General features: G+C 33.1%; 1 protein-coding gene across 1 annotated transcript; it reads right to left on the minus strand.

The window, feature by feature from the left end:
• Positions 1-44,082: 44,082 nt before the first annotated feature.
• On the minus strand, positions 44,083-121,425 carry LOC128209145 (thyrotropin receptor-like). Its single transcript, XM_052913041.1, has 9 exons — positions 121,125-121,425; positions 52,372-52,443; positions 51,939-52,025; positions 49,528-49,602; positions 48,951-49,040; positions 48,457-48,525; positions 48,180-48,248; positions 47,838-47,912; positions 44,083-47,507 (listed from the first exon to the last, which is right to left on the minus strand). Exons 1-9 carry the CDS (start codon positions 121,310-121,312, stop codon positions 45,038-45,040), a joined length of 3,195 nt encoding a protein of 1,064 aa, XP_052769001.1. The 5' UTR covers positions 121,313-121,425; the 3' UTR covers positions 44,083-45,037.
• Positions 121,426-136,640: the final 15,215 nt, after the last annotated feature.

Raw genomic sequence — 136,640 nt, forward strand, 5'->3', positions numbered from 1 at the left:
TTAGCCTGGTGAGACAGTTATCAGGCCCTATCACCATATTGTTAATCTTTATTCCCATTCGTGGCTTGTACAACAAAAACGTCATTCAAAAAGCGCTTAAACAAACCCCTTATTATATCAGACAAATAATTAAATTACTCTACATCTCTGAGTATTTATTGTTATTGTCGTAACACGCCTTTCTTAGAGTTGTAAGATTAGAGGAACAATGCACGGATTAAAAGACAACAAAACGATATCTAGAATCTACAGGAACAAGCTTAGCATCTAAAAGTTGATCCTGTTTAAAAGGCAAAAGCAAAAATCCCGAACAAACACCAAACAGGAGACATATTACAATACAAGAAAAAACACATCAGTTATCGATCAAATTGTTGTTATTGGTCATTGTATGATTATCGTGTTTACCAGAAATTACCGTGTGCGTTGTCTTATCGTGCGTTTTTTACCAGTTTGTCTGCTTGTCTTTCCTTTTTAAGATTGTGTGTCACTTGGGCTTGTCTCTGCAATTTGCATTTCTAATAACAATCGATCTTATATTTTATATATCTATATATCATTGACGACACGGATGGAGTCCTTCGTTTGTTGAATGGTGTCGAAAAATCTTATGAAGTATTATATACCTATCAGCATTCCATCACAGCCAAGTTAACCAATACTGGTAGAAGCTCACTATCATAATTCTACTATCAAATACTTAATATTTGAATGATACTTTGTCGAGTAATGTAATGTATCCGTTATAACAGTTGATGTGAAACAATGGTCCTGCTAGGTACTAAATCCGCATCCATCCTCTGTTCACAGACATCTGTTTTGTAATAAAATTATAAGTAAAAAACGAATAAAAAAACGATTACAAGACATCCAATATAGAACACAAAAAATAAGAAACCAAACAAAAAAGAAGTAAAGATTGCCTACTGAAAGTGTCTAAGATAGGGCTATTTAAAAATAATGTAATTCATTTCATCCTGATTCAAGTGGAGTTTTACAAGCTGGTTTTACTTTATGGAACGGCCAGAGAGGACACCAGTGCATTGCTCTTAAATTATCACACAAATCCTTTTAATTAGAATTTTGATCACGCTTTAGTTGTGAGCTCGCTTTTATTGGAAAACATTAAAAGAAACAGAAAATTATAGTTTTAACCGAAGTTTTTTCAGCTCAACAATTCTCTTTTTATTCAAATATATCCTCTATCTGAACATTTACTGCCAATAACAACCGCTTTATGTCTGTTAGTGATATAAATAACAAAAATAAGAGTTATTATTAGCCTGATATTAAAACAATAACCAACAATAGACCTCCATCAACCCTTTCTATAATATCATCTTTTGTTAAGCAACGTATAGAACAAAGGTTTATTATGTTACGTCTTCATCGGTCAGCAAAGTGACAATTCATTAACTAAGTTTAATCTTTCTTTAGTTAAAGATGTAAAGTTAAAATCTAACATTATTGTACTTCTTTTTATTTTATAAGATTCCACTGTAATTGGCATTTTAAACTCTCTTTAATTACATATACCTGTTGGGAGATTATATAAAATTGGTCAAACAACATTAAAAGGAAAAGTGCGAAAAGAACAGTGTTTCAGCCGATTAAATTAGCTTTTTTATTTTTGTGTTATAAGCCATGGTCCTCAAGCTTAAATTACTATCCCTCTGAGACAAATGAAAAAGCTTTAAATGATTTTACCCCTGTCTTTGAAATCTTATAAAATCTTATTTAGTGTTAAATACTCTGAATTATCGCCCATATGGGGATGCGTTTTACCGAAACCTTCAATGATAGACGGCTTTAAGACATCTTATCAAAGAAAAATGTAAAGCCCAGACGTAGCACAAATACTTTTTGTTTCCGGTTTCCTGAAACACCCTTATTTTTTGAGCTAGATAAAGATTGAGCTAGATTAAGATCAGACAATCTTGTTTGACCGTTTTTCTTTCCTCTCCTTCTCATGATAACGTTTTAGTAGTACAAAGCGTGTCTAAAATCACCTTGTTTATTCCAACCTATTTACTCTATTTTAACAGCAAATTCGAAAAAACAACAACTTTATAATGAGATTAACAATCCTACTGTGAACTCGTCCTTTTGTTTCAAAAGACCAAACAATGAAGTCGTCTTTCACTTACTGTTACAAAGCGGCACTCCTATCATTTATTTCCCAAGCTATTTAACGGTGTGTTGTCTGTGGTGTTTTTTTCGTTTTTGTCTCTCGTTCATTGTCCTGTGTCTCTAAATAGGGTTTCTCTAAATAGGGTTTTACTTGAAATTTTGACTTCTAGACATTTTCCTGTAGTTTTCATTGCAATAATGATATTAAAACCAATATAAGGTCGGCTTAACACAGAAAATAAGAGACACATCGTGAACATTAAATATTTTTTTTCATTTCGAAGGATAGGAGGGATTGAATATTTAATTATTCCTTTGTCTGGTTAATATCAGCAAGAAACAAGGATTGTGAGTACAGGAGATCAGATTTATCTCTCTGTTAATTAGTTCATATGACAAAGGATCCATTTTTATTTTTATTTTTACGTGTGTTTGTTTTAACATCCACTGTTTCACGGATACTGCCATTGCAGAAGCCTCAATACTTAGAAGGAATTGTTAAACAAATGTTTACTTTGTTGTTCTGTGTTACACTTTTATCCAATGTGAAGTTAATGACTCTTTTGGTAAGGTGATGGACAAATTATTGTATTTACATGTCCACGTTTTTCCACATTCCATATTGTTTCTTATAATTGCTTATTTTGGAAGTTCAATTGTAAATGTTCCTTAAGAATTTCAACGTAACTCAAAAACACACAACCATAAACTGTTCTGTGACTATTGTATAGTCTGGAAAACTTTGGCACAAAGACATAATCATAATAATATTGGTAGAAATGTTGTAATGTTGTAACATTATACACGTTCCATTGTGTTAGGCTCTTAAACCTACGTCTTGGTTGACAACCGTCTAATTCTTTTATGGTCTTGACTGTGTGAAATAGTACCAAACTGTTAAATACATAAATTGGAAGACAGACTTTTATTAGCATTCGATATTAAATAAAGAAAACAATAATTTGATGCCTGACACGATTATTACTCTTTAACCAGACAAAACATGGCAAATCCTGAAGACATTATTAAAATAACATCTGATCCCAAAACACTAACATTTCCTGTTAAAGGGCACATTCACCTGATGGTTCAAATAGGGAAATAACGTATTTTCTCTAAACAGACCTCGGAGTGTCAATGAGAGCTAGAAGGAGGCCGATAATTGCACAAAAACTGCGAAATCTGCATGTGTCGAAAGCGATGTGATACATCAGTAAGAAGCTTAAATGCTTTGTACACACCGATATCAATTTTGAGTTTTTGACAGTTTTCTTTCAATTTTGAAATAGTATTATCTACTGTCTTATTCCTTTAAAGTCATTGTATAAGAATGGCTTCTTATTTTGATTATTGTATAACGAACGTAACTCTTAATAGAATGGAAGGGTTCCGTCGATGTGTCTCGAAAAACAACAACTGGTCACATGTTGCATTGTCTGTTGTTTTTAAATTTGAAAAAGGGGCGTAACGCAACGACGCTGCCGAAAAGAAAACCAATGCTATAATGAAGCATTGCTCCTTTATCAGGAAGCAAGCAATATGTATTTACATCCATCAATGTTATCCTTCAGAGGACCAATAAATGGCAACCAGCAAAACTGTCGAATTAAAAAACAAAGCACAAGTTTGACCAATGAACAGCAATGAAAAACTGTATTGGAGAGGTACATGGTTTAGATTTGTTTGTATCAATTAGAGTGTAATGTATGTTCACATGGTGTCATTCTCATACATCAAGTATTATTATTTGAAAACAGTGATAGGTCTGATTCGAAAATTACTCAACCTTCATTGAAAATAAAATTCCAGATAATTATCTCTGTTTAAAAAGTGGCCGGTCTGGGAAGTATATAAATTCAAAAGTATTACATTTCAACTAAATGAAAATGTGAAGATTCTCAGAGAATGTTTCAAAACATTTCAATCTCCTGGTCTAGACAGGATATCAGCACGTCGACATTGCATGCAATACTATAATTATCATTCACATTCTACATGGTATGGGCTGTCCATGATGAAGACAAAACGTTCATATAATTTTCAATTATGATCTTCAGTTTTGAAACCAGTAAATTGAAAACAATGATGTGATATTTGAATGATTATTGCCCAACATTGTATCTGTAATATTTTGATGTCATATCAATGCTTTGTTGTAAAATGTCTCGTGGGTTGTCAAATGCACAGGAAAAGGGCACCTACATAAAAACAAAAGTTCAAATTTTGTTTAAATTGAATTAATTAAAAACAATGACTTAAATTGTATACCTGACATTACTAATATTAAGGATGTTTAATGCTACTTTAAAATTACATTACCTTGTTCAAAAGTACACTTTATTCTGATGATCTTTAAACAGTGTATAAATGATCACCATTGAGGTTGGTTTCATTGTTTATTGCCACTTTTCAGCATGAGAAGACAAGTCAAATAAAATTTACGATAAATTAAAATGTTTAGAACCCTTTAAGACGTCTCCTTTGTAATCTTATTATCCTCGACTTGAAATTGACATTAACTGTATTTATATTACTTTAGACATGAAATAAGTAGTTTCATGTTAATCATTCTATGTGAATATACGGCATTTTCGCCAACCATTTGCTTTTTGAAATTGAGCTGTTTTGAGAATGTCAGTAGAATTTGTCAGACAGGTCTTGAAATGAAAAAAAAACAACCACATTATACTGTAACATATTTAAGAACTATGAACTCCTTTAAAAAACATTTTCGAATAACAATACTAATGTATAATAAAAAGTTTAATGGGGGGGGGGGGGGTATTATTAAGGTATTCTGAAAATTGTTTCCTGCACATAAAACCCTTATACCGTTTTAGTATGGGTCACAAGGCGTACACAATACCTATTTCAATTTCGGATACACTAAGTGACAAGTCTCATGCAGAGACCGCAGTAAACTTTGGACAATTTATGATGTATAATTAAGGGTTTTCCACTTTTACCTGAACAATATTTATAAAAAACTATAGGAACAAGCACAGTAGCCAAAAGTTTAAACATAAACCCCGTTTAATGACACAGGGTAAACGCCTAAGACATAGAACATAAAAAAACCATAGCAAAATATCACAAACAAGAAACATGGAACAGCACAAAACTCTGCAAACAACACAGTGCATATATACTATATACAAACTAGGTGTGTTTATGAAGGATTATTAGGTACCGCCGTGGGACGGTCAGGAAAATGTAGATTTACTGGTGTTTTAGTCAGTTTGCGTGCAAAACCTCAATCGTATCAACACATTGTTTACAGTTGGATACATGTACATGTAGATGAGATGTATATGTTGATGTTTTCACTAAACATGTCACCACTAATCAAAGTATTGAAAAAAGGAAGTGAAATATATGACTGTTTTCGCGAAGATGACGATTAACTGAGCTAGTCACTGAATGATAAAATAAAATCAGTACAAAATATAACGACATACAAAATATGTGATTAAGCATAAAAGCTTTTTATTAAGCACACAACATTTGTTTTGATAATGGTTAATTGTCATGGTTAATGGTAATATTAAAAGATAACCATTTCATAAAGAAGGTAACAAACACGGCTTAAAAATTGACAGTACGAATCGCAATTGTCTGTAGTTCAAACTTAGTTCATAAGAAACTGTTCAGAGATGTGACACCCAGTTGCAATGACCAGTGAGACTTATGCACTGCTAAATGGGTTGTGTAAACGATTGTAAATAAATTCTTTTCACGATCATAATTTCAATTTAAACACCCCTTATTACTAAAATCAACTAAATGCCCTTTTAACAAATAAGTAAATTAGTTATGTCAAGGAATCAATCGAGTAACTGACCAACGAGTTCCCAAGGCGACGGAATAATTTATAGGATCTTACACAAATGAAAGGTCATCATGTGAATTTCGTAGAACATTTTCTTAACATATGGTCTATATACTTTAATAAAATTTTAAGATCCTCAGTTATTAAACGTTATCAGTTGCATTTTGAGCCAATTGTAAAAGTAGGCACGATGACTGTGTTGTACTTAAACTTCATTAAAATGGTTTGATCGCTTATTCTTTACTTATCTAAAACACACTTACTGAGATTACATGTCTTTGCTGTCGATAAAAACAGGCATCTTCCATTGTTTGTTGGCCATGTACTCGTTCGAGTATTGTATCAATCTGATACCCGTATGGTAAATACGTAGTAAAAATCTTGAAACTGCATTCATATCAATGCTTATGTTGTGTCATATTTTAACGAACGCTTTCTAGAGAACGTCTAGAGATTACTCAAAAAGTATAAAGGGAAACAGGTACTCTCATTTCAGATACAACGTCTTGATCAGTGCCATTGTACATACCCACTCACAAGTCCCAATGAAACCAATTGCATCCGTTTCCATTAGTGAAGAGGTAGAAAACCCTGTACCTCTTTATGTATGCCTTTCATTTTTTCCGTTTTTGACTTAATAACAAAAGTTTATTATCGAATTCCTTAGTTGTCTAGGAAATGCAATTCAATTCCCGTTGCATTGCTGCCGATAAAACTTCCAGAATCAAATAGAAAAAATGTCATAACGAAGGGTTTGTTCCCTGTTAAGGGGGGGGGGGGGGGGTAAATTACATATAGTTTGACAATAGCCTGGGGGACAGTGTAATAGGCTCGACTTAGACTTAAGCTCGTAATATACTATGAGTAGGAGAGGTTAGCCAGACACAATGAAACATTTTTATTTTAGGAAGTCAACGGCTTGAGGAGTATGATTTAAAATTAATAAAGAGGTATCATCAATCAATCTCATACAAGGATTTGGATTAATTCGTGAACGTGTTTGCTAATTTTGGCACTTTGTAATCCAGGTTCATACACTGTACATGATTAGAATGACATGTATTGCAGCATGAAGAAATCCATTTACCACAAGTATCTGGTTCGAAATGGATGTTAATTAAACCAAGATTCTCTTAAGCAATAACAACGTTACGTTTTAAAGTAGGTTTCATAATTCATAATGATGCCGCAAATTGGTAATCTCGCTAATGTATCAATTACTTAAAAATGAGTGCCTAACTCTGACACAATTATCGCATTAAGAGATTGTCAAACTTATAGGATTTCGAACCGTACACTACTAAATGGATTTTTATTACAAAAACAAAATGACTGGTAACGTTTCGTCAGGTTTAATAAACTTATGTCCTGATTGAATGATATTGATTTACCAATATTGGCCTTGTCTAAAGAGCAGTATAGCATTATACTTTGTTCTACTCCCACAAACAATATTATTTTCTTTTTAAATATTGCTTGACGATTATATATGAGTTTCTACTGGATAAATTAGTAGATTTCGAGCAGTTTTCGTTAACATTTCGAGGTCCCTAATAACAGGATTAAGGTCAAACCAATATATTTGGTTTGGTAAAACTACGCCATGTTCTCTTTTAATGAGTTGTAATAGTTTTAAAGAGTAAATAGATACTTTAACGTGTTACTGCAAAGATATCTTGTGAAATCCGGACCAGCCCTATCAACGTTTTACAAAAACAAGACCCGAAAGATGACCGTTCTACACTCGTAACGGGTACAAACAAAACGTTTCATAAATTTATATAGAATGGCTGTTATTACTCTTTTTTGACATACTGTTTTTGCTGCCATTTGTTTACATTATTTTAAAATGGCACAATAATCAGAGAGCAGTTCAAAAAGTAAGGTTCACACAGGGTAATAATGAGGGTATCAAAACATTCTGAAATACAGTCCATCAACAAATGTTTGTTATTGTTGCCATCCTCGGCAATTTCGTTGAATGCCCTTTCTTGAAAACTGAGAGATTAAAACAACATGGCTTCTCCATATAATTTTGAAACAGGAATAATTAAATCTATGCATATTTAAATATTTTTTGCAAAGAATCTATTCTAGGGTCCTGGATTTTATTAGAGGTCTTGATTGTTTTTGTTCAAGGAAGGCTTATGACCATGCAAAATGGAGTTGACTGTTGGCTTTTGGAATTCCAATTCCTAATTCTTGAATACGCGAATTGGAATTGGATAATGACCTTGAAAATCCTCAATATATGACCAAAAGTTGCAATGCTATTTAAAAACCTAAAGCATCGCTTTTCCACCATTTTTATTACAAACCCTTCCAAAATGCCTTCCATTACACATAAGTTAATAAGTTTTGTCACGTAACTAAACAAGCAAGTGACGAGCGAGCTCCCGAAAGAACGGACTCATTTTCCCGGCTTAAACGCCAGGTCTATTTCAAAAACGTTTTGCAGTTTTCTTTACAATTTGACATACATGTCGTTCATTTTCCATTTTGAGCTACAGTTAGCTAAACTATAAATAATATTTTGGGCAAAAGCGTTGTGTTTAACTTCTTTCTGCGTTCGCACCCCCTTCTACAAAGATGAACTTAATTATCGTTGTCATTTATTAATTATCAGTATTTATTTTATTGTTTTGACTTTCTTCTCGTTGCTTGCATACTTGCAAAAGCTATTATTAAATTCTTAAGCTGTTCAGGAAATGAAACTGAATATGCCACTGCATTGTTTACATAATGAAATGACAAAACCAAAACTACCTGAATCCAACTAAAAGGTCATCATAACGTAGGATTAATATTGTAAGATTCATATAGTTCGACATAGCTTGGGATCCTCCTGAGGGGAGGTGATGAAAGATATTTGACTACACTACGAGAATGAGAGGCTGAGTTCAGCATAAACAAACTTTAAACGCGAGAGATTTCAACGGCTGAAAATGTAAGATTCGGTTTAATATTACAAAAAAGAATACGAAATCGTAGTTTTGTCTTATTTTGTTTCAGGAACGATAAGCATAGAATCTAAACAGTGGTATAATAGTAGAGTAGCTGCTCGGCGTGTCAACGATAATTCGAACAATGAAAACATATCATCAAGTCAGGCTTTGTGTTTTCATTTAAATATTTGAGAACTGTAGGAGGAAATAATGCCATTTTAGCACAGAAAATTGATTACGGCACGCGATGGTTTTTAAACTTAATGAAGTTTCAATGAAATGCTTCTATTTTGGAAACATTATCGTGATGGTCTGTGCCGTTGTTTTGCATCTAATGTTTTCTACTGGTGCCTCAGCAATTTCAGCATTTATCGATGCCAATTGAGATGCAAATATGTTCGATATAATTATAAAAAAAATAAAGTTTGATACATATATGAATTTTAGTGTACGGGAAAATTGAGCTTGCATTTAAAATAAAAGATGTCCGTGATAATATTGTTTTCATTATAAAGTTTAACTAATCCTTTCACTTCAAACGTATATTACTAAAGAAGTGTTTTGCTAGAACTAAAATCGATACAGTGATACAGTGGTACTTTAATGAACACAATAGCTGTGAACAAGTAGGAGTTACAAACATCCACTAGTCCGGACATACTGCATAAAATAAAATGTAATTATTTAATTTGCATAGTTGAAAATAATAAAAGTCATTCGCATTTACTTATAACGTTACATAGTAATACATCGACAATTTCTTTGAACATTTCATGGTGCTGAATATCATTGTATACGTCATAAATTGCTAGAATGCGGTTGGATGAAACATCCCCGTGAATGCATATTATAAGACTAGTTAATATATTACTTATTAACAAATGGCATACCAACTATTCCTTGCAGTGTTTGAAACTGCTTGATGAATCTTGATGTTTCTCTGGTACAATTTCATGAGTTTTGCGAAAGTGTTTTTTGTAAACAATTTATTTTCCATATATCTCTGTTATGTTCATCCGGGAACATACACACTACTTATACCATATGGATTGACGATTACATACATTAAACATACACGTTTTAACAGATGTAAATTGTACATAACATGCATGAGACATTCAGTAATGTCCTTGAAAACATTTTTTTATGAAATCAGACTAATAACAGCTAATAATGCATTATGTCATTTGAGACATTCAGTAATGTCCTAGTAGACATTTCTTTTTAAATCAGACTAATAACAGCTTATAATGCATTATGTCATTTGAGACATTCAGTAATGTCCTAGTAGACATTTCTTTTTAAATCAGACTTATAACAGCTTATAATGCATCATGTCATTTCTTTCACATAACTCATAGATATCTTAGTGATATGATTAACCAATAATACCAGCGGACATTGCGAATGGCATATATCATTAAAGGGTTAATGATACACTAAAACTTAATGGCAAACATCTACAATGTATGTAAAACAAAACTACAGCATTTTCTAACACTTAAAAACATTTTGAATCAGATAACTTCTTAACAATAATAAAGATAATACTTAATGATAACACTCGAGACATCTACAAATATGTGTTGTTTTTCTTTTTGTTCGATTTTAACAACGCATATCTACAGTTTAAGGCGTTTTACATATATGTAAATACACACTTTTGACGTTCTGAATATTTGCAATAAATAGACAAGCTTCCCAAAATTATTGCTGTTAGATAATAATTTATATAAAAAAAACTCTCTAATAAATTTGATCCAGTAACTCGTGCATTTCATTAAATATTTCAATATAAGCTTGTTCAAAATATAATTCTTTGGCAAATGTGCCCGTCGTTGTTATATTCATCATAATATATGCTAGGTATATGAGTGTACTTTTTATTCTTTAAAATAAACATCATATTCTCAAAACACATCTGTTTTTGAGCAATTTTTAAGACACATAATAGCATGATATATCATGTATGGAAAGACACATAAAACACATAAACACCGAACGTTGATGCGATACTCGTTGAAAGATAACATTCAGTGCTTTCTCAATAGAATAATATGGAAATTTAACTGGTATCGCTCAATGTAACCTTTAAAGTTTAATCTCATTTGTAATTCAAATGACTCACGATACAGTCATCTTAACGTCTAGACATTAAATTTACTTAGATATTCCGTCTGATTTAATGTGTGTTGCACTATTTACATGCATTAATTGAAACGTTAGATATTCACTTCAGAACAAATTCGAAATAGAAATATTTACTATTTCGAATTTCGGATATATGCTTACCAACAAACAAGAGACAATTGGTGTGGATGCCTTCAAGACATAGTAAGACTTCAGCTTGGTAATGGGTCACACAGTGAGATTATTCTGACTATTATAATGAAATGATCAATGATAGAAATGTATTCGCACATTATTCATGTAGTTGGTTACATTGATTATCCTGTGCATCATAAACATAATTATCTTGCAATAAAATTTCACTCAAAAACAGTGCCTTGACACGAAATCAAACTAGGTGAGTTATCGCTCCATATTTACTGATTACATGGATGATTTTGTCAGATACTATACAGGCAGACAAATCGCTCACTTTGACCAATGGGTCACCATATTTCATCATTTCCTTGCATGAAATCAGAAATATGTCTACGAATTACCCTATCCAAATATCATATACAACGGACGTGCAGAAATATCGCGTTGTAGTAATGTGAAAAAGGCGAAGTCCGTGACTGTCACTGACGTGCAGAATTGACTGATTGTATTACTATGAAAAGGGGGATGTCCGTCGTGACTATCATTACCTTTTTCACTTTTCGGTTTAACCGGAAAACACAAATTGTTGGCCATTTCTTTTCACGACAACTGACTTGGTAACTAAGAAGGATTGAGTAAACATTATTATTATTATGAATGTAATGAAGACCATATTCGACAAATATGTTGCAAATGTCTTGAACAAGTCAGTAGCGTATTTGTGTCTGGTATCTAGAAATAAACAATTGAATAGTTGTCAACAATCAGATGGCTCAATAGAAGATTGCATTTCATAGATAAGTGTAAGATAACAGTGTAGCATTTCTATCAACCGATTCGTCCCATTAGAGTATACATATCTTCTTTTTTAAATTGCAAATATATTCAAAAAATAAGATCGTTGAATACAAACACACAAAAAATATCAATATCCATCCCTGATGACACAGAAAAATGTCGGCAGTACTTTTATAAGTTTACCATCCTAAAATTCTCCTAGCTCGGCGCATAAGTATAATTAGATGACTCTTTGTAAACATCAAATTATCCTAGTATTTAGGCCCAATCACCATATTGTTAATCTTTATTCCCATTCGAAACTTGCACAACAAAAACGTCATTGAAAGTAGCACTTAAACAAACTCTAAATCTGTCAGACAAATAATTAAATTACTCAACATCTCTGAGTATTTATTGTTATTGTCTGAACGCGCCTTTCTTTGAGTAAACACATTTGAGGAACAATAAACAGTATCTAAAAAAACAATAAGTAGAAGGAGCAAGCTAAGTAGACTAAAATTTATCCAGTTCTTGTTTAAAGACAAAAAGATGAAGGCCAAACGAATAACAGACAAGAGACATATTTCGCTACAAGAAACAAACATTAGCCTTCCATCAAATTATCGTTATTGGTCATTTTAGGATTATGGCGTATACCGTAGGTTACCGTGTGTGTTGTTTTATCGTAATCTTTTCCTAATTTGTTTGCTAGTCTTTTCTGTTTTGGATATGTGTGTCATAATGCAAAATGGTGGTCTTTCATCCAATGGGTTTGTCCCTGAAGTGTGAGGTTGTGCAAACAAATTAGTTTAAACCCCCAATTAATTTAAATTTTACTGACCGTTCCTAGGCGGTTTATAACAATCCATGATAAACATCCCTAGATTAATATTTAATATATGTAGTGTGGTTTATGTGGAGTTGCTGTTGTTTTTCCTTGTTTCTGGTTTGTGATTGTTTGTTTTTGTGTTTTATGCATTGGCGTTGACCCTGTGATATTGAACGAGGTGTATGTTTCCTCTTTCGACTACTGGACTTGTTTCAGTAGTTTTTCATATAAATGTTGCTTCACAATTAACAATCGATATCATTTTATTTTATTGTAGTGATGACACATCTGGAGTCCGTCATTTTACGGATGGCGTCGGGACATCCTATGAAGAATAGGTGCCAATAAGCATGCCAACACCGCCAAGATAACCAATACTGGTAAAAACTCATTATCAGTATTTACTAGGGATGCATACGAATATTCGAATATTCTATAAAACGTTTGGTATTCGAATGTCAAAATCGGTATTCGAATATTCGATGTTTTGTTGTTGAATACATATAATAATATAAATATTTTGCCTACAACTCTTTTGTTGTGTTTAAGATTCGTTTGTCGTGTTTTTACAACGATTGACTCATAATGCCAGAGGTGTGAATGTGATGACAATACACTAAACACGCGTCATGTGTCATAAAAAGTCCCCGTAATTTTACAATCACTGGCTGTAAGACAAGTGACACAAAAATCCAATTATTTTCGGTAAATTGCCTCTACCAATTATAAATTTCCGAAATAATAAACCAGTTCCCAAGGTGGTTTGGTTTTTCCATAGTTTTTTTTTGTAGAGGTCAATCCAAGAACGAGGCTGCTCGTTCTACGGAAAGACTCTCCATTGGCGCATAACGCCAACTGATCAGAAATCCATCAAAGTTCACGTTGTTTACAAATATGAAGGCAGACGAATTTAAATTAAAAGGTTTTGTTTTTTTCTTTGTTCATAATGTATTACTTTGTGTCTTTCTGAAATGAGGAATTTCAGAGGCTCATTTGGTGAAATTCAGGGTCCGCCGCGCGTAGTGGTTACGACAAAGTAGGGCTCAAATGTCCCGGCTATAACTTTAGCGAATATTATAATAGTTAACTACAACTTTTCAAAAATGTATTATGGTAATCGAATATTCGTTCGAAAGAATTACCGAATATTCGAATATCAAATTTGCCGTTCGTTTACCTCGCTAGTATTTACATTCAAATCGCTATTTGATTGTTACATTGTTGAAAAGTTGTTTTTATTAAACCCTCTCTGATCATAATTATATAGCTTATTGCCGTATTTTCGATTTTTTTATAGGATGACTGATTTACACTGCGGAAAATGGTTGAATATACGGGAAAGAACGGTCCCGTACATCTTGAATACACGGGCGTGTTCGGACCCGTATATCCACATGTACGGACCCCGTATATTAATTAATACGTATACGGAACACCACGTGTACGGACTTCCGTATATCCATTCCCGTATCTTTGGATATACGGAGATATTTTAATTTCGAGAAAAAATGTGCAATATTTTTATGCTATTTAGCGTGTTTTTGAAGAAATACACATTGTATCCATAGAATGTTTGACAAAATATATATGGATATACGGACCCCGTACATGCAACGTGTACGGGATGGATATACGGACCCCGTACATGCAACGTGTACGGGATGGATGTACGGACCCCGTACATTCAACGTGTACGGGGTGGATATACGGACGTCATACAACGTATACGGGATGGATATACGTACCCCGTACATGCAACGTATACGGGATGGATATACGGACCCCGTACATGCAACGTGTACGGGATGGATATACGGACCCCGTACACGCAACGTATACGGGATGGATATACGGACCCCGTATATGCAACGTATACGGGATAGATATACGGACCCCGTACACGCAACGTATACGGGATGGATATACGGACCCCGTACATGCAACGTGTACGGGATGGATATACAGACCTCGTACATGCAACGAGTACGGGATGAATATACGGACCCCGTACACGCAACGTGTACGGGATGAATATACGGAGCCCGTACACGCAAAGTGTACGACGTGTACGGGATGAATATACGGAGCCCGTACACGCAACGTGTACGGGATGATTATACGGAGCCCGAACACGCAACGTGTACGGGATGGATATGCGGACCCCGTACACGCAACATGTACGGGATGGATATGCGGACCCCGTACACGCAACGTGTACGGGATGGATATTGGACTCCGTACACGCAACGTGTACGGGATGAATATACGGACCCGTACACGCAACATGTACGGGATTGGAATACGGACCCCGTACACGGATGAATGTACGGACCTTATACGGGATTGACAAAGAAAGGGTTTGACCGTGTTAGACAAGAATGATAAGAAATAACAAATACATGCTCTTTTTTTATAAACTTTATTTATAGACATAGGAAAAGCTACTATTTATATAAATTCATAAGATTTAAAAATATCATGTTTGAGTAATCAATATTTAATGTCATTCTAGATCTGCCTTAACATAATCATTTCATTGTGGCATTTGCTCAAACAAAATGGTGTATGATTAAAATTCCACTGCCTTGTCAAACAACAATTTATACAGGCTGTTAAAACAAACGTCCAGAAAACATAACACAACTAATATGAGTTCCACTCCGCGATCTCTTGGCTTCAGGCATTAGGTCAAATTGCGCACGGTCACTGAAAAAAGAAATTATACAGACACAACAATTTTGCAGATTTGATATAATACAGCAATATGGCAAATTCATCACCATGAAGTTAGAAAACCCCGAGATAGAAAAACCATTAGAAAATGTGACACAACCTATATATGTCTAAGTCTAGAATTGTTAAAAATGCACTCTCAAAGCATTAAAAACTGTAATCTTTGGCAGTGTTTTAGCAATTGACTGTGATCTTTGTGCTTGAATTGAAGGAATTTATACAAAAGTTAGCTAAATCTGAGACAAAATATTTTATGTCAAAACGGTCAATCTGAGAGAGTGCAGCTCTAAAAAATTCAACCAGTCCATTCCCAGATGTGATGATAATACATAAACATAAATCTGTGTTGTACATGACATTTCTATGAAAAATTGTCAATGTATGCCAACTAATATTTAATCAAAGTAAATTCAATACATAGCTTGTATTAATTTATAAAGGCATACATATTTATTATTTTGTTTCCCCTCAAAATTCTACCAGCGAGCCAAAAATTGTCTAATGTCAAAATGTCAAACCTTTTAGATTGCCATCTTTATTCTGATGTGCATTTATTCTTATTAAAAGATATTTTAAGCTCACAATGATGTTCCTTAATTAAAATACCAAACCCACATTTCATCAGAATTAAAGTTTATCCGGTTGTTCAATGGTTCACGTTCGAATTATAAATACCTATGCACGGTTCACAGACATAATAACTAAGTATCGGTGTCCCATCAAAAAATAAATAACTATTATATCTTATAATATGCTAGCTCGTAGTCTTACCTCATTATTGTTGGGTATTCTTCCTTGTTGCTATTTGACTCATGTAATAACACAGATGATATGGATTCTCGCGCTTTCTGCATTCCGCTGCTACGATTGGCTATTGATTATACGCTCTTGATTGGTTTAATGACCAGCAGCTAAATATTGGCTGAAACTTACACATTTCTTGAAAATTTAAACTAAATATTAAAATTGTTTTATTTTTATTATTATTATTATTATTATTATTATTATTATTATTATTATTATTATTATTATTATTATTATTATTATTATATCAGCGTAAATTGATATTATTATAGTCGCATAAATATGCATAGCAAAAAAGAAAAATTGATGTTGTATGGCTAAAAGCCAAATTAAGCTCATTATGAGACAAAACGTAAATAAGTAAAAATTGTCAAACTTAAGAGAGTGCAACTTTAAAGATAGGGCATTTTTATTGCAACTCCCTCATACCAATGGATGGGTCAGAGTCAACCTCTATCAATGAAAATCATGCAAACTTGAAATTAATAATTATTGTTCTTGATTTTAATAAGTATTCAGTCTAATTTCTTCAAAAACAGATGCCTCTTATTTTATATATGACATCAGAGCGGATTTTATCAGCATTCTTCAAGTCAGTTGTCACAATTGTTTAAATACAATAATTAGTGAGATAAGGAAGCTGGCTATTTATATATGTATTTATTTTTCATACGTATTTATTTTTCATTATTTTTATTTATATTTTATTCGGTTATTAAATTTCCCGCAGTCTGTCGAATTAATTAATAAGATTTAGAATTTGTGTGTTTTAGTTGTATCTCGTATAGTTTTATGACCCTCTGGCCATGTGTTTTTTCAAAGCAAATGATCATGTCACTAATTGACATAACGCGCGCTGTCAGTCAAACTGGCCGGCCAATACCCGACCGACCAATCAGCGTCCAAATAAGGCGTGGCTTATCAGTCGCCCTTTGTTATCCGCCATGACCTCCGACAATCTGCACTTCAGTAGTCCGCCCGGTTAGCTCAATCGGTAGAGCGTTGGACTCTGAATCGGACAACCCGGGTTCGATTCCCGGGCGGGCCAGGTCACTTCTGTTGTGATTGGTTATAAAATCCTTTCTACGACCATTCGCACTGTACCACTGCCCATGGCATGTACAGAAGTTGTCAGTTCCTTGCAGAGGTGAAGGCACCTAGTACTGGTTCTGCCCAGGATAGGTGTGCGGTGGTCGAACTGTCACTCTGGGACCCTTCAATGTGCTCACGCCGGGACCCGGAGTATAAACTACTAACACCACCTTCAGTAGTATATATATCCGCCCGGTTAGCTCAGTCGGTAGAGCGTTGGACTGTTAATCGGACAACCCAGGTTCGATTCCCGGGCGGACCAGGTCATTTCTGTTGTCATTGGTTATGAAATCCTTTCTACGACCATTCGCACTGTACCACTGCTCCTGGCATGTACAGAAGTTGTCAGTTCCTTGCAGAAGTGAAGGCACCTAGTACTGGTTCACCGCCCAGGATAGGTGTGCGGTGGTTGAACTGTCACTCTGGGACCCTTCAATGTGCTCACGCCGGGACCCGGAGTATAAACTACTAACACCACCATTCAGTAGTATAATACTCTTTTTTTCTAAATATTTATTACAATTGATTTCTTTATGATTGAGAGAAAGATTAAACAAATAACGAGAGCCAAAAACACTGACATTAATATAATTACATTGATTTTGACTTCCTCTGCATTTCTTTTACATATATAATAATAAATGAGTATTAAAACTGCATTCTCACAGATTGACCGTTTTTTTGTCTCGGAATGAGCCAATTTTGCGTAATATTCTGGAATGGAATTCAATGATATAAGACTGCTGACAAATGATCAGATCACAACTGTTCATATTCTGGTTTGAAAATTGAGGTTTTATGGCTAAATGCGTTACAATAATACTAACGTTTTTTAAAAAAAAAACAACTAAATATTTCGGCAGTTTTCAAAACAGTTGAGATCTGTTATTCTGTGAGGTGTCTTTTATGACTGAAATGAAGGCATTGATGCCAAATTCATCAGATGAGACCAAACTTAAAAAAATGTTAAAATTGTCAATCTTTAAAGAGCATCTTTATTTCAACTCCCTCATACTCCCTCATACCAATAATAGGAATCAAACTATGAAGAAAGTAAGCTAACAATTAGAGCCATTTTCAATAAAATTAAGATCAAAACAAATCTGGTTTCTTCAAAATTATAACTTAATGCAATTTTAATAAAATGCAATTAGAAAACTTGAAATTGATGAATATTTTTGTTGTGTTTAATAAGTAATCGGTCTCTTTTGACGCCTTATCTTAGATATGATCTTCTTTTATCAGCATTCATCAAAGCAGATGTCACAGATAATTTAAAATCGTTTGAATACAATTTTAAGTGAGATAAACCTGCTGGATATTTATTTACTTATTTCATTCATTTATTTACCATTATTCAATGGTGTGTTTCGTAGATTTATGACCCACTGGCCATGTGGTTATGAAAACAAATGATCTCCGCGCGACATGCCTAATTGAAAAGGCCATAAAAGTACCCGCGAAAAAGATAGTGATGACACTTCTTAATTATATTAGGTGCCACCTTTCAATACAAAAACAACATATATAAGTTATGCACCCAATTTCTTCGGTTACCCATAAATTGAAACAGTCGTCTGTGGACTTATCTGAAAAATGAATTAGTTAATTCCTACGATTTACTAGAAGTGATATAGCCTTATGTGTTTATATTTACGAGGGAACCGATGTTTCGAACGACCCGATTTTCAATTCGCCCGTCGGTTATGAAATATATTTCAGTGTATTTTAAGTTTGAAGTCGTCTGTTTACGAAGACACCGATTATGTGTTGCGTTGTGGAAATCGCTTATATGTTCAAAGGCTGTCGTATACTAAATATAAATTTTTAAAGAATTATCAATAAATTAATAAATAGAAATTTCATTTTTACAAAATTGCCATATTGCAAAGCAAAGTGACAAGTAGGAATTATTTTCATAGATTCCGATGTTGGATCGACATGGTAGTGTTTATTCATAATCTTATTACTCATTTACATTTCTCGCAATTAACTTCTCGTCATTATCATCTCAAATGCCCATATCAACTATTATCGGTCATGGGTTAACAGTAATAAACGGTTTTTCACACATTATCAAATTGAGTTTCAACTGTCATTGCAATTTTTACAACTTGCGAAAATTTTAACACCTAGCAAATGTTCGTTTATTTTGGAACAAGCGTTCGGGAAAAAGTGTGAAATTATGACCTCGAGGGAGCCATAAGGTTATGTGCACGATTTGTATACTTGGGACCGAGGATATTGCTCGACTGCTCGACATAATTAGGTTTCGATGCAGCGTGGGTATATTCTATATGAAAATAGAAGGAAAAAGTTCGAGACCAAGATCCGACCTCGAGGGAACGCCGGTTCTCGAACGACCGCTTGTTCGAGGGAACGCAGTTTCACTGTAAGTCCTAACATTTAGGAGTGAACCCCTCCACTCATAACCTATATGCCCCATTGGTATATTCAGCATATACGGGGAAACTAAACACTAAGCATGTACGGGAAACACAACATGTCCGTGTATCCGTTTTGTACGGGTAATGTTACTTGTATATTTCCGAACATCCATAATATAAGGGATTTGTACACGCCAGTTAATTTTATTCTTCTGTATCATAAAGATATTCTTGTTTCTCAAAGTAACACGGAAAAATGTATACACGTCAATGGTATAAATGTTGTTCGTATAATATATGCTGTCAAATGATAACAAATTTCCAAACTTTTTTGCAACATGGATGTACGGGAAAAAGTACATTTCCGTGTACGGGAATTGTTACTTTTCCGTACACTTACCGTGTACGGGAACTTGTATATTTCCGTACATCCATAATATACGGGAATTGTACATGCCCGTATATTCATCGTGTACGGGAATTGTTACTATTCCGTACACTCACCGTGTACGGAACTTGTATATTTCCGTACATCCATAATATACGGGAATTGTACACGCCCGTATATTCATAGTGTACCGGAATGGTATAATCCCGTATTTTCAAAGTGTACGGAGACCGTACATGCCCGTACACTCAAGGTATACGGAGATGTACGGTACCGTACATCCATCAAAATAGTAAAAGTACCAGTCCTTAGTCAAATCACTCAGCATTGTCGTATTTAATTATTTTTTAGTATTCAGACCTCTTTCTAATTCCACAAAAAGCAGTCAACACGGATTCAAGCATAAATTTTCTACAAATGTGATTTTTACTAACACCTTCTAATTTTCCTAAATACAGTGATTTTTTTTAAGTCAATGGTATATATGTTGTTCATATTATACATTTTGCCAAAGTAAACACGTAGAGACCTAATTTGATTACAGAATTCATGTTTTTATTATAACATTGATGTACGGGTTAGTACACGCCCGTACATCAAATCCCGTATACTCAAGATGTAGGAGTTTTGTGAATATACGGGTCTGAACACTCCCGTATATTCAACATCCCGTACACTAACCGTACACGATGGATATACGGATTTCAGTACATTCCCGTATATTTACCCATTTTACCCAATGTTAACCATTGATTGAACATCAAATATATGATTTGATGATTTATTTGAAACTTATTTTTTTTCCAATTTTGGTCAGTTAAATCATGCCATTGGAAAAATAACCAACTGTAACTTGTCATCCATACAAATACATAGTTAGAAATTTTACTTGAAGATTTGTGATTATTGTTCTATCAACTTCTTCAGAGACAAGTGGTCGGGTTCTATCCTGTAGTTTTATTTGAATTATCCATGACTAGTATATTGCCCAGCCTTTATGTACACTACCTTGGAGTTATAACAAGTTTGCTGATAATGCTTCATTTTTACCGAACTACTTTATGTTTCTGTTGAATACGAAGGTTGAATAATTTCTAGCTGCTCGTGGAGAGAACGCGTATCGGCCCTCGACATACTGATTTACATCAATTTCTGTTTCAAACAAATTGTCTGGATTAATTTATAAATATTTCCCGTAAAACTGATGTTTTTCGGTCATTTCCAAGTGGCGTTGAATATGTTGAAGTCATCATTAAATTTAGGCACAAGTAAAAAATGCAAGTCCAGATAAAACAAAATCCCAGGAATATGCCGAAACCCATGTGTCCGAACTATCACATTTTTATTACTTTTTGATTAACAATGGATCAATTTCATTCCAATCCTTTTACAATTTAAATGTTAATGATTGAAAACTTTTCGAAAAGTAATAATATTAAGCCAACATATTAAGAGTAACATGTATCTAAATTTTGTAGTTTTTAACTTTTCTACGAATTTAGAAAGCTATAAAATAATCAGAACAATTCGATCAATTCTAATATTTCAATGGCAAAGCGAGGAGACGATGAAACGATGATTTAGCAATGCAAGTTATGTGGCTTAAACAATGTCATAAAGAATCGATTACAATGTTGGAACATCATCAAGCTATCCCATGAGGTTGGTCTTAAGCTTAATTAAATACTTTAAATCTCCTGGATTATTGTAAAGCACTCGACTTATCAGTGTATGAAAAAGGAACAATTGCCATGCTAGGTACTAAATCGGCATTTGTCCCCAATTCAAAGGCAGCCGTATTGTATACATGATTAGCAAAACAGATTTTTTACCGTTTACATGGCATTCAATATGTTACAGAGCAAATAAAGAAACCAAACAATTATCAAGGATTGATTGCCTACTTAAAGTGTCTAAAATGGGGATACTTTCATCCATATTCGTCTACAAAGCTTCCTTCTGTGTTTTACTTTTAAACCAATTTATATCCATTTTTCTAACATGTCATTTGTTTACACCTGCTGACATTCAATCATCGTTGCAATTTTATTTTCAGACAACATTAACAGGAGAATATGTTGTGTTTTAATAGGAGTTTTAAAACATATACTGCTTTGACTTTTATTGGGGAGTGCCACTAACATACACATTACGACAATGGTTCAATGAGAATGTTTGTCGACGGTGAAAGTATGTAAAACGGCCTGACTACCAGACTCAACAGAAAACCCCTGCTCAGTAATTTCTTTTGGATATAAATATGTATTTGGTTTAGTGCTATAACATATTATGTAAGTTAGGGCAGGAATATAAATAATAAGATAAGAATAAGATTATAAACAATTTACATTTCGAACTCTTTCAGTCTTTGAGAGTAACTGCACGATTCTATGAACTAACAATGTCTTGCACTTTCGATTGACTACTTCAATAATGATACTGACACTCATATGTTAGCATTTCTGCCCAGATGTTATGAATTGTGTAATTCACTGTTTTATAACAGAACAAGATTACCAGAAATCCAAACATAAACTTGTGACGGCGCGTATAAGGTGATGGTGTGCGGCAAAATTGGCCTTTATCTTTATTTAAGGCCAGGGTGTGAGGGAAGAAATCGTCCAAAATTCTAAACTATTAAGTACATTAGTAACAATATGTTTGTACCGTTTTTTAAAAATTATACCTAAAAACTTCATTATTTAATAGAATGCATAGGTATAGTTTAACCTCATAGTACGACAGATTGTTTATTGACACTCACAACGCCACTTGGGATCAGCATAAGCTGTAAACAGGCGAATAACAAATAATTATTGGATTTATGAACTTTGCGTTTCATGAGCGTTTTTTCTCTGGCAACCAATGTACGAAGTTACATTTAAATATATTGTTACGTTTTAAGTTATAAACAGAACAAGGTTAAAGCCGAATCAAACGTCGCCGTTGACAATGAGGCAAATTTATAAAGTCAAAGATGTTTAAACAAAAAATTCAAACTCAATTACTTTGTTGCTTTCTTTCCATTACATGTAATTGACCCTAACTCTTCTTTTCCCTGGAAATGTACCATTTTGCCTACAAAGTTAAGGAGGTTGGCCTGTTTTGTAATATAAACCTAAATCCATTTCCTATTATTTCATAGAAACCGATTATCACTGTCAGTTTCCTGTTGTTTTGTCAGTTGAGTTCAGACCTTGGAAGAAAGTTTATGTCATTAAGTGAGCTACGTTTTTTTTTCTACGTGTTTTGGTGTTCATTGCCAAAGCATTTAAGGGCATACTAGTGCTTCCTTCAAAAAACTTATTAAATGAACCTTCGTAATCACACAATACAATCAAATTAAAAAGAAGTGAATGCAATTATACGGACATTACAAAAACTAACATAATAATTATGTATTGTCTCGAGGAAATTTGTTCACAATTTAAAACTATACTGTAAACTACTAGGACGGGAAAGAAGTCACACATAAAAATAAACCCTGTTCAGACAAACGACAGTAAACAAGACATATATGAAGAACACCACACTACACAAATACAAACACCACACACAGACCACACACGCATCAAAATAGCTATAATGTAACAATAAGAATGATACATAATGCATTAATTCATGTTGACCGGAAAACTTTAGAAACCAACTGACATATAGATCTCCGTCACCGCGGTGTAGTGGTTAAGGCGTCTCACAACAGGGCTTGTTCTGACATAAGCGGTTGCCGACTTAGCAGCTAGTTAAATCGTGAGGTACAGATTGCCTTCCTGCCAAGCGCCTGATAAATGGGATATAAATTGGGGTAAAGATGTACACGAATATAGCTGTCGCATAAGCCTGGAAACGGTGACACTATAATAAACAAACACTTTACTTTTATGAGCTTGATACTAAAACAATTCTTATTCCAATATTTGTAAGTGGCATTAATCTATGCTAAATAGCTGCAAAGTTACGGCTACTGGCACATTGTAGTTTCTTTACAATGCTTAAAGGACAGGTTCTCTTGTGTTAGCCACTTGTTCAATATGAATCTGGACATGAGCAAGCGCACTATGGGTTAACACTTGACACAAGTTTCAGTAATTTATTTCATAGTAATGGTCCTGTGTTGACAAATTATATTTTAGTTATTAAAGGGCAATAACACTTGTGTACGACAAATGTTGCAAGTACACTTATGTTATGCACACATCTCATTTCTTTTTTTCAAGAAATTACACAGTAATGGCTCCGAATATACGTTTGATACGACCCACTCGTATACGTTCATGAAACATCTAATCATGATATGCACGATAAGTTTAATGTATGCTCACGTAAACACGCCAAAGATTATCCAGAAAAAAAGGTAATGGTCTCTTCAGCTCGGGGTCAAACGTGTTTTGTGTTTTCCGAATTTTAAGTGAGGGAAAGGTGTGATGCGGAATAAAATGGCGGTGTTCGAAGATATTTTTGTGTTTTGGGAGGATATTTTCATATGGTAAGTAAGTTTTATCACTTTTCTCGCAATAAAAAACGCCTACCCTGAGGCCACACGCGTAAGCTTTTTTCCCTTATTAGCCTATGTTTCTAAAGACATTAACAAAAAAGTTAAAAATTAAAACGGCCGCGCTTTTATTTTCAATAGTTCTACTTAACACTTTAGGTTAAAAATCAGTAAATAGGCCGGCAAATATAAAAAGGTCATTTAAAGGACAAAGTGAACACTTTGACAGACAAATAATTTGACTTTATGCTTTTTGGATCTTTTTATTCCCATGTTTCTCATACAACAAATTGCATATGTCAGGAAAGAAATATTTGTTTCCTATTCTTTTCAGAAATATTCGACAAGAAGCATTGCTAACTGTCATTTATCAGTCTGTAAATTATATTCGCAGATCCCATCGGATTTAACAGTATCAAGCTGTATTAATAAATCAGTTCGTTTTTAGATTGACGGCTTTAAAAATAAAAATGATATGTTTGAATGATTAAGTTAACATAAAAAATATGCACTAGTACCCTTTCAAACTGACAATTTAAAACAACAGTATATCAGTTTTCTTTTGATATAATACCCCGTGCTCTTACATTTCTTTCTTTCTTTTCTTCCATATCTTTTCAGTCTTGAAAAATGATAGGTCTATTACAAGCGACAGTCCGTTACAATGTATCTGCCTGGAAAAAGAGATTGATATTAATATAAGAAACTGTGCAAAATTCTACGAATGAAGTCTGAGTTCAGAGAGTTCCGTCATTTATAAAAAATCTACAGTTTTTCACCGGTACACCGTACACCACTTGACGTGATTGTGCTTAGAAAGTATAGTTTCAGTGACACTTATTTTTAGAGTTGCCAAGGTCACCAGCGCTTAGGGATGCCAATCACCCTGCTGTAATTATATGGTAACTCTTGAATGTAATCATTAACACATTATCTATATAGTACAAGAATAGTTAAAAGAGTTAAAAACAAACATATTTGAATGCCTTTGATATTGCATAAGAACCCACTACAATTATATACTTATTATATAAACGTCTTGTGATTTTGGATACGATTGGCTTTACAACATTAAAAAGGAAAAGTGCGAAAATAACTCGTGTTTCGAGTCATTGTTTCATCCAAACTGACTTGCCTTATTTGTTTTATTTAACCAGTTTTATTTTAATTTATTAGAACATGGTCTTCAATCAAAAATTATAATCCCTCTTAGCAAAATTAGAAGCATGTAATGATTTTGCGTCTGTGTTCGGAATCTCATAATTCTGATTAGTAGTAGTAGTAATAGCGTTTTTCCCTCATAACAAGAAACAACCGTAAATTATCGCCCATTCGGACATGACCTAATATCACTGAAAAAGGTATTGCCCAGATGTAAAACAAAACTCATTTTGTTCCCAGTTTCCCGACCAAACCTAAATTTTTGAGGCCGACCCAATTTCTTTTATTTTCTGTTTCAAGAGACCAAACATGAACTCGTGTTTCACTGACTGATCCTAGGCGGCAATCCCATTGATTATTGATGAAACTTTTTTTTATGCGTGTGTGGTCTGCTTGTGGTGTTTTTTTTATTACTCTCGTTCCGTGCCGTTGTGCCATAAACAAGGGTAATACTAAAATAGCTAGACGTTTTATTGTTTATTTACACATTTTCATAAGACAAAAAACACCATACAGAAACCTATATAGAACATTTCAGCTTCACATAAGAGGCTCCCCGTGAGCATTAGATAATCATTAAGTATATTTCATACGATTCATTTTTATTATTTTATTCCTATGTCTGGATAATATCAGCAGGACACCAGAATTGTGCATACAGGCGATCAGACTGATGGTGTCTTAGATATTTATATTTCCAGATAATAAGTTCATATGTCGAATGATTTAGTTCTTCTCTCTTAACGTGTATCTTGTATTTATTTGTTTCTTCCACAACAAATTGTCCATTCGTTCTCATAACATATCAAATGAAATTTCCGTTCTTCTTAAAATTGATTTAATTTTCATTGGAATTTTCAAAAAAATGTCTGTTACGCCAACTGTTTAAGGTGATGGACAAAAAATTGTACTAACATGTACTTGCTTATTCCACATTCCGTATTGTTTCCTACAAGTGTTTGGCTGTTTAGCTCAATTGTAAACGTTTCAAAACGTTGACAATACCAAAATGAGAACACTTAAAGTCACATTACTATGTCTATTGTATAGTCTGGAGCACTTTAAAACAAAGAAATAATCATATTGGCAAAACACTTTTTTCGGTAAAATTCCAAACATTGCATTGTGGAAGGTCCTTACACCTCGGTGTTGGTAGACTAATTCTATTAAGATCAATACTGTGAAACAATATCAAACTGTTATATATTATTATGAAAAATTTGTTTTAATAAACAGTCGATATTAAATTTATAAAAAACTATTTTGATATCTGACACGATTATTTTGTTTTTCAAAACGAACCAAAACATGACATTTTGTGAAAACATTATAAAAGTAAACGGTAACCCCCAAAGAGTTACATATCCTTTTAATGGCCTTCAACAGTGTCAAAGTGGATGGGGTGCCAACACTTAAATCGTTTCAAAAGTTCATGCTAATTTAGTTTTAAAAAAATGATCTCCTTAGGGTGTGAAATATACATTCTCTGTGACATGTTTTGAGGTAGTTAGGAGTTGACCAAATTTGACGAAATTATATTTTACTGCATCTCGCTGTCAAATTCAGCAGAGATAACCTCTTTCATAAGATACAATCGATTAATTCATCATCGACGTTGATCTGTCAGGCTCTGTGTCTACCTTGTTTTGTTGCAGTATCCCTATACACACTAGGGAGTAGTGTGTATAATTTGCATGTGCAAGTCGCTGCGTACATATCAAATGTAAATTTTCGTGGTAGATAACCCCAGTATATTGGAGAAAATGCGCATAAACTGCAAACGATGCATGTGTCGTAACAGATGTGGGACATCATTAAGTATGATTCAATGGGTTGTACACAACTGTATCAATTGTATGTATTTTTTTACTATTCTATTGTGTTCTTGCAATTCTTTAATCTGGTGTCTAGTCCTCTTTAATTTAATGCCAAATAATTCAAAGGCGTCGAAGATTTTTGAAGGTTTACAACAATTCCTGAAGATAAAAATAAATCCGTGACCTCTCGTACAACTTTAAAGACAATAACAAAACAAACTTTTCAATGTTCGTTAAAGAACTATGTCAATTAAACAACGAGCAAGCAATTTGACGGCTTTACAATAAACCCAGTCGCGAGGAAGCTTACAAAGTTTAAATTTTATCCCAATTGTCGAAGACGACTAGTCTTTTTTTTCAGAGGTATCTTTTTCCGTCGATGCGATTCGGAAATACCTAGTCACATGGTTCATGATCGGTAGTGTTAAAATTAGTTTAAAGGGCAAAACCTAACACCGCCGTCAAAAAGAAAATCAATGCTATGATAAAAGCTTGAACTTTTATCTCAGAAAAATAGAGACAAGCTAAAGCAGCGGCTTTAGCTGTCGTTTACCACTCACCAGTGTTATTTGGAGAGGACCAACAAATGACAAACAGGAAAATAAGGCGATTGGAATTATAAAGAAACAATTTAAACAATGAATAACAATGATTTATGGGACAACAACTGCATTGGGGGAAAGTAGATTTGTTTGTACCCATTAGAGTGTAAAGTATGTTTACACGGTGTTATTCTAATATATAGATATTGGTTTTGGAAAACAATTATAGGTCTGATTAGAAAATTAATCAACAGACACTTTAAATAGAAAGTAAAACTCCAGATAATTATCCCTGATAAAAAAAAATGGCCAAACTCTCCAGTCTCGCATATCCATAAAAATTCTTATATTTCAACTGAATTGCAACAACACTCCCAATATGAATTAAAGATTCTCAGGGAATGTAAGAATACACTGAAATCTCGTGATCCAGTCAGGATATCAGCACGTCGCCATAACTTGCAATACCTTATTCATCATTTACCATATTACATGTCTGAAAACGAAAACGAGTTGCTTTTTGTACAAGTCTGCACATGATGAAGATGAAATGTTCATTCAATTATAAATCATGATTATCAGTTTTGAAACAAACTAAATTGAAAACCATGATATGATATTTGAAACTATGAGCTAACATTTGTAATGTAAAGTGAAAGTTATGTTTTAATCAAGTTCGTTGAGCTTTATAAAGTGTTCCTGAAAATACAAAAATGTTCATACACATGTATTAAACCCCAAATATTAAGACTTTCCAATAAGTCTCTTCGAGGTCCATGCATTTCGATAAATGGTGTTAAATATTAGAGCAAAATATGTCTCTAAACAGTGATTTGCATTAGTTAATTGTAAATTGTACATGATTTTAACGACATGGTAATAAACCTTGACTTTTTCTTTGTGATAATCTCCATAGAGTCAGATTTAAGATGCGCACTTCATATAGAAGACAGAAATATTGTATGTTTTTATACCCACTAAAAAGGAAATTGTTGCTTTCAAAGCTTATATAAAACGATTAATAAACCTGAAACCTGTCTAGACTTTGCAAAAGGCAAAATTGTGGGTTCATTATTTTGCCAAGGACGATTGGTTGTGGAATAACAACTTACTATTGTCAGTATTTATTTTTCATGTAAATTATGTCTGCGTTTAATGACAAAGACGTGCTAATACTGACCTTGTCGGAAGTGCAACTATTTTTACCCAATGATATAACCTATTAGGAAAACGTTTCTCAACATTACTTGATAAATATATTTTTCAGACGCGCAAGTTTTTTTCAGAAGACATCTTGTTTGAATTAACTTGGTATCATTCTCTCAACACAAGGCATTTTCGAACGAGAAAAACTATTTGAAAATCCGAATAATGCTAGCTTTGTTTGAGTGATAATGTTCGAGTTATTTACTGATTGTTGTCCTTTATCTAGTTCTGGGATGCAAACATTTTCTTCGGGGTTTTAATAAGCTCCGGTTTTATAACAACTGTTCATCAATATTTTATATCCATTACAGTTACAATTTTCTTATCTGCTCATGGACTCACAAGAAATCATTGCTCAGCAGAATCGTGTCTGTATTAATTTGATTGTCGTACACCAGTGCTGTGATGACGAACTACTATATGGTGTAAATGACTCGTGTATTTACCAAATAAAAAGAAACAGGATTTTATTGTGTATGCATGGTCAAATAAACAAAAAAATAAAGTTTTAATTGTCTTCTTTCAAATTAATGACTTTAAATGTTTATTAGACATTTTTTACATTCAGATTATATTGATAATGAGAATGATTCAGGCTGCTATAACAATACTTTACCTTGTTCAAGTGTTTACTTCAAACTGATGCACATTGAATAATGTGTATTAATATTTGGTAGTGGTCTTAATTTGTTTTGGATACTTTTCTGCAGCATAATACCAATCTCTTTTGTAATTCTTATACTTTTCGACGCCGAGCTTACGACTTGAAATGGACATTTACTGTATACTGTTTTAAGAAATTCAGTAGAATTTGTCTAAGATACAGACATATTTCGAACAAAGTCAGTTTCCGACCAGACACAGCTAAACCAACATTTGAACTTAAGCCAAGAGTTCAAATACAATGCAAATTTACAAATACGTTCGTCAGAGACATAGGCAGAGTTTTCGGTTCAGATACAACTTCTTGATCAGTTTCAATGAAGATGTATGCTCACTAGACCTCGTGAAATCAATTTCATCAGTCGTTATTAGAGAAAAGGCAGAACATGATTTATTTCTTTTAGAATTGGAAAGGTTAGCACGAGTATGATAAGTAAGTCGGACAGAATGAACTTTCCATAACAGGAAGTCAAATGCCGGAAATGAAGGATAAAAGAATTATAAAGATATCGAAATTGAACAGGGATTCGTATGGCTACGTCTTCATGTGTGTTACTAGTTGTGCACTGCGTCATCCAGGAATCTATCTTATGTACTTGTTTAGAATTACATGTTTGGCAGCACGAGGAAAGTGATTTAGAACACGCTTGTAGTTTCGAAAGGAAAGTTAATTACAATTAGACTGTTTTAAGCAATAACAACAGAAGTTTTCAAAGTAATAACATATTTCATAAAATGCTTTTAATTTGGAGACCTTACTTATGCCAGAATGACTAAAAAAAACTTGTCGCAATTGAAGGATTTCGAACAGTAAGTTGATTGAATTTCTACTGGAAACTAAACTGGGTGGAATTTTATAATCTGGTGACAATCTCCCGAACCATATAACGCCCTGAATAAAGGATCATGCTCAATATAATATTTTTGCCTTTGTAAAATAAAACGTTACAGAGTTGTTTTTAAGGAAATATTTTAAGGAAAATAGATACTTAAACGTGTTTCGGTGAAGATATTTCGTGAACCACTGACGAGACATATCAACGTTTTCCAATAATGTTCATAAATTCATTATTTTTAATAAATGTTCTTGCCTTTTTATTAAATATATCGTTATTGCTGCTATTTGTTTACATTACTTCACAATGTCACAATAATCAAAGAGCAGAGAAAAACAAATAATCAGAAAGGCAGAGACAGAGTTAAAACAAATGTCAAACAAATGTTGAGATACCGTTTATCAATTAATGTTGATATCGCCATTCTTGACACTCTCGTTGATGTCCAACTCTAGACAAATGAGGGATAAAACAATAACAGGGTTCCGAGTGCATATGATTACCATTCAAGTTACAATTGGTTGTTGTCTCTATGAACTTTAATTCTGAATACTCAACAATATAATTTACGATTGGTTGTTGGCCCTTGGAATCATTCTTATAAAACAGACAGTTGCAAAAGTACTTGAAAGTTCAATTATTCTCACAATCCCATTTTTACCCATCGGTTTTTTTCCTGCCATTTGTATAACTAAAACCACATCAAATTACATATTTAGTAAATTAGTTATATCGAGGAACTAAAGAAGCAGTACACGAGAGGGCTCCTAAGAGACCAGACTCATTTTCGTGCTTGGTCTGTATCAATAACGTTGTACATGCTTCTTTACAAATGTACACGCAAACATGTATTTACTCGTCTGTCATTTAAGATTTCAAACTTATTGTCAACATTCTATAATTAATGTCAGTTCTATTTATATCTAAACGTTAAACAGTTATTAATAACAATGAGGCCAAAATGTTGTGTTTTACTGAATTTAATTTCCGTTCTCATTGTATTAATTGTTAGTAAATGTTTTTATTGTTTTGCTTTGTTTCCGTTGGTGGGGTAATTGCATAAGCTTATTATCGAATTCCCGTGTTGTTCAGGAAATGCAATTTGATATCCAATTTATTATTTACATAAAGGAATGACAAAATGAAAGCTGCATGATTCAAGTAATAGAACATCCTGACTTCGGAATAATTCCATACCATAAGATAATTATAGTTTAACATTAGTTTGTTTGGGAGCCTTTGGAGGGGAGGAGATCAAAGACATACTTGGATTGAAACATTTAGGCTATTGGAGGCTGAGGTCAGCCGAAACAACCATTGAGGAGAAAAAAGGTCATCGTATGCAGATATTCAGAATTCAGTTAAAGATTATTGAAGAGAGTTCTACATTATATTTTTTATAGGTTAGAGAAAGACACGATTCTGTTTAATATCAATTTAACACTGTGGCGTAGAAGGAACGTGCTTTTAGTCATGTCAAGGATAGTAAGGAACACCGAAATACCACTGGTTTTCATTTAAATATTTCAGAAAATCAGGAAATCGATTGCGGCACGCGAAGTTTTTTCCCCATAATACAACAATCTATTCTATTCTTTGTTCCAGACAAAGTTGTCTAAAAAGCTTACGTTAACTATTTAACATTTATTCAATAATTGTACATCTATTTTACATTAGAATAGCAAGTCCTGTTCTACTGTTGTCTAAGCAATTGCAACATTTATCACTATACTTTTTCATGCACGTGAAATTTGGAAACGGAAATTATGAGCTTGCATTAAAAATTCATCCATGTGTATGTAATATTCATTACACGTATGATTGCTTCTTAAAATGATATCTTAGTAGGTATTCTGCTACATACCACAAAAGTTTTGAAGAAACAAAATGAAAAACACTCATTTTGTGTAAAAGCATAAGTCACTAACTCTACCATTCTGGCCACACTAGGTAAAATAAATGGTAATGATTTTGTTTTTGCATCAATTAAGCTATAACCCAAGTCTTTGGATCACAATCATCATTTTACAGTTCAAAACGTATTGAAATGATCATTCGCACATTATTTAAGTAGTTGGTTACATCGATAATTATGTGCGTCAGACCGAAAACACAATTGTATTCAAATTAAATATACGCCTATTCCTTCAAGCAAGCTGAGTCATCGCCTCACATTTACCGATTACATGGACGATGTAAACAGATACCTGAAAAACATACACATCGCTTACGTTGACCACTGCATAACAATATTTCAGCAAAACTATGGAAAATATTAGCTTATGTCTACGAATAATCACATTTATCATAAAAAACTGACGTGCAGAAATGACTGGTTGTATTACTATGTAAAAGGGGATGTCCGTCGTGACTATCAGTACCTTTTTAACTTTTCTGTTTTACGGGTAAACACAAATTGTTGGACATCGCTTTTCCACGACAAATGAATTGGTTATTAAGATGGATTAAGTAATAATTTATTATTATTATTATTATTATTATTATTATTATTATTATTATTATTATTATTATTATTATTATTATTATTATTCAAATAATGAAGACCATATGTGATAAAGATGCTGCAAATGTCTGGAACAAATTAGTTTCATATTTTAGACGGATATCAAGAAAAAATAATCACAGCATTAATTATATAAGCGACCAGTCGTCAATAATCAGATCTTTCATAAATAGGATTTCATTTAATAAATAAACCAAATCATATTCCTATCAACCAATTCGTCCATTTGTCATTTTGCATATAAATAAAAGTCCACCCAGGATGATACATCTTGCCGCTATAAAAGCCGGCAGTACTCTTGGGAGTTTAACATCCTTATACTGTCCTTGTTCGGCGCATTAGAATAAGTGGATGAGTGTTTGTAAACATCAATTTATCCTGGTTGAGACGGTATTTCCACTCTATCACCATATTGTTAATGTGTATTCCCATTAGTGATAAGTACAACAAGGACATAAATGAAAATAGGAAAATGGCGTTTTAACAAACTCTCAATTCTGTCAGACACATGATTAATTTACTTAACCGCTCTGCGTAATTTGTGATGATTATAATGCTTATTATGCTAATTGGTGGGCATAACATATGCAGCACAAAAATGGAAGGAAACTATTGTGGCATATTAGATTCCATAAGATTACCTGATATCTAGATAGCTAGATAACCATCACAAAAATTAAGTGGTTAACATGAAACAGTTCGCGAACGTTAACTGGTTATCTTACTGCAATAATATGCCAATATAGATAACAAACTGACACGCCTCTTAAAGAGTCAATACATTTTAGGAATAAAACACAGTATCACAAAAAAGGAACGGAATCTGCAAGGACAAGCTGAGTAGTTGACCGAGTTTCCTATAAAAAGACACAATGATAAATGACAATTTAAGACACGTATTACGCTTCAAGACACACATCAGTCAACAGTCATCTATCAAAATATCGTTATTGTTCAATGCTGGACTGCCACCTTATGTATATGATTTTAAACAGAACGCTCCGAGTGTTGTCATAGTCTGCGTTTTTCCTTGTTTGTTTTTTTCCTTTTTTGATATGTTTGCCACTCTTTAAAGCTGAACTCGTTTCCTTTTGCCTTAGGGGCTATCCCTGCAGTTTGCATAACGAATAATTACATATCATATAAATGCAATCATTCAAATGATTCAAACTTTGATAATCAAGATCAAATTATATAACATGAACAGAGCTATGTAATGGTAATATTATTTGCCAAAGTAATAAAAGTTTCATGAAATAAAAGTTACATGAAATAAAAACTCAGACTTGACTGTTCGTTAATCAAGGCCCGATTTGATAACTTAGTTGTGGTTTGTGTCAATATCGTTATGATATTATATTACAGCCTTTCTACGAAGACATATAGGCACATAATAATCAGAACAATTCGATCAATTCTAATATTTATCTTGATATATTTGTTTTTGTCATAATTTTTCTGAAAGAAGACCATTAAACTCCGAGAGAAGAGACGATAAAATGACGATGATTGAGCAGTGCAATTTGTATAGTTTAGAGCACGGAGACTGATGCAGTTTGAAAGTATGATGCAGATCCCGGTAGATGCCATTGGCTTACTAAGTAGTTGCCTGTGGCCTCAGCTGGGTAAAATCAGTCTCGACACTGAAAATAAAAACTTTTTATGGGATACTTATCACGTCTATTAATATAATACAAATAGTTATCATGATTTATCGACAATATTTCAACCTATTTTCAAATGCTTAAAACCAATAGGGTTATACTATTGACTAGAAAATTATCTTTTCAAAGCACAATTCGCCATGGAAAAGATACGCGTGAATTAAACTAGCTAAATACCAATTCTAAGCATATTACTGCGTTCTGCACAAAATTGATTATTTTTACATTAAACTGACACATCATTCTTACCGTTTTCCCCCGTTTAGTATGTGTAGGACCGAAGAAGAGGAGTGGATGGCCGGTGTATTGGGGATAAGGCAAAGGGGACGGTGGTGTCGGAAATATGCCAAGAAAAGGTTGCGTTTCCAGTCGACGGACCGACCCTTTCATCGTTAGCTATACCATTAACTGATTACGGGCTTAAAACGTTCGTTTTCTGTAACTGAAATTGAATCCATTCAATACGGTTTAGTACAAAGTAGTTATCAATATCAGACAAACTGAAACACAGTGGATTAGATTAATCGAGTTATAAGGAACTTAGCAGCGTAAAAATCGGGTCGGATGCTTTGATATATCAAATTATTGATTTGAAAGTAAAACGGATAATGAAAGTGAATTGACCATTTTTACTGAGATCTTTTTTTCCGCGTATCATCAGGCGCTCAGAAGATGTAGTCGATAAGACCAATATAAGGCGACCTCGGCGATATTTCGCCAATAGTGTGTATAATTTTAGGCAGTACCTGATACTATTTTAAATAACCAGTAAGATTGGTGTGTCTGTTTGATATAAAAATGATTATTCTCTGCGCAGAACGCAGTAATATGACTAAGATTGGTACTAGTTAATTTATGTCTGAACTGGACGTTAATCTTTTCCATGACGAACTGTGCTTTGAAAGGGTTTTTTCTCTTGTCAATTATATAACCCTATTTGATTTTTAGCTTTATTACGTCCCATGACATAATGAGCAGCCCGCAAAAAGTTGTTTATATTATATAGTTTATATGTTTAATTTTAAGGGTCAAGACTGATTTTTGCCCCAGGCAGCTATTTAAAGTAAGCCAGGGGCATCTGTTTGGATCCGCATTATACTTAAAAGTCTCTGTGTCTTAGAGTTGTTTATTATCAACTTGCTACATAACGATGTCTTTATGTATGGAATCGTTTTGAATATACTTAATTGGAAACAAAAAATAAATATTTGATGCCATTTACGTCTTGCGGTGTGCACACTTTCTCATAGATGATCTTTTTAAGCACGCGGATTAATTCAACATTCCAAAAATAAAATGTGATTTACGAGTAACTATTTCACCAATAAGTTAAAGGCAGATACATATTTTCTAATTATCTTTAGACCATAAAGTCTTTTTGGCGCATTAATATTACTGACATTCTCATGTTTTTAATGTTACGGTTTGATTATAGAATATAGTTAAAAACATTCACTGACAATCTTATGCTAGCGACAAGTATTGCCGCTCCGGGTTATGTCTCACAAAATAGCTAAGCATTCTGGAAAAACAAGCTCGTCATGCCGAAGGGTTTGCTGAAAAAAACTTTTCTTGATAATTGTTGTTACTCGAAAATCTGTGCCCAGAGATTAAATATAGTTTTAGATCCATAAACTAGGTAAAGACGACTATCAATGATGTAAATTTGGAATCGTGATCAGTACAGACATAAGGAAAATATCAAACTTCATAAAGAATCTAATACAATGTTGGAACATCAAACGATCCCCTCAGGTTGGTATAAAGCTTAATTAAAAACTATTTTCTATGTTATATTAAAACGTTTCTGGATTATTAAAAATCATATGATTAAACAGTGGATGAAAAAAGGCTTTATATTCAAATCCGACCTCCACCCTTATCTATAAACAGCAGATTTTTGTACATGATTAGCAAAAAGGTATAATTACCCTTTAAAATACATTCAAAATATTACAGAAAAAGAAAAAGAAGCCTAACAAATAAGGATTGTTTCATTGCTTAAAGAGCCTAATAAGGTATAATTAAAAAGCTTTTAAATTCAAATATGTTCACTTATTATGTTGGTTTCATTCCATTACATGTTATTGACTGAAACTCATCCTCTTTTTCGACCACAAAGCTCCTTCTGTCTTTTACATATCAACTTATTGATATCCATTTTTTCTAACAAGCCATTTGTTCACACCTGTTGGCATGTTATTATTGTCATTTTTAAAATTATTTACAGGGAAACCGGCAGTTATATTTGAACTTTTACACCAGCTGGTATTTAATCATTGTTGTCATTTTTTAAAAACATTTACAGGAAACCTGCAAATATTTTGATATGATTCTTTGAAACAACAATATGCTTTGATTTCAACAAAGTGAACACATACATTTATCTTTAAAAGAAAACACTTATGGAGTGCCACTTACATTCACATTACGACAATGGCTCAATGAAAATGTTTATTGACATCAGAAGTATTAAAATCGAACCCTAATCCACCGACTTCCGTCTCAAGAAGTATTCTTTCATCAAGTCAAGAAGGCTGGCCTATACTATCAGCATAACTCTTAAAAAAGCATACATCGTAGTTGCATACAAATGACCGTCCCGTTTCATATTGTGTCTTGCATATGCGGCAGGCATGGCGTAAATTTGGGTGACTCTTATTTGTTTCACTTGTTGTGTTTTATTGAAACTTTTAACAATACATAGGTTCCTATTAACATATTGACTTCAACCGAACGGAATTAGTAAGGCTTTGATGAATGTTTATTTATTATTACGCGTTCGCGATTTCTCTCTTATGTAAGAGATTGTCTGTAAAACAAATGGAAAAATTTTGTCTTCCGATATCGTATCTAGCGTTTTTTACTGTAAAATCATGGAATCCATGAGAAGACATAACGTTGACATTTATTGATATAGATATTTCAATATTTGTGAAATTTACTCGTCGTTTTGTTAATGCACATTTTGATGAAATTTACCTTTAATGATTTTACCATATTCGGGAGTGTTGGGATGTGAGTGAAGTTGTGCACACAAACTGGTACTCCCCCCCCCCCCCCCAGTAAATTTACATTTTACTGACTGTTCCAAGGCTGTACCTAACAATCCTTGATTAAAACACCTTGATTTTTAATATAGTATATATGCACTGTGTTGTTTGTGGAGTTTTGTGCTGTTGTTGCATGTTATGTGATTATTTTTTGTGATCTGTGTATTGGCGTTTACCCAGTTCCATTGGATGGGGTTTATGTTCAAACTTTCGGTTACTGAGCTTGTTTTAGTAGGTTTTCAATATACAAACTTTGACGCTCTGTTTCTTTAGTTTCTGTTTGCGCCTTCATCATTGTGCCTTGAAACAGGAGTTTGGTTAATATCTAGGCAGCCTAGCTTACCCTTGTAGTTGTATCCTTGTGTTATACTATTTTAAGAACTATAATTTTATCAGCATTAGTGTCCGGTGCATTTAGGTTAAGGTAGGCACGTTTTTTTAATGATTCATTTTTTGAACTCTTTTTTGAATTATTGCACGATGTGACAAACAGGGAAACCTACGACGTCTTGCACTTAAAATCGTAATAATGCTGTCCTTCCGGTGATAGCAAGGAAACCAACTCTTTTCAGATTTGTGTATTTTAGAAATTTTAGAAATGATCGTAAGAATTATGAATTAATAAATATTTTATTTATTCAAACGGAGTTCGAACTAGTCATAGACGATGTTAGTATAAACTTGATATACAAATGGGCAAAACGTATCATCACATGACAATACATACAACATATAACAGAAACAAATTAAGAAACCAAAACTTTATTTGGTGACAGTGCTTAACAGATGACTGTGCGTAGAAAGATTGGCTTTACTCTTTATTAAGAGGCGGATGTGCGTGGTTGCGAATAATTGTTCACAACTACAGAAACTACTTTTGTTGTTGAGTTGTCCTCGTTATACGTATTACAAATAGTTGATTGACACTTACAGTCTTTGTGAAATACTGATAATGTCACTAAGGACCAGCTTAAACGCTATTCTATTATGAACAAAGTGTGCAGCGGAGCTCATACCAGTGCTCGTTTGTTATTTAGTTATCAGTTTAAATAACTTCTCAAGTAATGAAACCTGATTATGAGCCTTTTATTTTTTAAATGCGAATTGTCTCTGGCAACATGTGTACCAAATTTCTATAACCATATTGTGTTGTTTACGAGTTATGAACAGGTTTAAAGTCGACTCCAAAGACTTTGCCGACGACGCAAAAGCAATTATAATATATCATATTTATCTTTAAAAAACAACAAATAGACGCGCTGAATTTCACACTGTCATAATGAATATTCCAAAGGACATGAGAATGATTACACCATCGGCATAAACCACATATACCCTAAAATTTATGTCTTTAATTAAAATTCGGTTATATTAGGACTGTCGTAAATATTGGTAAGAATTGAAACGGATGAAATTTTAATTGCTTGAACAGAAATTGAAATTATCAATTTTCTTTTTACTTCGTGTATTATTTAGACATTTTAACAACACACACAAGACATTTGTATGAAGCAATACGTTAAATTATTCTCTGGGGTTAATTACAAGTACACTATATATTTAAAAAGTCAAAGGAACATACCACTTAAAAAATAACCCCTTTAGAGAACTGAAGTTGATTACAATAATGCGTTTAATATGTATAAACATTTTCTCACAAAATAAGTAAGGTGATGCGTTTATGAGTTGTTACCATTAAAGGGTGCCGACCATTTCCATCAGATATTCTATTAATTTACGTTTTATTAGTTTTTAGGATGTGCTCCAATATTTTGTTTTGTTGCATTGTTTCTGTTTTCTTTTGAGATATCCGTTTAATAATAATTATTGAATAAAACTATCTTGATGTATAAGTATGTCATGAGTTACAAACAGCATACCATTTCACCTAGTTTGTGTCAAAATATAAGACTACAACTGGACAGTATTTTGTTTCCACAAATATATATTAAATGCATATTTTTCAAATATTGCCCGGAAAAGGCTGTAGTATACATCTTATCCCAAAAATATTGTATAAAAATACATTTGATTTGCAATGACTCTTATTCATCAATTTTCAGGAAATTGTGATTGAGTTTGTTTGATTAGCCCTGCATCGAATCCCAGAAATTTTTACATTATCAATATATAACAATATAATAGTCAAAATTCTATTTAAAAAAGTTATATAGATTTCGAAACTGAGGGCCAACCATTTTGGTTTTGGTATAATTTGTATAATATTTTCATTTATAAGACTTCTGACATTTTTAAAGGACATTATCTCAAAATTAATCACAATAAACTGTTTTTGTTTATTTTGTGAAATCAAGTGTAAGTATGCAAATTTGCTAACTTCAATAAAATATTTAAACTTTTTACACTTTAATTATTTTGAGAAATTGGGTAGTTGTTTAAGTTGTTTTTCATTAAATAAAAGGTAATAAAAACTATTGCATTAAAGGCCCGATCTTGCACGTGTACCCATACACTAAAGTGCACACATTACATAAGTATCAATAATTTTTCTTATAAAGTTAAGGGCACGTGACGGACTTTACTACTTTATGAAGAGTAACTCATAAATGGTTGAACATGTCTGGCAGTTATAAAATTTGCCAGACGAATTTATTTATGAATTTCAAATGTAGATTGAAAAACTTCTTTGAAAAAGTTTAGTTGTTTCGTATCCAACACGAGGCTGCTTAAATTACGCTCGAGGTTATGTTGCACTATACAATATGAAGTTACACTATTTTTTTAACGTAGCAAGATCTCAAACCTCCAAGACAAAAGCACAATGAGGAAAATTATAATAATATAATGCCTCGCAAGTATAGACCATTTTATGAATGACTTTAAAAGTGTGATCTTGCATACATTAAAGGGCGATAACTTTTGTCTTGTGACCTAGTCTTAATTAGATTTTAAGCGTGCACCATCTTGCTATTCCTATACATATATATTTCAAAACGGACGGACGGACAACGCCAAATATACCTATTACTAGGCTGAAGAAGAGTTGAATTGCTAAAATGTGTTCTCGATCATGATGAGCTAGTGTAGCATGCTGGTGTCCGTACATGGTTGTGCTCGCCAATGGTGATTATTATGGAGGAGAGTTGGGTGGGCCAGTGAAGTTATCCATCATCTCATCTGGAACTCTTCAGCTGATAGGTTCGAAACCTGAGCCGAGAGATCTTCCCTGTATGTCAATGGAGATAACTGCGTACGAGAGTGGGGTCAGTTGTAGTATTCTGTCGTCCGTAAGTGCGGCCCGAGATCGTTTTTTTATCGTTAATTGAGATCACTGCCTGTGAGATCTGTTGGGCTAGTGTAGCCATCATGCATCTCCTCCGATGTCCCTTAACTTATTTTTTTTTTTAAAAACTTTGGATGAAATTTATTGCATTGACTTCTCTTATATTTTATAAAAAATAGAAGAAATCTGTGTGTAGTGAGTTTTGCCTTGTCGTCTTATAATTTGTTTATATATCAATCAATTAGTTAAGGAGTTATAGTCTGTTAGTAAGCCTGCCCCATTAGTTATGTGCATTATCTAAATCCTTTTTAGTGGATTTGTCCATCGATGATGTATTACAAATGTGTGTTTTTGTATACTCAGGGTTGCCATCAAACGGTTCAATTCACTTCATTTAATCAGAACTAGATATAGAAACATATGATTTTGTCTATGCGGGTACTGGAAGGCTTGATTTTTATTCTTACGGTAACATAATATGTTACGGTAATGGTTCAAGGTAATCAGTACCCAATAACATTAATATTTTATGCGGTTTATAAAATATTGTTACAAGATATTAAAGAACGTCCTCGATATTTAAATTTGGTAGTTTGTATAATGAAAATTCTTACAAAACTGGGTTTCTTTTATGACTGGCTATTTGCATGGTGTGAATAATATCCCACTGTTCTTGTTGCTTTTGAAACAACGTGTCAGGAATACTTTTATTCAAGTCCAAGGAAGGATAAACGACCCTTCTAGAGCAATATTTTACAGAACATTTTCACGATTTGAGTACAACCAGATCTGAATAGTATTAATATTGCAAACACAGAATCTGGTTAAGTAAATTATGAATGAGCTCACAAAGATTAAATGTTGAAGAGGGTAGGTAGAATTGAACACTTCCGAATTAAAACAAATGTGTATAATAGGTAATAAAATAGAAGACGAACTCTATTTCAAGTTTGAATACCAATTGAAGGCTGATGTTAAAAAAAAAAAGACAACAGATATCTAGATATAAATGTTCAAAAGTTATTGAGCTTTTTCAGTCAAAAAATAAACTTTCAATGCAAAGAATATTTATTTTTATGTAATAAGTTTTCGAATTTAGAAGTAGAAATGCGCACGTACCGTAATTATTTCGTAATGCTTGTATAGTATCCATTGTTTTTCAAAGTGTACCTGTGATAAAAGATACAGTCAACTCATTTTGCTATTCTTTATATGTAAGAGTGATTAGAATTAAAATTTAAAAATGTATAATAGTATTTTTCAAATAATTAAAACACATTTATTCTTTTTACGTATAGATTTTGTCTGCCTATAAAGATACTATAATTTGTGACCGGTCGCTATGTTGTTATGTATAAAATAACGTTGACATATGATCAAGGTGATTCATACCTATTCCAATATGTGCATTTGTTTGAACTTTTTTAAACATAATAAATTTTGTTCTGTTCTTTTTCTGTTCTGTTCTGTCCTTGACTAGTTACTAAATTTCCTTTATGTTACGACTGTTTCCGTAATTAAGCGAGTTCTTTCATATTAGAAATGCACACATGAAAACATACATAAAATATGAAAATACAACAACTTCAGAACAAAATCTCAGCATTAGCATTTTTACAGTCTTCTTATCGTTTTTAGATGTTGTGTTGACACTTTAGTTCTTTATTAACAACTTCTTACAAATGATTAACAATGTAAAGCTCTGTCCAACCGACAATTAAAGATGGAAACTTCAGGTAAACCATTGGCAATCTAATAGGCGTTGATCTCATTTATATACATAAACAAGATAATTAATTTTCAACGCACTATCTCACTTTTCAGATGACATTTTGTTAGTATGCATTTAATTTATTCTAGGTGAAATAATTAATGTCCGTTTATATCGGCCAGTTTCGTTGACATTATCAATATTTCCGAGTCATCCTTTCCGTCATAATACAAAACAATTTCGCGCTAGAAAAAAGTAGCTTTAGACCTTGGTGAGTGCAATGCAAATATCACCCAGTGTACTCGTGGAACCGGGGTCATGAGGCTGGATTTAATCGTAGCAATCTGTAACGCCAGAATTTTCCATACTTGGTCTTAGTTTACGATATGAATAGCATCGACACGAGTACATTTGTATGTGACATGGTATGTCATTTAGAAAAAAAATGTTTCAACGAAATAAGAATCATGTTTTCACGTTTAAACAAAAGCGCCACGGAGCGAACGCCAAGGCTCGTCTGTTGTTGTTGTTTTTTGAAACCGAGGAGAGTCATAATTTAGCTGTTATTAATGTAAGAGTTATTGTTACAAATATGCGCTTTGTCTCTTGCAAAACGTATACTACATTCCATTTTCACGACTTCAAGGACGGCGCTGCATTTTTTCGATAAAGAAACGATATAAAACAACATTGCATATATATCAAAACCTTGCTTATCGCACAAAAGCAGTAGCACCATCTTTAAATGTTATTTAATAATCTCTTGTTTCGAGTGTTCCATTGTATCTGGCCTTTGACCGTTGAGCCATCAAAGAAGATCACTTATAAGCATTGACTACTTGACCTATGACTGCATTTTCTAATGCATTTTATATGACTTTGTAGAACGGAAAAATAATATTGTTTTGTATTTTAAAAACACAATAGTTTATTTATGTTAAAGATTTGAATTATAAATAAACACCCTCTAACTTTGTTGTTTCCTTATTATTTTTTAAAAATTAATCATAACTGGTAAACGCTTACGCCTTCCTTTGTATAATCATCATGTGAATGTGAGTAATGAAGTCATATTGAACAAATTATAAATAACACCACGAGCTCATGTATATCATTTTATCACACAGTGATGTTTTTTTTGTAAAATACATGTAGACCGAAAGCACAGTTGAATCACAAAGAAAAAAAAACACTTTATAAAGCCAATTTCACAACGCATTTCGAAATTAACAATATTGAAATAAACTGTACAATGAGCAAACGGGTGTCAATAGCATACGTAGACATGGATAAACAAATGCTATTCTTTTCTAAAATTAATCTGACATAATAGGTTTGCTTAATTTATCCAAACATATAAATATACATAATACATTCAATAAGGAATAAAAAACCAAAACAACAACACTTCCTTAAGTCCAATTGATACAAAGTAAAATAGTTCGACTATTTAAATGCACTTTATATTAATTGTTTAGCAAATCAGTGATACCCCTGTATCAAGTTTTAACGAATCGAAACCAGGTCAACATGCTTTATACATATGTGTCAGAACTCACAAAATGAAAACATAATGAACATGTTTAAAACTCGTGTAATAAATTATATAGAACCAACCGACTAGATACATTGTGAAGATGTTTATACCTTTGTATTAAGTTCTATACAACCATTCAAATGGAAAAGAAATAACATGCTTTATTCTCCTGTTAAAACACATATAACCATCCGATTAAAAACGTAATACGAATGGAAGTGTAATACACCAGCTTTAACAGCAGGCGGTAACAATGAAACCATCCGAATGAATACAAGGGGAACACCATATAATACTTCTGTAGCGGGTTCTTCACAAGCACCGGAATGGAATGGAATGAACATGATTTACACGAGGTTGGTAACAATTTAATCATACGCATGAAATCAACGTGAACACGTTTTATACTCCTGTATCAAGTTCTATCGAACCACTCGAATGGAAACCGCTCTCCTTACTTTTATCTAAGGTTTCAATATCGTTGGGTTGTAGAACTACAATGTCTTCAGCACAGTTTAACTGATCGCATCTGATTTCAGTTGTTTCGTCAAGTCTGCTCAATAATGGAATCTTTGTCGAGAGACGGTGTTTTAAATCCCCGGATCCGTTATTTTTTCTCCCTTGTTTTTGGTTCTGGTTAATCAATTTATCAAAACATATATTTGGCGACTGTTCAGTCGATTCACTGCAACAATCATTAGAAACTATATAGCAAGATGGCTCTGCTATCGCATGGGAATCATTGGCATTGGCATTGTAAACAACGCTCTCAATAGCACCCTCACCTTTTTGTTCAGTATTATTGTCTTCATTGTCTCGCAATTGCCATACATCATCTTGCGTTGTATTAGAAACATCGCTAACGTATGTCGTATCTGTGCTGTTACTCATAAAAGTATCGACACTCTGGCGTGTTTTTGTTAACTTCTGCAACTTTCGCACGCCACAAAACTTCGCGTAATCACTAACGCTTCGAATGTAAGGAGGGTGGTTCCTTTGTTTCACTTGGTCCTTTGATTTGGAATGGCTCGCATCCCAAAGGTCAACGACGCTGTCATTTTCGTCGCTTAAAACAGGTTCCTTATTTGCAAATTCAGCTGCCCGATCTGTATGGCTTTTCCGAAGAAACGGCTGTGTCTCTGTATGATCGCGATGAAATGGGTAGATTTTGGGCGCAGTAACGGTACCTCTGGTCCCATGTGCAGAATCATGAAAATGTGAAAATGCCGGCTCCCGATACCTCATATTGCACCTCATGGAAACGTCCTTATGATGATTTCGCGACTGAGACATAGAACGCGACGTCATAGTACCACGATACATATTCGCCTTTTCAACACAAATACCATATTTTCCCAATAAGATAAATACATCCTTTCGAAACTGTTTGGTAAGAATAGCGTACAAGAACGGATTCGCGCATGAATTAAGAGGGTAAAAGAATACCAAAAGAATTTTTGAGTTTGTTATGTCAATTAATGGTACTCCAGCGGACGCTGTGAGACCAAAGAATGCGATCGGTGCCCAACAGGCAAAGTTGGTGAATACAAGGAGAGCCATTCGTTTAGCAATCGTGGCATCGTTACTCCTAGCTGTTGTTGCACTGCCTTTTACTTGCCAGTACATACTTACATAGCAAAAACAGATGGAGAGAAACATGACACCATTCATGATCAACAACGATACCACGTAGCCGATATCGACGCTTTTAACGGCCTTCATGGGTAGACAGATACTGACGTTACCATATCCGCTAATACCAACAAGCGGCAACGTAGCAAGCACTGATGCAAACGTGTAGCCCAACGCCATCAACGCTACTGACTGGCGTAGCTTTAGACGTTTATTTAGATGGATCGCGTGACTAATAGCGTACCATCGTTCTAGTGTCAATATTGTCAGTGTAAAAACAGACAATTCGCTTGAAAATACGGATAAAAAACCAGCTGCTTGGCATCCTCCTTCGTTTTGCCAACGTATCGCGTAGTTAAAATATTCACCCAACGTATGAACGTCAATAGATGCTAAGAGTAATAAATACACTCCCATGATGAAATCCGCAAACGCTAAATTGCACATTAGGAACTTTGGAACGGACAACTTTCCTCGACTCGTCATAATGACAATCAAGACAACACTGTTTCCAAGTAGAGCTGCCAGAAGCACAAACCAAACTATAACACGTAGCCAAATGTATCCCATGACGTCTTCGCACGGATTAAACGCGTCGGGTTCTGGTGTACATGTTACGTTTCTGTTATATATGTAGATCTCCCCACAAAATGCTTGCTGTGTTATATTATCGTCAACATATGTTGTATGGAAGACCATTACTGATTCTGTCTTTTTGGAATTCTTGTCATTTTCACCAAAACTGCCGAAATTATTATCCAGTGGTTTTATTGGTCCAAATCCGAAATTGGTTTCATTGTCGTCGATAGTTTTGCCAAAAGTTTCATCTGCAAAGTCACCAAAGTTTCTTTTATGACGAACAAACTTTATTCCATTTATATACTGAATCGTGTTTCGTTTCACTCTGGTTTCGTTTCCTGGTATTACAATTTTCCCAAAGCCCATTGTACGAGGGGTGAGTGCGGAAGCCGGTGTCGAAGTACTAGTTGACAATGCACACTCGCGGTTAATCGATTCCTGCGCCTGTCGAGCTTTTGCGCGCCATACGGCCGGGTTTTGAATCTCCGGGTTTTTAAATGCACAACAATGATGGGGATACGTTAGTTCAGTTACTTCGATTTTGCTGAACTCCAATACTGTCGGAAAGTGTTTCAATGAGGGAGTGTCTTTTATTATCAACTTCCTTATGTTTTTTAGACCCGCAGTTGGCAGCGTCTCGATTTTCGTCTCTGACAAGTCTCTGCGTAATATAGAGAGAAACAACTTATATTTTGAAAATGATAACTCGAATATTGACATTGTGGTCAAATTGCAACACATTGTGTATTCCTTTTTTAGGTTGTCAATTGAACAAAGTTAAGTTATGACTTTAAGATATTTTTACGCCATAAAAATGTAAGCTTCACAGGTAATAATGCCATTTTAAATAACACCTTCATTGACTTGAACAATTACTTTGTTATATATTTAATGTACATTTTCCCAAATTGAAGATGCACATGAACTACAAACATCTTTTAGGAACAAATTTGCTTGTAGAAAAGACACCAATTCTCATAATTATACTTACAGATTTAGTATAAGTTTATTTTTGGCAAAGGCGTTCTCATGTAGGTTCTGGAGATTTTTGTTTTTATTGAGGAATCTAAAACAAATAATTTTACTGACATTTAAATGAAAATAAGATGACATTTTGAACAACATTTTTGAAAAGACAGTGAACTATATCATAAGAGTATCCAAAAATAAAAGTGGAAACCTTCTCACTTTGTCAATTGATTTTACTACAATATCAGTTTTTGTAAATTTATTTTTTACTTAATATACATAGTTTTACAATGCAAAAATTGGATTGAACGTATTGAAACCATTGTTCAATATGTAATAATGAAGAAGCTATTAAACAACTTACAGATGAACGACAGTTGCATTTTCAAAAGAATAACCTTCGATACTTGTAATATCGTTTTCATCCAATTTCCTGAAAAATAAAAACGTATAAATTCATTTCTTCGAAATATCTAAAACAATAGGTACTTGACTACTAACTTTTCTGTTCCATGTTTGTTGTAAACAATTATTACAGCCAAATAAACACTAGACCTTATGGTTTATATTTTTGAATGGTAATGCGTAGAAAATTAGTTTGGTTTGTTAAGGTTTTAAAACGATATGTGTTCCATACTTACAACATATCGGTTTGAATGCCGTAAAAATCGTACGCCTTTATCTTTGTGATTTTGTTGCCATGAAAATCCCTGGAATTAGAAAAAATAAAACACTCTAACTCTTGATGGGAATTGCAAAGAAGAAGTTGTCTAGTTAAAACCTATGTTTGTACACATATTGTTAACATGTTACTTATTATGCGAAGGGAGGATATAAAAGTATTCTTTATTGTTTATGACCTTTGCCCATGACGTTCAAATGGCGATGTAGCTAGAATTCAAAAGGTTCTATTGAACACTCTGGGAATTACTGCACCAGTAAACGGATTAGTGAACATAAAAAAGCTTGTTTAAGAGTAAAAGAGAAATTCATAAAACGAATTTAAAATGAAAAAAAAAGAAATCTTGATCGCAGATCTGTCATATTGAACAATTAAAGGCGTTTATTTCAAAATCGGTTGTTCCTAGATGTATCAATTACTTTAAATTTGTATACGAAGTTACTGTGTTCGTACATTTCTTTCATGAGTCCTTCCATATCTTGGTTTGCAGTCTTGAAAAATGATAGGTTTGGTACACTCGTCAGTCCATTACGATACATCTGCCTGTAAAAAGATGATAATAAAGATGTGAAGAAATATAAGAGACAAGGCTCATTTGTACGAACAATCTCATGCCTGAGATTTTCTTCATTTACTAAAATAATAGTTAGAATAGTCCAGATTCAGATATGACAATGTATTGACCCAGAGATAAATGCATTCAAGTTACTTACTTTCTGCAGATACATAATAATTTTTTACGTATTTAATATGATTGTCTAAATAAATAGCTTCTGAATTCGCCTCCCTTTATATATGCATCACAGCGATGAGGAGATGGACTGCCTAGATGACTGCATTATGTTATATGTCGTATATATCACTTGCTATTCAAACATTGAAACCATTACATATAATGAAAATCTTTGAAGTTCTGGAGTTTGTAGCAGATAAATTTATGATACAATACAAAATCAAAATATTCATGGACATTTCTGATTAACATTTCCAAACAATGAATGATATAAATGTGTTTTGATAGTAAACTTACAGTGTCTCTAAATTCTTGAAGCTTCCAAGGACACCAGCATTCAGGGATGTCAGTTTTCCACAGCCAATCATCCCTCTGTAAATATTTGGAGACGGTTTTGGTACAAATATAGCAACGAAATTTAAGTTTGTCCAAATGATGGGTTTATAATAGCTATTGCTGCATTAAGCTACAAATGAAAATAAAATTGCCAATCGTGTCAACTCCTGAATGCAATTGTTAACACAACTTACACAATACATTTTACGTCTTTCTAGAAATATTATTAAGTAAATGCCGGTTTCATTTTAATAAATGTATTAACATCTACATTTACTATACTATCAATTTAAAGACATGTTTCTTCTCTTCTATTAAGAACAACTTGTCTTTTTATAATTACCATTCAGACAATGCTTGTCAATGTTCCTGACAGCTTGTAAATTAAGAACTTTCAAGAACGAACTTTTCCTGACCTCTTCCATTTTACTATAAAGCATCCTACTGTGAGAATAGTCTAAGTACAATACAAAACATTTCGTGAACACAAGATTTTATTCAGAGCTGTGGCAAATCTCTTTATGTAAAGTTAATATGAATTGTAAAAGCTGGTTTTACTCCAAGAAATGGTTCGGGAAAACAACAGGGTTGTTTCCGAAAGGAAGAGTGTTTAATCAACCAATTCAAAATTTCTCTGATAAGTAAAATACTGCAGGTTACAATAATTTTTAGGATGTTAGTGAGGTAACTTACGACAATTACAGTAATAATAGCCTTGTTTTAAGACAATAACTCACCAAGAGAGAGAGAGAGAGAGAGAGAGAGAGAGAGAGAGAGAGAGAGAGAGAGAGAGAGAGGGGGGGGGGGGGAGGGGTTAATATAAATTCCTTCTAGTTTGTATATATGATACTTTCATTATAAGACTAAATGAATTCATAATTTTAAGCCTTGTTCATTTATGTCTGTGCCTTTGAGAGACTTTGTCGTGCCTCTTAAAGAGAAAGCGATGTTGCTCCGGCTTGATAGGTGATGTTGATGTCAGGTCGTTGAGTATTTGAAAATGATATATCAGTTTGTATGTTATTTTAACTTTAATCCTCATTGTTTAAAGCTGATCCGTGCTCTGACGAGGTTTATATATTTTATGTATAACTATGATAAATGTTGGGTCAAGTGTAAGGTTATAGCCATGCTTACTAGTTAAAGCACCAGAAGACTCGGATTCTAGTAAATTCTTGTTTCACTGACCGCTTGAAGGCGGTATTTCAATTATTCATTGACAATGCAATTTTGATGAGTGTGTGGTCTGTTTGTGGCTTGTGTATGTGGTGTTATATTGTTTGTGTCTCTAGTTCATTGTCGTTTGGGCTCTTTCCTTGTGCCCTTAAATAGTGTTAATATTTGAATTTTCAACTACTGGGCTTGTCTCTATTGTTTTCATTGTACAATTGATGTGTCCACTTTCTTTACTGTTCCTTATGTTTGTTTGTTTTAGCATTTCATTTTAGACAAATTGAATTTGTTTCTTAAGGAAGTTCATGGTTTAAAGGACCACCACACAGATTTTCAAAAAGATCATTTTTTATATATATACTTTAAGGCAAGCAAAGTAAATATGTTTAGTGTCACTGTGTGGATTGTTTTTATTCTAAATTCTTCTATTCTGCAATTTTGAAGTCTGGATATGAGGTCCCATTTTTCAAAAGTTTATTAAATATTTTTCTTATTTAAAAATATATGATCAATACATGTCATTTTTTATCGGATAGTCTGGAATATTTTCACAAAAAATATTCATTATGTTAAAGACCTCTTCTGTTAAGCTGTGAACGTTACATTGTTGATGACCATTAAACATAGGTCTTGTTATATTATTTTACCGTATATTCTCCCTAGATCTTACCATTTGGTGGAACAATAACAAACAAGTAGACATATTTTGCAGACAACCTCTGTTAAGCATTGGATTTTTAATTTCAAGATTATGCGTAATGATGTTAGACAGCTAGAGAGGTCCGTCGGGGATAAATGTTAAATCAAGCTAATCATTCAATATGTAAAGGTTGAATTTCTTACTTTAACAAATTTGTCCTTCGTAAAAAAATAACATTTTGAAATAAACAAAAACTGGTGACTTCGCAAAAAATCATATTTCCTTTAAAAGTCATTTAATTAAAAACCTATGTCTTATTACTGTTGAAGTGAAAGCATTACTCTTTTTAACAGTTGAAATGAGTAGAATCAAGGAGTTTCTTTCAATTAACAAATAAGATACGATCTACAAAGATTTTGAAAGATCTACCGTGAGTTGTCGCAAATCTCATAAAGAAAATTAAAACATTACCTTTAAATAACAGCAAACAAACTAGTTTAAGAGCTTTTAAAGAGCAAAACACAGTCGTTCAGAAAAATATAAAAGTGAGTTAACTTACAAAGCTTCGAGTTTTTCCATGTTGTCGAAGACGCCTGGTTCGAGATATTCGAGCTGGCAGGGATCCGTGGATGTGTCACGGAAAAACCTGACAACATGAACAAGCAACTTTTTGTTAATATTGCATTTAAATGTGCCATACTTTTGAGAGAAAAATATAGAACTATATAAACAGAAAAAAAAATACAATGTACAATACTTTTATATCTGAATTTATCCTTCATTTTTCCACTACTTTCTTGAGGGTGGTGAAGTTGTGTGTTCCTTATTGAGTGAATGTTTGCCTAAAAACTTGGCATTTATTTAACTAGAACAAGCTGAAGCTTTTCCTGCTTAGCTAGTTCCTGAATTGTCCATTATTATATTACTTATACACATTATAAACATTAATAACTTGTTTCAAAGAGTTTTAAATATATAAATTATGTACTTACAATTCGGTTAAGAACGGATAGAGGTCAAATGTACCTGCACTAACCACACGAATGCTCGTTCCGCTCAGATACCTGAAAGCGGACAAAAATGCGAATACAAAATATTATAACGGACTGCTGATTAGTCAGAGGTTCTTGAGGCAATAGTAAAATATTATAGGGAAGATATCTGGAAAAAGCAACATTCGTCAAAAAGTAATATGTCAACTTGAAAAAGTGTGCAACTAACATGATAAGGATTATTGTGCTTCTTCACAAGACACAAGAAAAAAACACAAAAAAGTGATAACATAATTATTATAAGTAAAAGAAGAGCGCAACATAGCGACACCAACGCTCACCTATATTTTAGTGGAAACAGGAGAATAAAGAACAGCAAGCACAAAAAGTCAATTAAAAATAATAAGCAATGCGAACAATTTGATTCTATAAACAACAATGAAGTATGGGAGAATCGCATTTAGGGCAAAACATGCTTGAATCCATGAGAGTGTAAAATGCATTTATTCTTGTTTATTCTCAAGCATAGGTGCTTTTTTTCCAAAACTATTTCTATTGAAAACAACAACAACATAACTTACAGAAAGGTTGAAAATAAATAGTGAATGGTCAAATAGACCATGACACATTTTTAGATTGCTGGGAATATCCCTGTAATTTAAATTGTACACTTTTATTACAGTCAATTAACATAATCATTTAAAGAGAAACTTTTTTTATGAATCAAGAAAACAAATTAATCGAATTAATCTACAAGAATGTTTCTGGCTGTCTGTTTTGTTTGTTTTGTTAGCCCAAACTAGTATTTCTCTTTTGTCCTGAGTGGGTTTTATTTTAATCGTTGCTTTGTGTAAAACGTTAAGCACGAAACGGTTTGGGTTTAAAAAGTCGTCGAAGTATGTTGAAAGGATAATCTTGCAATACTGATCCAAGATCCAGTCGTCCTTTTTTTTTATAGAATTGTGTTAAAGAATTAAAGCAATTTCGCAAGAATGTATCACACATCAATGCTCTAAACATGACTATTTCTTATGCAAAAGTAATAAAACTCGTCGTATACGAAATAACGCATCTTTATATCTATATCATGTTTGATGGCAACTTTCATGACACTTATATTTTTGACAAACTATTGTTTTCCGTCAAAGATTTCGGATTAGTTTTCAGTAGCATTCCGTAATTTCTTTTACACGTAAACGTTTTCAATCCAAAGTCATGGAAAGTGATCAATAGCAGGTTTGGTTCTAATTAGATGAAAACTGAATACTTCTTAGTGATTTTTTCAATGATCAGTGTGAAGCAAGTAAGTTGTATAATCATCATTTTATTTTGAATGTTACTTATTTCTTGATTGAATGGTAGGGACAACTGTTAATCAATGTTCTATGTACCAACAGTAGCATTTTTTTAATCTGCATTGTGAAAAGACTCATCGATTGTTAAATAAAGGGAAGAAGGTGTTATTGTGTATGCAGCTTAAAAAATATTGTTTTCTTTTTAATCTATCTTATTCTTTCACATCAATGACTGTAACGGTATATTGATAAAAACGTTCGAAGTTTTAAAAAGTTGTTTACTTCATTCAAGTGTACATTTCCAACCTTTATCGATATTTGAATGAAACATTCACTTTGAATAGTGGGATTTAACAGTTTGGCGAGAGTAATTGCGTGCAAAGCCACATTTCTGCACCAGCATACAACTCAAATTAAATCGTAAGATAAGTGCATTTTTACAGGACCCTTTTAAACGTCTCGTTCGTATTTTTTATTCTTCACGACGCGGCGATTACGACTTCAAATGGACATTAACTGTGTTTATACTTTTTTTAAGACATACGATAAGTATGCGTGTGGCCATCTATTAGAACACTCCATGAAACTTCACGGCAATCTTGTCAGCCATTGGCTTTCAGACTTTTAAGCTATTTTGAGAATGTCAGTAAATACTGTCGGAAAAGCAGACATATCCTGATAGAAGTCTGTTAACGACCAAAATAGCGAGACTCATCTAGTATCGTGAATTATTACTTAAAAGATAAGCCTTATCCTGGAGCAAATGTAAGTTTTTTAAACTCTTTTCGAAAACATATTCAATTAACAACTGTCTTATACTTATTTGAAACAGTTTAATGCATTTTTGTGTAGCAACAGTCCAGATAAAAAATGTAAAGGCAACTAAAAACGTTCATCAGTAACGCAGTCAAATACGTTCCTTGTTATTAACGATCCGACGCACAAATAAGTTATACTAGTTTGTATATGTAGTCTATATTTCCACTGAAATCGGACGTCAGCTGACATATTTTGCAATCTACAAGTTAGTTGTATGATTTTAGTTATAGTTTTTAATATTCGTATTTAGCACATACAACTCTTATACCAAATTAGAAAAAATTAACGGGCAACCACGAAACGCATTCTGAGTTTTGGATAACTGTGACAAGTTAATCTAACTAAAGGTGACAAAAGAAAAAAAAACTGCAGTCAATTAGAAACAAACTATGGTCAAGAATGTAATTTTTTTCCATTTGAACTAATCAACATATTTTTAACAGTTAGGTACATGTAAATGTGTTTTTGCTTTACTGCCTTTGACACTGAAACATTACAAGATGAAAAGCTCTATACAATATGTGTGCCAGCATAAAAGCTTTTTGATTGGGCACGAAGTAGTTGATTCGGCAATGAAAAAGAACTATTTCAAAACGAGTCACAGACAGGGCTTAAATTTGACCGTACAAATCGGAATTGTCTGTTACACCACTTTGATCACATGGGGATTTCTAGGGATGTGATATACAGTTACAATGACAAGTGAGACCAAAATGCCCTCTATTACAAATAAGTAAATTAGTTCTGTCAAGTAACTAAACGAGGAAATGACAAGCGAGTTCCCAAGGGGGTGGACTTATTAACCCTGCATTGATGTCGTGGCATTATCAGGAACTTTTTGCAGATTTCTTTACAAAAATGTAATTATTTTATCGGATATGTTACAGTATTTACTGTCTACATTCTATAATGTTATTCATTTATTCGTATACAATATTCAGTACAATATTCAGCTTGTTTGAACAAAATATAAAAAACTGAGTATTACCTATCCTTGTTTTAGCTGCTATTTTTATGCTGTAAACTACAATGTTGACTTTTCATTAATTTTCAGTTAATTGTGTTTATAGACTGCGGCAATTTCAAATGTAACTACTGTTTCACATATTATGTTCTATCTTAGACTATCACCTCTTTTTAGCAGACTGGGAACCAAATAATGACATTATTTTTGATAAGTTGCAAAGCTCCATTTCCAACGACGAAGTTTGGTAGTTTTGAAGTTTAGTTGGCGATTTCATTGGCAGGGAATTAATTTTATTATCTGAAAAAGGTTCATAGTATGCCAAAGAAACAGTTAAATAAGCATAACTTGTTAATCATGCCAAATAGACCCTCTGTTATTTGAGTTTATAAGTACAGTATTCTGCTCGATAACTTTGTGTTAATTTCATCGAAATGGGATGATCGCTCAATCTTTACTTTTAATATTTAAATCATACCAAGCTTCTATTAACTGTCTTGGCCATACACATAACAGGCCTTCTAATTGCTTCTTAACAATGCATTCGTTTTAGTAACATGTAATCATTCTACTATCCATAAATAATGGTAAATACGTTATACAAATTTCAAAACTTATCAATGTGTGTGCATATATGTTGTTAATATCCTCCCTTAAACTTACTAGGTCAACCCTGGAGATTACACATATTACATCAAAGGTCAGTGTCAATGTACATATCCACACATTAGTCCCCATTCTACCAATTTAATTGGTTACCATTCGTAAAGACAAATACTACACTTCTCTTATCTATTTCATATTTTTTCCTTTCAGTCTTTGAAATACAGTATTTTCTCCTTCTAAACATACTATGAATAGGAGTTGTAGCCAGACGAAAGAAAGTCAAAGGCAGATGAAGTAGGATATACGATTACTAAAGAGTTATAATCGTGATAATATTTAATGGTATTTGTACGCGGGAACGCGTGAACTACTTTCGTTTGGTCACGGAGGTCTTTAAACACCAAACGTGTTTAGAATGAAATGTATGATCACACGAGAAATGTGATTAATGCGTTTATCAGAGAACCTTTAAGAAAATCAATTGTAATAAAGATTAAGAATTCCTTTTGGGACATTTTGTTTGAAATAAAATTTGTCCTTAAACAACCACAATCTTCCTTTTGGCAGCATGACAAAGAAATGGTTGTACAACTTTTTCAATTTACAAACCAAGCGATCGTTGTACTTGAACAATTTCGAACGGTTGTTAATTAATGGATGTTTTATTTACGTATTAATAGCATACATTAAAACTGATAATTGGCTTACATTTACAAGAAGCCTTAAAAAGATAATTTCAGTTAGTAGCTTAGTTGTTTTGGCAAACTTTAAATGGCATGAGTTCTAATAATTCCATGGATTTAAACAAACTGCAATCTTAATCGATTTCCTTAATAACAAAAACAAATCTAATTGGTTCGAGGTTTTTTTAAAAAAAATTAATTTATAAGGAATATTAATTTACACGTACATTTTATCATGATTACTGAATGTTTGTCGATTTAAATCGTGAATAGGCATAATAAAATGTTATACAATTCGGTGTTTTAATAACTCTGTCAAGAATGATTGGTCAGATTGGAGTAATTGTTTAGATTAATCCTTTGTCAAGATTGAATGATAAATATTTGCTAATATTGGCATTGTTTAGAGTACAATATAACGGTACCCAGTGTACTACTCTCTCAAACATTACATTTTCCCATAAGTTATGTGTCTCGAAGTTTGACGAATATATTTTCGAGACGGGGGCGTTTCTTCTGGGAATTTACAGGATGGACAGCAACAATAAAAACTATACTTTATATAAAGGGAATTTGCATTGTATCAACTGCAGGTCCATCTTCATCAAAATGAGGATATCAGAATTATTTAGTAAGTTCATCTGGCAGCAGAAAAAAGTTTTTGAATGGACCAAGCAAATTGAAATTGGTTGTTCGCTCTGCGAATTCCAATTATTATTATCTGACAATACAAATTGAAAGTGGTTTTTGGCCCTGGGAATAAGCAATATGTGACAGACAACCGATACTTGAACGTTCAGAATTGTACACTTATAGTCTCACCTTACGCACAGTTTTCCCGCCATTTGTACGAATAAGACCACCAAAATGCCTTTTTTTAAACATAAGTAAATGAGTTCTGACAAGTAAGTAAAAAAGGAAATGATAAGCGGACTCCGAAGCGGCTTTGATGCCAGGTCTGAAACATATTTCCTAGGCTTCTTTATAAATGTATAATCATTAATGTAATTACTCGTCTGTCATTTTCCCTACATTTAGGTAAACGTTTATTAAGTTATTCACTAGTTTAAAAAAACAAAACAAAAAACAGTTGGTGTTTTGTATTATATCTTTTCTATTTCCCCACATCCTTTCCCTGACGGGGACCTTAATCATCGTTGCCTTTTAATTAAATATCAGTATATATTTTTTGCTTTCCGTTATTGGCTGAACTGTAAAATATTATTATCGAATTCCTACGGTGTTCAGAAAAAGCAATTTAGTATCCCATTGCATTATTTACATAATGAAATGACAAAGCAACAACTACCTAAAAAAAGTAAGAGAACAGTGAAACACTGAAACACATGTCTTAAAGGCTGATTGTGTGTATTGATTTTAATATTTGAGAACTGTACAACAAATTTAATGAAAAACATGCAAACATCGAAAACATGCAAATTGTACATAACATGCATTACGCAAGACGAACTCAGCAATATCCTTGTAGACATTTCTTATGAATAAGGAAAAACAGCAATATATCATGCCATTTCTTTCCTATTATTCATTTACATCTATATGGCAGGGTTCACCAATATCATTCAGAAGTGATGGCGAATATTTGACCGAAAGACATTTAAGGAAAATAAACATCTAACCAAGTAGTAAAACATCTAAAATAGAGCAGTTTCAAAAACTTAAAGCAAATGTAATTTGAAACAATCACACCAACAATAAAGTGGGGTTTTCTCTTTAAAAAGGAGGTGATACTTAAAACGATAATGACTACACTAGAAACACGTACAAGGAATATATCTTATTCTTTGTGTCCGATACATCTGCAGCTTAATACGTTAAACATATGTGTAACTACACACTTTGCGTACAAATTATAAATATAAAACGTTCCCTTATGCATTTTGTGCAAAAACTGCAATATCAAATATAACATTTGACAAATTATATTACAAAATGAATAATATCTTCACATAACACTTCCGTGCTTTTGAGCAATATTAAGGCAATGATTGGCATAATTGCATAATGTATCATACAGGGAAAGATATACGTAATATTCATGAAGATCGACCGTTCATGCGCCACTAGTTAAAATCTTGGCTCAATCGATAAAATATTAGTTAAACATCTCTGAAACCAACACTTATCATCTTTGATTTACGTTGACTTTTATGTATATACAAACCAAATACTTAAGGATTAGTACACCCGTGACATTCCAACATCGCCAAGATAACCGATACTGGAAGAAACTCATTATCATAATTTTACTTTCAAAAACCTACTACTTAAATTCTATATTATTGGGATATCATTTAAACTATTGTCCCTGAAAAATCTTTCTTGGTCATAGTTTTTTTTTATTTCATTTGCGTTTTTTGTTGTTCCCTTAAATTCATTAAAAAACACTAAACCTTGATTTGGACCTGAAATATATGCTTAAATAAATATTCTGTTTCTTACTTTTTCCATTTCTTGTCATTTATATCATGTTATTGGACTTGTCATATATACAAAAACATGCTTTTGTATGTTATTGTTCTATTTTATTGTTACAGATTCTGATTCGGGTTTCATGTCAAGTATACTGCCAAAACTTTATGGATACTGACTGATGATATACGTGATTTTGTTATAACAAGTATGTAGATAATGCTTATTGTGATCGGGTTAAATGCCAAGTATATTGTCTAGCCTTTTCGATACTGCCTTGGTATTAAAGTGGGTTTGGTGTATCAAATTTGTCGATCATGCTTGTTGTTACCCCAAATCACCTACCTCTTTAATTGTTCATGTTTTGTTTATTTACACGACGACTGATGCTCGCTCCACTTGAAAGGTTTTGCCCTCGACATAGGCTAAGACTCATTTAGCGGGTAATTTACAGTAATTTCCGTTTCATGATCGTTGTCCTGGTCAACAGTGAAAGCTTGACCGCAATACTGATGTTTCTCTTTCATTTGCCGTTGAATATGCAAATGTAATAAATAAATCGAGACACATTTGATTGACGTAAGTCCAGATCAAAATAATATCTCAAACAGAATTTCGAATTGGAAAAATACGCACAGACTGCGAACTTCCGACCGTCAATGTTGTAGATTTGGAATCGTGGTCAGTACAAACATTTGAAAAAAAATATAGAGGTTCGTTTAAAATCGAAAATAATGTGAGAACATCTGAAAACTGTCCAATTAGGTTGGTATGAAGCCTGATTAAACACGTATTGTATGGTTATTCTCTTTGATTATCGTAAAGCATTCGACTTAAAACTTGATGAAAAGAAAATGTTTTCTAAATACTACAATCAGCATTCAAACCCCATCTCATATTTGGCAGTGATGAATAAGTGACAAACAAGAATGTTTGTACATTGCAATGCATTAAAAGATATATTACAGAACAGAATAAAGAAACGAAACAAACAGATTTTTCGCTTGCTAAAAGTGACTTAAGTAAGTCTAATTAAAAGAAAACACATTTCGCTTTATCCCCATAAAGATCTTTACCAAAATAATTAATAATTAAATTAAAATATGAACACGTATTTTGTTGGTTTCTTTCCAGTAATTGACCTGAAACTCAGCCTCTCCTTTGAAATGTACTTTTTCATCCACATACATTTCCCTCTTTCTTTATTATGAAAACTAATAATATGTCTTATTTTAATAAAAAGCCTATAGTTCGCACATGCCTTCATCCAAACATCACTGTCATTTTCCTGTTAGTTTTTTTTCGCTTCCAAATTTGAGATTATATTTTTCACACATGCTTTTAAAATGTGTTAGATGTCATGCTGTCTTGAGCCTGATGGTTAATAACTATATATTTAAAAACATGATTACATTTTCTTATAAATACATTTTTAATTGATGTTGATCGGAAGCACAAAGCCTATTCAATCGATGTGAAAACCAGTTTCGGTTAAATTGTGAATTTCAATACTGTTCATTGACAGCACCGGCATGTGCAAAACTGACGACCTGTTAAGTGGCTCTTAAAGCTTCACATGAATTAACTTTACCACGAATGTACCAGTCCGACAAAACAAATTATGTCGCATTTCTCTAATATTAAGGTCAACGGGAGAAACATCTGGACAGATGTGGATGTAAATAAAAAAGCGAAACGATGAGTTCATACATATATACTACTTCTATTAAAACGTAAACAATAGATTCATGTGTTGAATAGATAAATAATACGAAAGCAAACTTCTTTTCTTTGACATAATGAAAAATCCATGTTTGGATTGTTTTGTTCTAGATGCCACAACTCGATAAAGGTCAAGAGAGTTTTAAACCACAGGTAAATCACCATGTATTCAGACAAACTATTGCACAAGTTGTAACTGCTTCGGTATCATTCTGATTTCATTTTGATATACAGTCTGTTTTAATTTGTGACAAGAAGATCAAAAAACAAGCAAACTATGTTTAATATATAATATAATATTATGCTTTGTCATACTGAAAACATTTATTTGAATAATGCACGATGGTGAGTGATCTTTTCAAAGCACCAAAAACATTTCAGTAAGACAATGGTGATAATAAGCCCGTTTTTGTGAAACGCCCCAATATCCTGCACCGCTATTAATGGTATTCCATTTTTGAAAATCTCTGACCCGTCAAGAGGAACCAGAATTCGAAAGACTTCATTATTAGTATAACGAGAATATATACTGAAAAACCTTGCTCTTAAAAACGTTTTTCATATACTTTTTTCTTTTTATTTGACAATCCGCCTTGCACTTTCCTCAACAAAAGAATGTAAAATTGCGTGACACTTTTTATTTATTTTTCTATTTGTACATTCAAACAAAGCTTTCTGTAAAAAGGCTTTTAATGAATTGATGGCTTCATGTAGGTTACTGATGAAATAACCGCCTCATATTAGAGATCCCATATTCTATTGTAATTATTTATTAAAAAAAATATTGACGAATCGACATATTGTCTGTGGCCATTAACATTGCAAATATATAAACGTTGATAGGAAGTGTCTTCACGAAATATGTGACAGTTCGGACAAACCGTGTCTTCCGAACGTAAAGTATAAAATGTTCACTTAATATGGATTAAGATAACCAAAGCGGTAATGCTACGTTTACACTATGTTCCCGGTGGCCACGGCAGCCCCGTTTCAGACCACCGTGGAGAAAACGTGATAAACGTGGGACAGCGCGGGGGAACGAGATATGCAAACGTGACAGACCGTTATTGTCGTGCATGCCGGGCCAGAATTTTAAACTGTCAAAAAATTTGCCACGGTGGGGATGGGAAACGTAGTAGGTCGTAGTAAAACGGGGTAAACGCAATGACACGTGACAGAACGTGACAGTTCGTGACAGTACGTAATAGGCCGTTACACAACTTATAAATCGTCCGTAGGGGGGCGGGAATCATATGTAATCCCCGGCATCTGAAGTTCCTTTCCAGTTTTGTCACGTTGTGCTTCGTTTTGTCACGGTTTTCACGGCAAGCTAGGGTGGACGATAACCGTTTCGTTACGTTTCATTTGCGGTGAAAACACAAAATCTTCTTCATCTTGGAGATTCATGTTTACTTGTCGAAGTATTCTGATATAGTGATTGCTGTTGCTTGGGGGATTTTCTTTATACCGTGAACACAAACGTAATCCAAAGCTCTGCGGTGTTCGCGTTCGATGCATAGGAGGCCTTGACAAAACGTGGAAAACGCATCAGACCTGGATGAAGACGTGAACAACGTGAGGGATCCCATCAGAACGTATCGGACCGGGACGCAACGTACATGCATCCCTGGTAGACCGCGCCCGGACCTTAGTGCGCCTTGGACGGACCACTTTTTCGCCTCTACGGCTTGTCACGGTTACCTTGATAAAACGTGAGGAAACTTAGCACAACCTAACAAAATTTGTTTATGGAGACAAAAATGGCCAAAACCCCACGGCGCAATACGTTTCGGGCAAACGGGGCTGCAGTGGCTACCGGGAACATAGAGTAAACGTAGCATAATTACCCTTATGCATTACATTTATTGATAACGATCTTGCAATATATGTGAAATGTGTTGTTGTCTTTGTGACTTTGAGTTCTTCTATATATCATATGTAATAGTTAGAACATAAGTAAATGTTAATGATTTGGAAGAGCTTGGGGAGAGATCGAAGTAAGCAAGGCTACCGAGCAGATGTCAGTCATTAAAATTTCCATAATATGTTCAAAGAGCGTGTGTGGCGACATTTCTGTTAAATTATGAAATTATATTTTTAGCAATTAAATGCGTTACTTTATAAAGGCCGATATACGATTCCAAAGGATGGAAATGAGTTTTAAATTCTTAATGCTGCCATAGTATGAATTGTTCAATAAGAAATTGAAACATTTAGTTATCATTTAACTTTGATTAAGAGGTATATAAAAATAAGTGTTAAGTATCAGACAATGTGTAAATGTTTTCAGTGAAATCGATGTCTTAAGTTATTGCTTAAATACATGTATATGATTTAAAATCGATGAAATTTAAAAAAAAATCAATGAGTGAATTAAATTCAATGTTGAGTCGTTTGAGATAGTATTCATATGGTATTTTTAAAAAGACACAAATAAATGCGTACTAGAGTTGACTGGACCGTGTATATTAAGAGCTTCAAGTACTTCTAGTACACTAAATGGATATGTTTATGAACAGAAAATGCTCGCATTAAAGTAGACCGTCTGTTATCGGCCAAGATTGGCATTGTTTCGAAAGATTTCAAAGAGATATTTTTGTTTTATTAGATTATTTGACTGTGCGCCAATATTTGTCTATATTGCATTGTCATTGTTTTTGGTTTTGCGATATCCGATTTCATTTACAATATTCGTATGATAATATGGAGATGTATATGTACGTCATGTACGTCATGGGTTAGAAATGATATTCTACTTTATCGTGATAGTGTCAAAACGACTGGATAACTGATTTGGTTTCGACAAACATATGAGTTATGCATTATTTCGATACAATTGAAGAGAAATAAGAGTGTCAAGTGCTTTGAAGGAGTTCATAAGCTTTGCACTCCTATGAAGAAAGCAATGCAATGTTAGAAAAAAAATACATTCATGTGCCAATATTAAAAAGGGTTTCTTTACGCTAAATATGCATTTTTTTCACATACTGCTCGGATAGGAGAAGGTGTCGTGTACATCAATTTCCAATAAATGTATAGGAGTTCATTCAATGTGTACTTAAACGAAGATAAAATTGAATCAGTAAACACTTCAATATCATTTGAGTTCAAGATTTGCCAACTATTCTGAAAACATATTTAACTATAAGAACATAGGACAGGAAAAAGAGGCTTATTTGAAACGATCGCAAGACTCCTTCGATCAGTGAACCATTTTACTTTATCAAAACTCAAGTGTTTTGTTAATTTGGCATGTTTAATATTTTAAGGTTGGTGCAATAGTCCAAGTGTATTTATGAATCGAATTACTTAAATCACTTTACCATTTCAAAACTTGGAGTATATCGTTGTGACAAAAATGAAGATAAAAGCATTTTTTCGATTCTATATTAATAAAACATATCTTAATTGTCTACATTCCTCTAGTATCTTTACAAGTCCCTGACATTGTCTTCTCACGGCGGGTTCGGTATACCGGTTGAGAGGGAGGGAGAGGGCGTGGCCGTATGAAGTGCCCGGTTGTTGATGGTTATCATCCATCACGGGTAACAAGATCTGACGTCCCCGACCCGCAGCCGGATATGTCTTGTACAATCATGGGTGTACGCGTGTTAACATGTATGTCAAGAACTTCTTGCTTACAGCTCGGTTAGTGTTGTTGATAGCCTTTATCTTCCATTTCCATGTCACGCTGTTAAAAACGCTCGTGTAAGGGTTACATTATTTCGTAAATAGTACCAGTGTCCTTCTTCTGTATTATTCTATCTTATCATATAAATTTAGTTCCACACGTTATATTTGTTTTCTTAGCGCATACAAAATTGTCAATGTGCATTACCTAGAACGAAGGGTTTTGCTAATGCATTTGATTTTCATCTTTCCCTTAAGCTGGTTACGTTTTGTTACTGTGCTCGAATCCGTGTCTTTAAAATTCAACCCGGTTGGCATTTTCGGCGCTGCCACAACTTCCTAGTAGGTTTAAGCCGAAGCAGTACGAGTGGCAGCCTGTCCTTAGACCTTCTTGGTGACATCATATTGCAGAATGGGGCCGGGGATGATAGCATGGTTGTTTTTTTCACGAAACTAAAAACTTTGTTTCTTAACAACATTTTTTTTCAAAAACATTTAGTCGGCTCCTCTGTGATGTAAGTACCAAATTACTTTTGAATTTGTATTGAAGAGCTAGTCGCGCATAATATATCAAAGTCTTTACCTCGAATCACAAAGTAAACGTTGTTCGTAACTGAAAGTGTTAACGTTTAGGATTTCATCACTTAAGTCGGAAAGAAAAGAAACAATACAAGAGGTTGTTCCATTTTCTTTTCAATACAGTCTGAGAGAGCCTTTTAAAGTCGATATTAGTGTTTATTATCAGACTTGAAAGGTTGAAATAACAAACAAATGCTGCCAACTATACTGACATCATGCTGCCAACTATACTGACATCATGCTGCCAACTATACTGACATCATGCTGACATACTCTACTGACATCATGCTGCCAACTATACTGACATCATGCTGCCAACTATACTGACATCATGCTGACATACTCTACTGACATCATGCTGCCAACTATACTGACATCATGCTGCCAACTATACTGACATCATGCTGCCACCTATACTGACATCATGCTGCCAACTCTACTGACATCATGCTGACATACTATACTGACATCATGCTGCCAACTATACTGACATCATGCTGCCAACTATACTGACATCATGCTGACATACTCTACTGACATCATGCTGCCAACTATACTGACATCATGCTGCCAACTATACTGACATCATGCTGCCAACTCTACTGACATCATGCTGCCAACTATACTGACATCATGCTGCCACCTATACTGACATCATGCTGCCAACTATACTGACATCATGCTGCCAACTAAACTGACATCATGCTGCCAACTATACTGACATCATGCTGCCAAATATACTGACATCATGCTGCCAACTAAACTGACATCATGCTGCCAACTATACTGACATCATGCTGCCAACTATACTGACATCATGCTTACATACTCTACTAAAGAAACACAGACTTGGGATAATTATAACTGCCAGCGCGGCTTTTATCACGTAAGTCTTAGCCTATTAAGGAAAAATAACCTAAGTAAGACACCTTTGGTCAGGAAACCTTAATAAATAACCCGATTTTCAATAAAAGTGCGTATTGGTGGGGAACAAGTTTATTTGCTGAATAGCACAAAACATTTAGCATACCTCATTTGCTAATAATGTCAAACTACTTGTTTCACATAACAAATACATTATCCTAGATTACAAACATATTTAAATAAATCAATTCAACGATACTTATTTTCTTTAATTGTTTTTTTTATAATTTGATGTAAGGTACTGTTCATATAATACTAACACATGCCTAACAATTTTGTAAATTGTCTACACCAATAACGTGTTGAGAATAAAATCAATACAGTTTGATTCTCATTTTAAATAAAGAGCTAGTCTATTTTTCGAAGATAAAAGTCTAGGTATGTTGTCGTCGTGCAGTAACCATGGTCATGACAAAAATGCTAGCTTTAAACTAGTTAAACAAATACACCAAGAACAAGAGCCGCATGTTTTGCAAGTCAGATAAATATGGATTAAAAAGTTATGGAGTAATCTACCTTAAATTTCTGAGATTATCAACTAGCGAATAGTGTTGACAGCTGCTCTCGCAACAATTGCGGAATCGTTCTATCATCGGACGAATTTCGGAAATTGAATATCATACAACAAGACATACATTTTGTAAGATAATTCGTAAATGTCATGCAACGAATCGGCTTCTACATAATACCTGCATTTGGAAGGTTATTAGAGCAAACTTATCCCTGGGAAAGGCAATATATTGACATCTATTAGTTGTGTTCCTTCTCGTATGATTACGATAATTGTTTTTTTACGAAATGTGAAAACTGTAGCATCCCTAAAGAATGATACATTTGTCATTGAATTCCACAATGATCGTGCATATGTATAAGCATTCACATAACATACGATGTTTTCTTATATAATTTTTATCTGAATAGTGTTGTAAAACACTACTCTAAACACATATATCCTGCGTCTACTGATTTGCGACGCAACGTCAAGTAAACGTAATTATATTATATAACGTCGTTTCTTGTATAACATTATTTAATAATTTCATTTAGTATACAGTTCCAGTGTTGTGGTGCAACGTTTATAAATATATTTCAATTATAATTTTGTTTGTTCATTGAAAAGGCCTTTTTGTAAAATCATCAAAAAGAGTTTAAAGTAAGGAATATATTAACGTAACAGCATGTGTACTCGGTTGTTTCGAGTTTATTTGTCTATTTTAACTTAATGCAATTATCATTTCATCTACGCTGTTTACCTTTCTAAACAATACAGGTGAATTTCGTTAAATTCCCTAGAAAAAATACAGAAACTGTCTCAGTAAATCCCGAAGAAAAGTGAACACCAAGGCTAATTTTGAAATGTACTTCGCCCTCTTGTTTTACTGTTTACTTTTCATACATATCTTTTCTTATTTATTTATTTATTTATTTATTTATTTATTTATTTATTTATTTATTTATTTATTTATTTATTTATTTATTTAAGAGAAAATAATCACGACGTCATCTTTGATTTCCGTTAAATTTATGTTATTGTGTCCATTTAAAATGATTGATAATTGTACCTACTTGTTTGAAGTTAAGGGATATACTTCATATCGCATTGTATCCAGTATGTGTTCTGAGAGAAAACAATTGAATGAATGGCTTCGATTCGATCAATACGAATACGTTATGCACTTCTTTCTTTATTGCGAGGAAATAGTGTCGCACTCATCAAATTACAGGAAATTGCATTGTGTCACTACGAAGCAGAATGATACACAAGATCATGAATGTTAATACCGAAATAAAACAAAGGTTGAACACCAACTATCATTTTAGGTTAACGTACAATTGAAGTTTGCCCATTATTTTTTACATAATTATTGCATATTCTACTCGTGGAAATCAACCTTTAGCAAATCTAAGGATTTATTGGACACGTTTTCCGGTACCCTTTACGACTTAAGAACCTAAAATTATTTAATTTCTTCGGTCAGAAAACCTTAAGCAATGGCTCGATTCTTCATAAAATCGTTCTAGTAACGGGCGTATTTTAACTTTATGGTCACGTGTCACAATACCGACTGGACTAAAGTCCACGATAAAAATATTCATTTGAATGCCGTGTAGTACTCGACAGTTGCGATTGGCTAGTTGCAATCGGCCAATTCTAAAATTGACGCAACGGTGTTAACAATATTGTGACATAAATGACATTAAAAGCTAGTTCATAATGATGATTCCAGGTGACGGTAAACTCCTAATCTTCAGATTAGTTTTTGTACTTTGTGCGTGATCATGCCAAACAAAATTAATGTCATACACGTATAATCAAGCAATTTTCTTCACTTTAAAAGCTAAGAGGGTAAAAAAAATACATGATAAGGATGTTGCTCATCGGTCGTTGTCCGTGTTATCCAGAAACCTTATGAAAACACCCGGTTTTCATTACAGGTTCGATTTTACCGTATTTTTTATCGTATCATCTTCAAAACAACGTGTTGCTATTGTTTTTGCCAAAAAGTTTTTTGAGCTATTCCTGGCAGGTAATCTTTATGTTTATTTACTTTATTATTTTCACTTCACTCAATCACGATCGATCTTACCAGTCCCAAACTTAATATCAATTACGTATGTTTTTCTGAATCCAAGTGAAAATAAATTTCTCAGTTCTGCTTAATGTTTGTTTCACCTTTGTTTCATGCAAAAATGAACACACTCAAGACTTTTTACAAAACAAAAATGCGTTTTTAGCATCAGTTTTTAGCATCAGACTAATTTCAGTATCCGTAATTGGATGTAATATAAAACAATACATAACATAGTTCTAAAACGTAATTTGATGCATGGGCTTGGATATTAGATGTGAACGTTGACTCATGCCTTGGAAAGGCAATATATTGCATGTTTTTGTTTGTCTAGGAGAAAAAGCTGAAATATGTTGGTCCAATGTGGTTCATTAAGTAGGAAATAATCTTCTAATACTCGCCTAAAGACAATATTTATATGACAAACTACAGAAGCAAGCTCAGTAGCCAAAAGTTTAAACATAAACCCCGTTTAATGGCACAGGGTAAACGCCAAAGACAAATTCACTTAACTGTTTTTGAGTTTTGAGACTTTTAAGACAACTAAACAGAGCATCAAAGCTGGAAAGAAATAAAACAAGATATAGGTTTGTTTTATTTTCTATGCAATACTACAAAAAGTACGATTATTATAAAAAGTACATACAGTCTGGGAGAGCTATTAACAGTCGGATATAAGTGTTTGTAATCAGGCTTGAAAGGTTGATATTACCACAAAAGTTTCCCACTATACTGACATCATGCTGACATATTCCACTTAATGAAAACATACTTCGGGTAATTACTGCAAACAAGGCTTTTGTCACGTAATTCGAAACCTATTCAGGATTAAGAACTTAATTTAGGCATCTCTACTGGCTCTTGTCAGGAAAAAATAGATTTTCTATAAAAGTTCGTATTGGTGGTGAACAAGTTTCAGTTTATTTACCCCACGCTATAATTTAGTCTTGACCGTTTCAAAATTATTTGCTGTATACTTTAAGACATTGAGCATACGTTATTGGCTAATGATGTTAAACATATTGCTACTCTTCTTTGAAATACATATGCTAGATCACAAACATCTTTAAAAACTTGATTGATTGATATTAGTATTCTTTAATTGTATTTTAATGTTATGCGTGATCTAATGTTCTGTTTATATAATAGTTACACTTAAATTACATCTTATTTTGTAATTGTCTGCACATATAAAGCGTTAAGAATAAAATACATTTAAGATTTGATGCTCATTTAAGAGAGAGCTTGTCTGTTTTTGGATTAAAAGTCTAGGTATGTTGTCATTGGCCTAACACATAAGTTTACATAAAACTAGTTAAATATATACACGAAGACAAAAAGCACACGTATAAGTAAGTATGGCTTAAAAAGTCATGGAGTTATCTACCTTAAATTTCTGAGAATTACAACTTAAGAATAGGGTTGACATCTGCTCGTACACCAAAAGCGGTACCGTTCTATCATCGCACTAATTTCGGTGAGATAAATTGAATTTCATACAGCAAGACATATATTTTGTAAGATTATTTGCAAATGCCATGCAATGAATGGGCTTCTGAATAAACATTGTACTTGTTAGTTTATTAGAGAAACATTATGTTTATCGCTTGGAAAGGCAATTTATTGAATGCAATTAGTTGTCGTCCTTCTCGTATGATTACGATAATTATTGTGTACGGCATGTTCAGACTGTAGCATCCCTAAAGAATCATAATTTGCGTTTTAAGGTCTTGCAAATGCAACATTATTAAATCTTCATACTTTGTTTCCTGGTACATTTTCCATCTGACTTAGGTTGTAACGCTCTCTTAACATTCATACTTTGCTTGTGCATATTTGGGACGTCACGCCATGTTTCGTTTTGGAGTGTTTAATTTTATTTTAAATCTACAAATACCATGCAAAGAATAATATTGTATAACAATGATTTCTTTGTAAAAAATTTTTTTGAAGAAGGCCCTTCGGCCGAAACGTAATAAAATGTCGCTAAAGAAATTATTTTAGGAATGATTCCTTATATTTACACCAATAGTTCATTATTTCATTCAAGAATTGTTAAAAAAATACTTCATTTCGTTTAAGAAAACTTTTCAGTAATCTTTTCTTACCCATTCTGTAAATCAAACGACCCGACTGAAAACGGAAACATTTTTCAAATGACGCCACAAGAACGCGAGAAAAAGATCAACCGCTTGAAATCACTTCTAAATGTAAAATTGAAACACTTATGGCAACAATACATCTAAAATATATTAAATTAACACTTTCTAAAATGTTGATTTATATTTTACGGGACCTGCTGACACAATACAAACAATAATAAGATCAATAGTTTTCATGTATATTGTTATACGATGAATTGTGATCCGAACACATCCGAAGCTGTTGCGTTCATCGATTGATAAACGCAATGGCCGAAAGGCAGGTCATTAAGGAATGGAAGTTGAAGTATAAATATACTACACTCTACTTTTATATTATTTTGTTAATCAGTAAACTTCTAAGGGGTTGTTTCGAATTTATGTCCTTTTAGACTCACCGCAAACATCCTAACATCCACGCCTTTTATTTTTCACGATGATGTTGCATTACCTGCCTCGTTCTGTAACGGCACGATATCGGTTAGAAATGTTCTCATACAAATCTTGATGAACTTGCGTGATGAGATATTGAAACTTTCCGTGCTTTTTTTTACTTTTATTGAGACATTTGAAAAAGAAAGTATCAACTAATTTGTAAAAAGCTTTTAATGGAATTGATGGCTTTATGTTACTGCTAAAAACAATTATTTTTATATGGGTGAATTTCGTTATATTTCCGTTTGAGATTAATACAAACGAGACGCAAAGAATTCTTACTTCACCGTCTTGATTTATTGTTTTACGTTGTATGTATAGAAAGTGTATTTATAGATATAAACATAAAACGTGTTGCTGTTTTGTTGTGCAGTAGTGTTTGTCTTCAAGCAGTTCCCGGAATATTATTAATAAGATTGAAATATTTTCTTCTTTCTTGCTGAAATTTGAGATATCGTGTCTATTTACATGAATGATAATAGAAAATACTTGTAATCGAGTCGCTTAAGAGATTTATAGGTAATAAATTATATTGCATTTCACCCAGTTTGTGACCTAAGAGAAAATAACAACTGAATAAATGGTTCTATTGCGAGAAATTTCGAATGAGTTATTCCTTTCTCCATTTATTGCTCGGAAAAAGTGTCGCATACATCAACATCCATGAAATTGTGTAGGAGTTCATGGCGCTGAATTACAAGGTTTTTTTTCATGACAAATCGCATAAATGATAATTCTTAAAAGTATGTGTTCGAAATCAAATATTATTTTAGGTTCAAGTACAGTCGAATTTTACCCAGTATTCTAACACCATGCTGCCTTGTTCTACTAATGAAAATAAACCTTAAACAAAAAGGATAGCAACCGAGTCTTATTTGGCACGTCCGCCGGAACCCTTCAGGACTTAAGAACATATTTTAGACTGCTTTGGTCAGAAGTTCTTAAGTAATGACCAGAGCTATCACGAAGTCGTTCTAGCAAAGAACCCGTTTAAGTTAAATTGTCACCTGTCAACAATACCGTCTAGACCAAATAGTAAAAGGAATTATATGTTTTATTGGATGCCGTAAAACACTCAACAATAAGGTTGATTCATGACAATTGGTCATTTCACTGGCGCAACAGTGTTAAATTATATTGTGACTTTAATGAACAATAATGGTGTTGTTTTGACACCACGTGACAGTAAAGCTCTTAATCTTTGAGCTAGTTTTTTTTGTCTTTTTCGTGATGTAACGTTTCTATCATGCCAAATAAAATTAATGTCATACACGTATAATCATGTAATTTTCTTGACTTTAAAAGTTGCAAGACTTAAGACAAATACATGATAAGGTTGTTGCTCATCTATTGTTTCTCTAAAATTGCAGGTCTTTGTTTAGCAGCAAACTTATATCAGTAATCATAACTTGATATGTATAAAATGAAACACTAGATAGTCCGTGAACGTTATATTTGTACAGGCTTTTAATGTTGAATAACAACGAAGCTTCGCCTATTATTCTCATAAAACAACATGCAATTGTATACAGCAGCCTTTGTCAGATACAAAGGCAACCAATGTTTCATTTACACATAAGAGTTCAGAACCCTTTTATAAACATTCACAAACCTTAAGAAATAACCTGGTTTTTCATACAAGTCAATTCTGATCAGAAACCAGTTTTACCTTACTCAGCACTTTTAACGATCGATCCAGCACAAGGTCGTTTTTGTTGGAAATAAACAAGTTTTGGTTTAAAAATTGGTTTTCGAACTGTGTATTTGTTGTGACATTTTAAAACTATATGAAAACCAGTTTTATCGTTTGTTTTACGAAAACCAAAACTGATTATTTAAACTATCGAAACCCCGTCCGGAGGCGGTTTCGTCGGTTCGTTCCATCAGAAAACTAGCTCATTTGAAAAACAACAACACTGCAGACTGTGTTCCAACACATGTGTTGAAACAACATTTAGGTTATGCAGGCAAACGACCATCTGCGGTATCACTGTTTTGAAGAAATTAAGAAAAAATGGCTTCGTGTAGAAGCTACATCATGTTGTTGAAGCTGTTCACACAACAATGCATTTGTTATTTCAAGCAAAACATTCGAAATAGGTTTTTCAAACCGCCGAAACCCTCGAAACAAAAACTGAAACTAATATTTAAATTATTTTTCTAAATACATCCATTTTTGAAAAGGGTGTTTTCTACGCTGCTACCCGTGGGACGCCCCTCATGCAAAATGATAGCTGATGACGTAGCTGTTAATTTTCTATTACCGGTTCTTGGACCAAAAAATCTTCAATGTTTCCTTTAAATAGTTTATAATTAACTGATGTTTTAGTGCAAACATTTTATGAACATTAATCAATGAAATTTCATTAATGCATTTTTGTTCCAAATAGTAACAGCCAATTCATGAAATCACTTTTTAAATAAACAAGGCATGAATACATGGAAAGGTCGAAAGTATAAGCAAAACAATACCGAATAATCATTGGATTAAAACATTTTCCTTATTTTAGAGTTCGTTGCATGATACATGGGTAACATTTGATGGTTCAAAAGTGACGTGTTTAGTTTTAATCAAGGGGGAAGTCACTAAAATAGATTTAAGGGGTTCTTAAAATTGATATTTTCAGTCCTTAGTTTGCAGTGAATAAATCAAGTTGTTATTTTAGTGATAAAATTATATATTTCATTATGAAAGAAGACATAAGGTTGGTCGAAATGTACTGAAATAATTGTAAAGAGGGCTTAAAGATAAAACAAGGTCTCGTTTCTGTAGTTCCCACAAGCAAAGGTAATACAAGGTCTCGTTTCTGTAGTTCCCACAAGCAAAGGTAATACAAGGGCTCGTTTCTGTAGTTCCCACAGGCAAAGATAATACAAAGTCTCGTTTCTGTAGTTCCCACAAGCAAAGATAATACAAGGGCTCGTTTCTGTAGTTCCCACAAGCAAATGTAATACAAGGGCTCGTTTCTGTAGTTCCCACAAGCAAAGGTAATACAAGGTCTCGTTTCTGTAGTTCCCACAAGCAAAGATAATACAAAGTCTCGTTTCTGTAGTTCCCACAAGCAAAGATAATACAAGGGCTCGTTTCTGTAGTTCCCACAAGCAAAGGTAATACAAGGGCTCGTTTCTGTAGTTCCCACAAGCAAAGGTAAAACAAGGTCTCGTTTCTGTAGTTCCCACAAGCAAAGATAATACAAAGTCTCGTTTCTGTAGTTCCCACAAGCAAAGGTAAAACAAGGTCTCGTTTCTGTAGTTCCCACAAGCAAAGGTAATACAAGGGCTCGTTTCTGTAGTTCCCACAAGCAAAGGTAATACAAGGGCTCGTTTCTGTAGTTCCCACAAGCAAAGGTAATACAAGGGCTCGTTTCTGTAGTTCCCACAAGCAAAGGTAAAACAAGGTCTCGTTTCTGTAGTTCCCACAAGCAAAGATAATACAAAGTCTCGTTTCTGTAGTTCCCACAAGCAAAGGTAATACAAGGGCTCGTTTCTGTAGTTCCCACAAGCAAAGGTAATACAAGGTCTCGTTTCTGTAGTTCCCACAAGCAAAGATAATAGAAGGTCTCGTTTCTGTAGTTCCCACAGGCAAAGATAATACAAAGTCTCGTTTCTGTAGTTCCCACAAGCAAAGATAAAACAAGGTCTCGTTTCTGTAGTTCCCACAAGCAAAGATAATACAATGTCTCATTTCTGTAGTTCCCACAAGCAAAGATAATACAAGGTCTCGTTTCTGTTAGTTCCCACAAGCAAAGGTAATACAATGTCTCATTTCTGTAGTTCCCACAAGCAAAGATAATACAAGGTCTCGTTTCTGTAGTTCCCACAAGCAAAGGTAATACAATGTCTCATTTCTGTAGTTCCCACAAGCAAAGATAATACAAGGTCTCGTTTCTGTAGTTCCCACAAGCAAAGATAATACAATGTCTCATTTCTGTAGTTCCCACAAGCAAAGATAATACAATGTCTCATTTCTGTAGTTCCCACAAGCAAAGGTAATACAAGGGCTCGTTTCTGTAGTTCCCACAAGCAAAGATAATACAAGGTCTCGTTTCTGTAGTTCCCACAAGCAAAGATAATACAATGTCTCGTTTTTGTAGTTCCCACAAGCAAAGATGATACAATGTCTCTTTTTTGTAGTTCCCACAAGCGGCTTTTAATGTAAAATGGTTGGTGTAAACTAAGTGCATTGAAGTGAATTGTAGTTACACAATTGGATAGTGTAAATGATTATGAATAATGCTGAAAATTGTAATGGGGTTAAAAATTGGGTAAATGATTTGTTCGGGGTATGAAATGAAATCACTAGAAGATAACAAGTGATTAAGAGAGAGCTAACATGGTAGGTGTGTTTAAATCATGTTGTTGCGACAAGGTGATTAATGTTTTGACAAGATAGTGAAGTTTGTTTAGACATTTGCCTTTTTTGAGAAGAGAATAGGTTTAAGTGTGATCGGCCTAGAGGTATGTTACTTGTCTAGTAGGCATGCTCTTAATCCCCGGTAAAGTGGGCAGAGCAATAAAAAAGTGATACATGTCTTTAATTTCTCCGCACTGGCAACATGCAATATTAAAAAAAACAATAGCTCGTTAAGAGAGCTGCAATGCATCCGTAGCCTTGCGTGGTGCACACTCGACATCCAGTCACCATCCTAATCAAAGATAAGGACCGTTTTTGTTGGTTTGGTTCGGGTTGGGTTTGAAAGCTGGTCGATTTTTTTTCTCGAAGGGCATTCTACGAAGAGAAAGTAGAAGAAAGGAAAGAGTTGGACAACAGCTGCATCGGATGTTGCGGACAACATACCAATTTGTTTGCAGAAAAGTTAGTTTTCATTGCCTTGTTAAGATGACTAACCAAAATTATTATTTTAGAAAACTTAGTACATGTACATTTATATGTAAAACAAAAACATTTTAAAGAAATATTCCATATGGTAAAAATGTTATGCTCGTTCCGAAAATTAATGGCGTTCAGCTTGCACATTTATATAATCGTAAAAATGATTTTATGGTATTTGCAACATTTTCCCCAGAACACATAATGACCGGTATCTTAACTCCAACACTGGGATATTTTAAAGATTGATTGTTAACAATTAAAAGGCACAAGTTAAACTTGGAACATTTAATTGGTGCAATGAATAGTTTAATTGTTTGTGTTTTCTTTTTCAGAAAATTATTGTATGCAAGCGGAACATTTTCCTACACTTTTATGAAGAACTATCTAGATAGATATTTGAATGGCAAGCTTATGTGTTGGCACTAACAGCAAATAAAAATTTAATGTGTTTCCTTATGCAGACATCATTCCTATTTTACAATATTATCCTTTGATTTATCCTTGATTTCATTAAGATAGTAAAAAGCATCGTAAAGCCAATATATCATGTTTCAAAGATCAAGTTGTCATGGTTTTCTTTAGAATGATTGATTAATTGTGTGATTGACAAGATTATTTTACATTTGTTATACTTTGTTGCCATGGCAAATGATATCACAAATTGGGTAATTTTCTGTGACACGATGCTCTTGGTCTGAATGTCTATGCCGAAACAAAAAAGACAAAAAAACAACAACAAAAAACAACAATAACAACAAAATAACAACAATCATATTTGATTTTCTTTAAATAAAAAACATTTGGTTACTAGTCATTTATAAATCAGTAAATGCGTTATATATACTGCAGAACCAATGGCTTTGAGCAAAAATAATTTTGATTAAAATATCTTGTTTTTTAAAAATTAGTCATAGTGTCCGATGCGTCTCTAAAAAATTGAGAACCCGATGTGAAAGCCAGAATAGTATTGCATTGGATACATCCAATATAGATAACGCTCGTTTTAAGAATTGATTAAAGCACAGCTTATCTCTATACAAACGCTTGTGACATTATTTTCCAGAACATATATGGCCGGTATTTTTACCTTAAAACTGGGATGCGTGTCAAACTTTTGGGTTTAATACCAGGTTACAAGAGCCACCTTAGTTTCCTTTTAAAAAAACGATAAGATTGAAAGATGGAGCAAGACCAAGAAATATAAAATGTATAATCATTCCCAAAAAGATAAAAACGATATATTCCTAAACTGTTAAGATGTGTATGGCGACGGAACGCTCTTTAAATAATTATCTGATCGTCTAGTTAAATTTTATTCATGAATACTGTTTTTGTCATAGAATGGATGTTTTTAAGTCTTTATCGTCATAATGTATTCGTTACATGAGCGTGAATAGATAAACTTGGAAATAATATATCCATTACAGACTAACATCACCGTTAATTATTTCAATGTGTTTGTTCATAACAGGCCAATTTATTACAATTTCGATATCAGGCTTTTCATTTTCAATGCCAATAGAAACGATAGATTTCAGACTTGTCTTATTAAATCCATTATATATTGTTTGTTTCTAATAATATAAATTAAAACAATCATTTTCTTACATTCATTAACTAAGACATTACATATATGTATAAAACATTACCTTAGTTTACTTGAGTTAAATGTCGTAATTAAACACTTCCCTTGTTTTACAAATTTTTAAAATGAAATACAAAAAGAAATTTCCCTACTTCAGAAGACACAAATGTACACAGTGTCCGACAATAACATACATTTGGCAGAAAACACAAACTAGATACTTACGAACAATAGCAGCACACTTACAGTTTAGTTGTGTTGAAAGGCAGATCTACAGGAACTTTAGTTATATTCCTATCTGAACACGCAACTTTGACGTTGTTTGACGTCTGAGAACAAACACATCTGGGGTCACATTTAACTTGTTTAACTTGAGTTCCTGCCACTGCATGTACGTTCATTATAAGCGTGAACAGTGTAAAGAAATCCATCTGCATCATTCCAGGAAAATTTTGCTGAAAAATGATGATAAAGTTCAGCTGTAAAAGTTTCCTTTCCTCTTAACTAAAAAGTAAATTTTAGACTAATGCAGCCGACATTTTATACAGGCGCGTCACTAACCTGTTGTCCAATTGCAAGACACGCTGATAGCTTGGAGACGAACATGGTTATCCAATATCAGCGATGTCCAGAATAATCTATATCATGCCTTCATCAGCACGAAAATCACGGCATACTATTTATCATTTTGTAGTTTTGGACTGTTCTTGTTAAATAACTTTGATGAAAAATTTGTCCCAGGAGCTTAAGAATGACAAGAATTACACTCAAATGTCGACTTAGAAATACATTTAAGATTACCAATCTTAACGTCATCAAGTTTCAGTTACAAACCAGTCGAATGTCACTTATTCAAGGCTGTGTTATGAACTGCTGTAATCTTAATGAAGATGAGTTATCCAAAAATTATTTCAATGACCTCCAAATTAAGATGCATACAACTCCATCCGCTGCCAACTGAGTAATGTTTGTTTGGATGAAGGAAAAGCTACGCATCAGATCAACAACATGATGTTCAATCCTGTCCGGCATAATATTTGTCAAACTTAACGCTGCTTGCTTCCTTTATACAAATAAATGCACAACCTGATTTAACCATTAACCTTACCTGCCTCCAGTGTATAGCTTGAAAGAGTGACATAATCTAGACTTCACGTAAGCTACAAAAAATTTGTCGAGATTATTTTGTTATTTACATATATCAGTTTGTATCCTTTGCGTATTCGTAAAAGTTGGTTGTCTTGAAATAGCAAACATTATATTGACCCCCCCCCCCCCCAAAAAAAAAACAACAACAAAAAACATCTCGTTTGTACTTATTATTTTATAACGATTGATCCTCACTCAGTTCAGTTCCTTTATGCATTAACATTGAGACTCTAAACAGAGCTTTTGTAAATTGCTTGCTATTTGGCTCATTATACAGATGCGATCAAATGAGGTTGATAGTAAAATAATTGATGAACAACGTTGATTTAAACTACTACAGGTTCTTCTATTTCAGATTAACACCAACACATTCAGTGTGTTCTACATCTACACAATAGGTTGGTTATAACATTCAAGTTAAATGAAACAAAACCCATAAATTCAGACAGTTTGTCAAATACCACACACGATACTACAACAGGTCAAAAGTTCAAAATGGCAAAAATAAGTTTAGTATCATGACACACCCGGTAGTAAAACTGCAGAGGGCACATTTAATGTAATTGCTACAATACATAGAAACTAACTTAAAGTTGCAGCACATTTTACGTCGTCACCAGGGCGAAACCGCGGCAGGCTTCTAACTTCAAGTCACTCGGCCGCTAGTCCGCCATGCCGCTAATTTTACGAAAACAAGTCTGATCGATCAGCATTGCATAATAACATTTTAAATAAGACTAGTTCAAAATTATAGTTCTATTAATGTGTGAATGGATTTGATAACAGCTTTTCTTTAAATTGAATGAAACGATACAAGAACGGTATTTAGTGACACAGAATTAATGTGTCTATTGATCAACCATAGAGGACAAAATGCATCGGTAATTTGCATGCACTTAGCCTAATAACTGTCACCAGCATCTTTCAGCATTCAAGAGAAAGGCAAAACATTCTAAAATCAGGGCATAGGCATTAGAATATTTGCAAACAAAACTGAGATTTAACATATTCATTCCCAGAAAAGGACTAAGGCAGGAGTGCAAACCAGAACAATGATTGACATTTAGTTAAACTTCGTAAGAATCGCAATATCTGCAAAAAGCTGTTGTCTGAAGCATTTCTATCATATCAAAGGTCTTATTATATAATTGTGTATGCCATGCATCATACTTACGACCAAATGAATTTCACACAACTATTTATGTTAAGGTAATATGGTGGATATGTTTTGCAGTCAAGGATCAATGTGATAAACATTGAGTTAAAATATTAAATTTGTGTTTGAGGCCCGAATGCAAACTCAACTATTTTCAGATAATGATAAGCTGACATGCGTCAAGCTTTAGAATATTGCGTATGTAACTGTCAAATAATTTAAATAACGTATGGCAAGAAACGCAAAATACTGGCTGAATAACACGAAACTGTTGACCGAATACAAGTTAAAAATGCTGCCGTCGGTCAACTTATCGACTGCACAGTTTGATTGAAAAGTAAAACTTTTTTATTTCTTAGTTAAATATATCAGTTTTTTTCTCTTTAAAAGGAATTTTAGTTTAGCTTGCCCATGTACTTCTTCTATCTACATGTTAGTAATCAATTCAGGAAAATACAGATTTTGGTTGAACAATTTAAAAAAGACACACAACGTGTAGCCTTCACATATGTTACTTTTATTGTATTTCGAAGCAAGTTTCAATGTTAAACTTATGACTCATATGTCCATTTCTCATTAATTTCGACATTTGCACCTTGTGGTACTCCAAAAAAATCATACCGTTTGTTATTGTTATTGTGTAGTTGCACAAAATATTGTGTATATGATACAAAGTGGTATAAGCTTAAACTTTTTGCTACTGAGCCTGTTTCTTTAGCTTTTCATATAAATATTTATAATATAATTTGGTCAAAATTCCTTGTATTTTGGCGTGTCCTGGCTTTAACTTGACCATGTGTTTGGGATATTTTGGAACATTTTTATTGAATATATAAAGCTACATAAATCACTTATAAATAATAAATTGGTTGGATAACAATGGGAAAGATAAATGTAACAGCTTTTGCTTCAAGAATCATAAGAGCATTTTAGACCAATGAGTGTGTATGTTTTCCAAAATATTCAGCAGGCTGGCTTCTTTGATAGAATTACCGCGCCCTATTTGCATGAGCATAGACTGGTGCAGTGTATGTTTACAGTAACTTTGGTACATTTAAAGGCTAAAAGTAAATTTAAAGATGCACAATAAAGATTGATTCACTTATTTTAATTATCAATGCAGTATTATAACTATCACTATTTGACTTTAATGATAAAACCCCCAAAAACATATGACTTGTGTGTATTTGGAAAAAATATTAGCCTTTATTAATATTTTTTATTAATAAATAGCTACGTGGCCATATTTCACCAAGTTGATAAAACACCAACATATTGTTCCACCTGTAATTATATTATTATGAATTATCGAGATAAATATAACGTCCAATTTTATAAATACGGTCGAACACCGTGGGCTCGATCTCCCAGGGACCGGCAAAAATACCATTTGAAATAGAAAATCAAAGCATCACTAACAACCATTGCCTAGCAGCATATTCAAACATGAATCAATTTATAGCTTACACATAACTGTGTCAAATGTGTTATAAAAAAGAAACCAATATTGATATCTACCCAAGAAAGGGTCTCCATCGTGATTGTTCTATAAGCAATCAGCTTTCGTCGAAATCGACCTAAAAGAAAAAAAACTCCTAGCAGGACCAAGTAGGAACTAGTACTACTAGTACTTCAAGTATAAGATTCACTAATTGATGTTTTTAAACTCTGCTAAATATTTCGTGTGTTTTACAAAAGAAATCGGTACATTTATGCCCTCAATAAGAATGCCTTTACATTTAAAGTAAAACGATCATTTCAGGGCTTAAATTACCTCAACAAACTTCACGATAATACAGCAATTTAATGCAAAACCATAATAAGAAAACGCAGACAGAAACGTGATTGTTGTGCATCATTATTATTTATATAATCGATTTTAAATCATATCCTGGTATGTACTTATGCTTAGAGCCACATTATTCATGATTATTGCAATCTGTGCACCATTTTACAGCCCCCACATTGGACGGATGAACGTGTAATTTTCTATTCTTATGTATTGGAGGCATGCCATTTATTGCATGGAACAAAATATTTACAAATGACCTTGGGTTTTATGACTATTTAATTAATTCCTAAACATTTTAGAACGTCCAAAAGCCTGTCATACTCGATTAAATTTGATTGTTTTTATCGGACAGATTTGTGTCGGGCAGTTTGGAAGTTATGGCAAGAATGGGAACTAACCATGCAATAATAGTTGTAAATAAATTAGATTGGTTGCAAACAGCAAAGGTGGGCAAATACCATATTGCAATAGAAACGAAAGCATGTAGGAAATAGGGAGAAGCATAATAGCAGTACAATAACCTACTAATGTTCGATAGTGACACAAGGATTAGACTTAACGATGCTGCATTTAGAATAACACAAATTAAAGTATAAATTTTATCATTAATGTCAAATAGATCAGATCTAATGAATATCAAAATTAAACTTAGTTAAAGCTAAAAAAATATGAAAAGAATTTACAGAAAGTGAGTTCACTTCAGGAATTCGAATTCCAGTCTTTAGCTGCATCTTCGACTGATGGACTACAAGATACGAGAAAATTATTCCCATATTTTTTCCAGAGCTCGCCTCTGAGGCAAAAAGCAGAAGGTTGGACAATCAATCAAGAAAAGTATGACAATCAGTCAATGATAAATTTGTTTCAGAGGTTGCAGTTTATACAAATTTATTCCTCCATAAATAAAATATTCCTCTATTAATAAATATGGGGTGTCTCCATGGTAAGATATATACGAATTAAACTAATCTCTGTCATAGTTACGCAAACTTACAAGAATATTTCAACACAACGTTTTATTGAATGCAATATAGGTACCGTCAGTTAATAAAAGCCCGATTAACTCGCTTATGCTTCCTGTACCTGCTTAGTTATAGAGAATACTAGGTTAGTGTCGTGGATGAAGGAAGTTTATCTGGCAAGGCGGAGGAATTTATCGGGTGAGCCGAAGGCTCACCCGATAAGTTCCGTAGCCGAGCCAGATAAACTTTCTCCATCCACGGCACTAACCTAGTATTCTATTTATTATGTTACTTTGTTATTTTAACACTATAAATTACCTTAAAATTATTAAGTATCTTTAGAAATAAGGGGGACAACTGTTTTTTCACTGGTGACGTCAGCATAATAGGTATCCATGTTTAATTCGCCCCCAAAATAGTTCTTAATATTGTTCAACTTTTTTCAATACGCTTATAGTCAAAGTCATTGCCTTTTAATATGAAACATTCAATTCAAGGCATAATAAAGCTTTTAAAAGTGCACAAACACGGTTCAGTCACCAAACATTATCTGATAATGTAACAATTTTTCCGGAAGTCACAGAGTACAGTACACAGGTCACGGTTCAAGATCACGAGTGTTTACAAACAATCACCACATATTAAATGGATTTTATTTATGGTGATAGTGTTGGATGTTCAGAACTGCACAGGCAAAGAGATAATTCATTTCTGTTGTAAGTGAGATTTTGTCATTCACCACAGAAATGGAATTAACTATCGTTGAATGCTGCACACTTTCCAGCATGTGCGGGTGGGGTAAGATTTTCACGTCACATGTAGATTTTCTGCTCGATTAATTGTTTGTCAGTGTCATTATTATGCAGAGTGATGGGCGAGTGATTGTTGAGGTCGGTTGTTGGCGGACTATTGATAAGATACTAGAAGACTATTTGTGCATTTCCTCTGACATTTCAGAATAGAAAATAGTCCCCTTTCGTGGTCACATGACCAACTGACAGTAGATAGACATTACGTAGTCAACTGATCTAATAAACTAAAATTTACACGGCACCTTGTTATTGGACCGATTTCTATGCAAGTGACAGGATAAATCACTTTTATAGCGCTCGATCGATTTGATGTCATCTTCGAGATAATCCTAGCAATCCTAGAAAGGAAAAATAAGTTATATGTTCGTTAAGAAGATTAAGGGAAAATATGTTTATTGTTCTTGGGCAAAGCACTGAATGACATTACCATCATACTGTTTAAAGCCAAAATACACTTCCAAATGACCGAGTGTCATACTTGTATCTCATATATTATATTGTATTATTGTTGCCTAGTTGTATTATTAAAATTTCTACCGTCTAATCATTATTTTCATACACAAAATGGCGTCATGCAAGGAAACGTCCCTCGGTTGCTTTGTAACCGAAATATACATCTCAAACACATGACTAGCATGTACGAGGAACGGTTCATTACTCACTACGGCTGTGAAAGTAAGGATTTAGTGGTGAATAAAGTTCTGCTGAAAATTAGTCAATTTATTATTGACATTTGTCATTTGCAATGGCCTCTAAATAGGCGCGTCATCCGCAAACAATATAGCATTTAACTTTAAGACATGTATACAAAAGTCTAACAACAGCTATTTTAAAAACAAGGGACAAAAAAAAATCCAAATCCTTTAATAATTTGGACAAACTGGCTGACCATCGGCTGACCAACCGACAACTGAATGACCGTCTGACCGATTGTTAATGCTGATAAATGATATTTTTAATTTCTGTGTAACCTGAAAGTCAACATAATAACGCTTTTAGAACCACATATAAAACAAACAGGCTGTTTTTGATATTGGTCTAGTGGTGCACTCTTGACATTCAACCTAGGGTTTGCAGGTTTCATTACGCGGCTAAACATACTGACCATTTTGTAGGAGGAACGTTTAACAGTGCTTTAAACTTAATTTAAAACAACGACAACAGGAAAGCTCTTGGCATGGTTATATTACTTATATTTAAAAGCAGACTTTCTTTTCTGGGACCGACGTATCATTCAGATGAGCTTTCTTTTATTCACAGTTTTGCACGCACTACAACCAAATGGCGATCAAAATACCGGCTGTAGGCAATATGACTTCGTTTCTAGAAAATTAAAACCTGTTTACGTTTATCGCATTGTTTTCATAGCGATGCCAAAAAAAGGAATACAGTTTTGGTTAATGCATTTAAATATTCTTTGATGTCGATTATCTGCATACAGCCAACGTGCTTTAAGCATGAGACCGTTTCTTTGGCAAATGTCTACGAACCAGTCCATTTTTCCATGGCACACATATAGAAAAAAAGTTACTGACTTAAACGCATTTAGCAAAATGTATTATGATTGGTACAATATATTAATGCATCACGATGTTATAACTATTCAAAAGTCGGATTTATTTTTTAAATTTGTGTGCGTCTTGTTAGTTAGTCCAATTGTCATTTGGCAGACGATTCTTCCTTCGTTCAGTCAGAAGTAGTCCAGACACACAACACGAAACAGCAATTTCGTTAAGAATTCATAGAGTGTTTGAGACAAATTAAGACTTTTTTCCCGGCTTTCACTCTGTTGAAACCAATGTATTGGTAGTGTCTGGAGGATTAAGTGCATACTTTTGCATAATGTACAATGGACGCCGTCTACATAGTATTTCACAATTTAGTTGTTGATGTATACTACATGAAGTGGGAAGAGTTTAACATTGTCTGCGGAATAGTAACGATGAATGATAGAAATGCTTTACAATCAGAGAAATCTGCCAAATGCTTGCATTAATGAAAATATTCCTTCTTGTTTATTAGTAAACTTTTTCGATTTCCTTATCAATGTTGTAAACATTTAATGAAAACTTGCTATACACGATGAAATATTGAATGTGTTGGCAAATGTCGTTACCAACGGACTCATTTCAAACAAAAATAAGTCTAGAAAATGATGTAGTGTCCAATAAAACTGATAAACCGAAAGACAAATAGTTTTCAGACACATGGTGAGGTTTACAGGGTATTTTCCTGATTTCGAAGATATGTGATAAATATTTGTAAACGTCAGCTCTTTTTCCGTTAAAAAAGGTAAATTTAAGGAAATTAATTAAGTTAATTTTCTTGGATCCGAATGAGGTGCATAAAAATGTATTTATGAGGACCAGCCAACACGAAGACTAAGTGATACTATGTCCAGAAAAACAAATTTTCCATCACATATTATAACTAGGGATGTAAATGGATATTCGAATATTTGAAATTCGATTTAACGAACAGGCCAATTAAGAACACAGGTAATCGGCATTCACACCAAATTGTTGTTTTGGTTTCCAATAAGGTTCTGCAATATATTTCATATTGCCGTGACGGTATGAATGCGATGTGCTTAATACATGTACGTCCCATAAAACTGTTTTCCGTGTAACAGTATATATCGTCCATGCTTCGAATTGTAACTGTATGGTATAACAATTTAAGATATATTTTTTCAGTATTATTGTGCAATAGATGAATAAAAATTCACGTTTGTTTTCGTGTTATTATCTTACTATTCCCGAGTTGCTTTGGTTTTTACATAGTTTTATTTAGTAAAGGTCAATCCCAAACGAGGCTCAGGCTATAACTATAGCGAATAATAGTTTACTACAACTTGTAAAATATTCATTTTGATAATCGAATATTCGATCGAAAGAATAATCGAATATTCGAATATCAATTTTGCAGTTCATTTACATCCCTAGTTATCATAGATATTCTCAAGTTTTCAACAATGCTCTTTATAAATAACACAAGTAAATATAATTATTTTCCATGGTCACGAAATCTATTCAGCAATTAAATGCTGATCCATTTTCAGGAATAGCAGAGAGTCTGATTATGGTGATGCATTTTTGTATTGTAATAGTATAAGCAGTCAAAGGCAAAGCGATCGTTTTTACCAAATGAAAAGGCTATGAATTACCTGCATCATAGGTTTTTTCAGCAACAAAACTTAATTTAGATGTTTTGCTTACCTTATACATTGACTAAAATATTCAATTTATTAATAAAGCTGGAACACTATTTGTAAAGGTACAACATATACGATTGTTGATTTATCGAGGTAAATTGCAATGCGGGAATGTTAATTTTACAAGTATTATATAAATAAGATAATTTTATTTAACGTAGATCCGTTCAGTTTATTATTAAAAACCCTTTTGTACTATACACTATCGCTAAAAGTTACAGTGTCATTATTTGATTATGAACAGGAACACCATATGTTATTTTCCTTGGAATAAGTCGAGACACAGCATATACAAAAGTTCTGAAACCTTTCATACCCTATTTAATTTTTATTGATGACTAAAGCATAGTTAATTAGACATATTTTCAAAGACACTTATGTAATTACCCTCGTACTTCAACCAGGTGAATGAGTTGCTATGCAGAAACTGCGGACAGAATGGAAGAATTTGAAATCATAGAAAATAATTGTTACTGAATTCCAATAGGCATTTAATTAACCAAATCATATTAATACAAACGGTTAATGCGGAAACAAGATTAAACCTTGATAAATGAAGCTATAAGTATGTTAAAGAGGAGAGTTAATGCTTCTGACCCATATTCTAACCAGTTAAACCTAGTATTTTACTCACGATGAACCATATTCACACTAGTCCTAAATATCATGCTGAGAAATATTCTGACTGAGATTTATTTACTCTAATACAAATCCGCTAAGCATGTTTACCAAACACTTGTGTTTACAATAAAGCATTCTATTTTCCCTGAAGACATCATCAGTTGAATGCACTACATCATTATGCAAACAGTTTTAAACATATGTTTATGATTAAGCAAGATACCATTCTGTATTAAAAAGCTGCATACAATAATCGAGCAAAATAGGTTTATGTCTCTGTGCATTTCTAAAACAGCTGCTAATATTCTATGCATCAACATTTGTTCGTCTAGCAAAATCGTTGAGCACAAATATTGAAATTTCGAGTATTTGGATACGTGTACACTGTTATGCCGTCGATGTTGACTTTGCAACTAAAGCTATTATAATTAATATCACAATCTTATATGAGGCAATATTGAGATAGTGAAATAAAAGCGTACATCAAATACCTTTCTTATGCAAATTTAGTCAGGAATTTCGAAGATGTTACCATTTTCATAGTTTGTTCGTCGGAAATTTGGGTCATTTGCAAAATAATTGGGGGTAGCTTCACGCCTTACAAATGCTTGTTTACTTTCACATATGCCTTGATTAAAAAAGAACCCCCAACACTACACTGATGGGCATTGTATGTACTAGGCTACTTATGGTACGAAAAAGATTTGCAAAATTCTCAAAATTGCCAGCATAAGTATCGGTAGTATTCGCTATACAGCAGCCACCGACCAGCAAATTCAACAATATTGTTACATATAAACATATATCATGTTGACGGCGTCCATTGGACATAAGTCCAATTAGCCGTTACCCTTTCAGATATTAGCGTTTATTTCGATAATCACTTGACAGCTGCTATTCTGAATGGTTTGTGTAGAAATGGTACCTAAAAATATTTGAAAGTGCTATAAATTTGTTTGAAATACTCCAAGACTCTCGAAAGAGCATAACCTCATCTTAAAGAAATGAAAATATATTCTAACAGATATAGCAAGATAATTGTTAATTCAAATTGTTTTATTTTACACCGGATGCGAAATTTTCCCCGCATTCTGTCTGCTTGTTTTTTTTTCAATATTTCAAAGAATGCGTATAACATTTTGAAGATTGTTCAGCATTTCTCAATGATTCTGATTGCTGTTTTATTTTTTGCCAAAAATAATAACAATGTTGAGTTTAAATGTTTGCAAAATGCAGCAGAAAATATCAGCAATACTTATTTGCTGAATAACAATTTTTCTAGATTAAATAGCTGGTAATCAATTATTTAAAATACTTGTTTGTTGCGTTTTTTTTAATAAATTGAAACTAGTAGTCGAGCCAAAATACAAAGCTTTAACCATGAGTAACAATGATCTTAAGTGAGTGAAAGATACATTAGATTTAAAAATATGTAATTCGTATTGTTTTCTCCTGAGTCATTTTCAACTGTCAGTCGGACTATAAAGATTTTCTCAAGCCGCTTTACTGGTATATATTTGTTAACTTGAAGAAATTTTCAATATTGCAAATTCATCATATAGCATTAACTAGATTCTAGCGACATTTTAAACTTTGAGCAACTACTGGAAACTTTAATTTGGAACAGTTTTCCAAATTGCTATACATTTTAACTTTTTTTACAGCCTAAGTATCCTGAAAAAAATGAGCATGTTGAGTAGTTATATAAAATAATCAAAATGTGTGTTGTTTTTAAATGTTGTTCACCTACAAGACTTCATACTACAACGTTTACTTTACATCCTGTGACAATTTCTTGAAATGAATTAATATCAAGAGTTTACAATTTTCTTAAGTATTTATAAAACACGTACAGTTTACAGAAAAAGAAGATACAAAAAACAATCCCGTAACTTGTCCATGAATATGGATATATATATATATGTGTGTATATTCATAATGTATTTCCTTCATTTCTAACACAGTGAACCAAACCAATAATTGTATTTTTAGTATTGTCCCATACGCTGATACAGTCATCACAAAATTTGAATAAATTATAATTTCAAATGCATAGAAAGTAGTCCGTCATTTAAAGGAAATGCCTGAAAAATCAGTCTAAATCAAACGTAAAACGATGTTTTCTGACTTAAGATATATTTACAGACTATGTTCATTTCATTTTTGTACTAACAATAATTCAAACGAGACCGGAAGCTCAAAAATAAAAACATCAACTTGCAAATGATAGTTTAAGACGTCAAAATATTAGGGCCAATGCAATAATCCGTCTGTCTACAATATAGGACAATCATCTTAACAATGTCACAGATTTAAACAGGTGTTCAAATTAACGTGACTGTAAACCGGTTGTTATAATTCATCAGCTTCACATCACTGTACATCGTTTTCGTTTTAATAACCTCTGACATTTTTTGTAAAGCATGGCTTTTCGACTACCTCCGACACATTGTTAAAACACTGATTTCATGTTCAGAGGCGTAGGTAGGCCTTAAAAACTTGTAGGTCTGATGTCTTTTGTGTGTTTTTGGACTTTTGGATGCACATAACATACACTTAATTTTATTTGCAATGATAACAATACAATCAAGCAACACACCCTGCACGTTGTTTAAACGTACACCAAACTTGCTTTGGTGAAAAATAAAACAAATTGTAGAGTTATTTAAAGTGTTTAAGTAGCTATTTTTATTGCATTTTAGAGTCATTTAAATTTGTAACTTTTTTAAAAATGTTGTAGCCCCAGGTCTTCAAGGCATATATGTAGCTACGCCGCTGATGTTTTCAACTTCACAATGGACACAAACCCACAACCATATTCTTCTATTCATATCTCTATAATGAATGTTTCCCCAAACGCGAATGTTCATTTATTTTTCAGGAAAGAAAATGTTTACTTTGACAATCGGTAAAAAGTAATAAAGAGTTTTTCTAAGGATTTTACAAGGATACACTTGGTCATATTCTGAGCCATTTTAATATCTAAATGAACACAACGCATGTTCGTATGTTTCGATGATATAGCAATTAGATGCAGATCCATAATAAAAAAAATACTGCTTATGTCCTTGAAATTGAATCCATTCACACCATTATACTGATCGGAAGTTTAACCGATACCAAACGCCTTATATAAAGGAGAATGCTCGAAAAGTTTTCGATTCCATTCCTTTTAAATTTCGAATAATTTTCGACAGCATGCATGTCTAATTGTTGTTTCAATATCGTTTTTACTTCCTGGTTCTTGCAATGATACATTCTTTATAAGACTATATGAGTACATATTTTATAACCTTGACTTGGTGACGCAAGCTATGTCAGATGATTATCTTTGTATGACTGCATCGTTACTTTTAAGAGTTAGAACCGATGCTGCTCCGGCTTAATTTATTTGTGTGCAGGTGATGTCAGTAGCAAGTCGTTGAGTTATTGAAATATGTAAGTTTTACTGAATAATACTTTGTTTTCAAGTTGTTGCCTGCTCCGATGAGGCCATTATTGTATAATTATGTTGTAAGTATTAATAAACCTTGGGAGTTCTGGTGCAAACAAAAATCCCCCCCCCCCTTCCCGTCTCCTCTTATGTACTCGTGATACAGTGAATACGTGTGTTGTTTGTACGTCTGTTTCTCTCTTTCAGTGAAGCCCTTATCATGTGTGCATAAATACTATCTAAATATTCTAGTTTTAGTAATTCATAAGTGCGCATTTAAAAGCCAGATTGAATTTAAAACTAGTATGCCTCCTGTTAAATAGTGCAATTGTCATTTGGATTCCCTGAACAGGAGTGTGCGTTCGCGTCTTCTCATATCCTACTGTTTCCATTTTAAATCAACACTTACACTTAATACAATTTAGAAAAAGCCAAAACACATATCATGAGACAGCAATTTCTTAAAGAATTGTAAGAGTTTTTGAGACAAATTTAGGTTTATTGATGGCTTGTTTTCTTTTTTTTCATATCCAATCTGTGTATCAAAACAGGACTTTCTAAGGAAAGAAGGCGGAATCTTAATCTTGCCCTATTGGTCAACATGTTTAACATCTTAAACAAGACTTCCTTACTACAACTATTTCTTTGTGAGTTGGTGATGCATTTCCCATCCCATAACCTGCTAAATATTTCGTTAGAAAACATTTTTTGTCCAGCTCCTTCCTATTATTAACAACCATTGAACACATTGCAATACAAGGAGAAGGCTTGTCCTCTCCATCTTTGACCTCCTTCAAGTATAACCTATAAATGATATAAAGTCAGTTCTTCCCATCTCCTGAGAAAAAAAGCACACTTCTCAAAATGTCTGAGCTTTTTTAAGGATCCCCAAACCTCTAAAACCATTAAACACAGAATAAGCCACAGAAAGGACTCTTGGACAAGTGGAAAACCAATGGTGAAAAATAGAAATTGACACAATGGTAAAGAAGTGATATTTGTAAGCAGGTTATTTGTTAGCCGACTGTTATCGTATACCCTTACTTACATGCACTGAAAAACAAGGTCGACCAAATTAACTGTATGCATAAATACTATCTAAATATTCAGAAAAGAAGACGGTTAACACGTTAAATGTATTTTGTGCACAGTTATATCCAAAACCTGTTCACCTGTTGCCATCCTCATGGAAACTTTTTTGACAAAAATGGGGTACTTACCTCAACGCGTTTGGAAATGAAGTTTTAACTGTTTTTTTTTGGTACAGATTTCTATATATCATAATTTGTGGGCCGTGTCTTGTCACAAAATTATGTCATATTTTGATTTTGGTTTTGCACATGTCCCTTTAGTTTCAATGTTAACATCAACACTTATTATCAATACATTTCAAAAGTAGTCAAGACACACTGCATGAAAACAGAATTTCTCAAACAATTTCTGAGAGCATTTTAGACATTTACAGGGTATTTTTCCAATATTGTTTTGGAGGCTGTCTTCGCCTGTGGAAAGGCCATTAACAAGAAGGAATTACAGCTGTCATTTGAAGATTATCGATGTGAAAGGTATTGCCGTGGAGTGTTACGACTTTTTTTGCATAATTTGAAATGGACTCCGTAAATCACAATTTAGTTGTTGATGTGTAAAGGAAAGAAATGGACTAGAAAAAATGAACGATATAATTGTTTACAATTAAGGAACATCTGCAACACAGGACTGTTTTATTAGCCAATTATTTATAGTTAAAACGTCTTTGCTTTTTTAACAATTCGCCTTTAAATATTGTGTAAATATTTTTTGCAGACGAAACTAGACCAACAGGCGTTAATCTTTATGGCCGTATAAAAAGGATTCATGTGATTAAAGATCAATCGCTGAACCACAAAAATGACAATAATGTGATAACATAATTGAGTAAAATCGATATGCCCATTATGAACAAAATATATTACTAAAATGGGTTCAAAGATCATGATCAAGGCAAATGTTTCTTTCAGTCATGTCCCCGTAGTTTCTATCTCAATAGTTATTCATATTAACTAAAACAGTTCACAAGTAGTCAAGACAATGCAAGAAGCAACAATTACCTCAAGCATTAGAGGAAGTTAAGATGTGTTTCCAGCATTAATTGGCATGCTTTCCTTCTGGAGAAGGTTTGCCTACACAGAGGCTGGAATCACAGCTGTCATTAAAATGTATCAATGTAAAAAGAAATTTAATATTATTTGATACGTTTTATTGAAGTTAAAACTATGACAGCGACCTTGATGCGTTTATTCAAATATTTATACGATAAAAGGCATTTGACCTGTATATTTTATCACTTTATTCGATGTATAAAGGTTAAGTGATTAAACGTTTTACTACTTTCGGATTTGAAAGAGCCTTTTATAGTGAAATTCATCCATAAACTGCATAAACTTAAGTAGATTCGAGGATAAGAGTTTGGTTATCTTTTATTTTGAATTTATTTATTGAAATGATTCCAGTAAAGTTTGAATAATATCCAAACTTGATAAGTGTTTCTGATATTTACGTCATAACACTTTCAATTTATTCTTTAATAATAAAATATTTATTTTTATTTCAGATACTTCATAGAAAGTTAGATGTATTAATTCCTTAAAACTTAAAACAATCTCCATTTTCCGGAAGTAATCGATTAGGAATAAAACAGATGAAAGGGCTAACAAATTCCATCAATCAATGAACAAAAACTGAAAATAAAGATGTATTTTGTTTCATTACACAAAATTAAGAATGTTTGATTTAGCTTTGGCTTTGGGCAAGTCTTTATTGCTAAAAAGTATGACGTTATTCGTTAAAGAATAAGTATTTAAGTGCTGTAAGCAATTCTTAACAATGACGTCACAAAAACTAGTATGTATTAATAACAAGAGCTGTCACAGAGAAAGCACGCTCGACTATTCCGCCGCTTTTCATTTCAGTGTCAGGATTGAAAAGTTTTGTCGAAACATGCATGGATCACTGTAAAATAGGATTAGATTTCAATGCAATACATAATGAATTTGCTGAGACATCAACATAAATGTGGTTGCATGCAACATTTTAACCAGAATTTCTAAGTCAATCAGAATTGGTCATTATTTACAAAATACAGTTACCTAGTCATTCAAGTTAGTTATGTGGTTGCGTACCATTGTGTAAAGTCGTTGCTGAGATATTAGCCTATGTGTGCTAACATGCAAAACCTTACCCAGAATTTCCAACTCACATTTAAGGGGCAAAAATTATATAATATGCAAGATATAGTCATCTTACTAGACTTAATAAGAAGGTTGAATGGTGGGAGCCTTTGTATAAAGTTTCAATGCAATACATGACGTATTCGCTGAGGTATTGACTTAAAAGTGCCAAAACCTTAACCAGAATTTCTATGTCGAATAAAAAGGGCAGTTATTTGGCTTTAATGCAAACAAAAGTTATCTTACTTGGTTATTAAAATAGAGTGTATGGTTCGGTACCATTATATAAAGTTTCAATGCAATACATCATGCAAATCCTTATCCATAATTTCTCAGTCAAATAATAAAGGCCCATAATTTGCATTATATTAAAAAAGTGTTATCTAACTTCATTAATTTAGTAGGTTATATAGTTTGGAGTACATATCTAAAGTTTCAATGCAATACATGATGTATTCGCTGAGATATTGACTTAAATGTGGCTACATTCAAAACCTTAACCAGCATTATCTTACTGGATTAATTAAATAGGTATGATGGTTGAGTAGCACTGTATAAAATCTCAATGCAATACATGAAGTTGTTGCCGAGATATCAATCTATGTGTACTATCATGCAGATCCTTAACCAAAAAGTCTAATGATATAGAGCAATTTCTTGCAAACTAGAGTTATATAACTTGGTTAATTAAGTAGACTGGACGGTTGAGTACCATTGTATAAAGTATAAATGCAATATATCAAGTAGTTGCTGAGATATTGACATATGTGTGCTTACATGCAAAACCTTAACCATAATTTCAGTCGGATAATAAAGGCCCATTATTTGCATTATATTCAAAAATGTGTATTTCAATGCAAAAACTGGTGTATTTACTGAGATAATGACTTAAAAGGGTTTACATGCAAAACCTTAACCAATGTGTGACGCCGACGCCCCCGCTAGGGTGAGTAGTATAGCTCTCCCTATTCTTCGAAAAGTCGAGCTTAAAACACAAGTGTCTTGTAAACATAAGTTGTCTCCGTTAGGTAGCTCTGAATGAGTGATTTACGATATTGAAATTTGAGATAGTTGCATTCAGGATGTGCAAAACCATATCATGCCAATTTAATTAGACCAACGAATTCATGGTCATTAACAAACATGCTCACAAGAAACGGCATTGTTTTTAACACAGAAACATTTGTAAGGGCATTTTTAAAAGTAACTTATCAAAGCACATAACTTTGGGATAATTTGTGAAACCATTTTATCAAAAACAATAACAATGGCGCAAACTAGAGTTGTTCACACTACCTTTAATCATTATAAATTGGCTCGTTCCAAGACTAAAAATATAAAAGTTGTCAAAACGTGCATTCTGTTAGAGTGCAGCTTTAAATTCTAAAATAATTATCAAGACGCTTCACGCTTGGAACAAACTATTAAACTGAAAGTATAATTCAATCGATAGATAAACTGAACAGACAGATTGGGACAATATCAATCATGCAATGGAATTCTGCTATGTAGCGCAGAGGACACTACTAATAAAATTGTGGTAGCTTCTTGTCCGAAAAAACAACGATCGACCGCGAAATAAAAAAATGAAGCAAAGGAATAAGCACAGAAGGATATAAATACCTTGATGAAGGATACATTATAATGTGTACAATTCGGCAAATTATTTCGTTTGTTTGTTCAGCAGATATTTGTAATCCATTTCAATTGGAATTTTACAGTGCTTGTTACAGCACTGTTCAAGTATAAACTGCATTTCCCTGACATTTCAACGCCATAAAACACTCATCCTATGTAATCTAAAACCGGCATGATGTTTACCAGACACTCAGATTTAAACTAATGCATTCCAATTTCACGGAAGTCATTTTAATGCAATCATTTTTCCTAACAGTTTTGAACATATTAACAAATATCATAAAATGGCTTAAAAAATAATCTTTACACCGTTGATAATTTATGTGTCAGAACATGTCGGAAACGGTTCCGAAGAACCGAATATTCACTCAAAGGTTTCAAATATCTGCGTATTATTGAAAAGTTGCCTACGAAGATTCCAGTGATTCATTCGTATTGACTTGGTAAAGGTACATAACGTATGACACACAAATAATATAGTTATGCTGGAGCAAACCGTTTTGGAGATTTATTAAAGATTTTTATTTATGATATACGTATTTGACACATAGTCCCAGAGAGGTATTTTGAAGAGATTAGACACTGATTCTATGGTGACGAAGGACAGTAGGCTGTCACAATCCCGTACCAGAAGATATTTGTGTTCTGTCGAACCAAGAACGGTTAAAACTATCGTAGAATCGTTTTAAACTGCAATACATGTACAAAATCTTTGTATAAATTCTTCAATTTCAGACCAGTAAACATACACTAAACTAAATCGGGTTTTCAAACAACATGTGAAGTGTGTTCTGTAAAGGAGTTACATATTTCAAAATCGTCATGTACACAATTCATTTTGAAAAATAGTAAAATCCGACAGATCCGCTTAACCTGGAAACTGCTGTACCCTTTGGTCTTTAAATAATTCGGTAGAATACAAAGCCATCAGAACAAAAACCATTCAAACAAAACGGCATTTTCGGAAAATTAGAACTTTAAGGGTCTTTTAAAGTGAAAAAGTTGGTGAGGAAGGCTAAAAAATCAAATGTTTCAAAAGTTTATGTTTTATTTAGTTTCGAGGAATCTTTTTTTAAGAGTAACAAAACATCATTAACAACATGTTTCAGGTAAAAAATTTACCAAAGGTAGGATAATATTAGTTTTTTGTTAAAAAAGCATTAATTGTGGACCTGGTTATAGAAAAGCAAATATCTTACTCAAAATAATCGAAATAACCTTAAAGCCACAAGTTGTTATTATAGAACATTTTGAAGAAAAAACTTATTCATTTTGTATAAAGATGTTTTCGAAAAAATGCAAATACTTAATGATTGTAAATTTGATATAAATTTTATTATCTCCCGTCTTTAAAAATGGTTTAACTCTTGTTTACACCTACACATGTTGCAACGGATGTACGTGGTATGCGTGCATTATAATTGAACCTAAAAACTGAATTAAAAATTATGTTTGCAAATTATGTTTGCATAGTAGAAGGCCCTTAAACAAACACGAACATGATCAAACAAACATGAGTTTTACATCCGTTAGTCAATCATCAATCAAGTAAAATATCTAAACTTTAAACCATTTCAAAAGCTGTTTCTACTGTTTTGTTGAATATTGTGTCAATGATAAAAAAAATGAAATACAAACAAACATTAAATTGCAAATTGTTTTCCGAACTAATTTCTGATTCCTGTAACAGTCAGTATCACTACTCTTTTATAAGTAGTGCTGGCCTGTGACATCCGCAGATTTCGTCAATTTACTCTGAACTAATATGTTTATGAAGCTATGAAACCAAAACTATCATTTATTTCATTTCATTCAATATTGGATTGTTGTTAACTAAACCATAGTTAGCCATCAAACAATTTAGATAATTTCCTTACAGCGCAGACAAAATATTCAATAATAGAGCTTTTAACTGACAGATTCAGTCAGCAAATGTTTTTAACAGACATAGATTAGTGTTAATTCAAAGTGCCTTATTTGCATGATTGTGAAATTTTCGCCGCATCCTATTAAATCATTTTGCCATTCATGAATATTTGAATGCAAACGAACGGCATTTTAGGGAGTGTTGTTGTTTGTGATTATTGTTGGTTTTTAAAGGTGGTTTATTTGTTGCCGAAAAATACAACTGAAAATAATACTACATGGACAGAACTCGGTCGAGCCAAGAACCCACAACGTCAAAGGGAATGAATATATTAGATTGGTTTTCTTAATTAGTCTAATTAAATAATTCTAACAGTTAAAATTACTTCGTAAATCCTACAGCGATTAAAATTATGATAAAACTTTGGTAAAATTAGCCCAAATCTGAATATAACATTAAAATGTTAAAGTCAGTAAATCTTCGCGGATGTCTTAAGTGCTTGTTACATATTGTTGGTTGTTACTATTTCCCTGTATTATTAGTAAAGGGATATTAAAACGTGTGCAACTAACCATTGGGTACCAAGATCTTTATTAATATCTATATGTAATCATTCTATAACACAAATAATTTTGTTTTGATTTAATATCTAGTGGAACAAGACTACAGAACTCGTCATACTTTTACATACAGCTATCACATATAGCCTTGTTAAACAAGCGGATTCATTGTGCATTATGAAAGAAAAAAATGTCTAAGATGTCCTTGTAGTTTCGTATTATCAAGATTTTCGGTCATTACATGTTGCTCACTTCAATCATTTGATTGAACAGCGTAACAGATGAGTTTGAGTATACATTATTCTTGTGACAATTTACATAAATAAAAACTCGTTAAAAGTTGATAATTTTTGATGTCATATATTATTGAAGTCTAAAGCCTAAAACACAAACACACACAAACAACATAAAACATTTGAACAATTTCTAGAAAAGTATGTCCTTTTTCATCCCAAATCCAATGTAAAATCAAAGATTGCTGTTTTCACACATAATAGGTATTGCCTGCTCCCAGAGCACTCTTGTATAAAAGATGCATTGTATTGTTATAAACTATTATTAATGAAAACGAACCACAAAAACAAGTACTAACGAATAAAAACATTCGAGTATAGCTTTCAAACTAAGTGAACAATTTCATTAAATCATCTATCAAAAATGTTTAGTTATAATCGTCTCGGTGTAAAAACATGATACCAATTAGGTTTTTGATATAAATAAAAAAAACAATTCATTTCTTAATCGCAGACAAGTTGATTGATCAAATGCACTTGACTTTATTTCGGCTTTTGATTTCACAATATTTTGCCCATGGTCGTAATTTATTTTCTGTTTCATCATCTTCACTTAACTTTTAACCAATATTAGACAAATGGTTCAAACATTGTTTTTCGATTGTACCCTGATTGTGTTAAAACATATACAATGTGGTCCATACACCTTTAATAATAATTTAGCTATAAACACGTTCTAGTTTGAAAAAAATTGAAAAGATTTTTACCTAAAAATCGGTAACAAAGTCATAAACAAGTTCTTAAACCTTTCAAGGTACAAACTCATTTTACCTTCAAATTTGTACACGAAGTTTCCGTTATCGTTATACATTTTTTATTTGGTTGTATTCTTTAAGTTAATCTTAAGCAAAATAAATATTTTCAGACAAATAAGTACTTTATTTATCTGCTGAAAAAGCCACATATTACTAGACTTCCTTCCAAATAGATGTTAGTAGTACTGTAAGAATGAGTACTAATGACATAATAATAGTTTTTACCATAGTTTCAATCAAATATTCGCAAAATCTAACAAGACTGTGAAACGACCATATTACAATAAAAACTAAATGAGATAACTGTTTTAAATAATCACATGAGCTCATCATCAAATAATTCACGTTTGAAAGTTAACAAAGATCTTGCCTCTAATATCTGATCAGTATTTGTACTTACTAGCTTTCATTGTTCATCCATTTAGACTATAGCGCTAACTGTGTCAGCGTTCAAGAACATCTCACCAGAAATAATCCTTCAATTTTATTTTTTATAAATTTTCTTTTAAATTTCAACTTGCGCTTTCTTAAACAATTTCTCAATGGTATAGACCAGGAGAACGATTGCGGATTATTTACTGTTGTTCAGAATTTCATCAAGAAATCGAAACACTTTTGATTATCTCACCTTTTTCCACCGGTTTGTACCCTACCCTACCCTCTCCGCCCCCTCCTTTGTCTTTTGTTTATCTCGCTTGATAACCATCTATATATATTCACACTTTGCTCAACCAATCTCCCAACCTTAATAGGATGCCCTGCATTAGAAAATCTTATAATTCTATATCAATCTTAATATTAAAACTATCCGGGGAGAAATATTATAAGATCTGCTTTCTCTTTCACCAGTTTCAATAATCATGTATTAACCGGTGCATACAATGGTACAGTGTTTGATATACTTTTTGAGTAAAACATGTTTAAACTGATATAGAAAATTGAAAACATGGGAAAAGTCGTGATAGTTCTAAGCTAGTTATTTGTTATCAGACTTGTGTTTCGAATAGTACGTCTCTATTTATATTTTTGGATGCATTGTTTCGAAATGACAACCAAATTAACTGTATGCAATTAACGCATCTGTCACAATGTATTGGTTACATGTATTGTTTGCACAGTGATGTCTCAAATTGGTAGAGTTGTGGTTAAGCTATAGCATTTTTGAGACTCAAATACATTTTTTTAAATATAACCAACTTCCATCTAACGGTGATTCACGCTGAGTCCGTTTCTTAAGGACAATACTTACAAACGCTGTCGATTCTTACAAACACAGGGAGAAATGGTGAACTTACCAAAATGCATTTAGTATTTCCCCCCTTTTTTACAAGAATTCATACCTCATGACATCGTAAACTGTTTAGTTTTAGTAAGTGCGCATTCAAAAGCCAGATTGAATTTAAAACTAGTATGCCTCCTGTTAAATAGTGCCATTGTCATTGTCATTTGGATTCCTTGAACAGGAGTGTGCGTTCGCGTCTTCTCATATCCTACTGTTTCCATTTTATATCAACACTTACACTTAATACAATTTAGAAAAGCCAAAACACATATCATGAGACAGCAATTTCTTAAAGAATTGTAAGAGTTTTTGAGACAAATTTAGGTTTATTGATGGCTTGTTTTCTTTTTTTTCATATCCAATCTGTGTATCAAAACAGGACTTTCTAAGGAAAGAAGGCGAAATCTTAATCTTGCCCTATTGTGCAACATGTTTAACATCTTAAACAAGACTTCCTTACTACAACTATTTCTTTGTGAGTTGGTGATGCATTTCCCATCCCATAACCTGCTAAATATTTCGTTAGAAAACATTTTTTGTCCAGCTCCTTCCTATTATTAACAACCATTGAACACATTGTAATACAAGGAGAAGGCTTGTCCTCTCCATCTTTGACCTCCTTCAAGTATAATCTATAAATGGTATAAAGTCATTTCTTCCAATCTCCTGAGAAAAAAAGCACACTTCTCAAAATGTCTGAGCTTTTTTAAGGATCCCCAAACCTCTAAAACCATTAAACACAGAATAAGCCACAGAAAGGACTCTTGGACAAGTGGAAAACCAATGGTGAAAAATAGAAATTGACACAATGGTAAAGAAGTGATATTTGTAAGCAGGTTATTTGTTAGCCGACTGTTATCGTATACCCTTATTTACATGCACTGAAAAACAAGGTCGACCAAATTAACTGTATGCATAAATACTATCTTAATATTCAGAAAAGAAGACGGTTAACACGCTAAATGTATTGTGCACACAATAACATCCAAAACCAGTTCATCTGTTGCCATCCTCATGGAAACTTTTTTGACAAAAATGGGGTACTTACCTCAACGCGTTTGGAAATGAAGTTTTACAGATTTCTATATATCATAATTTGTGGGCCGTGTCTTATCACAAAATTATGGCATATTTCGATTTTGGTTTTGCGCATGTCCCTGTAGTTTCAATGTTAACATCAACACTTATTATCAAAACATTTCAAAAGTAGTCAAGACACACTGCATGAAAACAAAATTTCTCAAACAATTTCTGAGAGCATTTTAGACATTTACAGGGTATTTTTCCAATATTATTTTGGAGGCTGTCTTCGCCTGTGGAAAGGCCATTAACAAGAAGGAATTACAGCTGTCATTTGAAGATTATCGATGTGAAAGGTATTGCCGTGGAGTGTTACGACTTTTTTGCATAATTTGAAATGGACTCCGTAAATCACAATTTAGTCCTTGATGTATAAAGGAAAGAGTTGGACTAGAAAAAATAAACGATATAATTGTTAATAATTAAGGAACATCTGCAAAACAGGACTGTTTTATTCGCTAAAGTCGAACACACATTCGAGCCATTATTAGTAGCTAGTACTAGCCAATTAATTATAGTTAAAACATCTTTGCTTTTTTAACAAGTTGCCTTTAAATATTGTGTAAATATTTTTTGCAGACGAAACTAGACCAACAGGCGTTAATCTTAATGACCGTATAAAAAGGATTCATGTGTTTCAAGATTAATCGCTGAATCACAAAAATGACAATAATGTGATAACATAATTGAGTAAAATCGATATGCCCATAATGAACAAAATATATTACTAAAATGGGTTCAAAGATCATGATCAAGGCAAATGGTTCTTTCAGTCATGTCCCCGTAGTTTCTATCTCAATAGTTATTCATATTAACTAAAACAGTTCACAAGTAGTCAAGACAATGCAAGAAGCAACAATTACCTCAAGCATTAGAGGAAGTTAAGATGTGTTTCCAGCATTAATTGGCATGCTTTCCTTCTGGAGAAGGTTTGCCTACACAGAGGCTGGAATCACAGCTGTCATTAAAAAAGTATCAATGGAAAAAAGAGCACTTCTGCTCAAGTGATCTAAAAATATATTGCATAAATTAGAAATTTAATATTATTTGATACGTTTTATTGAAGTTAAAACTATGACAGCGACCTTGATGCGTTTATTCAAATATTTATACGATAAAAGGCATTTGACCTGTATATTTTATCACTTTATTCGATGTATAAAGGTTAAGTGATTAAACGTTTTACTACTTTCGGATTTGAAAGAGCCTTTTATAGTGAAATTCATTCATAAACTGCATAAACTTAAGTAGATTCGAGGATAAGAGTTTGGTTATCTTTTATTTTGAATTTATTTATTGAAATGATTCCAGTAAAGTTTGAATAATATACAAACTTGATAAGTGTTTCTGATATTTACGTCATAACACTTTCAATTTATTCTTTAATAATAAAATATTTATTTTAATTTCAGATACTTCATAGAAAGTTAGATGTATTAATTCCTGCTAACTTAAAACAATCTCCATTTTCCGGAAGTAATCGATTAGGAATAAAACAGATGAAAGGGCTAACAAATTCCATCAATCATTGAACAAAAACTGAAAATAAAGATGTATTTTGTTTCATTACACAAAATTAAGAATGTTTGATTTAGCTTTGGCTTTGGGCAAGTCTTTATTGCTAAAAAGTTTATTGCTATGACGTTATTCGTTAAAGAATAAGTATTTAAGTGCTGTAAGCAATTCTTAACAATGATGTCACAAAAACTAGTATGTATTAATGTATGTATTAATAACAAGAGCTGTCACAGAGAAAGCACGCTCGACTATTCCGCCGCTTTTCATTTCAGTGTCAGGATTGAAAAGTTTTGTCGAAACATGCATGGATCACTGTAAAATAGGATTAGATTTCAATGCAATACATAATGAATTTGCTGAGATATCAACATAAATGTGGTTGCATGCAACATTTTAACCAGAATTTCTAAGTCAATCATAATTGGTCATTATTTACAAAATACAGTTACCTAGTCATTCAAGTTAGTTATGTGGTTGCGTACCATTGTGTAAAGTCGTTGCTGAGATATTAGCCTATGTGTGCTAACATGCAAAACCTTACCCAGAATTTCTAACTCACATTTAAGGGGCAATAATTATATAATATGCAAGATATAGTCATCTTACTAGACTTAATAAGAAGGTTGAATGGTGGGAGCCTTTGTATAAAGTTTCAATGCAATACATGACGTATTCGCTGAGGTATTGACTTAAAAGTGCCAAAACCTTAACCAGAATTTCTATGTCGAATAAAAAGGGCAGTTATTTGGCTTTAATGCAAACAAAAGTTATCTTACTTGGTTATTAAAATAGAGTGTATGGTTCGGTACCATTATATAAAGTATCAATGCAATACATCATGTTGTTGCTGAGATATTAACCTATATGTGCTTACATGCAAATCCTTATCCATAATTTCTCAGTCAAATAATAAAGGCCCATAATTTGCATAATATTAAAAAAGTGTTATCTAACTTCATTAATTTAGTAGGTTATATAGTTGGGAGTACATATCTAAAGTTTCAATGCAATACATGATGTATTCGCTGAGATATTGACTTAAATGTGGCTACATTCAAAACCTTAACCAGCATTATCTTACTGGATTAATTAAATAGGTATGATGGTTGAGTAGCACTGTATAAAATCTCAATGCAATACATGAAGTTGTTGCCGAGATATCAATCTATGTGTACTATCATGCAGATCCTTAACCAAAAAGTCTAATGATATAGAGCAATTTCTTGCAAACTAGAGTTATATAACTTGGTTAATTAAGTAGACTGGACGGTTGAGTACCATTGTATAAAGTATTAATGCAATATATCAAGTAGTTGCTGAGATATTGACATATGTGTGTTTACATGCAAAACCTTAACCATAATTTCAGTCGGATAATAAAGGCCCATAATTTGCATTATATTCAAAAAAGTGTATTTCAATGCAAAAACTGGTGTATTTACTGAGATAATGACTTAAAAGGGTTTACATGCAAAACCTTAACCAAGGTGTGACGCCGACGCCCCCGCTAGGGTGAGTAGTATAGCTCTCCCTATTCTTCGAAAAGTCGAGCTTAAAACACAAGTGTCTTGTAAACATAAGTTGTCTCCGTTAGGTAGCTCTGAATGAGTGATTTACGATATTGAAATTTGAGATAGTTGCATTCAGGATGTGCAAAACCATATCATGCCAATTTAATTAGACCAACGAATGCATGGTCATTAACAAACATGCTCACAAGAAACGGCATTGTTTTTAACACAGAAACATTTGTAAGGGCATTTTTAAAAATAACTTATCAAAGCACATAACTTTGGGATAATTTGTGAAACCATTTTATCAAAAACAATAACAATGGCGCAAACTAGAGTTGTTCACACTACCTTTAATCATTATAAATTGGCTCGTTCCAAGACTAAAAATATAAAAGTTGTCAAAACGTGCATTCTGTTAGAGTGCAGCTTTAAATTCTAAAATAATTATCAAGACGCTTCACGCTTGGAACAAACTATTAAACTGAAAGTATAATTCAATCGATAGATAAACTGAACAGACAGATTGGGACAATATCAATCATGCAATGGAATTCTGCTATGTAGCGCAGAGGACACTACTAATAAAATTGTGGTAGCTTCTTGTCCGAAAAAACAACGATCGACCGCGAAATAAAAAAATGAAGCAAAGGAATAAGCACAGAAGGATATAAATACCTTGATGAAGGATACATTATAATGTGTACAATTCGGCAAATTATTTCGTTTGTTTGTTCAGCAGATATTTGTAATCCATTTCAATTGGAATTTTACAGTGCTTGTTACAGCACTGTTCAAGTATAAACTGCATTTCCCTGACATTTCAACGCCATAAAACACTCATCCTATGTAATCTAAAACCGGCATGATGTTTACCAGACACTCAGATTCAAACTAATGCATTCCAATTTCACGGAAGTCATTTTAATGCAATCATTTTTCCTAACAGTTTTGAACATATTAACAAATATCATAAAATGGCTTAAAAATAATCTTTACACCGTTGATAATTTATGTGTCAGAACATGTCGGAAACGGTTCCGAAGAACCGAATATTCACTCAAAGGTTTCAAATATCTGCGTATTATTGAAAAGTTGCCTACGAAGATTCCAGTGATTCATTCGTATTGACTTGGTAAAGGTACATAACGTATGACACACAAATAATATAGTTATGCTGGAGCAAACCGTTTTGGAGATTTATTAAAGATTTTTATTTATGATATACGTATTTGACACATAGTCCCAGAGAGGTATTTTGAAGAGATTAGACACTATGTTGACGAAGGACAGTAGGCTGTCACAATCCCGTACCAGAAGATATTTGTGTTCTGTCGAACCAAGAACGGTTCAAACTATCGTAGAATCGTTTTAAACTGCAATACATGTACAAAATCTTTGTATAAATTCTTCAATTTCAGACCAGTAAACATACACTTAACTAAATCGGTTTTTCAAACAACATGTGAAGTGTGTTCTGTAAAGGAGTTACATATTTCAAAATCGTCATGTACACAATCCATTTTGAAAAATAGTAAAATCCGACAGATCCGCTTAACCTGGAAACTGCTGTACCCTTTGGTCTTTAAATAATTCGGAAAAATGCAAAGCCATCAGAACAAAAACCATTCAAACAAAACGGCATTTTCGGAAAATTAGAACTTTAAGGGTCTTTTAAAGTGAAAAAGTTGGTGAGGAAGGCTAAAAAATCAAATGTTTCAAAAGTTTATGTTTTATTTAGTTTCGAGGAATCTTTTTTTTAAGAGTAACAAAACATCATTAACAACATGTTTCAGGTAAAAAAATTACCAAAAGTAGGATAATATTAGTTTTTTGTTAAAAAGCATTAATTGTGGACCTGGTTATAGAAAAGCAAATATCTTACTCAAAATAATCGAAATAACCTTAAAGCCACAAGTTGTTTTTACAGAACATTTTGAAGAAAAAACTTATTCATTTTGTATAAAGATGTTTTCGAAAAAATGCAAATACTTAATGATTGTAAATTTGATAAAATTTTTATTATCTCCCGTCTTTAAAAATGGTTTAACTCTTGTTTACACCTACACATGTTGCAACGGATGTACGTGGTATGCTTGCATTATAATTGAACCTAAAAACTGAATTAAAAATTATGTTTGCATAGTAGAAGGCCCTTAAACAAACACGAACATGATCAAACAAACATGAGTTTTACATCCGTTAGTCAATCATCAATCAAGTAAAATATCTAAACTTTAAATAATTTCAAAAGCTGTTTCTACTGTTTTGTTGAATATTGTGTCAATGATAAAAAAATGAAATACAAACAAACATTAAATTGCAAATTGTTTTCCGAACTAATTTCTGATTCCTGTAACAGTCAGTATCACTACTCTTTTATAAGTAGTGCTGGCCTGTGACATCCGCAGATTTCGTCAATTTACTCTGAACTTATATGTTTATGAAGCTATGAAACCAAAACTATCATTTATTTTATTTCATTCAATATTGGATTGTTGTTAACTAAACCATAGTTAGCCATCAAACAATTTAGATAATTTCCTTACAGCGCAGACAAAATATTCAATAATAGAGCTTTTAACTGACAGATTCAGTCAGCAAATGTTTTTAACAGACATAGATTAGTGTTAATTCAAAGTGCCTTATTTGCATGATTGTGAAATTTTCGCCGCATCCTATTAAATCATTTTGCCATTCATGAATATTTGAATGCAATCGAACGGCATTTTAGGGAGTGTTGTTGTTTGTGATTATTGTTGGTTTTTAAAGGTGGTTTATTTGTTGCCGAAAAATACAACTGAAAATAATACTACATGGACAGAACTCGGTCGAGCCAAGAAACCACAACGTCAAAGGGAATGAATATATTAGATTGGTTTTCTTAATTAGTCTAATTAAATAATTATAACAGTTAAAATTACTTCGTAAATCCTACAACGATTAAAATTATGATAAAACTTTGGTAAAATTAGCCCAAATCTGAATATAACATTAAAATGTTAAAGTCAGTAAATCTTTGCGGATGTCTTAAGTGCTTGTTACATATTGTTGGTTGTTACTATTTCCCTGTATTATCAGTAAAGGGATATTAAAACGTGTGCAACTAACCATTGGGTACCAAGATCTTTATTAATATCTATATGTAATTATTCTATAACACAAATAATTTTGTTTTGATTTAATATCTAGTGGAACAAGACTACAGAACTCGTCATACTTTTACATACAGCTATCACATATAGCCTTGTTAAAAAAGCGGATTCATTGTGCATTATGAAAGAAAAAAATGTCTAAGATGTCCTTGTAGTTTCGTATTATCAAGATTTTCGGTCATTACATGTTGTTCACTTCAATCATTTGATTGAACAGCGTAACAGATGAGTTTGAGTATACATTATTCTTGTGACAATTTGCATAAATAAAAACTCGTTAAAAGTTGATATTTTTTGGGGTCATATATTATTGAAGTCTAAAGCCTAAAACACAAACACACACAAACAACATAAAACATTTGAACAATTTCTAGAAAAGTATGTCCTCTTTCATCCCAAATCCAATGTAAAATCAAAGATTGCTGTTTTCACACATAATAGGTATTGTCTGCTCCCAGAGCACCCTTGTATAAAAGATGCATTGTATTGTTATAAACTATTATTAATAAAAACGAACCACAAAAACAAGTACTAACGAATAAAAACATTCGAGTATAGCTTTCAAACTAAGTGAACAATTCCATTAAATCATCTATCAAATTTTTTTAGTTATAATCGTCTCGGTGTAAAAACATGATACCAATTAGGTTTTTGATATAAATAAAAAACAATTCATTTCTTAATCGCAGACAAGTTGATTGATCAAATGCACTTGACTTTATTTCGGCTTTTGATTTCACAATATTTTGCCCATGTATCGCTACTCTTTTAGAAGTAGTGCTGGCCTGTGACATGCGCAGATTTCGTCAATTTACTCTGAACTAATATGTTTATGAAGCTATGAAACCAACACCATAATTTCCTTTATTTTATTCAATATCGGTTTATTATTAACTTAACTATAGTAAGCCATCACTTTAGATAACTTCCTTATAGCGTAGACGATATATTCAATAATAGAGCTTTTATCTGACAGATTCAGTCAGCAGATGTTTTTAACAGACATAGACTAGTGTTAGATCAAAGTGTCTTATTTGCATGATTGTGAAGTTTTCGCCGCATCTTATTAAATCATATTGTCTTTTATTTAAATGCAATCGAACAGCATGTTAGGGAGTGTTGTGGTTTTTGATGATTTTTGGTTTTTAAAGGTGATTTATTTGTTGCCGAAAATATTTTATTTTGTCAAGTTTGGATGAAGGAAATATAGAACTGAAAATAATAAAAATAATAATAACAGAACTCGGTCGAGCTTAGCAGCCACAACTTCAAAGGGAATATATATCTTAGATGGTTTTTCTTACATAGTCTAATGAAATAGTTTTAACAGTTAAAATTACTTCATAAATCCTACAACGATAAAAAATAGGATAACTTTTTTGATAACATTAGCCCTTTAACAAAACACCCAAATCTGAATAAAACATTAAGATGTTAAAGTCAGTAAATCTTTGCGGATGTCTTAAGTGCTTGTTACATATTGATGATTGTTAATACTTCCCATTAGATATCAGATAAGGGATATTAAAACGTGTGTTACTAAAAATGGGTACTTTTAAATAATAATTTTGTGTTGATTTAATGTCTAGTGGAACAACACTTCAGAACTCGTCATACTTTTACATACAACTATTACATATGGCCTTGTTAAACAAGCGGATTCAATTGTCCATGATGAAATCATTATCTAAAAAGTCCCTTTATTTTCCATTCGTATTATCACGATGTTCGGTCATAACATGTTGTTTACCTCAATCATTTGATTTAACATAGTAACAGAGGAGTTTGAGTATACCTCAATCTTGTGACAATTTGCAGAAATAAAAACTCGTTAAAAGTTGATCTTTCTTGGGTCATATATTATTGAAATCTAAAACATAAAACATAAACACACACACACACACACACACACACACACACACACACACACACAATATAAAACATTCTAACAATTTTTAGAAAACTATGTCCTCTTTCATTGCAAACCAAGTTAATCCAAAGATTGCTGTTTTCACACATATTGTCTGCTCCCAAAGCGCCTTTATGATATAAAGATGCATTGTATTGGTATAAACTATAATGAACCCGAACCTAAAAAACAAGTACTAACGAATAAAAACATTCGAGGATAGCTTTCAAACTAAGTGAACAATTCCATTAAATAATATATCTAAAATGTTTAGTTATAATTTTCTCTGTGTAAACACATGGTACCAATGAGGTTTTTAAAATACCAACAACAAATGTTTTCATTCCTTAATCGCAGACAAGTCGATTTATTAAATGCACGTGACTTTATGTCGGCTTTTAATTTCTCAATATTTTGCCCATGGTCGTTAATCATTTTCCTTTTTATCATCTTCACTGAACTTTTAACCAATTTTCGACTAATCGTCCTCTGACAAACGGTAAAAACATTGTTTTTTTATTGCACTCTGATTGTGTTTAAACATGCACACTGTAGTCCATACACCCTAAAAAAATTAGCCATACACACGTTCTATTTAAAAAAAAATGAAAAGATTTTACCTAAAAATCGGTAACAAAGTCATAGTTATTAATCGTTTTAAGGTAAAAACTCATTTTACCTTCAAATTTGTACACGAAGTTTCCGTTATCGTTATACATTTTTTATTTGGTTGTATTCTTTAAGTTCATCTGAAGCATAAAAAATATTTTCAGACAAATAAGTACTTTATTTATCTGCTGAAAAGGCCACCTATGACTAGACTTCCTTCCAAATAGATGTTGGTAGTACTGTAAGAATGAGTACTAATGACTCAATAATAGTTTTTACCATAGTTTCAATCAAATATTAGCAAAATCTTACCAAGACTGTGAAACGACCATATTACAATAAAAACTAAATGAGATAACTGTTTTAAATAATCACATGGGCTCATCATCAAATAATTCACGTTTGAAAGTTAACAAAGATTTTGCCTCTAATATCTGATCAGTATTTGCACTTACTAGCTTTCATTGTTAATCCATTTAGCCTACAGCGCTAACTGTGTAAGCGTTGAATGATCTTCAAGAACATCTCACCTCCAGAAATAATCCTTCAATTTTAATTTTTATAAGTTTTCTTTCAAATTTCAACTTGCGCTTTCTAATTCTACTTAGATAAAATAGGTCTTCATGTCACTCATGCCAGACTAAGAACTACTTTCAGTGCCCGTAACTACCACTTTTTCTGCAAAACTATTGTGAATTCGCCCGTATGCACTTGTGGGGAAGTCGAAAATAAACTGTTTCATGTTGTCATGCAATGTCTTTATACTCAATCACCAGAGAAACACTAATTCATGACATGTCACTAAGGTCAACGTTGAATTCATTCTCAATGGAAATGAAGTCTAGACCAGGCGAACAATTTCTCAATGGTATAGACCAGGAGAACGATTGCGGATTATTTACTGTTGTTCAGAATTTCATCAGGAAATCGAAACACTTTTGATTATATCACCTTTTTCCACCGGTTTGTACCCTACCTTCTCCGCCCCCTCCTTTGTCTTTTGTTTATCTCGCCTGATAACCATCTATATATTTTCACACTTTGCTCAACCAAGCTCCCAACCTTAATAGGATGCCCTGCATTAGAAAATCTTATAATTCTATATCAATCTTAATATTAAAACTATCCGGGGAGAAATATTATAAGATCTGCTTTCTCTTTCACCAGTTTCAATAATCATGTATTAACCGGTGCATACACTGTTACAGTGTTTGATATACTTTTTGAGTAAAACATGTTTAAACTGATATAGAAAATTGAAAACATGGGAAAAGTCGTGATAGTTCTAAGCTAGTTATTTGTTATCAGACTTGTGTTTCGAATAATACGTCTCTATTTATATTTTTGGATGCATTGTTTCGAAATGACAACCAAATTAACTGTATGCAATTAACGCATCTGTCACAATGTATTGGTTACATGTATTGTTTGCACAGTGATGTTTCAAATTGGTAGAGTTGTGGTTAAGCTATAGCATTTTTGAGACTCAAATACATTTTTTTCAAATATAACCAACTTCCATCTAACGGTGATTCACGCTGAGTCCGTTTCTTAAGGACAATACTTACAAACGCTGTCGATTCTTACAAACACAGGCAGAAATGGTGAACTTACCAAAATGCATTTAGTATTTCCCCCTTTTTTACAAGATTTCATACCTCATGACATCGTAAACTGTTTAGTTTTAGTAATTCATAAGTGCGCATTCAAAAGCCAGATTGAATTTAAAACTAGTATGCCTCCTGTTAAATAGTGCAATTGTCATTTGGATTCCTTGAACAGGAGTGTGCGTTCGCGTCTTCTCATATCCTACTGTTTCCATTTTAAATCAACACTTACACTTAATACAATTTAGATAAGGTCAAAACACACAGCATGAGATAACAATTTCTTAAAGAATTGTAAGAGTTTTTGAGACAAATTTAGGTTTATTGATGGCTTGTTTTCTCTGTTGAAATCTTTCAAACAGATTTGAGTTATTACTGTAATTCAAAGATTATCATTAAAAAAGATATTGTCTCCAGAAATTATTGCTATTTTGTATAATGTACAATGGACTTCGTCTACACAATACATCACAATTTAGTTGTTGGTGTTTAAAAGATAAAGAAGGATGGGTTGGACATTGTCTGCTGAATAATAAAGAAAAACGGTAGCAATGTTCCATATTAATAGTCTGAAACATACTTTCGTTCATTCGATTATTCCACTTTGCTTGTTATTCCTAACTGGGAAAACTGGACATTGTCTGCACAAAAATACAGATAAACGAAGGATTTGTTCTACAATGAGATAAGTTTGCAATAATACTTGAACTTATACAACTACTTCTTATCTTCTTCTTCTTCTTCTTCTTCTTCTTCTTCTTCTTCTTCTTCTTCTTCTTCTTCTTCTTCTTATCATCATTATTATTATTATTGTAGTATTATTATTAAAGTTCCAAACATTTAATAAACACTTTTAATACACGATGAAAAAGAGAATTTGTTGGCAATGTGTTGCTAAAGGATTTATTTTAGACTTTAACCATTCTGAAAAATCATGTAGTGTGGCATTATACTGATATACATTGTTTCCATTACCTTGTGCATAAAAAAACTTCAATTGTTTAACAAACAATCGATTTTTGTTTCCAAAAATAAGGACTAAAACAAATGTTTTCATTTTTATGATTATTCTTAAAGTTTGTACAATTGAACACAATTTCAAATAAACAGTAACTGTTTTCAGCTGAAATAAAGTCTTACTTTATTCAAGCAATATAACACATTTGGAATTGCTCAAGGATATGACAACACGAAGATAAAATAAAGAAGTATGATCAATTTTACATGTTTATGTGCTAGCATTAATTGTTAAATAGTAATTGATTACAGAAATCAAAGAAATAGTAATTGTTGTGATTGTTCTCAGACTCCATACGATAGTTCAATTGTGCATTCTGCAAGTACTTCAGGGAAACTTTCTGAAAGTGAAAATCGTTTACATCTCTGTACTATGAAGGAAAGCCGGATGACACTTTAAATGGTCACACAGCCCTGGTTGAGAGCTTTTGACCACATTTCTTTTGTGCGTCTTTCGCGTCAGTATTTTAAAGGCTTGATTTGTCAAAACTTGGTCTCAATTAGGCCTGCAATATCCCTCTTGAATATATACAAATGATTTCTTCTGATAAAAGTCTGCAGGCTTTAAAAAGATTATATTATGATAAATTGTTTTAATAAAGTATGTTTTATCAACTTATTAATAATCAAGACAAAGAAATTCAATATGTCAATATTTAACATACACTATTGAGGCTATTAGCATTGTTGATAAAAGCATTTGAATAGGTGACTCAGGAAAATGATTATATATAATGCTTTATATTCTTTTGTATCTATAAACTTTTGTAAGGATGGTAACTTAATCGTAGCCCACTTGCCTGGGACTTATTGCGTGCCTAATCGGTCATTCTGAAAAGTCTTCTAGATATGTTACAAACCAATCACGATATCAAAAACGCATATTGACGTAATCTGCGTAGAAGATGTTAAATTGTAAATTGTCCGCCGTTTAGAGATGCGATGAGAAATAAAGCATACTTTCCTTTTAATCGATTGTATCTTTTTCAAATAAATACTTACTCTGTTGTTGCATACTTTAAAAGATGTTCGGATCTATTTATCAAGAATGCGTTACATAAAAATGATTTGGACTTTTGAGAAATTGGAATGTATTTATATAAACACATGTGGCTGGAAAAAAGTATATAGCCCTGTTGGATGGCACTCGACGAGTGATGAATGTCGTTAAAACATGGGATTTTTGCAGGCAGGAGTTGAACAAAAGGCATCATATCATGTCTATTCATAAAGACTAAACATAACTGCATGAGGTCAAGGGATACATCGACATTAACAATCATGAATACAGATAATTGTAAAAATTAGCTTCTATAGCTCAGACCATTTTAACATAAACTGTCATAACCCAAAGCATTTTAAAATATTTAAATATTTTAAATACCCTTCTATTTCAATTTGTTTTCAAGCAAGGTAGAGGTGGTCAAAATGAATGTTTCCAACTGTTGAAATGTTAAAAACTCAACAAACAACTATTACACAGCAGCATAGACATTACTGTAGAAAAATATAGCATAATGAATAAAACAGAATTTGGAATAAGCGCCTTGACATAATAACTAGCATCAACGCAAAACCAGTTGTTGTTGATTTCAGCTATTTGTCTCATGAATGTTAAGAATTAGAAGATAGATTCGTTGTTGTAATGCATTTTGATTTTTACATTCCATTTTAATATACTTTCTAAAACGTTACGTGTTAATGCGTCATCAGCGTTATTTCTGCACTACCTATGGTGTCATAATTCCATGGTTTGGATGGATAAACAACTTGTTGTGTTTTTGTCACAATAGTTTACGTCTCGGTGAGGTGATGTTTTAACCTCACATATTTACAAAGGAATATAGCATAGAATATAAAGGTGCAAAACAGGGCGAATATTTGTATAAAATGTAATGTTATACCAACCATGCGTTTGGACCCATATATTTACCCACTATCATCTTGCCCGACGTTAGTTACTACATTAATTCCTTCATCAAATTGGATCTTAACACAAACAGAGTTGAATTCAGAAACAAAATAGCGGCACAAATTATAGAACGAAAAACGCAAAATCCTGTCATGATCTTGCTCAATAGCACAGAAGACAAACATAATAATACAAATGATAACCTAGTGGTTGTTTCTTGAACGAAAAAAGCAACGTTCGTCCAGAGAATAAAATGAAGCAAAATGAACAAAAACAGAAGGAAATAAATACCTGTGTTGGATACGGACTAAAATATATTATTTCAAACATTTATCAGCATTACAAAATATGAGTGTCATTTCTTAAGCACAATGTTTTACTCTTTTTACAAGAGGTGATTTTCTCTCACATTCGAGTGCCATAAAACACTCATCCACTTATCTTAAACCGGCAAATAATGTTTACCAGACACTTATATTTAAACTAATGCATTCCAATTTCCATAGCCAATATCGTATAAATGCACTCGATTTGTTGCTAACAGTTTTGTAACAGTAGAAAACTTATTAAACACGAAACGGTTCACACAGGGATGAGTTTGATCAATCATAGATCAAGTAATATACTTGATATATATGTATATATAAGAAAATTACAACATTTCTAAAGAAGTTTCAATTGATATTTATGATCCATTCATTTTTCCATACTATTTCAATGATAAAATTAATTACAAACAAGTATTCGATTGCAATTCGTTCTGCGAACATAGATCTGATTCCTGTAACATCAGTATCAATACTATTTAAAAAGCAGTGCTGACCTGTATGTCACAGATTTCGTCATTATACTATAAACTTATATGTATAGGAAGTAACAAAACTATTTATACGATTCGTTTTGATTTATACAGTTGTGAGTTATGGATAACTTAACCAGAGTTCCATTTTAAATAACCTCCTTACAGCGCAGACAAATACTCCATAAAAGAGCACTTATCTGACAGAAAAGATTCAGACAGCATATATTTGTTACAGTTACAACAAGATTAGTATTTGTTCAAAGTGTCTATCTTTCATCGGTTGTGAAATTTTTCCCGCACCATGTTAAATCATTTTTTTTTGAAATATTTGAAACCATGCGAACGTCATTTTAGGGACAAGGTTTTCTCAATTTTGTTTTTCATTATAGTTGTTATTTACATGTGATTTATTTGTTAACGAAAGTAAAAAAAGAATCGAGTTTGAATAAAGACAAAATGCAGCTGAAAATTATAAGCAAATATAACCTATCACTTGACGAGAAAAAAGTTTGGATGGAATACCTTAACAACGTTTGGGGTCAACTTGTCCCAAGAAAAATAATTTAAAATAAACAAACAAAAAGGCATTAATTCTAAAAAACACCAAACACAAGATAATGTGTCTTTAGTACAATTGAAGTTTGTACCTCAATAACTAATATGAAGTTATGGAGAGGAGTAAAAACGTAATGTATACAAATAATCAAAGGGCAGTTACTACACAAACTTATATTTCTGTTGCACATCAACCTAACTCAATACAGTAAATATGTGTATAAATTATGAAGTCAAGACCTCCAAAAATATAAAATTATTGAGAGCGGTAAAAAAGTATAGAACAATCAAAGGGCTATTACTCTTTAAACCCTTTCAACTCTTCTTTCTTCTCGATTTATCATTTGTTTTCAATATTAAGGAAGCCGAAGGTCAAAATCTGTTAACTGTACAAGTCTTCATATTCGCCAATTAAATATTTTATCATTAGTACCTATACATCAGAGACTCAGGATACTGTTTGATCTTAAACCAGTATTTAATGATTCGTATTGTCTAAATATATCTATTTTCTACCGTATAATGGGAATCTTGCAAATTCACCATAAACTCCTCATTGCATGATTGCTGTCTTATACATTCAATTTGTTTAAATACTTTAAGTTGAACTCTCTCTAAATCCTCCTTCTTCAGAACAATACCTAAGTATAGGATTTATTAAAGCATCAAATAGCTCTAGTTCATCACTTATATCTAAAAGCTTATTATCAAAAGGTCTATTAAGTGAGAACAAAGCATGACGTGTCTGCTCCGACAAATTTTTAACGTTTGCAAGTAGGTTCTTTTTTGCGATTTTGGTATTTGTCTGCTAATTAGACCATTATAAGACTTCCAATAACCTCTTGGTATAGGTAAGTGTTGCAAGGATATGACTCGGAATCAAGACGACCTAATTAATCCTTACACTTCTATACAACGGGAACTTAATGTCCATGCTTTAACATATCCTGAAATTAATATGGGCGATATGGTTTTGTATACCTATTGCCACAATTTGTGAAAAATCTATGAAATAATGAGATGACGTTTAGATTTCAAATTCAGACAGCAAAATCGACTGAAGACATACAGTTACGTAGAAATTATTCGCAGATTGCACATAAGATGCAAAAGGCAGGAGATTAGACAATCACTGGAGACCAGTAAGACAATCAGTTGAAGACAAGTCTGTTCAAAACGTGGCAGTCTAAACAAAGTTATTATTCCTGAATTAATACACCTTGCGTTTGGCATTAGCAAAGTAGCAGAAAAACCACAAGTTAAAACTCTATTGTCTCTGCTTATTTACGAAACCTGAGACGAGTATCCTGATTCAAGGCAACGTTTTATTAAAATTAGTGCTCCCATTTGGGAATGTGAAAACCCAATGCAGCAGTTTGAGTCAAAATGGAAAAAAATCGGTATATTATTCTGCAAGTATTATCTCATTTATTATATTTTTTTACATAAATTGGAGTTTTTTGTGTCCATACTTTTGGATGCCCTGTAACAAAATTTTTTATGAATTGTTTCTGTCCTTCTTTGTAAGAAAAGCAACATCTATATTAGTTACATGAGTTTTGTGTGCATGGATGCCTCAAGGGGGCAGATTTTTGGTAATTGTATTGCATTATTCAGGATAAAATGCATTTTGTCAACTTTAACCAACTTCCAGATGAACTGATTTACGCATGAGTCAGTTTCTTTAGTAAAATACTAACTAACGTCGTCTATTTTAGCAGACACATGCAATAATTGTTCACTTACCAAAATGCGTTCGGTAATTGAAATGTATTTGTGTTGTACAATATCATATTCAATTTATCATGACTTTGAGATCGGTTTCAATGTGTTTAATAAGCTTAAAAGCCGGAAACAAATTTAAACGTGTGTGCGTTCGGTTTGTTAGTCCAATTGTCATTTGGCTTTATTTAACAAGATCACGGCAGAGTGTGCTTTGGCGTCTTGTCATGTTCCATTTGTTTCCATTTTCAAATGAATACGGATATTTTGATACAATTCAGAAAAAACCAAGACACACAGCATAAAACAGAAATTTCTTTAAGACTTTTAAGAATATTTGAGTCAACTTAGGATTATTTTCCGACTTGGTTTTCTCTGCTGAAACCTCACCAACGGGCTGGAATCACAGCTGTCATTTAAAACTGATCAATGTAAAAGGTGTTGTCTAGAGGAGTCTGTGCTATTTAGCATAATCTAAATGGACAGGGTCAACATAAGACATCACATTTTAGTTGTTGCTATATATACAACATAAAGTAAAATTGAGACACTGTATGCAGAATTATAATGTAATAGATGAAACGATATAACTGTTCTATTACAAGAGAAGCTGCATAACATGCTTGCATCAATACATTTTTTTAAGCTTGTTAAGCAAAAACACTCTACCTTTATTATCAATATAACGTTCCAACCAAATTATGAAAACTTTCTATATCAAGAAAAATGTATTTGTTGGCAAAAGGACTCATTTAAAAAAAATACAAAAATATATCCATAGTGTCCCATAACACTGATATACGTTATTTATATGTTCATATTTACATAACGTATGCAATTTTCAATAACAAACAATTGATTTTTTTCTTTCCAAAATCAAGGGCAGAAAACATGTGTTTACATAGTAATACAAGCTTTTTATGTCACCAAATGACCCATGAACTGTGCCAGCTGTGCCAACTGTGAATCAATTTCGTAATTAAATGAACAATAACTATAGTAAGCTAAAATAACATTGCATAGCCTTTATACCTGATTCCGACAACAAACAATACATCTTAAATAACTCTTACTTAATGGTATGGCAACAGAAAGTAAAAGTATAGAAGTAGGAATAATTGTATATGTGCTGACATCAGTTGTCATACGGTAACTTATTTGTTTTTCTTATCCCCAAAGCCTAATAACAAACATATCATTGTTGCACAGATATCAAATCAATTGCGATTGTGTTGATTGTTGTTTCCCTTTATTCCATACGGTGTAACCCACCCTGCACATACCACAGGGAAACACTCTGAAACTTCAAATCTAATATATGAATTCCAGCATTTTGCCATAAAAGATATATAAATGAATTTTATATATATTATAAAAATATATCTCAAAAAACATGTTTAGGCTTGTTATAAACATATATACCTAGGTATCATATAAAAAGAAGGAAGGTAGTTTCCTACTATGGAATGTCACAAAGCGCTGATCGAGACTTTTTTTGACCATCTTTTTTGTTTGTTGTCATGTCATTATTTCGTCTCTTGTCGCCTGTATATTTTAATCGATTCGATTTTTCCTAAATTTGGCCTAAAACGATCCCGCAATTACCATCTTAACTTTGTACAAACGGCAACCCCTGATTCTATAAGCATTATATATACAGGATCTAAAATATTATTTTCATGATACATGAATATACTTGCTTTATGAAAATTGTTTTTAAAATGAATTATCAACCTATTAATAATTGGGAATATTATGAAAAAAGTAAATGTCAAGAATTTAAATACCATATTGTGTTGTGTTTTTTCATTGTTGATAAAAGCTGTTAAATAGATGACGGTCAGTGAGAACTTAAGACATTAAAGATGTATATCTTATGAATCCTACTAATACTTATCCACGTTTCAGGAAATTTTATTTTTAATTTTTGCCTAGGGATGGTAACTTGACTGTAGCACTTCTACCTGAAACCTACCTGAGTGTCTATTTTATTATTCGGAAAATTCTTCTACATATTGTGACAATTAGCTTGCAACAAAACAATAACGATATTAAGAACGCCTATTAACAAATAATGTGTGGAAGATATACAATTGAGAATTGTTAGACATTAAGATATACGATGAGAAATAAAGCATACTTTCTTCTCAATCTTTTGCCTCTTTTTGAATAAATAATGATTGCTTACTCTGTCATCACATTGTGTAAAAGGATTTTCCAAACTAATAACCGAGAATGTTTTACATTAGAATGATATTGACTTCCGGGAAATTGGAATGTTTTAATTTAAACACAAGTGTCTGGCAAATAGAATATGTCTGTTCAATGGAACCCCATGAGTGATTTATGGTTTTAAAACGCGAGATAATTGCTGTCAGAAGCTGAACAATAGGCACCATATCAGTCCTATCTAATTAGACCAAGCATAACTGCTTAACGTCAAGGAATACATCGGCATTACTATATTTATAGTTCTAGCCTTTATATCTTAGGCCGTTTTCAACATAAAATGTTACAATCTGAAGCAATATTTCAATATTTTATCTGCCCTTTTATTACAAAAATAAAATCAACCTAGTGGTCATAATTGAATAGTTTCCAAATCTTTCATAACCTCAACAAACAACAAGAACTAAGCAGCATTTCATAAATCAACGAGTATATAATTATAGTAAATAAATCAGGTTTGGGTATGTGCACAATCACATGATAAATATCATGAGTCATCATATACTCATTAGGATTCTGAAACACTTCAAGGATATCAACAAAAAAATAGTTGTTGGCTTATGACTTTATAAGATATGAGTTTTCTTTGCAAAAAGAAGGAAATTATTGACTTTCCATTGTATTATCGTACTTTTTGATAGTGAAGCAATAAAATAAGAAGCCAAGAAATTGAGGACATGCTTGAATAGTCAATGCATTCTTTTCAATTTACATTCCAGAACCATACCGTGTTAAAGCGGCATCACAGTCATGTGTACGTTGTGATATTGCATATTGTTAAGTCATAATATTCATATATACACATCTGGACATATATATATAATCCAATATTACCTTGCTCGAGTTTGAGGCTCAAGCTCAGAAAATGAACTGTTTGTTACTGGCATACCGTCAAATCTAAGCTAACATGTTGAAAGGTTTAAATATTGATATTAAACTCAATGTTTCAAGACAGCAATAACATAAAGCTTTAACATCGTCTTATTACAAAAAAAGACAAATGTTTAAAACTAAATATTTTCATCAATAAAATACGAGAGTTTTCTTACCCGTTTATAATATTTAAAAACACAAAGATATTGCTTTACCGGCGTAAGTAACATTAGTTGCAATTATCAATGTTGTTATTGTTCACTATGATAAGGTTTGTAATTTATATTTACTCACAGTTCCGTGGTATTACGAGGCAACCGAACAGGAACTTCAGAAATATCTGGTCCTACACACGTGACTTTGACTTCTAACGACGTCATTTCGCACTTACAAAGTATGTCACACCCGAATGCTTGCGTTTTGACACCCAGCACATATGCAGCCGCCATCAGTAGTACAAACATTGTTTTGATAAATACCATGTTTATTTCCCTCGAACAGGTATAACTAAACGATCACAGAACGTGTCAAAAGTCATCTACTACTTTGCATAAATATCCAATAATCAATAGCTTTTATACCAGATGGAAACTAATTGTTCGCATGAGTATAAATTCCTGAAGCCTTTCAAAACTTTTTAATTTGTAGAACAGAAATTGTTATTGATGACTGCAACAAAAGTTTATAAGATTTTATTCCTGATCAACCATTCCCTCACAAATAAATCCTCTGGATGTTTGGAGTTGCAATGGTATACTATGTATATTCCAAAATAATGATCTAGACCCTTATCGCTTAGCACAAGCCGTTTAATTCAAAATGGAACTCTAGAGATAAGTTTGTCATTCAGGTAATTTGAACAGGATATTCTGTCAAATAGAATTTTAATTTATTTGTCAAATGATAAGACAATCTATTCAAAATCTGATTTTGCTGGACTACCCACGAAAGGGTCTTTGTATCAAGTTGTATGCTTGTGCTTATTGTATCATTCAGAGGGGTGAACAAGGTGATACGTAGCATGGTTAGAATGAGTATTTATCATAGGTGTTCATTGTACTAAATTTAATTATAAATATATATTAGAAAATCTGGTACCGAAAGCTTTCAAAGCTGAAATTACATATGCATCAGAATCATGTTCCAACGAACGCCAGAATAATACTTTTACAGTATTTCACGAAAGAAAAATTGCCGGTTCTAGAACATCTAATTTTAAGATAGTTTAAGAACAAGATGTTCCAGAAATTTAGTTCTTAAAATTGTTCTACACATCGGTTAATAAACTATTGTAAAGTTTTGTTTTCTTGAACGAACCAGCCAGTTAACGTTCTTGGACTATTCTTTAACCTTTTTAAAAAACAGTCCTTTAACAATTCAAAAACAGGGCTCTAGAACAGTGTATTCACGCTCAAATACAGGTTCTAGAACATCAAGTTCCAGAATATTTCCAAGACAACAAGCTCTGGAACTTGAGAGAACTAGAACTAGAAAGTATTCTACAGTCTAGTCACAAACATGCATGCGTAATGATACTACAGTATAATTTAAAAATGTGCAGAAATCTAAACTATTACATAGATTCACCACTTCAGCATTTCGAAACAATACAGCAGTATAACATGACGCTTTTGATTATCTAAAGAAAAGGCAGGGGGGAGAATTACTCCACATACACAAATAATAAAATATGTGTCAATGACCAAAGACTACAATCTTTATAATGATGATGTGTGTTGTATTGGTTGTACTGGAAATGGAATCGATGAACAAAATTATGAAAATTGTTTGTCATAATATATACCACTTTACTGAACTTTGTGCCTGTTGCAAATTTACTAACACGGGAGGCTACTCCGATACGTTGTTTCGTTGAGTGATAATATCCAAAACAGGCCGAAAATCACCAAAGGGGCATTATTTACTACAGCGGTTATCATCCCTCAAAGGCTCCGCGCGGCCATATATCATTACACATGTTTTTGTGTTGCTGTGTTTTATCTTGAAATTCTAAACTTTAAATAACTTGTAGACTAAAATAGGTAATTGATCGCTTGGTGGAGTATGGAATCTATAAAAAATATATTTCCGTACATTTTTCACCATGGTTGACTTTATTTTGATTACGCAATACTAAAAACAATTAAATGCTAGCATACAATCGAAGTTGAAAGACGAAATTATCATTTAAGAGGAAAGCCATACGGATTTGTTTCTGCCTATCATTTCCTTTTTAGCAGCAATGAATGTTTGGCAACAAGTCAGGTCATAGGATAACTGCTGTAGTAAATTCTTCGTTTTAAAAAAGGAAATGACTAATTTATATTACAAGTAGTTAAAATACGAACACATCTACATTAGCTTATCAATACTTAACAGCCGCAAATAAATCATTTATCAATGCAAATACACCAAATATTTAAGCATTTTAAAAGCAGTTTCAATTGTTTTATTGAATGCTTTCATATTTTCATTTTTTGTCAATGATAAAAAAGTGAAATGCAAACAAACATTCGATTGCCACTCGTTTTGAGAGTTACTTTCTGTTTCCTGTAACAGCCAGTACCAATACTATTGCAGAATTATTGCTGGCCTGTGACATTCGCAGATTCCGTCATAGTACTATGAACTCATATATATGAAAGTTTTGAAACCATTATTACCAATTCATTTGACCCATACAGTAGTGATTGGTTGTAAACTTAGTGAGTCATCAAACATATAAATATCTTCCTTACAGCGCAAACAAAAAAAACCTTAAAAGAGCAATTATACGGCAGAAAAGATTCAGAAAGCAGATGGTTTTATAGAAATAGACTAGTGTTAAAGTGTCGATTTTGCATCAGTTGTGACATTTGTGGAGTGTTGTGGTTTTCTCTATTTTGAAAGCTGTTGGTTTTTAACGTGATAAATTTGTTGCCGAAATGAATGTTATTTTTGAGTATAAACGTAGGCAAAATGCAAACTATTCGTTAAAGGTGCTATTTCATGTTGTCGCTGAATAATCTTGAGGGAAACACTGTATGGGTCAAATGAATTGGTAATAATGGTTTCATAACTTTCATATAAAATTTGAATTAAAAAAAAAATGAATTGAATATATATTAGTTCATAGTTAAAACTTAGGGAACTATTCTATTGAATTATCTAAAGACATTGTTCGGATAGTTTCGTGTCGGTGTTTACACATGGTACTAATTAGGTTTTCAGATTTTAATCTCTCAACCTATGGCCATTGATCGTTTTCCGTTTTATCATTTTCACTTGACTTTAAACTGATTTTCGACTTCTTAAACATGGTTATAATAGTGTTGTTTAATTCTTGCTCTATTCACATCCTTATAATGAGATTGTTGCCCAAAACACGTTTAAATATGGTTATCATGAACATGATTTATTTAATATTCGACAGCAAAGAAACATAATAGATTTTATAACAGAAATTAAGTGAATATCCATTTACGAAATAGTAAAAGACAAGTAATTGTTATCTTTTTTTATTTATCTTTTTAATGTTCAACAAGACAGTTCAATAATTCCTCAAATCTAACTTTCTGGTTGATTGGTTTTGCAATGGTATACTGTAAGGGTTGCAAAACAATGAGTAAATAACCCATATCTCTAATAGCACAATGTTTAGAATTCAAATGTTAATCTATAGACAAGTTTTCCTTTCAGATACGGTAACTTGGAGTTTCTGTCAAATTCGTTTATAATATATTTGTCTGCTGATAAGGCCAGCTATTACTAGACTTCCCACGAAGATGTTTTGATTCTAGATGCATACCTCTGATGGTTTTATCTCCCTATGGGATGAACGAGATGATAACTTTGTCGGACGGATTTGATGTTAGAAGTAAGGTAAGAATGAGTACTAATTATTCAATAACAGTTCTTCAATTTAATTAAAACCAAAAAGTAGCAACAACATACCAAGGTTGTGTTATGCACCAGTCAATTGTTACCACTGCCACCAGGTCCGGGGAATAGCGGGGACTTTGACTTTCTGTTCAGCCAACCCCGGCTTAAATCCCCGCCCTGCGGGAAAAAACAGAGGGTAAAATCCCCACCAAATGTCCCCGCACCCAAGAGACCCTAGGTAAGGCCCATTCCCCGCTATTTTTAAAGCGAAGACAAAACCACCGCATTCACCCGGCACTGCGGGGCCACCTGAAAGGTAAAAACACGGCCCATTTCCCCGGCTATCCCCGGTATACCCCCGGACCTGTTGGGAGGGGGCGTGGTTACAATTGACTGGTGCATTAAGGCAATATAACAATAACAAAAATATGACATTTCATAATTTTATTTCAGGGACAAGATTAATAGCCTTCCAGTAACATGCTGGTATAGGTTAGTTGCGAAAGGAATACACTGAGGGTATTGCCGACTTAATATATCCTAACATGAGATGACATTACGAATTCATAATCTAGACATTAGCAGCAAAATCTTCTAAAGAAATACAAGATAAGTGGAAATTATTCACACATTTTCGCGTATGATGCTTGAAGCTGTATATAAGACGATCAATCGAGACCAGTATTACAATCAGTTGAATACAAATTTGTTCAAGTGGTGACAGTCAAAACAAAGTAATTATTTTTGAATTAATAAATACTGCGGGGGAGGTGTTAGAGGCTTAGAAGTAAAACTATTAAAAGCCCGTCTGTCTCTGCTAATTTACGAAACCTTAAACGAATATCTTTATTCAATACAACGTTGTATTGAATTTGATAGTGGTACCGTTGTATTATAATATACAAGCACGATTCGACATTTAACGCGTACGTGCTACCATCACCAGCTTAGTTATTAACCTTTTTACATGGCACTTTAAATTTGCATACAATTTTCCAAATTCACCTTGAATCAATCACATTTTTACACGAAGACATAAAGGAGGAACTTTTAAATGATTGGTCCAAGCACTTGATTTTTAACGCTTTTTCCAGGAGCTGACGCCCAAGGCGTACACCCATTCGAAAAGGCTGGGCACATGTCAAAATGTCATGCTCGTGCTTTAAATAAACAAAATCTACAAAATCAGATCTAGGCAAAATGGAAAATAAATGCGACAAAATAGAAAATACATAACCGTTTTGTTAACAAAATACTTACTAACGCCGTCGGCTTTTGCAGACACTTGCTATATGTGTTAACTTATCAATATGCCTTTAGAAATTATAATGTTTAAATCATGAGATTGTAAACTTATCGGTTTCATTGTTCATTTATGCGCAATCAAAAGCCGAATTCAATTTTAAACATGTGTGCCTCCTGCTAAATAGTCTGATTGTCATTAAGCTTCAGTTATCAAGAACACGGCACACGGTGCTTTGGCGTCTTCTCATATACCTGTTGTTTTCAATTTCAAATTTAAACCTATATTTGTATACAATTCAGAAAATGTCCAGACACACAGCAAGAAAGAGCAATATCTTTAAAGAATTTAAGAGAACGAGACAAATTAATATTTTTTACGGCTGAAACCTCGCCAAAGGGCTGGAATCACAGCTGTCCATGTAATGGTGGTGTCTAGAATAGTCAGTGATCTTTTGCATCAAGTGGACGCTGTCTACATAATAATAATCTCAATTAAGTTGTTGATATATATATATATAAATTGAAGTGGGAAGCGTTGGACATTGTCTGCAAAATAATAAAGATAATCGATATTATTGTTCCTAAGAGAAGTCTGCAAAAACGTGCAAAATATGCTTGCATTGATGCAAATATTTAAAGCTTGTTCATCGTTAAACTTCTAGCCTTTTGTTTATCTATGTTCTAAACAAGAACATATGCTATGCATGATAAATAAATAAATTTGTTCGCAAAAGTGTACCAAAATGATTGAAGGATTTCACACTAAAACCAATCCGAAAAATCATGAAGTGTCCCATCACACTTATATACATTGTTTTAGTGGTGTTGTGCACATATCTTATGGCATTTACAACGGCTTAACAAACAATCGATTTTTCTTTACAACGGTAAGGAAAGAAGTATTGAAGCATTTTTACTTTATTCAAACAGTATAACAGTTTAACACCCATTTTGAATTGCTCAAGGATATGACAACACAATATTAAAATAAATAAAATAGGAACAGTTTTACATGTGTATGTGATGGCATCAATTTCATGCTGTTACTATTTTTTTATCACCATTAAAGTAAATATTAACAAGAGATGTTTGTCAAACATTATGCCCCCCCCCCCGTCCCGAGCGCCATGTTGTCAGGATTATATGGACAATTGAATGAAATATGCATGGACCGAAATGACAGCTGATTTGTTGCCATTATGGCAGTTTTCAGATTATGACCATTAAAGTGTGAGGATAGAGTGTGTTATGACCATGAGCTTTGACTCTATGAATTCAAAATCCAGAGTCATCAGCTGGTCACCAGAAACCTAAATGTCAAGTTCGAGGGCCATGGGTGCAGGCATTGTCAAGTTATCACACAGACAAGTTTTTTTTCGTTCAAGGTCACTGTGACCTTGATCTTTGACCCAATGACCCCTTAAATCATAAGGGGTCATCTACAAGTCAGATGCAACTCCAAGTCAAGTTTGAAGGCCATGGGTTGAGGCATTGTTGAGTTATCACCCTGACAACCTTTTACCATTCAAGATCACTGTGACCTTGACCTTTGGGTCTATGAATCCTAAAATCAATAAGGGTGATCTACTGGTCAGGCTTAACATCCATGTCAAGTTTAATGATCATAGGTTCAGGCATTATTGAGATATCAGTGGGAGAAGATTTGTTAACTTTTTTGCATTAAAGGTTACTGTGACATTGACCTTGGCCTGATGACCCCCAAAGTCGATAGGGGTCATCTACTGGGCAGGCCCAACCTTCATGTCAAGTTTGATGACCATAGGTCCAGGAATTGTCGAGGTCGCTTTCAAGGTCACTGTGACCTTGACTTTGACCCCTAAAATCAATAGGGGTCATCTACTGGTCAGGCCCAACCTCAATGTCAAGTTTGATGGCCATGGGTGCAGGCATTGTTGAGTTATCACTCGGACAACCTTTTATCATTCAAGGTCACTGTGACCTTGATCTTTGGCCCAATGACCCCTAAAATCAATAGGGACCATCTTCTGGCCAGGCCCAACCTCCAAAACAACCTTGAGGGCCATGGGTGCAGGCATTGTTGAGTTATCACTCGGATAACCTTTTACCATTCCAGGTCACTGTGACCTTGACCTTTAGCCCAATGACCCCTAAAATCAATAGGGACATCTTCTGGCCAGGCTCAACCTCCAAGTCAAGTTTGAGGGCCATGGGTGCAGGCATTGTCGAGTTATCACTCGGACAACCTTTTACCATTCCAGGTCACTGTGAACTTTACCTTTGGCCAGATGACCCCCAAAAACCATAGGGGTCATCTCCTGGTCAGGCCAATTCTCCAAGTCAAGTTTGAGGGCCATGGGTGCAGGCATTGTCGAGTTATCACTCGGACAACCTTTTACGATTCAAGGTGACTGTGACCTTGACCTTTGGCCAGATGACCCCCAAAAACAAAAGGGGTCATGTACTGGTCAGGCCCAATTCCAAGTCAAGTTTGAGGGCCATGGGTGCAGGCATTGTCAAGTTATCACAAGGAAAACCTTTAACCATTCAAGGTGACTGTGACCTTGACCTTTGGCCCGATGACCCCCAAAAACAATAGGGGTCTTCTACTGGTCAGGCCCAACCTCCAATTCAATTATGAGGGCCATGGGTGCAGGCATTGTCGAATTATCACTCGGACAACCTTTTACCATTCAAGGTCACTGTGACCTTGACTTTTGGCCCGATGACCCCCAAAAACAATAGGGGTCATCTCCTGATCAGGCCCAACCTCCAATTCAATTATGAGGGCCATGGGTGCCGGTATTGCTGAGTTATCACTCGGACAACCTTTTACCATTCAAGGTCACTGTGAACTTGACTTTGACCCGATGAGCCCCAAAAACAATAGGGGTCAGCTACTGGTCAGGCCCAACCTCCAAGTCAAGTTTGAGGGCCATGGGTGCAGGCATTGTCAAATTATTACTCGGACGACCTTTTACCATTCAAGGTCACTGTGACCTTGACCTTTGGCCTGATGACCCCCCAAAACAATAGGGGTCATCTACTGGTCAGGCCCAACCTCCATGTCAAGTTGAGGGCCATTGGTGCAGGCATTGTTGAGTTATCACTCGGACAAGCTTTAAAATTATTTTACCATTAAAGGTCACTGTCACCTTGACCTTTGACCCGATGACCACCAAAATCAATAGGGGTCATCTACTGGACAGGCCCAACCTTCATGTGAAGTTTGATGACCATACGTCCAGTAATTGTTGAGTTATCACTCGGACAAGCTTTGGTCTACCGACGGACCGACCGACCGACCGACCGACCGACATACCGACATGCCTGTGCAAAGCAATATACCCCTCTTCTTCGAAGGGGGGCATAATAATTCTGATAAAATTCTAGGTGTCAAGAAAGTAATCATGCTTTCTGTTTTATCTAGAACTTGTAGGTTTGGAAGTTTCACTGTAACAGTTTCCCTGAAACCTCCGGAGTAGCTTAATTGTCTTTCGGAAAAGTATTTTAGATATTTTAAAAAGTAGTTTGTAACAAAACAATCACGATATTTAGAACGTCTATTGACATATTCTCTGTAGAAAATATACAGAAATTTTGTAAATTGTCAGCCATGAAGAGATGCGATGAGAAATAAAGCATATTTTTTCTTAATAGTTTGCCTCCTGTTAAATAAAAAACGTTATCCTACTCTTTCATTACATTGTATAAAAAGATCTTCGAAACTATTAATCAAGAATGTTTAACATTATATTGATATTAACTTCCGGGAAATTGGAATGTATTAATTTAAACACACGTGTCTGGAAAAAAGTATGTATATCTGTTGGATGGCACTCGATAAATAAGTTAAAGCGTTAATATGTGGGATAATTGTAGTGAGGAATTGAACAATAGGCATCATATTAGTCCTTCATTAAGGCCAAGCATAACGGCCGCAAGTCAATGACAATTATGGGAGGTATTTTGTTTTCCGATTTGTACATCTTGAACTCCAACTTGAACAACTTGCTTTCTTGCTTTTACATCTTGTATTATTGCATTCTTAATTCGGTATTTGAACACCTGTATTGCAAGCTTCGAAGAAGTTCCTTCGTGTACCTTGGCTGGTTCAAAGCAAACAACGACGTTTCCTTGTGTAAACATGTGCATGTGCGTATGTTTTCTGAATTATTAATTATTTGGCGGTCAATTATCAATTTATTCATATATCTCAGACATAATCGTGTTAAATATTCTTATTTAGAGTTTCCGTCCGGTTCCATTTAACTTTCCGATCTTGCAACTCTGGAGTCAAAAAACGGATGTTTCGTGGCATGTTACAAAGTGTTTGCTCTTTGGTCATTTGGAGAATGTGGAGTTTATGATCTGTATTGTCTTGAAATATCACCATGCAACTTCAATAAATAAATTATCACAATTACAATATTTAATTTGACATAAACAGAATGGAATATAGCATCAAGCAACATGACCAATATAAGTTTTAACCCTACAGTTACGCTGATGACGAATTAAGAAAGCAAAAAAAGCAAGATTCAGATACAATTCAGAAGGAAAGATGTAAGTTTTGCATCCTTCCTTAGAAAACATCGACTTTAACAAACACGTACACACAAAATGGCATTGTTGTGAAGACAGAGAACACAGAATCGTTGCAAAAAGTCTTAAAATAGCTTATATAGCTGAGGTCATTTTCAACATAAAGTATAACAATCCGAGGCACTTAAAAATAAATGAATATATTATTTACCCTTCTAATACAAAACAATGAACGAGCTATAGTTGGCCATTATTGAAAAGTCGAAATAAGTCGAACAACAGGTTTAAACCACAACAAACTATAAATACCAAAAAGCATAGGCATAAATCCATTAGTATATAGCATAATAAATAAAACAGGTTTGGGTTTTAGCCCCTTGACATGTTAACTATAAATAGTTAAAGGATGCTCATAAGGCTTCTGAAAATATATCTTGTTGTTTTTACTGGTTGTCTCATGAATGAATCACATTCTTGTTTAAAAGATAAACGAATTATTTACCAAATATTCGATTCTCCATCGTGAAGATGTCTTTTTTGATAAAGTAGCAATTAGATGCCGATCCATATTATGAGTTAGAAGACAAACTCGTAATGCATTTATTTTTGTTGTTTTTTTGTTTTAAGGGTACTTCCTAGAACCATACCTTGATACATGTTAATGCGTCATCACCGTTACTTGTGCACTAATTATGATATTACAATTCAATGTATTGGATGGATGAACAACTAATTATGGTCTTTACACAATCGTTAACGTCTAAATTGCGTTTAAACGCCACATATTTGCAAAGAAAATATAGAGTTAAGAACTATTAAGGCACAAAACAGGTCAAATATTGTATAAACTTGAACGTTATAGCATGCATCTGGACCCATATATTTATCAGCTATCATCTTGCCTGAGTTCTACGCTCAGAAAAGCAAAAGTCTTTTTGTAACAAAGCTCTTCATTTATTTATTTCATTTTAAACAAGTAAAATCATTTGAACAAAAATGTTTCAAGCATATACCACCAACACCACCTAAGATAATATCGAATACTTATGTGAAAAAACACACTACAGAAACAAGCTCAGTAGCCAAAAGTTTAAACATAAACCCCGTTTAATGGGACTGGGTAAACGCCAAAGACATAAAACACAAAAAAAACAATTCTCAAACAAGAAACATGGAACAACAGCACAAAACTCCACGAACAGAACAGTGCATATATACTATATAAAAACTAGGTATGTTAGAAGTATAAATTTTGATATATAAAACTCTAAACAATAATCTGAAACTGAATGTTCTTATCGATAAACTACCGAAGTTTTCAAGTTCTGCTACCCTTTTACAACTATTACATTATAAGAGATTGCTTTGGTTTCAATAATTAATGTAGTAATTATTCACTTTGATAAGCTTAATTAACTTATTATAACTCACAGTTTCGTGGTATTACGCGGCAACATAGCAGGAACTTCAGTAATATTTGGTCCTACACACGTGACTTTGACTTCTAACGAAGTCATTTCGCACTTACAAAATATGTCACATCCGAATGCTTGCGTTTTGTCACCCAATGCATAAACTGTCACCATCAGTAGTAAAAACATTATTTTGATAATTGAAAGAAATACCATGTTAATTTCCCTCGAGTAGGTCGATGCACAGACTACAGAACGTGACAAAGGTCATCTACTACTGTGCAGAAATATCCAATAGTTTAAAGCGTATATACCAGATTGAATTTTATTGTTCACATGAGCATAAATTCCTTAAATAAAGACTTTCAGAACTATTTAATTTGAAGAAAAATATTAATTGTTGATGATGACTGAAACATAGTGTATACAAATTGTATTCTTGACCGACTTTCCCTCAATAATAAATCCTCTAGTGTTTGGAGTTGCAATGTTAAGGTATACTATATAAATACCAAAATAATGATCTAGACCCTTATCGCTGAGCACAAGCCGTTAATTCAAAATGAAAATCTATAGATATGTTTGTCATTCAGGTAAGTTGAACCGGATAGTCTGTCAAATAAGTTTTTAATATGTTTGTCTGATGATAAGACCAAATATTCAAAATGTGATTTTGCTGGACTACCCACAAAAGGGTCTTTATATCAAGTTGTATGCTTGTGTTTGTTATATCATTGAAAGGGGTGAATGAGCTGATAAGTAACAGGGTTAGAATGAATATTAATCATAGGTGTTCATAAACAGAATGGAATTTGAACAAACATAGCAGTTATACCTCCCAATGCCAAATTAGCACCAGAATGATGGTAGAATAATGCATGATACGTAAAATAGAGCGTTCTAGAACACATCATCGTTCTTGAGTAAGATAAAAAGGTTCCAATTCTTATGGACTTTAAATTATTCTTGTCAAAAGTTATTGAAATTATCTCAATTTTTGTGTCATAGAACCGACATGTTCTTACACTTTTCTAGAACCTAATTCATGAGTTGTTATTTCAAGCATTTATGCTTTAGGACAGTTTAAAACGTTGCAGTACTGGTTTAATATTATCAAGTTTTAGAATATTTCAAAGAGAACTAGTTCTAGAAATGGAAATGTATTCAACAGAATCTAAATCATATGAAGAATATTTTATCACAAACTTGCATTTCAAATAATGCAAAAGAACAATTTCAAGATGTGCAGAAAAATAAATACGATCTCATTTTCACGACTTACTGAGACAATCATTTAAACGAAAGAAAAATAGAATAATGCAACAAAACATCATTTTTAGATTGTGACCAGCTTTTTGTCCGAAATTGTTGTCTGTCAGCATTGGCCCCAAATTCACTTTTGAAAATAGCATATGCATTTTCAGACCAAAATTGATTCAATGAGTCCAACTTCTCTGGCCGTAATATCATGTCCATTCAAACAATAAAAAGTGTCAATGACCAAACACACCAAAAACTAATTTATAATGGTTTCTTTGTGGTTTGTGCGAGAAACTCGTCCAAAAATGACTTCATAACCATTTGACATTTCAGAACAAACCATGATTCAATAAGTTAAACGTCTGTGACAATGTGTTGCTGTCATTTTAAACAATAGTAAACATGACTTATTCGTAGAACCCTCATTAACTAAGCCATCCATTTAATGATCATGTATGTTGTTAGAATGAGATATAAATTGATTTTACTCCTGGTACTAGAATCAATGGAATAGGTGGATAACGGTGTTTGGCATACCATAATTGTACAGAAATGAACAATGGGTATATAATGGATATTGTTATAAGGGGTAGCTGGGCGGCCCGAAAATCACTAGGTTAACTGCCGGACTCGTATTCAATAAATAATTTGGGTTTCTTATCCACATTTTGTGTTTTTTCTTAGTTCTTTTGGTAATAATTGGTTACTTAGACGACTTTATGTTTATGCACATTTTTAACACTTCTTACACCTGATTTGAATAATTTTGGGCCAAATTTTGTTTTTGATTTTTGACTTCAGTGAAAGTTTTATTTCAGACGTATATTGAAAATGGTCCCTGTAATAGTAAAAGTATATATCAATTATAATCAGATACAAATACGGCCTCATGATCTCAAAGACATTTGCTATATAAAGGTAACTTGTATAAAGCTAGATTACGAGGGGCGATCCAGAATTACGTGGACTTCTTACATATTTTCTATATTTTTCGTCCAAATCTTTTAAAAATTCATGAATATCTTATTCAAAGTGTTCTGCTAGATATATTTTCAGATGATGGATTGACGAAACAAAAACGATTGTTTTATTTGTAACCAGTTAAATTTGGTTTTTGCTTTTTCGTATGGACCAATGACAATCGAGTTGGATTTTTTTTTATTCATTTTACAACGATTTTGCCGAATGCACCAAAAATAGTTAAATAGGGTATCTTTCGATTCAGTCTATTTTTTCATGAATGCTTTTTGTAAACTTGCGACAGTTGTACCAAAAATGCGGATGTAGAAAATTACTCATTTTTCCGATATCAATCTCAGGTTTTCTGAAAAATGTAATTCACATATATCAGAAAACGATTGCTGACTGTTGAAAGCAAAACCTTTTACATTTAAATGATATTGATTTCATGGAAATTAGAATGAATTGATTTAAACTATCGCTTCTGGCAAATGTATTTGCCAGTGTTTGATAGCAGTGAATGAATGTTTTATGAGGATAAAACATTTGATGTGGAGAAATTCAGTAAAATGCCATTTCATTTGGAAGAGGCATGCAGTGTTAGAGACTTCAACAAGTTTGTAATTGATGAGAAAACACATCTTTAAAATGCAAATTACAGAGTTTGGGGAACCTAATGAATTATACGTGAAATTATTTGGAGAATTTCCCCGCGTTCTAATTACTTTATGTTCAAAAGATTTTGGCCAAGTTTATTTTATATTTTTTTCCTCATTCGCTTGATCTGGTAAAACAAAAAATATGTTTGTAAAATTTAAAGGTTTGTGCTATCATTCGTTTACTGATTGCCAGAGGGCTTATCAGCGTTTGTATCATATGGGCGAAAACGTCAATCATTCCTCCAGTTAAGGCTGGTATGATAAAAACATGTTCCATAAATATAACTGTTCTTGAAATAGACTGTTGTCTAAATGCTTTATGGATTTTTTCTGTTTGGTTTTGCTAACTGAAGTTATGTAAACCTTATGCTGAGTCACTCTCGTTGGCACGATTTGTACAAGAGTGTGCTATTTATTCTAATAATTTGTGTAAAAGCAAAGGCATTGAATGACCAAATGTCCTATTTCGTCTTGAAAGAAAGCTTAGACAATAAGAAAAGCAGATATTTCCCTTCACGTTTCTCTTTAAATGCATTATGGTTTCAGTAAGATATCAATGTTGTGACCTTTTAGCAGAATACTTTGTCTCAATCGTTCATTGTATCGAGGCATTGTTGCAAGTCAATGCGCCTTGTTATGCTGCACGGGAACTCAGAATATGCTGGCAACAAACTACATTCGTGTTCTAGAATTTCCGACAAACCCCCCAGATCTGAGTCCGAGAGAAGACGTGTGGGGCTTGTTTAAGAGGAAAGTTAGGGCTTTGCCCAAACAACTCAATGCCGACGAACTCAGGCGTGATATTCGTCGGATGTGCGACATTATCCAACATAATTACATGCATAGATATGTGGTTTTATTGAGGTCAAGGTGCCATACTGTAATTGCTGAAAATGGTGGACATACAAACTACTCAATTTAACACTGTCTCCTGGACAGTTCTTTGCGACATTCGATTTTATGGGTGACTTACTTTAACATCTTTATTTCAAATGAAATAGGTATTCTAATTAAATGAATTTTTATAAAAATGTTTGCAATTACATGCGTAAAACGTGTGTAATAAACAAGTTTGAGAATTTTTTACAAGTGTAGACATCACATTATTTCGACCTATATCAAATATTGCATCTAATAACAAAATAAGTCATATGATATTTGTTTTGGTGTACCATTACTCAAGTTTTATGCGTATTTTAATGTACGAGATTGTTCAGGTCCACAAAATGTAAAAGCAAATAAAAACTCAACGAGATACACAGTGTTAGATTCTTACTTATCTTTTTCACAAAATAACATCAATACAACAGCTACAATAAAATAGAGCAAATTTTGGATGAATGTAAATAATGTCATATGAATAGGACATACTGTTGGACAGTAAATAGACTGTTAACAATGAGTCATTAAGTGGCCTGTACTCACACTTCTTGCAACGTCATTTCGAACTCATTCAAGAAGACCCCGACCGAGGCGATTGTTTAACACCTTATGACGTTACACGACTGAATAATTAGCAATTCATTACTTTCGCCTTTTGATATTCTCAATATTTTGATTTCGATATTTTAGTTGTCTATTTCTTGTGCTATATATTAAAGAAGAGGTCTGCATGGTATTTTTTTAAATAAGCGTTTCAATAAAATGTTTTGACAACTAATAACTTTTTACACGAAAAAATAAAGAGAAAGGGCAAGATAATAAACAAGACGACCAGTGTGTCATTGTACAAATTGTACAGATCCTAAGATTAAAACATTACCTAAGCGCTGAATTTAGTATTGACGATTGGCTTTATATACTTTTTTATCGGAAAGTACCATTATTATTATTATCATGCATAGATTAGGGCACCGGCAAAAATTACTGTTCTCTATGCATCTTCGTTT

This window comes from Mya arenaria, chromosome 11, assembly GCF_026914265.1.
Source record: "Mya arenaria isolate MELC-2E11 chromosome 11, ASM2691426v1".
Classification (NCBI taxonomy): Eukaryota; Metazoa; Mollusca; class Bivalvia; order Myida; family Myidae; genus Mya; species Mya arenaria.

What these genes read in the sequence shown, in the direction of transcription:
- LOC128209145 (XM_052913041.1), bottom strand. Translation starts at nt 121,312, where the DNA reads ATGGTATTTATCAAAACAATGTTTGTACTACTGATGGCGGCTGCATAT. An exon ending in CCTCGTAATACCACGGAACT is followed by an intron (nt 52,444 to 121,124) that starts GTGAGTAAATAT and finishes GTCCGCTTTCAG; the next exon opens with GTATCTGAGCGGAACGAGCA. An exon ending in AATAAACTTATACTAAATCT is followed by an intron (nt 47,508 to 47,837) that starts GTAAGTATAATT and finishes TATATTACGCAG; the next exon opens with AGACTTGTCAGAGACGAAAA.